The sequence below is a fragment of the Ochotona curzoniae genome, unplaced genomic scaffold (genome assembly GCF_017591425.1).
Source record: "Ochotona curzoniae isolate NIBS_2020 unplaced genomic scaffold, NIBS_Ocur_1.0 contig_523, whole genome shotgun sequence".
Lineage (NCBI taxonomy): Eukaryota > Metazoa > Chordata > Mammalia > Lagomorpha > Ochotonidae > Ochotona > Ochotona curzoniae.
Window position 1 is genome coordinate 4495143 of NW_024466459.1, and position 134333 is coordinate 4629475.

The 134333-nt window shown below is 38.5% G+C and overlaps 2 protein-coding genes across 2 annotated transcripts; both read right to left on the reverse strand.

Annotated features, from left to right (window-relative positions):
• Nucleotides 1–18828: 18828 nt before the first annotated feature.
• On the reverse strand, nt 18829–61968 carry ABCA9 (ATP binding cassette subfamily A member 9). Its single transcript, XM_040989401.1, has 38 exons — nt 61873–61968; nt 60910–61117; nt 59647–59811; nt 58315–58418; nt 57211–57437; nt 54929–55070; nt 54543–54728; nt 53866–54013; nt 50581–50749; nt 47781–47839; nt 47193–47303; nt 46616–46791; nt 46298–46417; nt 45952–46090; nt 45353–45443; nt 44323–44462; nt 41901–42020; nt 40686–40884; nt 38861–39027; nt 38163–38296; nt 36469–36606; nt 34715–34819; nt 32294–32467; nt 31999–32112; nt 30281–30400; nt 27654–27722; nt 27134–27225; nt 26240–26360; nt 25482–25599; nt 24757–24848; nt 22719–22879; nt 22304–22379; nt 22136–22230; nt 21364–21483; nt 21061–21201; nt 20219–20298; nt 19285–19340; nt 18829–19181 (listed from the first exon to the last, which is right to left on the reverse strand). Exons 1-38 carry the CDS (start codon nt 61966–61968, stop codon nt 19083–19085), a joined length of 4872 nt encoding a protein of 1623 aa, XP_040845335.1. The 3' UTR covers nt 18829–19082.
• Nucleotides 61969–71474: 9506 nt separating this feature from the next.
• Nucleotides 71475–118424, reverse strand: LOC121162519 (ATP-binding cassette sub-family A member 6-like). The gene is made up of 39 exons (XM_040989570.1): nt 118383–118424; nt 117346–117452; nt 115754–115958; nt 114685–114846; nt 112425–112528; nt 111523–111749; nt 108434–108575; nt 107173–107358; nt 105486–105633; nt 104190–104358; nt 103618–103676; nt 102566–102676; nt 102039–102214; nt 101730–101849; nt 100107–100245; nt 99193–99283; nt 98207–98346; nt 96955–97071; nt 94908–95091; nt 94376–94542; nt 92926–93059; nt 91170–91307; nt 89397–89504; nt 88475–88648; nt 88180–88293; nt 86849–86968; nt 84983–85060; nt 83122–83213; nt 81558–81678; nt 80882–80999; nt 79966–80057; nt 79432–79610; nt 78888–78963; nt 78709–78803; nt 75895–76014; nt 75563–75703; nt 74310–74389; nt 71881–71936; nt 71475–71759 (listed from the first exon to the last, which is right to left on the reverse strand). The coding sequence occupies exons 2-39, from the start codon at nt 117439–117441 to the stop codon at nt 71658–71660; spliced, it is 4881 nt and encodes a 1626-aa protein (XP_040845504.1). The 5' UTR covers nt 117442–117452; nt 118383–118424; the 3' UTR covers nt 71475–71657.
• Between the last annotated feature and the right edge of the window lie 15909 nt (nt 118425–134333).

Here is a 134333-nt window from a genome sequence, read left to right on the forward strand (position 1 = left end):
GGACTGCAATTTATATCATGACTTTTTCAGCTTGCAGATAGTAGGTTTTGGGTCATAGTAGCCTATTCATTTGCATGATCTATTCCTGTAAAATCATCCATCTATGAATCTATGTATCTGTGTATCTATGTATCTGTATCTAATCTATCTATGTATCTATCTATCTAATCTATCATCTATCTAATCTATTTATCCTACCTAATCTAGCTATCATCTATGTATCAAATCTATCTAATCTATGTATCTATCTATCTATCTGTCTATCTGTATCTACCATCTATGTGTAACCACTGTCATCATTTGTCATCTGTCACCTACTTATGTAACCATTATCATCATCCATTACCTATCATTTCGCATGGAATATCTTTCCTGTTGGTTTTGTTACTTTGGAGAACTCTGAACAACACACCCACCAAAAGCTGGAGAAGAGGATGTGTACAGCAGGTTTATTATGCTGGCCAGAATGGATGAATAATTTGTACCATATTTAGATAATCAAATGTTACACAGAAACAACAAAAATGGCCATGTGTGTGGATTTCAGCAGGATGTGAAGTTAAAGTGGGCACAGAACAGATGTGTTGTTCAGGGACACAGAGGGTGTGGCAGGTGGTTAGCTCTAAGGTCTCGTTCCATGTTGCCACTGACTGCATTATTTCTGCTGCTAGTTCAGCTCATTGCCACACTGAAGAATCGTGTCAGTATTTTAGCCCAGAAGGCACACAGGCTTCATCTCTCAGTCACTTGCCTTGGGAGGGACGTTCCACTAGCCAACTGTAGCCATGAAATACTCGGTTATGTTCATTTTCCAAGAACTACATAACTAAGGAATGACTCTTGCTTAGTGCACTAATTGAATTATAACATGAATCTAGGCATTTTTTTCATACTTTGGATGAAAACTTCAGTTGATGTAAGAATAATTTCTTGTTTAGTAATACACCCAGGGAAGCAATCCAAATATCAATGACAAATTGCTCCACGCACCTGATGTTTCTCACATTTTCCTTACTTAGAATGTTCTTTTTTGTTCTCCACATGAATCTAACATTTCCTTAAAACTTGAGATGAAAATCTTTCCTACTTACAAAAGACTTCTTCAAATAATATTAGATCAAAATGCATCCTTTTAAATTTTCTGTAGACAGCATGCCATATGACATTTGGTTATATATTAGTCTGTTCTCTTTGAGTCTTCTGTAATTTTACTTCTCCGTAAATTGTGAACATGCCCAGAATACATATCTGCATCTTCTCTGTCCCTTGCCTTCTGGACTGAGTCATGGATTCGTGCCCAAGGCAGTTTGAGATTGTGGGAAGAACATGGCCTTTCAGGCCGGATGTGATTGAGTACTGGGCAGAAAATTACCAATTGTATAATCTTGGCTAGGTTGCTTTTTCTCTGCAAATGTTAAGGGGTCAAGGATTGCTTACAGGGCTCTTTGAAACATTTTGGAGGGGTGGGTACTTGGCACAGTTTAGACTCAATTGGGACTTCCACATGCCGTAGGAGAGTGCATAGGAACAATCCTAGCTTTACTTTTGACTACAGCTTCTTCCTAATGGTAATCTTTGAAGGCAGAATGTGGTGAAGCCTCTGCCAAATACAGATTTAGCAGCATTTGTGGAAAATATTATGGCAAATTTATGCATAGATTTTAAAAAAGTATTTGCATTATTATATATTTTATGATCACTTTCCCACAACTTTTTAAAAAGATTTATTTTACTTTTATTTGAAAGGCAGAATAACAGAGAGGAGAGAGAGAGAGAGAGAGAGAGAGAGAGAGAGAGATCCTCCATCAGCTGGTTCACTCCTCAAGCAGCTCTAACAGTCAGAGCTGAGCTGATCCAAAGCTGGGAACCAGGAACCTACTTTAGATCTCCTACATGGGTGCAGGGAATCAAGAACTTGAGCCAACCTCCACTGCCTTCGTTGGCTATAGGGAAGACAATGGATCAGAAGTGGAGCAGCTGGGACATGAACTGGTGCCCACATTGAATGCAGGTCCTGCAGGCAAAGTCCTGCCTCACCATACCACAGTACTAACCCTCCCCTTTGGCTCCCCTCAAAAAACAAAGGTCTTGTACCCCAGTGTATAAAAGCAGAATTTAGTGCCTGACCCACTTCCATTATGAGCAATAGAATATAGGATCACTTAGTGGGGTTCTGGGATACTATTCATAAATATACATGTAGAAAAAGGCCAGCTCAGATATAGACTTATTGGGATTCCAAATCCCAACATTTATCTGCTTAATATTAAAGGTGAGTTAGATGAAAAGTTTAAATCCAGGTAAACAGTGATAGACATATTATCATCCATGTTAATTGCCTTGCTTTTTGGTTAAAGATGGAAAAGGGGAGGTCACAGGAAGTACTGGAGTTGGCAGTACATTCGGAAGACAAGACAAAGCAATAATTGGATCAATATCCAGAACACTGTCTACTAGCCCGGCCGACAATTCTGTTGTGAATGCCTTGGGTTCTACATCTACACTTAGTCGATACTATCCATCATGCCTGGATTAGAAATTATTTTAATTATTTTGATGATATTTAAACAAAATTTGTAAATAAGCCATTGAGTCGGGACCCCCCCCCACATAAGACATATGAAGCAAAAAACGCAAGTTAAAATTATATTTTTGTCATTTGTTTTTCTCCCATTTTATTCCCAATCAGTTATTTGAGCCTTTACCACATTTTCCAACTTTCTACTCTGAATGACCTGTTACAGATTTCAGAACACAATGAAAATGGAACATAGCTGATTTAGAGAAATTTTCAAAGTACACTAAATTTCTAGTAGCAAGTTTTTGGTTTTTCAAATGATATGTATAACATAGAGTTGTCATAGAGATACTATCAAATATATTGATATCATTTATTATGAATGATGATACTTGAATATTTGCTTTTTAAAACTACTAAGATAATTTTTAAAAGTTAATTGTAATTAAAATAATTAACTTTATAATGCACTATATTTTCAGAGAGTAAATATGTGTTTACTTTAGAAAGATGTATTTTAAAGGTTTTTCTTTTTGAAGACCTATTTTAAAAGCAGAATTACACAGAGAGAAACAGGAGAGAGAGCGAGTGAGAGTGATCCTTCATTTTCTGGTTCACGCTGGGCCAGGGTGAAGCCAGGGACCTGAAGCCTCATCTGGTCTCCAGCATGGTCGCAGGGACACGGGAATGTGGGCCGCCCTCCACTGCTTTCCCTGAGCTGTCAGCAGGGAGCAGGATGGTGGCTCCCACGCTATTCCACAGCGCTGACCCTGAAGGTTTCCATTAAAAACATTTAACCCAAATCTCTTTGTCATGTTCTGAAAGTTGATCGTACAGAAGCAAATGTGTTTAATCCACATTCTATGCACAAATGGAACCAGGGTGGCCTGCAGAGACACAGAGGCCGTGCTGGGCAGGCTGACCCAGTGATGAGCACCATCACTTGCTTGGCCAGCATGCATCTCTTCACCCAACAGAGAACCATCTCAACTTTTATGATATAGTTCCTGAAAATATCAATTAATGCTATAGAACTAAATGTCTTTAAAATAAAAACAGCCATGAGCTTAGACAGGGCATGGGGCACACTGCAGTCCCAAGGCTCTTCCTGGGGGAGGAGCTTCCAAGTCACTGAGGGATCAAGCTCTTCGTCGAAGGCTTCCAACTCCTGCTCCTTGGAGAGCTCCAGGAAAACCTGCAAGCAAGGAAGCAGATAGACCGGGATGGGGCATTGCCTCCTGTGGTTCCAAACCAGTGCAACGAGTGAGTCCTGCACACTGGCTGTGACCCACCTGCTCCAGGGTAGACTGCGAGAGGCTGTACTCCTCCAGGTCGAAGCTCTGTTTAACTGCAAAAGGATTTTTTCATATGTTAGGGGTGTATTTGGGGTACTTCAAAAAATTCACGGAGAGCAAAATTATAACATACGTTTATTTCAGCGAAAAAACAAATTCCTTAATATGAGAAGGTTTTCAGCAAGGTCATAGGAAATCTGCTCTTCAAAAATTATGCATAGATTTCGAAATGATTTTGCACCCAAACAGACTTAACTTTCAGTCTGCTTTTCTGTGAGCTTTCCCCTGTATTCTTGTATTTTGAATCTGGATGGTTTACTGAGGGAATAAATAGCCAACACAGGCAAATCGTAAGTGAAGTAAAAGAGATTTTCATGGACACAGGGCATCTTACAGCTCAGCTGAATGACCGTGCCTGATGAAATCCGCAGGGAATGAGCTAGCTCTCTGCGTGTATGTTGCGCAGTTTTTGAAATGTGCACTTAAGGGAGAAAGCAATGCTGGAAATACTTCCTCACCCACATGCAAATCTATGCGTCAGTCGACTCAGCAAGGCAGCAGGAAGGGGGAGGTAGACATATTTACAAGGTGAATATCAGAAGATTGTAGAGAACTATCATTGACTCTAGGGAGCAGAAAGTCACAAGGCTTTTCTGTTTTTCCTTTTTTCCCCCCAAAAGTAATCGCAGCTGGCTCTTTCAGGTTGAAAGCCCTTCCTGTTGATTCAGACTGGCAAGGCAATTACAGGCACAGAGACAACTCAACACCTCAGATCAATGACCCCAACGCTTGCTCTAGGGAGAGTGTGAGTGGTGTCACAGGTGTGTAGCTCAGAAAGTGCAAGGAAGACTGTATTGCTATGACCTGTAGATGCTATCAATGGAGTCAAAAGAATCTTCTGGAATCAAGAGAGTGACAATGTAAGCAGTATAAGGAATAGTTCTAAGTCAAACGCCACACTGGCCAGAGCGGTGAGAAGGAAAAAACTTAAAATGAAACTATGCCTGGGGAGACTTCTGTAGTGTGTTCCTCCGGAAACAGGAAGGGGGTTATTCATGACTATATAGGCGGTCTGCTTTTTGATCTATACTCTGAGCCAATAGAGTAACAGGCAATACAAACTTAATACAATACAATGCATAGCTTAAATTCAACGTTTAAAGTGAATGTGCACCCCTGATCTAAAACAATGGAATGTCCTCTCCTTCAGAATACAGTGAGTTTGTGACAGAGTATGTGGCAACAACAACAAGCAGCTAAAAAGGAGGACAGTGTCCCAGGAACCCCAGGGGGTCCCTTCGGCTGCTCCCTGTCAGTTGCACCTGCAGGGAAAAGTTCAGTCTTACAGTCTGTGGAGAAAGACTTTGTTCGGAGGATGACTACACCAACAGCAGTGTGAGATGGCAGTGGACCCTTGTTTCAAAGTGATCAGGGAAATGTGAGTTAAAGCCAGAAGAGGTGGCACCTCACCCCTGTTATAATGGCTATTATCAAAAACAAACAGCCTGAACTGGTGAGGTTATAGAACAAAAAGGGATCCCTTGTACTGTTACGAGGAAGGCAAATTGGCGGGTCCATTACGGATAATATTTTGGAGGTTGTCCAGAAAACTAACAATAGAACTACCATGTGATCCAGTAGTCCCACTTCTGGGTAGCTACCCAAAGGAATGATAATCAGTGTATCCAAGAGATAGTTGCACCCCCATGCTCACTGAAGAATTAATCATAACACTCCAGATATAGAGGTTATCCTAAGTGTCCATCACCAGATGAATGGATAAAAAGTGAGGATTCTATTCATGATGGAATGCTCTTCAGTCTACAACACTGTCATTTGTGATAACATTGATGAATCTGAAGGAAATAAGCACTCAACCTCAATGCAATAAACAAGGCATAGAAAGGCCAGTGTCACGTGATTGCATAGTATGTTGAATCTAAAAGGTCGTGCTCACAGGAATAGAGAGAAGAAGGGTGGTTCCCAAAAGATTTGGGGCAGAGGCTTGATGTTAAAAAAGGAACTATAGACCCAAGATTACAGAGCTTCAGTGACACTGGGGGAACACACCACAGTGGTCCACGACACACCATTATGATTCCAACAACTTTGTAATGCAACACCTTGTTTCAAATTTGTGAAAAGAGTGAATTTTAAATGTTGAAATAATGGCAAATATGTGAAGCCATACATTTTAATGAATCTGATTAAATTATTCCACACTGTAGACATATATCAAACGTCACATCATCCATTTATTCTTTAATACATTGTATAGATTATTTTAAGCAACTACTGGGTAACACATTTTTCAGGTTGTCACCCAAGCATTGCTAAACAATAAGCTGTTAGCCTTGTCCACCTACCTGCCCTGCACTTGGTTTGGTGACTCCAGTTATTATCTTAACAGATATGCTTTTATCAGCTCCATTATGTCCTAATAATTCTAAAACCTCACTCCCCAAAAAAGGTATAATAATAATGATAGCATTCTTAGCAGTCTCACATTGTGCTAAGTGTTAAGCTGTGTGCTCTATGTGCAACTGTCATGACGACTGACTCAGAGCAGTTAGAAACGCTCCGAGTTTCAGTTCTTCGTCTAAGGCCACAGAAACGGGAAGAGGGTCAAAGTTATGCTTAGAAACCAGCTATGTTGGATGGAGACAGAAGTCAGCAAAAATAGACTCTTAGATATGCTGACCAAGATTTGTGAATGTGCTGGCGCATCCCCACTCACTTCCCTGCTGAACAGTGTTGGCCGTTAGGCAATCTTTCACACTAATCACGAGGAAAGTTGTGGTTCCATAGTTTAAACAGAAAGCTTGTGGATTTAGTGTTGAAAAGGACTGCGTCTTTATTCAAATGAAGTTGCTTTTTGTTGGATAAGAAACAGAGTCAGCCTGCAGTCACACGAGAAATAACTCTCAGAGTACTGAGATTTTCCGTTTACAGATGCTAAATGTTGGAGGAGGTTCTTGAGACAAAAGTAGAAGGGCTACTGGGTCCAACCTTTTCTGACACAGAAGGAGATGTTTCTCGTGGCTCTTTTCTTCTTTCCTTAGGAAAAGCATTTCTTCTTGTCTGCATACAGCTTATGTAGACAGCTGGCAATAACGACTGCTTTCTGCAAATGAAAATTCATACCAGAACATGAGTTTTATGAGTATACTTGCGTATTTTCATGTTGTATTAATTAATTCATGGTATATTAATGCACAAGGATATTTTCAAATGTTCATGGACAATGGAATGAAAATCTGCACAGTTTTTTACAACACACATTTCCATGAAATTTTTGAAGTGTCTTGTACTTGAACCTCTCATGTTTTCATGCATGTATTCCTATCAGAGGTCAAGTCAGCTTATTCTAAGTATAGTATTCTTACAAATTATTTTCTGGTTATTCCTGCCATAATCTATGTATCCCATTATAGGTCACTAAATAGTTATTTTGAAACCTCAGAGCTTTCGCTAAACCTACACGAAAATATAATAGAAAATAAGTAGTTGTCTTGTTTTTGATTATGGTTTAAGACTTTTGAAAACTCATCTAATTTTAAAAGTTAGTCTAAAACTCATTATTTTAGAACATACCAATATTTCCTTCTAATGTAGTATATGTTCATGCTAAGGATGAATGGTTGACTTTTAAAGCAGACTTGCAGCTCACTTTCCCATTTCTTAGCATAATGTATTTGATGCACCAATGGAGATGATCTACTTTAAGAAACAAAAGTGAAACAGATGAAGGGAAGCTAGCTGTAAGGGAGAAACAAAGCTTAACAAAAAGCATCTTCCCACCTCCTTAACCAGGCAAATGGTAATCGTTTGTCTTGGGCTTTCTGCTACGGAACATTTTGACTAGACTTTGCATGCCAGGAATGTGTCTGTGTAACTTACGGACAATTATTCAGAATTCAAACTAATCTAATAATTTTAAACATAGATGCTGTGTGTGCTTTCAAAGCTAAAACTCATTACAGATTGTTAAGTAAGGAATGAAAAACCCACTACCATATCCTCTGGGGAGAAATTATCGTATTATGCTGTCTGAAGAAATTACCTGAGAAACTTAAGTCTTACACGGTTAGCATTGCAAAAATGTCTGCTGGATTAAAAGAAAAACCAAAACACAGCAGGGCCGCTTTTCTGCAGTAAAAGTTTTAGCTGCTATTGTGAAATCTGAGTTTATTTTGTTTCATCCATAGAATTACACATTGCCTTTCAAGCAAAAATGAGGCCGTTTGGCTTGAAGTCATCAAGTGTTGGTGGCTAAAGTTCATTTGTTTCCAAGAATTCTTTTTAAATTTTAATTTTCTTATTATTTTTAAATTTTATGGTGCAATTGCATAGGTTCTGGGATTTCCTTATCCCGTCCTCAAATCCTCACCTCCAGACTGATTTTCCCCATATTATTACAATAGTATAGTCCTTCATAAACAGTCCTAAGTCCATCATTCTTTAATTTAAGTGTGTCCTGACATTGCTGGTACAGTCAATGCCAGATAGTCCAGCTGACCGTCTGCTGGAGTTGTGCTTGAACTTGTCGGAATAAGAATGCAAGCATTGCCCACAAAATGTATGCAGTGATAACAGTGATGTGCGATTGCAAATCCACTTAACACTTGGCAGGTGCAGAACTCTGTTGCTGGGAGGAACCAGGGGAGACAAGGAAAAGCCACACTTTCCAAAAATGTGTTGCAAACCCTACTTCTGCTGTTCATTTGTGAGAGTGTGTGTGCATGTGTGCGTGTGCGTGTGTTTACATGGTTTCTCTGCAGATGGATGATACTGGTGTAGAAGTTGCCAGTGTAGAGATATGGAGATAAATTAAGTGAATTTATATCTGGAGTTCCTCAAAGGAAGCCCATGGAATAGAAAAGCAGTACTAGAAGCAGTGAATCACAGCTTAGCGCTTTTTTATCCTCAGCAAAAGGAGTTTTCGTTACACCTGGAAGGAGAAAGGATGCGCCATAGACTTTGGTAAGTGTATTGTCAGAGTTTTACAGAGAAAGAGAACCAGGAGAAGAGAACTATATTTATGTGCATCAATCAACTCATAGACATTAAGATATGGCAACAGATAGAGAGAGATTAGATGGAAGATAGCCAGACAGGTGAAAGCCAGTTAGCTAGCCAGTTAGATATAAATAGTTGTGTGTGTAATGGTGTGTGTGTCTGTGTGTGTTAGAGAGAGAGGGAGAGAGAGAGAGAAAGAGAGAGGGAGAGAGAGAGAGAGGCTGATTTACTTTCAAGAACTAGGTGGGAATTTTAAAATCTGTAAGGTCAGATAACAGGCTAAAAATTCTGGTAAGAGCTGTTTTGTCCCCTTGAGTTCAAGTCCTATGAAGCCGCCAGCTAATTTCTAGGTAGCAGTTCTGAGGACAATTCCTGTTTCTTAGGGAATCCTCAGTTTGTACCATGAAGAACTTCCGCAGTGAATGAACTCCTGCATGATGGGCTATAGCTTTGCTAAGTTGAACACAGATCTCATCTAAAAACTCTCTTCACAGAAACAAACATTGCTGTTTGACCAAACAGCTGGGTGCCATGACTCGGGCAATCTCAATGAGAGCATCTATGCACACATTTCATTGTCGGAGAAATGCAATATACACAGCCCTGAAGGAGATAGTTCAGCGTGTAATATTTCAGTTAGATAATACATCGTTCAGTGGCCCTCATCAATATATTTTATAAAAGTGTAATTTGCCAGGCTTGTCTTGAAAACTATGTTCATAAAGAAAAAAAAAACTGCTCAACTAGAGTTCATGAAAGACCTTAACTGAGAAAAACAGATTTCTTGGTATGATTGAAAAAAAAAAAGCTTTTGAAGAAAGAACACTAGTTTTCTGGGAAGATCATCAGGGGCATGGCTGATAAAAATGTCTTAGCAATTTTAGACATACAGTTAGCAGCTAGATAGTGGCTTATGCCATTTGGCCCTTAAATCCCTGTACTTGCTGGAAATGTCCTCCGTTTTCATTCACGTTGGCCAAGAATGGCCCATGCTGTCGTCATGAACAATCCCATGAGGATAGAGTGGGCGTGTCTGTGCCTGAAGCTGCTATCTGTACCCCCCATTTATGGGAAAAGATCCGAGAGAGAGAGAGAGAGGAGAGAGAGAGAGAGAGAGAGAGAGAGAGAAAGGGGATTTTATTTTCTAGAGCCAAAGCTTGGGTAAAGTGTGGCTGTCCTGGGGCCGATTGGGATGGGAACACACCTTTTCATTTTCCTTTTCATTCGAGATAATATGGTTGTAACAAAAAGTAGACCTTTCTTGATCTGAGTTAACAAATTGTGCAAAGTATCAAAGATAGGAAAGCCTCTTCCATTTAAAGATATAAATCTGAAAACTGGAGGCAGGCACAATACAGGGCTTCTGTAAACATTATTAGGAAAATTCTGAGAGCTAGAGAAAGTGTATTCACAATGCTTGCAAATTGCTGTGCAATTCAATCTAATTCTCATTGTTCCTTAATTTACATTTCAGTCTTGTAATTGCTTTCATACTCGCATTCCCACGTCAAATGCACACAAGATATTTACTTCGACGACTCATAATCAATCCAATGGCAAGCTTCTGGTTTGTCAGCATGTTCACATTTTAACTATAATAGAACAGTTGTGAAATTAAAGAAAAATTAATTCCTCTTTTAGCTGCAAAACACATCTGCAGATATTTGAAAATATTGAATTCATTATTTTTGAAAACAATTCACCCACAGACGCCAGGCATTTAGTTTAGGGAGCTTTATTTATTTACAACAGTATAATACAAGTAAAACAGAAACTAGGAAAGGTGAACTTGCTTTTGTGATAGCTGGGGAAAGTGACTTACAAACTTATTTTATTCCTGGTGGCATTATTTCCAGGAAAGTGGCTCGGATTGTGTCATGTTCTCTGCAACCCGTTTGTGTTAGGTTTGAACTGTTTGTTGCTTTGAAAGTTCCCAATTAAACTGTTTTCGGCAGGGCAGTGACAATTGCAATTCTTTTGGGCAGCTGAACACAGAATTCATGTGATCATTCTGGAACAAACTCCTTGTTTCATCAATTTCCAGCTAGCTCCCGCAGCTCAAAAGTGCCAGGTATTGTTCTTGAAGTATCTTACAAAGAGGATTCGGTACTTCTAATGTTTGTTTTGCACACCCCAGAAGAATGCAGAAAGTTCTAAAGTTTAAAACACTATCCTTAAACATTAAGAAACCAAGGAGCTTAAAGAAAACATCTCTCTAAAGGAATTCTGGATTTTATGATGAATGTGTTCACTCACAATTTTTATCTGCTTTTGAAATTTTTTAAAAAGCAAACTATTTACATCTTCTTGTCTTCTTTCTTCATGGCTGTGGCTGGGGGTACCCTTGCCAGCCCAGCTCCACATCCACTGCTACTGGGTGGGAGGAGGGTCCTGGGCTTGTGGGCAGCCAGAGCCCAAACTGGTGCTAGGATCTGCCCGCTGGCCAGCGGGTGGCTAGCTCTGGGGTCTTGGGGTATGGAATTACTCCTAGGGACATCCATGGATAAGGCCACTGTATGTGTAGGTGAGGAATGAATCCTGAGGGACACCCAATGACAGGGCCACTGTACTTGCAGGTAAACAAGGGGACTGAGACCTGGTGATTTGGAGGGGAGAGACCTGAAGATTTTTATGTGTCAGACTGATACACCAGCCCACATGGAAGTCCTGGGTTGGGCTTCTTAGCATGGAACATGGCTGACCACCACATGCCAGCGCACACACAAGCTATGACTGGGCGCCTGTCTCTCCAGGCTGAATCCAGTACCTGACAGTGAGTATCGGATGAAGGTATGCATTTCTAGATGCACCTGGAGTATATTGCAGTACACTAGATCCTGCAGAGGACACCTGGTACCATAACAGCAGATGGGGGACAGAACAAATCAACCAACTACCCCAGCCAAGAGTGGGCAGTGAATACCTGGGCAAACAGAGTCTTTAAGGTGGACTATGTCGGCCAGTGGATTCTGGAGAGATTTCATCATGATTGGAGTGGAAGGATAAACAGCGATACAGAACTGCTGAATTATCAAAACCACTTGAGCAGGACCCTTGGCGCATGTCCCACATCGGGGACCCTGGGATGGTTGGGAGGCTGGGCGTGGCTTCTCCCCTTATCTCTCCCCACCCCCAGATATGGGAAGGAAAAAAGAGAATGTCAAAAACAATGGTCTCACCTACTTTCCTTTAGCCTGTGACCCTTCACGCCTTAATCAACAAAATAAAAATTATCAAAAGCAAAATTTATACAATTAAAAAATCCATGATAGTGTCCCGTGTGTGGTGTAGTGGGCTGAGCTTTTGGCTGTTAACACTAGTGTCTGAAATACATACTGAGATGTTGGTTCACACTCTGTTTCCTCACTTCTGATCCACCTTCTTGTTAACACACCTGAGGAAGCCAGCAGATGATGGTATGGGCCGCTGCCATCCACGTGGAAGACATGGAATACGCTCCTGGCTCCTGGATTGGCTCAGCTCTGGCCATTGCCACACTTTGTGGAATGAACCATCAGATGAAAGATCCTCTTTCTGTCTCTCCTTCTCTCTACAATTTTGCCTTTCAAATAAAAATAAATAAACCTTGTCAAAAAAGAAATAATAATACCATTGGAGAAGACTGGAGTAGTATTCCCAGAGTCAAGTGCCAGGTTTTAGCTGAAACAACGATAGCCTGAGGAGAGGATTTTGCTGAGACTGACCCATATCTTGGATGTAAATCTTAGTCTGCTTCTAGAATTCACTTAATTACTTTCTGTTATTCTTTGTAAAGTTGCTGATTGAGATCTAGTTTATATACCATATACTTAATTTATTTAATGTGTACAGTTAAAAGATTTTTATATTCAAAGAGTTGTGCATCAGTTGTCACGATGCAATTTAAAAAGTTTAACCATGAACAATAGAAACCCTGAACCCACAGGCAGTTGTTCTCTGTCTAGTCCTCTCCCTAACCCTGGACAAGCACCAACCTGCTTTCCGTCTCTACTTTTTCATTCAGATCCTTCATATGAATTGAGCCACATCCAGTGTGGCTTTTTCCTTTTAGTAAAGTGTTTGAGAGGTTCCTTTTTGCTTTGGTGTGTATCTGGACTTCACTCCTTAACACTGATGAGCAATGTCCATTTTACAGGATTTGTCATCACTTTGTAGACATTGGGGTTTGCCCACTCTGCTATGTTATTTATTTGCCAATGTATCAGTATTAGGAGGGGGGGAGACATTGGGGCTTAACAGGTGCCTAGGCTGTGAGATTTCATTCCTTGTGAAGGAATAAGGCCTTTAGGCAAATGGATTACTCATTGAAAGAGTGTTGTCAGAAAATGAATGTAGCTCTCTGCAATTTTTCTTTCTCAAGCCTAATGTTTTATATATGCCATGGTGCTTCCCAGTGTGCCCTGACACAGCAAGAGGGCCCTTACCACACACCAGCACGTTGACACTGGGTTTTCTAGCCCCTGGAACTGTGAGAAATCTGACTGGTTCCCTCCACCCCTTCTCCTTACCTGGCATTAGCCTCACAATACAGAACGGAGGTGGTGTCCTCTGTATTTCTCAGAAGAATTTGAGGGTGACTGATATTAATTGTTCCTTAAATGTCAACAAAGCAATTTGGGCATGGGCTTATTTTTAAAAATTTTAAGATTACTAGTTTAGTGTCTCTACGTTTTGAAAAACTATGCAAGTTTTCTGTCAAGTCAGTTTCTACAGTCCGTGATTTGATGGGATTTGATATGTGCTGATCCACTTCATCCAGTCTGTTTGCATACCATGGTTAACAGTATTCACTCTTGGCAACTCCTGTTTTAGTAAGGAGGTAGCAGTGTCCTCTCACTCCTCCTTCTGTAGAAAGCCACTGTGGTTCTCCCAGGCAGTACTGCCCTATTCACTTTTGCTGCCTTAGAGCTTCACAACATGACGATGCTCCTAGGATGAGCTCAGTTCATTGGCCTTTTTGTTCTACATGCAAGGGCTTATGGATACCAGGCTGGCCTTCAATTTCTGACCTACTTCACAACAAACCATCAGGCATGGAATGTGTCCCTGTGCTTGTTCATGGAGGGGCAGGATACTGTTTTATAAAAACACGAGAGTGAATTCCCTGGTTGCTTTGAGAAAACAGAACTACAGATTGGAAGATAAATGTATTTTTCTTTCTTTCTCCTATGGGTTGCTTTAAGGTGCAACACTTGCTTGCAGACACTTCATTGGTTTCATCCTATGATGATTTTTCTTTTCTTTTTATTATTCCATGCATGATACATTTCCATAAGCTCTGGAATTTCCCATTCCTTCCACATCCCCACCCCCACTTATTTCCCCATATCATTACAATAGTATAGACTTCACAATCAGTCATAAATTGATCATTCTGCTATTTAAATGTATCCTCACATCGCAGGCACAGACAATGGCAGAGTGTCCAACCTCTTATTATGAGGATACAGCCAACAGTTTCATTGGGAGTCCATCTTTCATTTGGAGTAGAGATTCACACTGCATTGCATTTTCACGTCTGTATGTGATAGTCTCCACTACACAGTTACTATACATCCCCTTAAATAAAATGCCATGAAACAAAATCAATAACAGAGAAAAACAGAACATTTGCAATAACATAAAGCGAAAGAACATGCTACTTAATGACCAATGTATTGCTGAAGAATTGAAAAAGAAAATCAAAGACTTTCCTGAAGTAAATGATGCTATTGTATGACCTTTTGTCAATAAGGGAATTAATAAGTCAGACAAAACTTTTCTGAATGCATGAAAATAAGAACAAAAATATGAAACCTTCTGAGATGTAGCAAAAACAGTACCGAACAGGCTATTGGTCCTGTATTTTGGATGAAGGCTGCTTTATATCAGAAAGAACATATAATATTTATCCTTTGGGGATTGACTTGTTTTACCAAATGTAATGGTCTCTAGTTGGGATCATGTGGTTGCAAATGCTAGAATTTAGTTCTTTTTAATGGCTGAGTAGTATGATGTGTTTTCAAAAGATAAATACACAGAGGATAAAGTTCTCTGTGTCCTGTATGAACAAGGTACAGAATCTGTAAATAGACAAGCAGACACTACAATTCATGTTCAGACTCCAGGACAATTTTGTGTTTGTAGCTAATACGTACTACCAGATAAGGAGTCAGAGTAAAGACTGTTTTTCCATGTGAAGAGATGAGTCTGCCTCAACATTAACCTTTCCTTGCAATGCACTCAAAAAGCTTTTTTTTTTTTTCCTGCTAAAACTGGTGGAGAGCTGCCATTCGGAAGAGAGACTTCATGCTGTTTTCACCAGCCTTCGTCACAGGCTCTGCGGATGCCACACACAGTTTGTTGAGGTCTTCATTTTCCCTCACATAAATAATTTACAGACTCTTGAGGCCGGTGCTCTCCAAAAGACATCAAGAGAGGCACGGACTTAATGCAAAAGTTATTCCACTGTCCAATTATTATTGATCAGAAACAACTGCCTTTGCTCATGGACTAGATTTGGTCTGAGCAAACAAGCTTTTCATAGGTTGACTCAGTGCTCTCAAGAGAAGAAATAAACATTAAAGTGATACACTGCCATGAATTTGCATCTTGGTAAACTGGGCCTTGACGTGACAAGGTTATTTAGCAGCTGGTCTAATAAATCTGGTCTCGACAGGCTTGTTTAGCAGTTGGTCTAAAGAATACATGGATCTCAGTGCAATGGGGGTGACTTGGGAAATGCCTGGATGTGTTTTGAATTGTCACACTGAGGCCGGGAGTGCCACTGACACCTACAAGGTAAAGGCTTGGTATTCTGCAGCATACAGCACAGTGTTTCCTTGCCACTGTTTCAAAGACTAACATTTATTTTATGGAAGAAAAAAGCACACCTAATATCAGTAAAATTATTTACAATTGTTTTAACGTTTTCTTTTGTGAAACCCACAGAATAAACCACCCTTACCATCAAATACTCCAAAAATTTCACTCAGTATAACTTTGTATATTCAAGTTGGGGTATTTTTGTTAGATGAGAGGGAGACCCGTGTTGTGCTGTCCTGTTAAACCTCCTGCTACAGTGCCAGCATGGCATTAGGGCACCGGTTTGAGTCCCAGCTGCTCCACTTTGGATCCAACTCCTAATGAGGTTGGGCAGAAGGTGAGCTCAAATCCCTGGGCCCTGCATCCACATGGAGGAACTGGAGAAGCTTCAGGCTCTTTGGTTTAGACTAGCTCAGCTCCAGCCATGGTGGCCATTTGGGCAGTGAAGCAGCAGATGGAAGATTTCTCCCTCTCTCTCTCTTGCTGAAACTCTGACTTCCACATAAAAAGTAAATATTTATGAGAAAGGATAGACTCATTCTAAGACATAGTATTCTGGATTGGATTGTGATCAAAGACAGGACTGAGGATACAGTGAAAAATGTACACTGCGCCTGGTGCAGTAGCCCAAGGCTAAAGTCCTCGCCCTCAAAGTGCTAGGATCCCACATGGGTGCCAGTTCTGATCCCAGTGGCCCTGCTTCCCACCCAGCTCCCTGCTTGTGGCCAGGGGGAGCAACTGAGGATGGCCCCAAACCTTGGGATTCAGAAGAGGCTCTGGGCTCCTGGCTTTAGATCAGCTCAGCTCCAACCACTGTGGCTGCTTGAGGAGTGAGTCAATGGACAGAAGATCTTCCTCTCTGTCTCTCCTCCTTTCCGTCTATCTGACTTTGAATAAAAATAAATAAATCTTTAGAAACATTTTATACCAACTTCTTCACTGTATAACTTTAAGTTTCTATGTATATATCTCAATAAATCAAAATGAAAAAAAAACATTTATAACAAGAAAGTTACTACTTGCCTAGGCTTTTGATTCAGTAGAGCCAATAATAACACATATCATTTTTAAAAAATATTAATTTGTTGTTACTTGAAAGACAGAGTTACAGAGAGACTAAGAGAGACAAAGAGAAAGATTTTTCTTCTGCTGGTTTGCTCCCCAAATAGCCTCAACAACTTGAAGTGGGCTGAGTTGAAGCCAGGAGCCGGCTTCTGAGGCTCCATGTGGATGCGGGGGCCCAAGGACTTATTCTGCTGAGGCTTTTCTATGCCCTTAGCAGAGCAGCCTGATCACAAATCTGGTGGTCAAATGGAATGCTGGCACTATAGGCTGAGGATTATTGTGCTATGCCACCACACTTCCTTTTCAAAAATGAGAAATCTAAGGTTTGTTGCCCAAGGTCTCAGATTAGTCTTCTCACAGGTTTAAGGCTATGTCTAATTTTTCTAAAAACTTTACAGCAAAGTAAAGGTCTTTATGCAGCCTCCTTTGAATTTGTGCTCAATTAGTTAGTCACAATAATAGTAGTAATAACAACAAAACTCACCTAAATAACAGTGTGCAGGATATTGTGTTGATTTTAAGTTATTTACAGGGATACCACTTAGGACACTGAACTTACAACCTGTGAAGTTGACTGCTTTAAATAAGAGTAGAATCTTGCAGCATAAGATAATGTATGAATCAGAAATATGCTTCCAACTTGCATGTAATATACCTGATTTCAATGTTCATCAACATGATAATTCAAATTGTTAATGCATTTTTTAAACAGGTTGCAAAGTTCCTTTATCATCACAACACACAAAACTTGAACTCTACATTGTAAAGTCTAAAAAGTGACAGGAAAGTAAATTCAGTGAAGGTGGACCAGATCCTAAAATATGCACTTGAAAAAAAAAATCAAGGAATGCCAATTAAACTCACAGGAGATTTCTCACAGGAAACCCTACAGGCCAGAAGAGAATGGAGTGGCATATTCCGGATTCTAAAAGCAAAAAATTGTTGGCCCAGGATAACGTACCCAGCAATATTTTCCTTTGTCCTTGGAAGTGAAATAAAATTCTTCTACAGTAAAGAAAAGTTCAAAGAATATGCCTCTTTCAAACCTGCCCTACAAATGATCCTTAAGATATTCTCTTGAGAGAGAAAAGGAGTAGCACCCACCAAAAAAAAAGGCAAATGTGAAGAACATCCCAGTAAAATAAAAGCAGAAGACTAAACCAAAGAACAACCTATTCCTAAAATGACGGGACCAAATTACCACCCATTCATATCAACTCTGAAAGTAAATGGCTTAAACTCATCAATCAAACATCACAGATTAGTAGACTGGATTAAAAAATGAAACCCATCTATTTGTTGCCTATAGGAGACACATTTCACTAACAAAGTCCAGTAGAAACTGTATCGCATGGGTTTTGATTTTTTTTATTAGTTTCACCTCTTCAAAAACACGTTTTTCTCATTAAATTTTTCAATGACTCATAGATTATACAGTGGCATCATTTTCTTTAAGAAGATTCTTTATTTTCTTTTTCATTTCTGCAGTAACACATTAGTCATTTAGTGGCATGCCATTTAGCTTCATGGCATTGTAAGTTTCTTATTTTTCTTTCTGTTGTTGGTTTTGTTTTGTGGCTTTTCACTTAAGGGGATGTATAGTAACTGTGTAATGGAGACTATCATATCCAGATGTGAGGATACAATGCAGTATACATCTCTACTTCCAGACAAAGATAAACTCCCAATGAAACTGTTTACTGTATCTTAACAACAGGATGCTGGACTCCCTGCCATTGTCCATGCCCTCAGTGATGGACATACGACTGTGTATGAAGAACTATACTATAATAATGATATGTGGAACTCAGTGAAAGGGTAGGGAATTGGGGAGGAGATAAGGGAAACCCCAGGGTCTATGGAACTGTATCATAAAACGATAATAATAAAAAGAAATACAATTTAAAAAAATTACAAGAAACAAATACTGTGTTAAGGTAGAATCAACTAACTCCATTTTCTCAAAAAATTAATATTCTATCTTAGTTCCTACTTGATAGATTTTCAAAGATTCAATGATTTGATGTTCAGAGAAGGAAAACAAAGCAATCCTGGCATCATCCTAAGATACATAAGTAGTTCTTTAATAAAAGAATCTTTAAACCAACTAGTGTATAAGCCATGAGATTTTAAAAAATTTTTATTTTGAATTTTGAATTTTGTGGTATGCACATCTATGGCCGGGCTTTCTGGTCAGGCCCCTGCAACACTGCTCTCTTTGCTTTTACCCTGTGGTCTCACTATAAGCAAACTCAAGACTGAAAATTTGCACATGAGTTTGAAAAGCATTGTTCATCAGAAACAGATAAAACACATTCATGCTATAAAATAGTGCCTTAAAGAGTCACAAACTTTAATAGATGCACGGAGTATTTGTGGTTTTAAGGTTCTTCCTGGGGGAGGAGCTTCCAAGTCACTGAGGGATCAAGCTCTTCGTCGAAGGCTTCCAACTCCTGCTCCTTGGAGAGCTCCAGGAAAACCTGCAAGCAAGGAAGCAGATGGACAGGGGTGGGGCACTGCCTCCTGTGGTTCCAAACCAGTGCAACGAGTGTGCCTGAGTCCTGCACACTGGCTGGGACCCACCTGCTCCAGGGTAGACTGCGAGAGGCTGTACTCCTCCAGGTCGAAGCTCTGTTTAACTGCAAAAAGGTGAAGAACTCATTTTTTATTTTTAATTCTTGGAGTTTTACTACATCATGTTCAAAAAGTACATGCAAGTAGGTTTCAAATATAAGACATTGTAATAATGATTCTTGGGCTACGTATGGGGAAGCAAATATACCATAGAGTCACATCACAAAACGGAAACACAGTTTAGCTTTCTCAGTGTTTCGGCAGAGATGCCAGAAGACCCAGACACATTAGAGTTTCCTGGAGATCCATGTGAGAAGGGCTAAGAGATGGTTCCCCCAGTGCTGAAAATGACCAAATGCCCCTCTGCATATGCCTGAGTTCTTCCCTGCCTTACCCTCTACGCAAGAAGCTAACTAATGGGATGTCTCGTTGTGATTTGCACCAACGGCAGGCAGAGCGGAAGGGACAGAGGAAGCATGGCAGCCTCCTCCTCTCACTGCTTCTTTTTTTTTTTTTTCGCCTCTTTGGACTCTAGAATGATTTAAAAAGTGCATTTCTAACCTTGGGTTATCGCTCTGTGCTTTGTCCGCTCATAAATAATCGCTTGGTAGATAAAAATTTCTTGAACTACTCAATATTAAGCACTATATCTAATGAATTTGGAAATAATTGAGACTGTAAACATGTGGATACATGAAGACAATAATGAACAGAAATGAAAGACCTGGAGAGCAATTATCAGACAGCTGAGGCATCCTCTCCATGATGGGGGTGTTACTACTGAGGGCCACAGCTTCTGGACTGGCTGCTAGTTTCTAGCCATGTGAGAAAGATGGACTTCTGAATTTGAAGAAGTGAGGCTGCCTTAGGACTTTCTCATGAACTGTGAAGAGGAATGTCCTGAGAGGATCACCTGGAAGTCTCTGTGAACAGCCACTCTTACCCGTCTCTAACTTGAAGAAAGCCTGGGACAGAGGTTGCACATCCTCAACAGGCAACTTATAGACCAGGAGGGAGGAGTATCTGTGAAGAGAAGTGGGTAAGGCTGAATACCAGGTGTCAAAGTCACAGTCCCTGATGGGTACATGTCCACAAAGACCAACAGTCTGGTCAACAGTGGAAGTATACCATGTCCATAAAGTGATGGAGCCAGCCACAGTGTCAACATGCCTTACCAACATGAAGTCAATTTACCGAGAGGATTGGGAGGCACAGGGGTGGAAATCAGTAGTTCCCAAAACTCTAGCACGGAAGAAGCCTAATACATATCTTTCTTATTGGAAAGGGAAATAAACATAATGTAAATGATAAAACCTTGGCTTAGTTTCTGTTCCATTTCCAGTTATTTGGTTTTATCTAATCTACGTGAGCCCCAACTGCTGTTTCTAATAATGATAAAAATGCCAAGAGGCACCATCCACTGCTCTGTGAGTGATGCCCAATAGTTGGATTGCAGCCTGGACTTCATGCAGGAGAGGTCCATGAGTAGGGCCGGCTTCCCTCTCTGGAAAGACACTGGGACATGCCTATGTCAGTGTCTGACCCACTGCAGATCACCCACGCTTGAGCTTTTACAAGCAGCTCCCAAATCAGCATTTTGCTTTCTTCTTTTTCTTCAGGAGTAACTCTTGGGACCAAACCCTCTTCCAGTAATTATTCATAATTGCCAAAGTTAAAAAAAAAACCAACGAAAATAATGTGAAGATGAAGTTTAATTTTCCTTTATAACCATAGCAGAGGAACAAACCAAACACCAAGATAACACCAAACAGCATCTGTATTTACCTTTCCTGACGAGCAGCCTGGGGGAAAAGCCTCAGAATTTCTTCATGCAGGTGTTCCACTTGGGTGAGGGTTTTCACTTTCATTTCTAGTAGATAATCTTTGCCAAATTTGCTTTTCAGGTGTTGGATTGAGCCAATGCATCTGGAGAAAGGAGGGGAATGAACAAGTGGTACAAGTCTAATGCCAGCAGCATTTAGTTTGGGGAGCTCAAGAGAAGAGCCAGGGGAAGTTCTCATAGAATTTAACTTTGTAGGGGAAATGTCCTTTGTATGGGGAATAGAAGCTAGAGCCCGCGACACTCACCTCAGCCTGCCAGACACCATGATGGCCACTCGGTCACACACGGCCTCGGCCTCTGCCATGTAGTGGGTGGTCAGGAGAGCGCCTCCCTCTGTGTTTCTAAAGGTGGCTTGGATCGCCTGCCTAAAGTTAGGTCAAAGGAACTTGCTAACTACAGGGCAAAAGGGCCAGTGGGGATTTTAGAGGAAGTTCTCTTTGAAACATTGGAAGCAAGTAGTGAATTCAGCTTATGTAAAGAAATAAATTTGTAGGAATGACAGAAATGGAAATAACTAAACATGGACTGAACACAGAGAATTACACTGGGTAAAATTTTGCTTAGATAAGTGTCAGGTTTCAGAAAGAAAGAATGCATTAAAATGTTGATAATTACAATTTCTAACAAAAAAGTACAAAATAGCATTTCAGAAAAGAAATTTAAATACCCAAAGAATATTTTAAGGACTTGGGAGTATCCTTTTTCCTACAGAGAAACTGAATATCAGGTGATTTTCAGATTTGAAGCTTGCTAACAGATTTCTTTGAATATGTGCCATGAATACTCAGAACTTCTAAGAAGAAAACAAATCATTCTTTAAAATGGGTATTTTGTTGGAAGAATATCTTTCTCTCTTCAATAAAACAATGGTTGGCTATGAAATAAAAATTATATTACCTTCTGCTTTACTGTTGCTACTCCTGTCAAGAGGTGATCTCTTTCTAAATAAAAAATAATTGAGAGATCAGCTGTCACAGATCAATAAAATCAGAGGTATTTGCCAGGATGTTTCCTCACCACATCTGCTGCTGCCCCTCGGGGTCCATGCCGGTTGAGGGCTCATCCAGAAGTACTACTGATGGGCCCCCAAGGATGCTCAACAGGAAGCACAGCTGCAACAAGAGGAACAGTGCATCATGCACCTGCCTGGGGGCTGCACGGAGTAGCACCAGGTGCTGCCCCTACCTTTCTCTTTGCTCCCTCGGGTAAGGTTTTGACAGGAGCCTTCTGCTGGTCCTGCAGCTTGAGCGCAACCACCAACCTGAAGGGAACAGAGTCAATCCACCTTACCACGTTACCCCTGGATAATGCGTGAGACAAAGCAAATCAGAGTAGAACAGCTTCTACGTGAGAATCTTCACAACAGCCAAGTGGTCATAAATTGCAGACTACCTATGACACTTCATGAACTGTATTGTTCATCACGTATTTATTTTCACTTTTTTTTTCGTAGTAAGAATAATCAACAAACTTCTTTTTCTTGGGCTTAAAGTAAGAGAAACAACCACACTCATCTGAGCTTTAGACCAGTCTTCTCCCACCAGCACATCACCGTTACCTGGAAGCCCGTGCAGAGCATGCATGTTTCCCTAGGCCGTACCGTGTCATGCTGAGTGCCATGTCTCTTTTCTTCAGTCCTTTCACAGCAGCGTACACCTCCAGGTGCTCCTGAACTGTCAAGCTGGGCCAGAGTGCATTCTCCTGTGGGCAGTACCCCAGGAACCCCAGGGGCTCCCCTCTGCTGCTCCCTTTCAAAATCACCTGCACAAAAGAATTCATTCTCAGAATGTGTCCAAGATGACATGTGTATATATATATATATATATATGAATATGCCTACACACTTAAGTGGTATTATTTTCTTCATGTATTGCAATAAATAATATAAAATTAAATGAGTAATCAGCTCTGGGTACAAGATGATGAAAACATAACAATTTAAGAGGCAAATATTTTACATTGTTATATGCCTGCATTGTGATTTTGATTTTATTACCAATTCCATCACCCTAGTTGAGTTTAAGCTTATTCATTTCATTGTCTTCTGTTCAACTCCATCCCCAGATCTGATGTTCGAAGAGACAGACACTTGCTAAGAATCCTATTTCTTTCATGATAAATTGTTATCATTTGAAGGTCTATTCACAGGGTTGGTGTTGTGGTGCTGTGGTGCTGCTGGCAGCCTACAGCAGAGTGCCAGCTTGAATCCCAGCCACTCTACTTCCCATCCAGGTTTCTATCTGGTCATGTATCAGGGCTGGCCTCTGAGTTTCTGCTACCCAAACACGAGAACAGGATGGAGTTCCTGAGAGCCACTGAGGGGAGGGAATGAATAGATGCATGGTCTCTTTCTGTCTCTCCTTCTCTCTCTGTGATTCTGACGTTTGAGTAACTGAGCATCTAAGAAATAAATCTTTGAAAGAGAGAGGTCTGTTTAAAAATATCGTAGTGATTTTCAGAAAAACATAATCCTGCCAGGACACATTTAGCAATGCCCAGAGATACACTTGCTTGTCACAATTTGTGTGTCTATCTGAAGGGGTGGATGCTAGAGGCAACAAATTGATAGCCCTCAGGAACAATGATAATATTGTCCCATATACAGTATAACTTCTAGCCAGCCCCAAACATCTTAATACCAAGATTGGAAAGTGTTGGATTATGTAATAAAAACTGCTATGCCTCGCAAAGTACTCAATATATGATAAAGATGAGCAAATGTGCCATGTACTAGCCTCTGTGCTCCTGTATACTCAGACATTATTCTGGTTTTGCTTTGAAGTTTAGGTAATTGTTACTTTTTTTCATTTCTGTAATCTTTATTGTTTTTTTTTTAAACAAGTCCTGAATCTTTCACCAGTAGCCTAGCATCTTGTGACACAAGAATACCAAGAATACTAGCACAGGATATATCTGAATAATTATAAAACTAGTAAGTATATCTTGACACTAGAATGTTGGCCTTCATACCATTCTCTATACCTACAATGTCAGGATACAATTACATAGAAGAATGATGAATTTGTGACCATAGTTGAGGGACTAAAATATTGTTATAATATAGGGGAAAACAGCGCTAGGGGAAGGATTAGAAAGGAGTGGAAAGGGAAATCTCTGTGCCTAAAGAGCTGTATCATGAAAAAACAGAGAGTTTTAAAAAAGAAGAGAGAAAGTTTGTATCACATATATTCTCTGGAAAGACATACGAAGTTTGTTTACTAATGACTTATTGTTCTACAGGTAATACATGACCTTCAATGACAACACACAAACAGAGAGCAGCTGTTGAACATGAAGGCTTGCAGCTCTGCAGTTACAGACATTAATTTCTGTTTTGATGCTGCAGGAAGCCGAATAAGTTTTTGAGATATATAAGTCAACAAAGAAAAAAAAAACACCTGGCTTCGAGGTATACATATGTCCTTTTGGTGTCTCCGCTTTTCATTCAATAAGAGGCTTAATCTGTATAAGACGTATAGATAATATTGAACTAAGGGTAGAAAAAACATTTAGCTAATTCTCTTCATTCAGTGCATAAATGCTAACGATTGAGGGTCAACAATTTAAGATTGCTGTCAGTATTCATGACCAGCTTCCCTCCTGGCAGTGTCAGTGATGGTATCCTGTGGTTTACTCACCTGGCCCGCAGTCGGTTTTGTGTCTCCAGTCATCATCTTTATAGTTGTACTTTTACCTGCGCCGTTATGACCTAATAGCCCTATAATTTCACCTGGAAGAAACAGGCTTGCTCAGAGATGCATGAATAATTACCACAAGAATAAAGGAAGAATGATAAAAATTGTCAGGTACCATATGAAATATGCTCTGCACATTATTTCCATTGTTCTTCACACAAAAACCCAAGTGTTACATCTACCTTTAGTTTATAGATGAGGAAGCTGAATTTTTAAAGGACAAATTATTTGCCCAAAGTCCTGCAGTCGCTAAATGACTTAGGCAGAATTTGAGATAAATTTTGATTTCAAAACCTGACACACTTCCTCAAAACACGCTATTTGTTAGGCATGAAGAAAGGGGCATCTACGCTTCAGGCAGTTCCCGTGAGGGCAGTCCTTGTCTGTTGTGAAATTATGTTACTAAACCTCACCGTCCTGCCCAGCAAAAAGACAGCCTCTTCTGCCACCCTATTCCTGCATTTGCTTTAACAGAAAATGAGTTCACTCCTCCATAAAGAGAAGACCTTGTCATAAGAATAGGGGAGTCTCCTCTGGGCAGGTGCAGGCTTGGCCTTGTTGCCTTTTTTTTTTAACCAATAGCATCAGATTCAGATATTCCTGTACACTTGGAAACATCTCAGTTTCTGGAGTCAAGATTTCTCTGCTAAGGAACAATTGTTTCTGACCTCTCTTGACACAGAAAGAGACATTTCTTGTGGCAACTGTTTTCTTCTTTCTGGAAAGGCAGTGTTTCTTTCCGCCTGCATATTCCTTCCGCAGGCAGCTGGCAGCAATGACTAGTGTCTGTAAGGACAAGCAAATGGTGACAGGGTATTAGCCTTGCTTGAGAGAGTGTCCCATATTTATTTCTGAATACACTTTTCTCTACACAAACACATGACTCAACCAATCCTACCCCGAGAACTTCCATTTTCAGGCAAGCTCTCCCACTTTATATTCCTGCTCAGAAGGGGCGTGTGCACCACAGGCCTTTACTTGTGCACCTGTGCTGCCCTTTGTCAAAGAGTATTAGAGACAGGCATTGAACCAACAGATCTGCTAAGACACAACCACACATTCATATTCATACACATGAGTGAAAATCACATATGCCTTAGAGGAGCTGTCCTCTCTGAAGTGTATGAAGTAAGCCTTGAGTTATGAAACTCAAAAGATTATTTAGCCTTTGTAATGTTTAGTTGCATGTACCAAATCTGACCGTGGTTAAATAAGTTAACTAGTTAGTTCCTATAGTGGTGTGTGTGTGTGTGTGTGTGTGTGTGTGTGTGTATGCTCTGTGGATATGGTATATTCATTGAGTCAAGTAATAAACTATATGGGTATGGATGAAAGACCCTAACCCGGTTTTCTAAGTTCAACTTAGACATTTGTTCACTTACATGACAGACACAACTATCTGATGAATGTTTTTGGTAATTCCTACCTCGTCAGCATCTGGCAGAGTCACAGCATTTGCTGCTCTCATTCTTTCCAGCTGAACAGCTTCATCCTCCCCTTCAGGGTCTTCTGGGTTTGGAAGAACTTTGTTTCTTTGCGGAGAAATTCTAAAACCAAAGCAGAATAGCAATGTGGGGTTTCCTGTTTCACTCCTCCCTCACTGTTACCCATCTTGTCCTTTCCTTCATCCTCTTACCATTGATCACTGTTCATTCCTATTTTTCTCACTCTTGCCACAACGGATTAGCACCTTTAAGTTGGTTTCCTAAAACATGGGTGCCACCTTATCACTCTCATATGCTACCATCAATATTAGATTTCGGCTTGATGCATTTTTTTTTGTGCTCTAGACCAGCTGTTCAAGGCACAATTTGGTCTTGATTTCCCTATGTGTAATATATAAAAGCCTCCTAGTGTTTCTCTATTTCAAGACCTTCCAATGTCTAGCTCCAATTTCATTTTCCTTAGTGTGGTGTAAGCCTTCAGATTTATTCTAGCTGCCTCTCATGTCTACAGGAAAAGGGCATTTCACTCAACATCTGTCCTGTTGTTCAGGCTGTATACTTCCTGGACTGGCTACCTTTACCCAATTGCTTATCTGCCTTTACCTATTATTTTAAAGAACCTACTTACTGCATATTACTTTCTTTAAGTATGTCAGTGAAATTTTATCCTGTCCTGATTTTTCAGTGTCATGTATGCAAAACTGGTTTTGTTGCACTAGACTGTAACCCCGGTAAATTACCCAATGTTGTCATTTTGTATAATAAGCAGTCTCTTAAAATAATCATGTGTAGCACTTTCTATGTATTAATTTAAGAACTTATAAATTCTATAAGCAATGCACATCAACATGAAATTCTATTTGGCATCTCTCAACCTGAACACAGGATCCATTCTCATTGATTTCTTCCTAAAGTTCTTTTCCAGGTATCGCAGAACAAACACAAAAATGAAGAAATGAAGGTATGGCTAAGAAAAAAGAAAGAATCAAAATTAACATTACCACAAAAACGCTTTCAGTGTTGCAACTGATTTAAAGAGTTTCATCTTCTATAAAACTACACTTGACAAAACATTCAAGGCTTAAAAGACAATTTATTTAATGGTATATGAAACTCTCAAAGTTAGCTTCATTGGCATACAGAGAACGCATAACATAAATACAGTGATAGTTAAGTTGATGCCAGCACTTCTGAAAGATCTTAGAGTTTACATTTGGAACCAAATGATTACTGTAGCCAGTAGGAACTCAAATTGAAAAGTCACTGTGCATGTTTTTAAGTTGATTCAGTTGCCCCAGATTTCCAACCCTCTTAATTTCATGCATTTCAAAGAATCTTGAACCACATAAATGTGTCTCTGTATGCAGCAACATTGAAAAAGAAATGTTTTCTTACTATTAGCAATGCCAGAAAAACAATCTGAGACTCTGAGGCTCCTAGGTAATCCATGGAGTCATGAGAAATCTGTAAAACGAGGAGAATCTCTGTTTAAATGAATCCTCATCTGTTCTTGGATTTCATTTCACTTATGATAATTTTGTCTGCATTATGTGGCCTTCTACCATTTTTCCTTGTGCTTCAGGTAAAAGTCAATTTCTGAGCATGCACTATGTCTTTGCTTCCAAGATACACCAGTGAATTATCAACCCGTGCCTGCCCACATGCTGAGAGCCATTTGTCTACAACACCGTGAGCCAGCGCAGAAGTTCAGGCGGTGCCTGCAGGATACACAGAAACCACTGACCAGCTTGTCTTACAGCTACACTTCTTTTAAAAATGTATATTTATTTGAAAGGCAAAGTTATAGAGAGGGAGATATAGGAGTGGAGTGGGAAGAAAGAGGGATGGAGGAAAGGGGAGAGAGAGAGACAGACAGAGACAGAGCTGCAATGTCTGGGGTTGGGTCAGCTAAAAGCCAGGGGCCAGGAGTTTCCAACAGGTCTGCTGTGTTCCCATCCAGCACCCATAGATGATGCCAGCAGCACAGGTGGCAGCTTTACCCACTCTGTCATGGTACTAACTCCTTACAACAACCCTCTGCCCATCACTTCACTTTCCATTTTCTGGTCTTCCCCCAGTAACACCCGAATATTGCATTGCTTCTCTTTCATTCTTTTGCTTTTGAGAATAATCATGACAAAAACATGAAGACAAGATCTGTCAACTAGAGATTGACATGTATACGTGGAAATACTTCCTCCAGCCTTTCAGTGAAAAAAAAAAGAGGGGGAGGCCATGCTTGTATCTTTGAGCTATATTTACCAAGTCTTTGTGTGCTTTTTTGCTGGGAAATTTTAAATCCTTTGCTTAGCACCACAGCCAGATACTATCTGGAAGAGATGCTTTTGTTTCCACACTGGAGGATTTTTAAAGGCCCTGACTTCATTCTAAATCATCTTGTTTCACTAAATGCCTCCATTTCCCACTTCTAAAATTACATCCCATTCAATACGAACTTCAAAATCCCTGGACTCTGCTCCCTCCGTCATCATATTTTCTTTTTCAGTTTTCCTACTCCTTTGTTTCTACTTCATAGTTTGGAGTTTGTATAGAATATCCTCATGTCTTTAATTTGTTTGTTCTTCTGTTTTGAACGTATGGACCATTATTTAATGCTTCCTTATATAAAACTATTGTCACCTTCTTTTATTTTTTTCTGAGAAAGTTCCTGGGAAAATTTGTAACCTGGACTAAATCCAATTCTATAAGAGCATTTTTTCAGCTTTGGTGACTTAATTTGAAAAGTAGAATAGAGGTTGTTTGGAATTGTTTGTCATTCTTAATGGCCTAGGTGCTGAAATAATTTTCTGGGTCTTTTCTTCTACTTCAACATTCCAATTTTCCTTGATCATGTCACTCTAAGCTGATGGCTTCACTTCTTATTTAAGAAAGGAGAGTCACTCAGAGAAGAAGCCACTAAGCTACCTGCCGGTATTCACGATTTCTGGGTGTGATCTTGCTTAATAGATGGAATGTTGCAGCATTTATAGACTGCAATTTCTGCATTGTGTGCTGTACTGGGTTATTTCCCTGTTTGTTTTTTTTAAGGGCTTTCTGCTTTCAGTAGGCTCATGTCTTTTTTTTATCATAAATTTTCCTCACAGGAAAGTACAAATCTAGCCACTTAGAATAAAAAAGAAGTACACAAAAATCTATCTATTTTCCTCATTCATCTCAAGTCTGCTACCCTTTTTAGCAAAACTCCTGGAAGCACTTAGCTAAACAGATTGTCACGAGCTCTTCATCTCGTGGTCTCTAGCACCTTCGCTCTTGCTAGACTTTTGGATTAATGCTGTAATGGAAATAATTTTGTTATTATCACCAGTTTCTTCTATGTAGTCAACGGTACCTTTTCAGGCATCACCTTTCAAGATCTCTGAATTGTATTTGATGATTTAATCACTGCTTCCTCAAGCTAATGTATACTGTTGAAGTATAACATCTGAGAAGAGATTTTGGCACTCATGTCTGCCTTTGTTTTTATCCCCCTGACTCTTTCTCAAACGCATTTGATGACTTTTCCTCTTCTCCAAGCTACATTTGGAATTCCGTTCTTGTCTCCTTACTTTCCCTATAATCCTTACATTTCATCAAGTCAGTCTCATTCTGCACATATACTTATTTTGTAGGTTATAGTAACCAGTTCCATGGCTTTTAACGTCACTGATAAACAGATTAATCTTAATTATTTGTTTTTGGTCCTAATCCCTCATATCCTGACACATTGGGTTCTAGGCTTACATATCCAACTGACTAGATATTTCTCTTTGGGTGTCTATTAGTATCCAAATAGGAAACAGGCATCTCTTTGGTCTCCCAATAGGAGTCCAGTAATTGAGGATTACAGTGGCAGCCATCAATTGACATTTTCTTGGAATTGCCTTTGACCCTCCTAAACCAAGGCAGGACTTCTTACTGAATGGTAACATTCCAACTTTCTTGTGGTAAGATATTTTATATGTTCAAGGCTTTCTTCAATGGCCATGCACTTAATGATCCAAATCAGGAGCAGAAGTACTTACTTCTGAGAAAATGAACAGAGACCCAATAAGCGTGAAGGGTGGTATTAATAAGGTGCTGAAAAGTAGTCCTAAAAATCTATATTCATTCAGATCTGTAGCAACGATTGAGAAGATGGTAATCTGAAATAAAACACAGTATAATGTTATTACAATAATCTGAATGATAGGATACTTTCCAAGAGGGTGACAGATCTCACCTCACCACAGTTCTCATGCTAAATTTCCATCCCTCCCTCTAAGTCAATATTTTCTTGTTCTCCACCCTCTCCCTTCCTGTTGTTGTTGTATACTCTGCAGGACACAGATGCTCTCTCTCTCTCTCTCTCTCTCACACACACACACACACACACACAAAGTGGGTAAGATGAAGAGCGGAACAGAGACAGCAGGAAAGAGATGGCCACAACAGCTAGAGTTGAATTAGGCCAAAGACAGGATCCTGGAATGCCATCTGGGTCTCCCACATGGTTGCGGGAACCCAAGAGCTTGAAGCATATTCTGCTGCATTCTGAGGGGCATTAGCAAGGAACTGGGGCTCAAATGAGCCCCTATTTGGGATGCTGGTGATGCAGGTGGTAGCTTCATCTGATGTGCCCCAATACCAACCCCTGCCCACCATTTTTATAGCATCACATAGAGTAGTTTCCCATTAGTGTCCATCCTAGTTGCTCCATAAGAGAGATCTGGATGGAATTCTGAGCTGCTGGTTTTGGCCTGGCCTAGTACCCCTTGTAAACATTGCAACACGAGAGTGAATCAGGGGATGGAAGAGACTCTCTCTCCCTTTCTCTCTCCTTTGTTTTCTCCACAACTCCCTCTCCTTCTTTTTTTTTTCTCTCTTGTAATAGACTCACAGATAAGAACATGAACAGATTGTATTTTAAAAGAAGAAAAAAAAAACCCGATGCATTCTGCGTGATTCCATTTTCATTAAGTTCCAAAGTAGCTATGCCAATTGATGGATTCATAACTAAGAATTGTGATGTTGTATTCTCTATTCCGTAGTCATGTTCTATTCTCTGTTGGCTTTATGAAGGTGTCCACTTAAAATTTTGCTGCATTTAAAATGTATGTGCATGTTTCTGTATAAGTCGTATCTTTCGTTAAGATTTATTTCTAAAAGATCACATTTGTTATTGCACAGATTAGCTTACAAGACAAGAGTAGGAACAGAGCAACCGATTATAGAGCCCTGGCAATGCTTCAGGTGGAGAAGATGAACACTTGAATAATGATGCAGCCGTAAAGCTGAAACACACAAAACAAGGAAATGTTCAGTCTAAAGAACAATCATAGGAGTTGGATGTGGGCAGAGACAACGAGACAGGAAGGAAGGACAATTCTATATTTTTGGTATGTGGAATTAGCTGGGTGAATTTTGCAAAAATAATTTAATAACCTATTAACAGAAGAAGAAGAACAGGATTAAGGAGGGAGTTATGAGAGTCCTTTTTAAATATGCAAGGGACACTACAGGTGACTTTTAGAGGTAGACTCCCGGCTCAAGGGACTCTCCAACTCTGGAGAACACCGAATCGGTCATAGTTTACAGATGATATACACTCAAATATGAACACATTCTATGGATGTCTACCTTACAGTGATTAGAATTTTCCAAAGAGAAATAGTATCTTCTCTTATATCTAGTGCAAAGATTGAAAGAAATCCTTTTAGATAAAAAATATTGTTGAAAGAATGTAAACCATATGTATACTCACAATTAAGAATAAAAACGACCAAGCACCACTATTTTTTCTACCTTTGCGACAAATGAATGAAATCACGTATGTCAAGAAAACAAGAGATGAGACATATCCAATACTACAGAGGATCTGAAAATGCAAATATTACAATTAGATATAGTAAATTCTATTTATGAAAGTATTCACATTTACCCTGTCAATATGCCATATGATACAGCACAAATAATTTGAAATTCTTTGGCATAGAATTAGTGTTCATGCATCCATGAAAAAGTAGTCTAATCACACATTTTGTGGACTGATCACTTACCTGAATTAACAAGTTTTGAATTATATATATAATATCATCTGGGTTGAAGACATAATCCATGATTTGCATTAGGAGGAGGATAAGGAAGTACAAGGGAATATCCACCAGTGCCTGTCCAAACCAGTAAGCAGAAGGGTAGAGGCCTGACACCCATAGCAGGGATTGTGTGTTTTGCTGTTAAAGAAATAGAAGAGGACACATTCTTACAAGGTGATTTTGGGAATTGCAAATATCTAGTCACAAAACATTCATTCTGTCTTCTATTCATATACTATTTCCACTCATCACATGATGATGTCACTTGCCACATGTTGGCTTTGAGGTATTGATAATTCCAGGGGTCTTCAACAATTCAAGAAAAACTATGCCTGGATTTTGGTGTTAGCCTTTGCAAATTTCAAAAAGATTCTACAGGAGTGTACAAATTTCCTATAAGCACTGTGGGTAGAGAGAATAACAGAACAAGGCCCCCATACCAGGGAAAGTTGAACGTATGGGGAGGACTGGAAACATGCGAGGTGTGGCTGGACACATCTTCAAGATGATAGTGACATCAGGTCGAAGTGGAATGATACACCCAGGTTGGGATCACTCTTGAGTTCCTAATGCATGGCAACAGTTTAGATCTTGTACCTTTTATCCTGATGTTATCATCGAAGGTATTTAGCTGTGGCATGAACATGGTACTGCTCTGTCATGTTGAGGGAAAATCTTAGACTGTTAGACCCTCAGGAGCAGTTGGGGAGGCAGTTGTACACAGAGAGAAAAGGGCAATGGCAGCTCTGAGAGAGCTAGAAGAGAGTGTTCTAGAAGAGAGGGAGCAGAGCAGAAGGATGCCGAGCAGAGCAGAAGGATGCCGAGCAGTAGCAATATTATAAAGTTATTTTGATAAGATGATCTAATAGAAAGCTATGAAAAGTCACAGTGGCTATGTGGAAAGAACTAAATACAAATAAGACAAAGGAGTAGCTATCATCATAATCTGGAAAGGGGTGATGATGAATTATGCCAATATGAAAGTAGTGGACATAAAAATAAATGAATAGATTTGATACATTTTAAGTACAGCTTAAAGGAATTACTCATGGATTAGATAAAAGATAAAAACAAATTTAACTCCCAAACGTCACATTAGAGCAACTGTGGATGACAGTGGCATTTGTTGGGATGGGAAAGCTGGCAGATAATATTTGGCCAGAAAATAAAAAAAGATTGATTTTGCTCCTGTTTGTAGTATGTTACTTATCTAAATGAAAATATCAAATAGGCTGTTTTATATGTAGGACAAGAATCCTGGAAATAGCTGGATAGGCCTCTAGAAGTTAGCATTGGGTTTCTGGATATCCAGCACTCACAGTTATGGGAATGTTAGAAGAATTGTTCTAAGGGATTTGTGGGTATTCATCACATCCTCACAGAAACTCACTTCAAATAGATCTAACCATGATGAAAAGTGAAGAGTAACCAAGACATTTTTGACAGTCATGCAACTTGATAAAAGAATCTTCAGGATTTAAACAAATGGGATTTAATTAGAAAGAAAGAAAAAGGCGCAGAGCCTTGTGGCCCAATAGGTGAAGCCACGGACTGAAATACTAGCGCCCCAAATGAGCACTGGTGCAGGTCTTGAACTAGCTCTACTGGTTGAGGACAGATGTCTCTCTGTCTCTCCCTCTGTCTTTGAAATTCTGTATTTTAAACAAATAAATGGCTTTCTTATAAATAAGTAAATAAATGATGTGATGAAGAGTGACAAGAACAACAGGAAAATACCAGAGACGGTAGGCTCGCTTTTGTGTTTCTCACGGAAGAAGTTGCTAATGATAGGGTTAACTTCAGAGCAGACTCACGGAAAAGTAATTCAAATCCATCGAAGATATCTGCTGAACTTTCACACAGAGCAAGAAACAGCTGATGATATTAAATACATGAAGACATGTGAAAAAGCCTTTTGGTTGCATTAGGAATGTGATAGAAAGATAGACAGCATAAAGTTATGCTTGGATTTTATATAAAGCCTTGAAAAAATTAAGCATTAAAGGGATAATTCTTTCTACAATATTTAGAAGTGCTCCAGTGGGCTAGTCAAGGCTATTTATATTGTTTACATGACTGACTGTCACCATCTAGAGAGTGTAACTATCATAGAGATGTGAATATTTCAGTGGAAAACTCTAAGGGTGATAAGCATTTAAAAGTTGCTATTCACTGGTGGTTGACATTACCTACCAAGGCCTCCTTCTTGAGGTCTCACATTTAAGAAAAAAAAGCATATTCTTAATACTTGGCAATCTGTCATTGTGATGTTTGATTATTCATTATGTCAAGGACATAAGTTGGGTGCGTTCCCTGCACATAAATTTATGACCATATGGGGCCAAAGGTGAGTTTTCTAGATAGTAGACACATTTGAGTTCTTACTCTGTAGTCACTGATGCTGCTCATTGCAAGGTAGGGAGTGAAGCAGGCTGCCACTGGTATCCAGAAGAAGGCGTTACTCAGGTACCCATATTCGTAGGATGTGTCCTAAAATCGTTCAGAACATGGTGAGCTGATTGTAATCTGGCATCTGGTTCATTTGTGCTGTCTTAACTGAATCACTCACACGATTTGACACAACCACTCAGAACTCTGCCAAAGCTGCTGTTCATATTTGCAGTTTCTTACGTTCATGTTTAATCTGGTAGTTTAGCAACTTTGGCATTTTGAACATGTATTTTGATTTACTTCCGAAAAAGCAAGTGTAATCGAGAAAGATGACCTGGCCATGTTCCCATGGTTAATAACCCAAGAGGGAAAGCGTAGCATAGCACCTTGCTGACTTCCAAAGTACAGCATTCCATATAATGCTTATATACATCCAGGCGGATTGTCGGAAGAGACCACAGAGATTGTGTGCTGCCATTGGAGGAGCTATTTTGTGGCTCTCAGAAATTGGTGCCAAATCCATTAAATGCAACATCTATGATGACTTACTTTCTTGGTTCAAAATGATGCAGAAGGTGAGACTTCTTTAAAAAGCTTGTAGAAAGGGAAAACTAAAAGGCAAGTTTATTTGAGTGCAAAAAATTGAATTCAAAGCAGCACTGTTTCAACAGACATATTTCCATGAACTAGCAAGAAGTAGATGTTAGAAAATAAGAATGATGAGACATGAAGGAAATTAGTACACATTTTACATAAAGACACAGAATGTAAAAAAAAAAAACCTAGAAAGCTTTATACAGGTTTTGAAATGAACCTCAACAATATGTAGGATCGGTTGTTTTACTAAAATACAAGTCAAGTTTGGAAGTTTGGAAGTTTTCTCTCTTCTGACTCCTGTCAACAAGTTTATACCCCTCTAAGAACTCCACAATATGAAAAGTGTTTACATAAAGATGCTCCTATAGAGACGAGGTTCTGCAAGGTTACAAAGTGACACCAGGAACGGTGTTGCTCACTTCCTATCCTTTGCAAATGGACACTGTTGTTGACATCTTGATCTGGAGGATTTTCAGGGATGGAAAATTCACACTAGTATTAACACCCAGACCCTTTTACCACAATTTGGTTCACAGACAACTTGCTGTTTCCATGTGAGATCGTGCCCATCCACTGTCAGGATTTGGAGAGACCCATCATACCAACTGGGCAGTGAGGTCAGGTCATGACATGGCAAAGAGACTGCTGGGAAGCATGGCAGGCTCTGGTTGTGGGAAGTTAACGAGTGGAGTCAGGTACAAGTCTGATCTACAATGAGACCTGTGCTTCAGAAAGAAAGAGAGGCCAAGAACTGGCTGGGGATCTTGGGGTGTCAATTCAAAGAAAGAACTTATCTACATAGGAACTGAGCACCAGCTGTAAACAATACAAAGTAAAACTTATTTGTAAATCCTTTCTGTTGCAACAGATATTGTAAGTAAGCTAGAGATGTTTAAAAAGTTGGTGGGAGAGAGTGCAGAGGTTAGATGTAAAGATTATAATATTTCAAACAAGAATCTTGAGCATTTGGGGATTTGGCATTTGGTGGTTTTGAAATCAGTCCCCTGTGGACACTGACGGACAACTGTAGATACAAAATATAATTCTTTAAGAATAGAAGCATGACAAGTTCTTTGATATAATTTCAACATTTCAACAATTTTCTTAAAATTTCCAATGACTCAGTAAAAGTGAGATCACAACATACTTACTTCGAAAAACGTGCTTCTGTCAGTTTGAATGTGTTCAGAAGAGTTAAGCATCCCAAGGAGCGCATTGCTGATGACATCCACGAGGACCGGAAAGCAGTTCAGCCTTTTGGTATTACATGCTATCGAAAATCTGTAATCCTTCAATACAGTCAACATTTATAAATCCTCAGAAAGCAATACAAAATTCATTGGTTACTCTAGAAAATAATTCAAATTTGTGACAATAAAGCTGAGGAAGGGAAGCACAAAGTCTCATAAGTCCCGGTGTGTGTGAATAATCTCTTTACAAAGGACACACAGTATAATACATACAAACACAGAGAATGATATAGTTTTCATTTGTATAAAAATGTATTACCTATGTTCTTAAAAATGTAGAACCTTTAAGAATGCAGTTTTATAGTGATAAATAAATCAAACATTTTATATATCTAACTTAACTAAAAAGAGTGTATCTTAAAAAAGAAGCACCCCCCCCCCCTTTTTTTAAGTAGAGCTGCAGAAGGAGGAGAGCCAGAGAATCTGTCATCCACTGGATCACTCCCCTAATGGCTATAACAGCAAAAGTGGGGGCAGTCCAAAGCCAAGAGCCAGGAGTTTCTTCCAGATGTTTTATCTGGATGCAGGGGTCCAAACACTTGGGGGGCATTCTCTGCTGCTTTCCCAGGCACAGTAGCACAGACCTGGATTGGAAGTGGAGTAACTGGGACTCAAACTGGTTCCCATGTGAGATACTGACACCCAAGGCAGTGGTTTGCCAGCTGTGGCACAGCACTAGCCTGGAAAGGTGTCATTTTCCTAAAGATTGATTTATATTTATTTAAAAGGCAGAGTTACAGAGAGAGGGGGGCTAAGATAGAGAGGCCTTCCATTTGTTGGGTCACTGTTCTAATCATGGCCATACCTGTGTCAGACCAAGACAAGAAGGCACAACTCCAACTAGATCTCCCACATGGATTGCAGAGGACATCTGCTGCTTTCCCACACACATTAGCAGGAAGATGGAGTAGAAATGGAACCAGGACTTGATCCGGTGCTCATAGGCCAGCGTCATAGGCCACAACTTAATCTACTTCTTCAACAATACTGGCTCCCAGAGTGTTCTTTTTAAAAACAAATTTTCTGAACTTACTCTATTAAGCGTGATCAAAAACTAGTTGGATCAAAGGTGGTATCATTTTTATTGATGACATAGAAAGCATTCCTGAAAATTAACTTGAATAAGCTAACTTCACGCATTATGATGCTGAACAGCTATGGTTTCTACTTTTAGTGTAATCATGCAATATATGTACATTGTCTACCAGAGGGGTCACCAACCCAAACTCCCATGGATTCTGGACTGGCAACATAAATCAGTGGAGATACAATAAGAGGATGAGGATACAGCAACCTGAAGAGTAAAGGCCAAATTAAAATTGGGTATCACTTTTCTGAGTGTATCTTGGTATGAAATTTAGTAATAACTTTTAAATAAACTATGAATGAGAGCAGTTCACATAACTTCATCTGAAATTAAATAAAACGGCATTTTTGATACTGCAGGAAATTGTAGCCCCACACCTATTGTAAAAATGAGAACCATCCCAATTGTTTATCTCAACATGGCTTTGTATGTCAATTGATATGAATGATCAGGCGTTGCACGTTCCTACCTATCTTCAGGAAAATGCAGCTGTTGGAACCCAATGTACCTTTGCATCGCCAGAGACAGTGATAGCCCCATTGTATGCTGACTCGTCTGCACCATTTCTGACTCCAAAGGCATCCACTTCTAAAGCTATGTTCTGCCGCCACAGGGAATGGATGAAGTTATCAATGCTCGATCCTGCCATGTAATACGAAACAAAGCACTCAAAAATCTGTGTCCAGACATAAAATAAAAACTCTAAATACCATCACTCCAATCATATACCATAAAAATTACCTAAGAATTTCCTTTTAAAGGGGGGGAGTTGCAGGTTTGAAGCTAAAATGGATTCTCACATCACAAGAATGACAGCATTCCTTTATCTAGACCTGAATATTTCCTTGTAATTTCTGCTAGCATAAAAGTATTAAAGGCTGTTAATATTGTACTACCTAAGCTATTAATCTACCTTCCTACAAATCTGAAACAGATTTCTTTTCTTCCCAGAGTCCAGAAATACACTGACTTACAAAATAAAACAAGACCTCACAAGTCAGTTAACAATCTCCTTTCTGAAAACCTCTTTGGATGCCTTGGGGATTTGTGCTTCAACCTTTTATTCTTCCGTTTTTAAATAGACTTTCATTTGGTCCCATAAGTGTTTTCTAAAACAGGTAGAGTGTATTTTTTTTTTCATATTTTACATTTCCCAGGGAATCTGAGCAAGAACACGGCCGGGTTCTACATCACCCGCATATTTACCTGTTCTGTTGATGATCAGTAAACGGGTCAGAGGAGCTTGCACTTGCTGTCCAGGTGAGAGGAAGTACATTTGTGGAGACAATCCCCAAGAGTAACTTCTTTGATATAATTCATAGAAGAGATGTTCCAAAAGTTGAGGGAAAAAACTAACTACAAATAGCAGAAACCTATGCAAAATAAAATATTAAATAAATAACTCATGGCAACTCTAGACTTTAAGCTTGACCAGACACTGGAGATAATTATAGAAATTAATCTTAAGAACTGATTAAACATTTCCATCATGCTTCTCTCCTCCTTTCTAAAATGAAATAGTTCCTATGCGTTTGCCTTTGGTCTTCCTCTCTCCCCATTCACTGTCTGCTCCTGTCAGGGACATCTGATTTGTATTTAATGGAATCAGTAGCTTCTGGTTTTTGATTTTAGTCAGACCTATCCATGGACAGTGTAGCCATTTGTGTGTGAGAACCAGGGGATGGAAGACCTCTCGTTTCTCTCTTTAAAAAGAAAACAATCTTCCCCATCTCTTCAAATACTGTCCTAACAGATTGTTTTGCTTCCAGTGCTTACTATTTCCAAAGTTTTGTACGATTGCCCAATTTTCTTGACATGCTGATCTATCAGTTGCCTGTTTAAAATAAAAATGTAAACCCTTACTGTTCCTTATTATGCACATCATACATTTTAGGTATATTTAATATGTTCTGTAAATTATTTTTATTTTTCACATCATTTTCCACTATTAATAATAGCTCTTTAGATTTCTCATATATTCTCAGAGTTAATACTGCTCTTTATGAATTTATATTTTCCTTTTTATCCTTGCCTTGTGGGAAATCCAAATTCTCCCACAAGATTTTTTCTCTGAAGCTTCTATTTCCACATTATGCCTTTCCTCCAGAACATGATGGTTTTCAGGCTTGTTTATCTTGTGAGTTATTTGGTAAGTATGTGCTTAATCATCCTCAAGTGCAGATTCTCATGTTTGATTTTTTTGAGCTACATTACAAACACTTATCCATATAGGATTCCACAGAAGTACTCTTTTAATTTTATTTAACTATCTGAATGGGAGAGGGAAGAAGAGAGGAAGGGAACGTGCATGTGTGAGAATGGTAGAAACAGATGGAGAACTGCCATCTTTGGTTTACTTCCCCAAATGCTGACAACAGACTGATCCAGTGTTGAAGCAAGAACATGAGAACTCAATCGTATCTCCCACTCAAGTGGAAGGAATCCATATTCCTTGAGCATCACTGCCATGGCCCCAAAGTTTGCACGAGTGGAAAGAGCCAGCCTATGATGTAACACCCAGAGCCAGCCTGTGATGTAACACCCAGAGCCAGCCTGTGATGTAACACCAGGTACCCTGCTGCACAGCACAAGCTCTCACTTCTTGGCTGCGCTGTCCTTCCTGCTCAAGGTGATTTCACTTGTGCTTGCAAAGCCAGCTGGCACAGAGCCTCACGATGGTGACATAGAAATTCTGGCCGTGTTGCCAACCATCAGGTGGTAACACTAACTCTCACCTGAATTTTTAAGACTGCTGGTCTGCCCTTTGGATTGCAGACTTCTCAGTTCCCACAACAATAGGAAACAGTTTCTTACAATAAATTCCTACATATCTACTGTAAGAATAAAATCTGTGTAAAATTAGAAGAATCCGAAACTTAATGTTTTAATTCTACACGCACACAAAGAGTAAAAAAATGGCTTCCTTGTTTCAAAGACGCTGTTCTGATGCTGGAATTCATTGAGACTTTTGCTTTATTCTCTTATTTTGAGTGAACAAACCCAGGAAAACTTGAAACACTCAGGTACTCACATTGCCAACAGGCTTTTTCTTTCATTCTTCAACTTTAGAAAGCGAACTTTTGCTATTGCGCAGAGCTGCTGTCTCCAGAGAGCCATGCCGTTGGCTATTTTCCTGGTTTCTCTTAAGGAAGACAAAACTTGTTCCAGCTCTGTGAGGCTTCCCATGTCTTCCACTCCGTCGTTTGGTAATCGGTCCCAAACCCCACCATCTAAAGCAGAAGATCAGGACCTTATAAAGTTTCATTCTAGCTGTGTATTTTTTATATTTACTGTGATTCTCTTTTCAACCAAAGCTGTTCTTGTTAATATCTAAAAAAGATACAAGTAATCTAATCCATGTCATTATGATAATAACTTTTAAAGAACTGGAAAAGAAGAAAAAAGCATAGATGCCATAACATAAAATCTTGTGCTTTCTGAAAGTTATCTGCCTTTAGACTCAGGATTAATTTTGTTCTAAGGAAATCAACGGGAAAAGTTCGTAAACAAATCTGTACACTGCAAGAAGGAGACGATCTTAGTGTTTTTGAGCAAGGTAGGAGACTTAGTACGTACGAGTCTCTCTCCTCCAGGAACATAAAAGTAGCAAGCATAAGTTATAATTAGAGAAGTTACCTTCTTGAAGAGAAGCATAAAGTTAACAATTAACTCCAGTCATCAAGAACACTAGATCACTGTATGCTAAAAATTAAAACAAGCCCTAAAAGTGTAAGAAGTATACAACTTCAAAAACAGATAAAAGAAGAAAAAGGGGGGAAAAAACCCCATGTGACCCATTAAAAAGCAAAATTAATCAAAGTGAAAATAGAGAGTACAGTAAAGAGTATACACAGCACAAGGAGAGTAAGCCAGAAGCAAAGAAGCGTGTTAAAGTCATCAAAAAGTAGAGACAATGCTTTCCAAGAGGTCACAGTTGTGGGGACAGCACGGCTTGAGCAGCCTGGGCTGAGTGCTGAAGAACATTGCCAGAAAAGCAATCACCGATGTGAACTCTGCCCTTCTCTGTTATAGCACGTGTCCGCACGTGACATTGTACAGATGCTCCATGGGAACCCAGTTGCACATTGCTTTCTTACAAAGAGATATATTTCCTCTCTGCTTTATTTTCCCCAAACCACCCTAACAGCAACAATAAAAAGGAAAAATTTCAAAGCGTATTTTCAAGATAAAATACGACACAGAAAAGTGAAGTTCAATTTTATTTTCTCTTACTTTTCTGTTTTACCTGATTCATCAATAGCTGGTTTTCCTTCTAATTTCAGGAACACTTCATTAAGAGTTGCCATGGAAACACCATAATTCTCAATGCCTTGATGACAACATTGATCAAGATCTCTATAAAGTTCTAAAAGGACACAAAAGACAGATCAAAAATATATAATTTATAACAAAATTTATAATGATTATATCTTGCAAAAATAGAAAATATTGGTAATAGGTCAATGAATTCGTAAGAAACAAAACCGCATACCAGTTTTTCCTTATTTCTAACATGATCTATATCACATGCTAGTTTCCATATCCTCTTGAATATCAAGCTCTAAATGCTTTTTAATTATTTAAAAAACTGAGCAGATTTGTTCAAAAATATAATTTATTTCATGTATGTTTAAAAATTAGTTGTTTCATTTCAAGGAAGATTTAGTATTAAATATTGATATACATAGGACTATTTTTCCAAAGAACTGAAGTTTGTGGTTTATGATAGCATTGATTCTTAGGGAACTTTAATAACAAATGAAAAAGAAATTAACAGTTGTAGAATAAAATGCCACAGAAACTTTCCCAATTAAAAAAAAAAACATGAAGGACAAAGTCTGCACGCAGTGTGGCGGACTCCTCTCACTTTTATTCCGTGTCTCTCTCCGTGAATCTTGTAAGAGGGTAGGTCCTTAAGGAGCATGAGCAAATGCTCTTAAGAGAAATGTTTCCTTTTAAGATGTTAGGAATGATCTTTGAGCACTTCAGGAAAAATGAGAGTTGAGTAAAGGATAAACCAGCTCACTTGTTGGGATAAATAAATGACTTCTATCTTAATTAAGTGTATTCATGAGTTCTAAGGAGTTCTGAAATGCACCAAAGTATTGATTCTCTCTCCGTCTTTCTCTAAATTACACAGCCCCTTTGAAACACATTGAACAGCAATCAGATATAATTGCTATGCGGTCTTTGCAATCATCTCTGTTTTCATCTCAGGATATGTCTTAAAGACATTGTGTTTATATATCTAGCTCTCGCCTTTCCACCAATTCTAGCATGAGTGCACCTTATCACCTTTTAACATATCTGGATTGAGAATGAATATAAATGACTGCCGATCATACGTCTGAGGGGAGTATTTAATGTGTCCCTGGCACATCTCACAGTTGAGGGCATCTTAGACCCGGTGAAATAGTATATTATTATTTCAAGACAAACTAGCTAAAAAAAAAAAAAAGGCACAGATGAGATTTCAGTCTAGGCCATCTGGCTTGAGTGTTGGAATTTAAATCACTATGCTCAATTATCTGCGTGATTTCTTTATAGATCAGAATCACAGCAGGTTTATCAAATTAATCATGCAGTTATGACATCATTCCTTGAAGTTGATAAGGCCAGCACATTGTACAAACTGCACTTTAAAAAGAAATGCAATCCACCTCAAAACTTGTAGGAGGTTCAACAGAAAAGATTAAAGCACTGGTCTCCCAGGATTTTGTATTTACATCAATACTGTGACTCTAGAATGTGTGGCAGCATGCAGGTCTATTTTAATTATGTTTGATAACTTAGATGACATAATTTTGTTACAATGTTTATGAAACAATCTATATGTTGTGTGTGATTCCCTTGCCTGTTTGAATAATCTGCCACTGTTTGCACAGATCTTCTCCTATCCTTATCAGTTTCTCAGTCACTACTGAAATACACTTTACAAACTTTTCATCCACCAATTTCCATTCAGATGGCCACAACCCCAGCTGGGCCAACCTGAAGTTTAGCAGCCAGGAGCTTCTCAAGGGTCTTCTGTGTGGGTGCAGGATTCCAAGCACTTAGGTCATCCTTAGTTGCTATTCCCCGGCCTTCAACAAGGAGCTGCATTGGAAGTGAAGCAGCAAGGACACAGACACCCATATGGGATATAGGATCACAGGCAGTGACATTGCGTGCTATGCCACAACACCGGCCCAGTTCTGGCAGTCCTGAAGTGGCCTTGTGGTGATGAACACTGGATGAGTTAATGCATGGTACTAGGTACCAGCAAGCATTAAGACAAGCTGTCAGTGGCTGGCATTGTGGTACAACATGATAAGCTACTGTCTGTAGTACCAGAATCCCCATAACGAGAATTGGTTGGACTCCTGGATGCTCCGCTTTGCTTCATCTCCCTGCCGATGTGTCTGGGAAACCACTGGAAGATGGTCCAAGTGGTTGGGCCTCTGTACTCGTGTAGGAGACAAAGTGGGAGTTCTAAGCTTCTGGTTTTATTTTGTTATCATTTGGGAAATGATCCAGCAGAGGCAAGATCCTTCTCTATCTGCCTCTTAAACTCTGCCTTTTAAATAAGTGAATAAATAAATATTTTTAAATTAGCCATCATTCTTATCTCCATCATTATTTTTAGTAACACCACTCTCAAAGCATTCGATGTCTTCGCATTTTGTTACCTGGAAATTTGTACGTTCTTTCCAAAGGTAAAACATATACAAGCTTTTCCTCACTCTGTGCTGTTAATTTGGCATCAGGAATGTGCCGTTTAATTAGTGTTGTTATATTTTCTGGGTCACACATTTCATTCAGATGCAAACTGGCATATAAAAAGAGCAAATTAAAATTATATTTTATTCAAAACTATTATATAAAAACAATCTCGTAAGTAATATTATATATTTAAAGGTTAGTTAATATTTGCAATAAAACATATGTGTAATTTATTAGAGAAATCCTGATCCAAAAATACTAATATAGTACAATCAACTTATGCAATATGGAAGAGGAACTAGTGGTAAGGGATGTCCTGAATTGGAAGAATTAAATCAAGAACTGCTATTTAGGAAAAAAAAAAGATACTCATTTAAATGTTGGCTGGGGTGTGGTGGAGAGGAATGCACAATTTTGTCTCTACCTCCTAAAAAATTCAAGCTTGAATTGTTATTTCACAGTAATGTGCAAGTTCTGTGAAGCAACTGCAGCTTGAATATAGCAAAACAGAAATGGAGCTGATATAGTACAATCATCAAGAACACGACCTTACTGTGAATACGAACGCAGATGCCCAAACTCAAACTACTTAACGTCTCTCAGCACCTTTTCTCATCTGTGAGATGAGGTAACATCAGGCTCTCAAAAGATCACACACACACACACACACACACACACACACACACACACACAGGTTCAGGAGGTAGGCTTAGTCTGTCAGTGAAGAGGATACTAAAGATGCCTGTCTCCTCCACCAGAAAACCTGGGCCTCATCTTCAGGTGCAGCTGCTGACTCCCAAAGCCCGCACATGCAGAAGCTGAGAGGCAGGGACAAAGTTTCAAGGAACCAAGTTCCCATCACCCATGTAGCTCTAACATGGCTCTCTTCAAATGAACTTAGTCGTTGTGCAGACTGTGTTGACAATTAAAACCAGTACCACCTGCCCTCTGTGTGTTCAGCGTGTTCCTACATGTTTCCGATGTGAAGGGCTATACCTTAAATGGTAGCCAATGCCCCATTTCTTCTTTAGGAACAGAGAAGAACCCGCACATTTCAGCTTCCCGTTGGATATAAACACCTTCCTATCTATTCAGAAAGAACCAAGAGATAAAGCATGTTAGAGAATTATTCCTTCACCACTTGTAAAAGAATCCATTAATGAATACCGTATTTTAGGAGCGCAACACACTAAAACAGACACATTTTAATTCTGACCCTATGTAAGCTAATTTGGCTATCATCCAGGAATGACAATGATTCATTAAAGCTAGTTATTTCTCTGGCCTGTTTCAAGAAAAGTCACACATCTGAGAAAGAAGCCAACCAAGATTGACACTAAACACAGTATACCTATCCGAGCATGCTATAGGTTTTTTACAAATAGAAATCTGCTCCGCAATGGGTTCAGAATACTTTTCTGCGACCCAAGTACTCCCGGATGCAAACACACAATCCATAAAGCAAAGTTTCTCCTTTGCTGGTCCATGGATGTCACCTGTGGAACCCAGCTGGGGAGCTCACTCATTCCTGCTCCACGTGGTGAGGAACAGTCCTTTGTTGCTCACTAAGACACATGAAAGCAAACCAAAGTTACCAGCCAGGGTGTCAGCCTCATCCATGAACTGAGTACTGAAGACAATTACTTTGCCCGATTTTCTCTCTTTTAAGAGATCCCATACTCGGTGCCTCGAGAGAGGATCCAATCCAGCAGTGGGTTCATCTAGTAGCAAAATCTGGACAGCGAGTAAGCACGAAAAATAATTATTTCCTTTCAGGCAACATGTTGTTAAGTATTACTACATTTTAAAGGATTTGGGGCTAATATCATTGTACTCAATATTGCATTGTAAAACCTTTAATCATTTTCAAACTGGTGCAAGCTGATAAAATAACTTCATGGCCATAAATCTGATGTGACCGGTAATTCCACTTTGATTTACCTCGGGGTCTCCTAAAAGGGCAATCCCTAAGGTCAGCCTCCTTTTTTGTCCACCACTTAGAGTTCGAGCAAGGATGTCTTGAAGATTTTTCATATCCAAAACCCTCAAAACTCGCTGTACCTAACCCGAAACAAAAAGGAAAATTAGCTCCCAAATCCAAGATCTTTAATATTAAAAAATGACCATTTTTTTCCTGTTCTTAATAAAGGCCTTTTAGCCAAATTTTTAGAAAATTAATTGCATGGAAATAATACACTTTTCAGAATTTTCTAGGTAAACAATGTCATTGCCTATGTGAAATCTGGCATATTCGTATACCTCCTGCTCCACTTCACGGGGCACAATCCCTTTTATTTTAGCAAACAGCCAGAGGTTTTCCCTCAAGGTGAGGAAGTCAAATTGCACGTTGGATTGTGGACACATGCCGATGAACTTGAGAGCAGTTTCCACGCCGGTCATTTCTGATGGTGTGTGACCATAGACGGTGATGGAACCTATAAACAGAAGGCAGAAACTTACCATGAGGTCAATGTGTCATGTTTCCTTTAAAATGTTTGAAAACAGAAAATGATGTATTTCAGTTTCTAGATCTGCTTAAACATAGTTTACATACAAAGAATACAAAATCAACTGATTACAAATTTAATGCTCCCAAGAATGTTTGATCTAGTCATAATCCTTACTGGCAACCAAATAATCATAAGACTATTTAAGAAACATGTAAAAAGTAGCAATATTTTCTTAAGTATATACAATTCTATATATCTTATTAAAACCTTACATAAACTTAAATATTTCTCTTAAACACCCGAGTCAAGCAAGTAGTTAATAAAGCTAATAAAACCACACACTTAGTTGCTTTTCTCCCATTCTTGTTCAGGTAATATCATCCCACCTGAGGTTGGGAGTGACAGCCCACTGAGCGTGTGCATCAGGGTGGTTTTCCCAGCTCCGCTGTGGCCAAGGAGTGCGGTGATCTGGCCCTCATAGATGTCTAATACCAGACCTGGCACGACAAAACACCAATGTGTTCAGATCTCAGGTGTTAACTTCACAGTCTGTGAAAGTTTTATAATTTTTTGCAGCGTAAATATTCTGCTTAAATAAAATCAATCTTGAAATTGTTTTTAAGCTGTATCTCATTTGATAGATATTTTATAACTCAAGTGTCTCCGATGATGTTTAATTGTGAAATTAGTACTTTTTTTTATGAAAGCAACTTTATGATTAAAGAAGTTGCCCTTAATAAATATAGTTTTAGGAATTTTGCATATGTATTTAAAATAAGGAATTTTATGATGTCATCATGTATCTCCTAAATTCATAAATTTTAAGCGGCAACTTTTAAGAATTGTTGTGTAAGTTTTCATTTACTTGGAAACAGACCTTTATCTTCCAAGTCTTGACATTTGCCCCCGCCCTCTGCGCCAAGTCGGCACAACAGTGAGCCACAGTCATTGAAGCAAACAGCCATGTCAAGTACCTTTCAATGCCTCCACTTTTTCATGCTTTCCGGTATATTCTTTCTTAAGATTCTTAATTCTGAAAAGAAGAAGGAACTGTTTTGAGGGGACTGTGGAGTTGGACAGTGGGATGATAAACCAGGTCTTCGAGGCTGAGAGGCCACACGAGGATTCTTGCTTTTAGACAGGCACTGGCAGACGTATAGAGAGCATTTCATTCGCAGTGACACTCCGATTAGTGTGACCTGAACAGTTACAGGTTACGGTCCAGGGCGAAGGAGGGAGAGTAGCTAGTACATGAAAACATGCTGCCACAGGATTACGAAATAAGAGCAAATAACAGGAAAGCTGGAGATGAGGTCGATGGTTAGAAGGTACTAGGCTAGAGAAGAGAAGCCGTTCATCGTAATGCGATGGTTAGGGCTTTGGAGTCACATTGTTCTGGATGAAGTCCTGGAAATGCCACTTAGCAGCTCTCTTGTAAACACACGCGAACTTGCTGAATTCAGTTTGTCAGCAGTCAGATGTGATGACAGTAACCATTATGTAGAGTTCATTTGTAAAGTGTGTAGGATAATACTGTAGAACCCAAAACGCGTACTACAAGGTGGTAAGAACGTGGCACAAAGCAGCAGGGCACCAAACGTTGAGAAAGAGAAGCAAAGAGGAACCGGAAAGTAAACTCATAGTCTAACTGAATTTCTTAGACAAAAATTCAAAGAGGGTGGCCATCTGCCCCAGCACAGAGAAGGAGAAAAAAATAAGGATGAGGAGAAGAAGAATAGAAGGAGAAGGAGACTGCCTGCTTCTAGAAAGAATGAATCGTACTTTCCAATCCCGGGTCCTCTGGGTAGGCTCTATCTCCAGTCTCTACCCCAACCCCAGCACATTCTGTCTTCCCTAAAACAAGATCTTCTCTAGTTTGAACAAGTTGCTTTCTCTTCTTGGAATCCTAAATTCTAGAACCTAACACACAAACCTAACAGAACTCAGCCTGAGTGTTTAGGTAGCAGATTCAAGATCAGGCAGAATCTACTCCAGGGTTGACTTACCAGTGACTGTGAGTCCGTTTCACTTTAATCTGGAACAGAATGACCTAACGCTTCTAACTGTGTGCAGTGGTCTGTTGGATGTAGAGCAGGCCACAGCAGTAAAACAGTTACCATGTTGCACATAAAATTGTTTAGTCTGTCCTAACAGCCAGCTGTGTGGGACTAACTGTTTCAATGATTCCAACTGATTCTGCAGATAAGTTTTTGAAACCATAGGGTTAATTTTACTACTTAAAATTGACAAATCTTCAACACTTTCCTACTTGCTCACTTTGTCAGTAAAAATGCCTTTTTAACAGCACTCAGGGCTTCCTACATGGCTGCTGTGATCCAACTGTGGCCTGAGTGCTGGAAGGATATAAACCTTGGCATTCCCACTTGGAATGGTTCCACAGTTCTTGAGAACAGAGTAGTAACGTGTGATGATGACAAAATACCAGTCTCTGTCATCTTCTCGTGTTAATTTATGTCTCCTGTTAAAAAACCAAATGCTTAGAGATGACAAGATTCGTTAAAATAGACTGCTGGACGTGGTGAGCAGAAAGGTTTTATTGAGATTGACAACACCGAACCAGATGAATAAAGTTGAGGTTAAACATCTGGAGTCTCAGAGATTTGCAAGTCTCTGACAATCAAAACAAGAAACATTCAAAAAAAAAATGGATGCACATCATCTTGAAGAGAAGATGCACAGAGCACTTGCAGGAGCAAAAACAAAGAGCGCTACTATCCCAACTCTGATTATTTCCAACCCATCTCTCTGCCCTGTGAGTCTTTGCCCTTTTAAGCTTCACTTTTCTTTCTATCCTCATCTTACTAACCAGGAGAGAAAGCAGAGAAAGAGAGAGAAAGTGAACCACAGAGAAAAGAGAATGAAAATGTCAAGGGAGATGATGGCAGTCAAAGAGAGTAATAGAACAAAGGTAAGAAAAATTGGGAAGAAGATAAACAAGAGACAATCAGAGAAACAGAAATTTGAAGAGTATTATTTGATGGTTGTTGCCATATCTTAAGATATTAGTAGATGTGAAGTTGAGAGTGGGAGAAAAAATGTCTATTAAGAATACGTGTCCTCCTTCCAGCCAGAGCCACCATCTTCCAGTAATTTGCCACCATCACAAACACAAAGGGAAAGAAGAGAGGCACCTGTTACATGTTCTCCAGGACTTTTAGGAAATATGGAATTGTTCCTTTGGCCATATACTTGTGCATTTACAAGAAATGTGACATTGTGGATATCAAGGGAATGGGTACAGTTCAATAAGGAATGGCATGTTACCATGGCAAAACTGGAACAGTCTGCAATGTTACCCATCATGCTGTTGGCAATGTTGTAAACAAACAAGGGCAAGATTCCTGCCAAGAGAATAAATGTGCATATTGACTGTGTTGAGACAGAGTTGAAACAGCTGCCTGAAAGAAGTGAAACGAAATGATCAGGGAAAGAGGAAAGTCAGAGAAATAGTACCTGGATTCAGCTACAGCCCAGCCCATTCTACCCAGAGAAGCCCACTTTGTCAGAACCAACAAGGAAGAACCCGAGCTGTTGGAACCCATCCCATCCCCTGAGAATTTGTGGCATAATAAGTGAAAGAAAAATAAAAGACCAGAAAACAAATGGTGAAAGAATGAGGGCTGCCTTTCACATGTGCCCTTGGGTCTGTGTAGGTGGGTACAACGGGATAGAGGAAATATGTGTACACTTGTGTTTTGTCAGATTACTAGTCTCTGATTTGCTTTCTGTCTGAACCTCCATGTGATTTATTACCTGATAGCTTCTTTCCCATGGAATTCTGGAGGCACTGCTTCAAAGGAGTCATTACACGAGTGATAAGAATCTACCTCATTCTCCAGAACCACACGGTTAGGCCTTTGGTGTTGAAACCAACAAGAGGACTTCAGGAAAAACAAGGGAGATTGTTGATATCCATAGGTAGCTACATAAGCAGGAGACAATTAAATGTAAGTCATCACTTCAAGGATTTTAGTCACATTAAGATCAACAGAGTCTGTTTTATAAACTTGAACTCGCATTATCACTTCGTGGTATTACTGTTTAGACATGCTTTGGACATATACATAACAGTGAGGAAAAGAACTGAAAATACAACTGAAATGTTAGCATCTAAAATGAGAATCGCATAACATGGTTAATGAAATAAAAACCTGACCAAAGGCAAGTGTTAGGTTTTGTGGTAAAGTGACCACATTCCACATTGGGGTACCTGAGTTCCAGTCATTCTTTCAGCAAATATGAACCCTGATATGTAATAGAGGCTCAAAAACTTGAATCTCTTCCACCTGTGTGAGAAGGGTGGCTGAGACCTTGGCTTTGAGCCCAATTCAGCCCTGGTTTTGCAGGCATCTGAGGACTGAACCAGTATCTGAGGACTTTGTATTTCTGTATGTCGCCAAGACCCAAATGAATTAATTAATTTAAAATTCATGGAGTAAGATATTTCAGGAGTAATTTAAATCTAATGTTATGAAAAACATTACTTCAATACGACTATGTGTTTAAACGTGGCTTTTAGAATTTCTGGAAAAAGACATTGTGTTATTGTGTGATATGCCGAGAAAAAGGTGTTGGGTCATTGCATGGGCATATTTTATCAAGCCAATAAGCAAAGGATGATTCAATGCTATAAAGACTATCAAAGAATATGAAGGATCCCCTAAAGTTAGGTGTAAATTCTTAAGAATACAAGAAATAAGTAAATGTCTGCTAATTAAAGAGAAAGTGATGGGATCCCTGGTACAAACTCTCTCAGAAGTGTAGCTTTTGACAATCATTATTCTAATCAGAAATAGGAAAGTTAAGGGATAGAGAATTCCAACAACAGCAGAAGGATTTAGAGATGAATGAGTAAGGAAAATTTCACAACACAGCACGGATGACTAACCAAGCCTGTTTCTGCTTTTCCTCCTACTTTGAGTGTGAACTGCTAGTAAAACACGCACACAGAGTACACATGTGGACTATCCCATGATTCACTGTATAAAAATACTTCATATGATTTTTTCTGGTAAAATAATAGTGCAGTTATATCAATGCAAAGGCAGTAAAATAACTATTGAGCATTTCAAAGGAAACAAAACAACACAGGATTAAAAAAATGGTGCAGGTTTGAAAATTTATATGCCAATTTTGTGAGATTTTTGAATGGAACTAGGTAAAAACAAAGGTTTGTTTTTACTTTTGATTTACTTTTAAGTAAAAGAAAAAAATCCTAAAATACATGGTGAAAAGAGGAGGATATCATTAACAATGCATACTTGTGTAAACCAGAGCAGACGGAGAGGCATTTTCACTCTTATATTCCTTTACAAAAGATTATTTAGTTATTCGCTGAGAGAGAGAGAGAGACAGACACACACAGAGAGAGAGAGAGAGAGAGGAATTAATTGTCCACCTGCTAGCTTGCCCCTCAAATGGCTACAACAACCATGTCTAGATCAGGTTGAAGCCAGAAGCCAGAAGCCAGGACCTCCATCCACGTCTCCTACATGGGTGGAGGGGGCCCAAGGATCTGGACCATCTTTTACTGCTGTTCTAGGCATACTATCAGGAATGCTGGACCAGAGGCCGAGCAACCAGACCTCAAATCAGTATTTCAAAATGGAATAGTGACATCGCAAGCTGCATCTTAACCCCCTGCAACACAACACTGGCCCTTCTGTTTGTAATAACTTCTGATAATAATAGAACAAGACCAGTGGCCATGGAATAATAATTAGACTTCAGAAATAAGTCCAGTGCCCCTCAAAGAAGCTGGAGAACTTTTCATTCTAATTTGAAGTTGATAAAAAAAACTATGAGGATTTATGGGTAGTGAATATTATCACACGTTAGTCTGTGTAGCTTACGATACTCACATGATTTACTTTAATCTTTCAGTATGATAAATGTTATTGCTGGAATACATTTCACTAGATTTTAAATTATTAATTACATATATAATTGTTGCAGTTGGTTTTTGTTCATTTAGATTTTGCAACCTTATACAAACATCGGTTGCCTAAATATACATTTCCCTGTACCATTTTTTGTTGCTTCTGTCAGTCTAATTCTAGTCCCAAAAGAAGAAATAAATTTTTTCTTGTCGCTTTACTATGCTCTCTCCCCTCTTTGATTTTCTCATGGAGTAGTTCTCTTGTTTATTTCACTGGATTACATAAGATTCACATAAAAGTATGTTAGTAAATATCATATCAATACTAACAAACCTCAACATTCCTAGTGCTGCGAGATCTGAAAAAGCAGAGTGCCATTACTATATATCAGTTCCCTCAGAAGCCATCAGAAAGATGTCTTCCTTCTTTAAGTCATAGGTAAAAATGTGTTTCATAGAAAAAATGTTGGATACAATATATAATTACAACCTTGTAGCTGCATTGCAATGGTACTGCTATTTGTTGAGTGAAATGGGAAGCATTCAAAGATGCTGAACATCAAGTATCAAGTACTAGGACTCCTATCACTCTGACATAGCATTAAAAGTATAATTATTCACAATCTTTTATGAATCCTTTACAAATGCTCAATAGGCCACAAGCTCCAGGATCCATATGGGCACCTGATCAGATCCCAGATGCTCTGCTTCCCATCCAACACACTGCTTATGGCCTGGGAAGGCAGTGGAGGACGGCCCAAAGCCTTGGGTTCCTGCACTCATGTGGGAGACCCTGAAGAAGATCCTGGCTCCTGGTCTTGGATAAGCTCATCTCAGCACATTGTAGCCATTTGGTGGATGGAGATCTTTCTTTCATAATGTAAATTTAATTATGTAAATCAAGTTTACATAAATTTACTCCTTTATGTAAATCTGCCTTTCAAATAAAAATAAATCTTTACAGAAAGGATGTCCTGAACTTTTGTAGTACATCAAAGTCTCACAAAGTGATTCTACAAACAAAATGCAGAGTATCATCAGTTTAGCTTAGAAATTTTGAATGAAATACTAGATAATTTACATTCAATACATTAGTTCAGCTATTTAATGATCATGGAACTACTGAGATTGTTTTGAATGACAATCATGTTACTACTTACTTGGCAAAATTTTGTCAAAATACAATGTCAATGCCAAATAGAGAAGAGTATCAAAAATCAACATGACAAGATTGGCTGCTATTAGATTTGGGTGGTTTGAAGACTTCAAACTGATCTCAGAATCCACATCAAAGTCCAAATGTATAAGCTGGAAAAAAAAGACATTAAACTTTGAAAGGATTAATACACCAGGGAAGGGTGAAAAGTACTTCAGCTGTTGGAAAGAAGACAGAACAATGATTTGGTACTGAATAACACTAAGATGCAATGAGTTTATATGTAAGAATTCTCCATCATTTGACAGCTATGATGCCATAACTAAAACTAAGTTTGTTTTGAGAAGTTAAGTTTCAGATAAATATAGTCAATTGAAAAAATAAAAATGAATTCCAAATTCCTGACTTTCAAAAGCCTTTGATAATATTAAGGCTCATATTTCTTGATCACAAAATCCATTTATGTTCATTGTGACAAAAATATTGGAAGTAGAAGTTGAACTGCACAAATAGCAAAATGCCTTAAAGAACAACTAATCAAAAAAAATTTTAATTGGCCTATGTCTTAAATGTTTATATTTGCAAAAGGGGGTGGAATTCATGCACCAAGTACTAAGCATTGAAATTTTACCCCACTTTCAAAGCTTTTGTCCAGAGTGAGCAGATTAGCTTAGTGCTTACCTGAGCCATTCCAGCAGTGAAGGCAAAAGGGCTCACGAGACAGAAGGACCATTCCAGAAATGCAGGAAGATGTCTGTAGAGTGCTGTGAATCCCAGACTCCCCCAAAAGACAATAAGGAGAAAGATGACCAGGCCAGCAAGGAAAGGTTTCTTTATCAGCACACTCATCAGGAAAGCTAATGTTATCTGAAAAGAAAGCAAAAAATTTCAGCTGGTGTATAAACCTCCAAAAACCATAGCAAGCACATTAAAAGGAATTTCACGTTGCAAAGATCTATTTCATTGGTTTTCTATCTCTAAATGCCATCTCATACAAATACAGAAGGTAAAATTGGGTTGGGTGCCACATGGTTGACAACATACGGGTTTTAAATGGACCAACTCACCAAAGACAGGCCGTAGAGGAGAAAGAGGGCAAACACTACCATGGAGCCAGTCAGAACGACAACTTGTGCAGATTTTATGATGAGAGTCATCACAATGGCTGTGATACTGATGAACCCAGTGTACATCAAACCCCAGGAGAGCCTAGCACACAACAAGACATTGCGTTCAGCATACTGTCTACACTCATTTATTCAGCAAATGATTTGTGAAGTCCACTGTTTACCAACAATTAAGAAAATGCAACAGATAAGGTGGAATACTTTGCTGTCCCAAAGCTCATGTTCATTAGGGCAAAGTAAGCAATGAACAAGTAAACACATACAATAGATTGCTCATTGCAAATTAAGAAAGGAGTAAGCTGGGTGACATCCTGGGAGTTACCGGGAGGGTTTCCAGAAGGAGTTCTTCATGGAAGACCTCTAGGACAGTCTGTCAATTCAAAGACAACTCCCTTCAGTGAAGTAATTGCACAAACAACATGTCCAAAAGTTAGGTATTTCTTTCATCTAAACAGGCAAATTTTAAATATTTTAGGCTTTTTAGGTCATATGGTCTCTGTTGCAAGTATTCAGTGTAACTTAAAAATAGTCACAGATAGTAGGTAAATGATGTGGTGTTGGTTCTAATAAAAAATACTTATAGGTAATAAAATCAGAAATGTTTGTAAATATTAATGTGCCACAAATGTCAGTGTTCTCTTGAATTTTGCCACACAGTTAAAAATCTAAAAACCATTTCTAATTTTCAGATTGTACAAAACCAGGTCATTAAATCAAACGATGAAACAGAAGCATAGATTGAAATACAGACATAAAACATATATACAGAGGTACAGATGGTTATAAGCATAGAGTTTTCCTTGTGACCAGCGTCAAATACATGAGAAGCAACGTCTTTAAAAGGAAATAGAATAAACTTCTAATCACACAGTCCTAGGTTCAAGTTTTCTGTGCTGTGTTATATATATGTACATACTCCTAACCTGTAGGTCTCAAATCTCTTTTAATTTCAGTTTCCCCTACTGGAAAATAGTAAAAAAAAGAACTAAATAAATTATGTAGCTTGTGTATTTAATGTGTCAACTGGTTTAGAATGGGTCCAAAATCAAAAGTTAATTTCCTCATATTGAAAATAGAAATGCTACCAGGTTTTGGGATTCTTGTTTTTAATGTCTAATTGTAATGATTCAAATTCACAACACATTTGGTCATCTGAATTTCTCTGTGCCCTTTAACCCTTTTCTTAATCTCATCTTCTCTAATTCTGCACTTAGTATGTTGAATGCTTTTGTAGAAAAGTAAACTTGATATCTATCAACATTAAAATATGAAGTCTTCATATTAAACACTATTCTTTAAAGAATATGCAGCTTGTGCCTAGAACCACCCTAAAAATACTACTTATCTTTTTAACATTGTGTTAAATAATGTGCCAGAGGCAAATTCAAGGTTGAAACCATTGTTTCTGATTCTAGAACTTGAGCTCTTACCACTACCTGTCTTAGATGTATCACTTCATGAAACTCACTAAACCTTTGCTCATTATAAACTAGTTGCTTTGTTTCCTGACTTGTATCTATTCATCTTTTCCAGGCAATAATATAGCTCAAAATTTTACCAAGTGTAACCTAATACAGAATGTCTCATTCTTCTTACGCACCATGTAAAGTACACTTAAATGTGTTTCTTTCTTTAGTCCTCATGATTAATGAAAAGTAGATGTTAGCAACGTATTGTAGAAAACAGAGACATTAAAATTTTAAGTAACTTAGGTGGTGCTTAATCAAAGTTGAAAAAGGAGGCAACTATGGCCTACTGAACTAAAAGTTCTATGTTCCTATTACTCTTACACCGTTGCATCCAAGGAAAGCTTATTGCTTAAAGAATGCTATAGGTTAATCTTTCTTCAGTCTCATAAAAATGATGGCTCACTCAATGTGAGGGCAACATCAACTACTACTTTTACAAAAGTGTCTGAAACATCATTTCCTCGAATCAGAAACAGCCATTTTCTTGGAAGTCTAGATTCTGAGAGTCATCTGTTTTATCCGAGCCATGCTTGTTGGTATATATCTATCGGATCAGGTGTTCCTTAAGGTCAGTAATAATAATATAACAAAACATTTAAGTATCAAGCGTATAAATCCTCTCTAACTTTTCATTCACAATGCACTACTTGATGAAAGCATTAGGTGGGAATACGGTACTTGAGCACCCTAAGAGTCCACCTTGTGGAGCCGTCCTGTTTATGCTATGTGACGGATAATGACTACGTGATTTACCAGAATGCTGACTCTTGAAGTCCCATCATTTTCATTAATGGTTTCATACTTTGCCTTTCTTGCGTAACACTGACTGTTATATAATAGATGAATGCAGAAAAAGAAATAATGCACACAAAAATAAAAAAGTCAGTTGCAACTCCTCCTTGAGCAACAAAAGGCAGTATCTTCATATTCACTCCAGTAACAGACATCAACTTGTCCATCACTGAATGATTTGTTGTGATCTAAAGGAAGACATAATGAACAGTGATCAGTATTCTGACTAACACTTCACACCTTTTCTCTGAATTACAAGAAATCATATATATTTCATAAGTGCAACCTTCACGTTCTGGCCCCTGGACATTTCTGTAAAGCTTCAAGTTCTGTGCCGACTCCATGATTCCTACTTGTCACATTCATTGCATTAAATCCTATTCATGCTTTAAAAACAAATTGTGATGTCATCTACAGTTAGTGGATTCTCCCTTATATTTCTCATTTGGGTATCTCTTGCGTTATTGCTTGCTTCACATGCATTTAAAATTCTGTAACCGGCATGCAGACCATTTGGTGCAAGAGTTAAGATGCCAGTTGATGTGCTGCCATTCTATAATCAGAGCGCCTGTGTCATAATCCCCTCTCTGCCTTTAATTTTAGCTCCCTGCCCATGTGCATCATGGGAGGCAGTAGTTGATTCCTTGTCACTCACACGGGTCAATGGAATTCGGAGTTCCTGACTTTGGCACGACACAGCCATGCCTGTTGGGGGCATTTGGGAAATGAAACAGCAGATAGAAGATTTCTCTGTGTGCTTGAATCTCTTTCTAACTTTCAAATAAATGAAATGGATTTCAAATGGAAATCCATCACAGAATAGAAACTATTATTATAATGGTATATCTGTATTTTTTACCCATTTTACAGTGTATATAAAAAGGTTTCTATAGCCTACTTTTTTTTTTTTAGGTTCTTAGTAACCTTGCTTGAACCTAGAAGCATTTCGGTATAATATGTGTAATCAGTTAAAGAAATAAATAATATAACAAGGCAACTCATTATGTAACCATCCATCAAAATTTGATTTATAACACAGTTAGATTCATTTAACTTAATACTCACTTCTATGATAGCAGCATTAATGGCAGCCTGAAAGGCCACAAAGCCTTTCTCCCAGAAAATTGAACTTTCACACATTACTTTTTCATCCATTACTTGACAATGAGCTTTAGGGGAAAAAAAGAATATATCCACTATTATGTGATGGGAAAAGCTTGGTTATAGGAAAAATGAAAAGGCAAAATACTTCAAAATCCATAATACAGTCAAATAGGATTATAGAAAAGAAGCTAGACTTGCTGGTATATTTAAGAATAATTCACCATGATCTTTCCATTCAAAATATAATTCTCTGAATTAGTCAAGAATATTTTTGCCAGGACCTGTGTTGTGGAGCAGTGGTGTAAGCTATTGCCTATGACAACAGCATCTCATATGAACACTGATTCAAGTCCATGCTGCTCCATTTACGATCCAACTTCCGGCTAATATTCCCAGGAAAGCAGCAATAGAAGGTCCAAGTATTAGGCTCCTGCTAGTCATGTGGGAGACCCAGGTAGGATTCCAGGCCCCTGGGTCCCAGCCTCTTCCAGGCACAGCTCATCATTATGGCCATTCAGCAAATGAATCATTAGACGGATTCTCCCTGTCTCCCTCTCTCTGCTTCTCTTTCAAATTTATAAAAACAAAATATTTCAAAAATAATGTCTGTTGAACTTTTCTATTATTGGTGACAAGAAGACACTTTAAAATTACTAAGCAAGGGTCCATCCTAAAAACTTACTGAGGAATGACATAAGATAATGATACTAATTACAGTTTTAACAAAACAGGCCACTTCAGAATTTAGGTTTTGCCAAGATGTCACGGCATAGCAGGTTAAGCATCAATTGGAATGCTGACTCTCATTTTGGAGTTCTTAGGAAGGAGTCCCACCCCTGCTTCTGATCTAACTTCCTGCTAATGCCCACCCCGGGAGGCAGCAGAATACGACTCATGGACCTGGATTTCCTGCTGACCACTGGGACACTCAGATGGCCTCTGATTTCACCCAGCTGCGGTGGGCATTTGCTGAGTGAACCAGTCTGAGGTGTTTTTGTCTCCCTCTCACTTCCGTCACTCTGCATTCAATTAAATCAATAAAACTGAAAGGGGTAAGCCCTGGTTAAAAAAAATTATTATTCAATAAAAATGAATCTTTTGTGATCAGAAATTAAATGCGTTTGCCACGTACTTGTGTGGCTTATTTCACTCCTTCTGTAACATTGTCTCCTTGTGGGTAAAAACAGCTGATAAATGATGCGTCCATGTTGGTGTGTGTGTGTGTGTGTGTGTGTGTGTGTGTGTGTGTGTGTGTGCATCTACATTGTGGGTTTACTTTATTGGCAATGTTACCTGCATGGTCTCTGTGTTCTTTCATCTTGGGGATTCGATGTCCCCAGGAAAACTTCAAATGATATGAGAAGGTATCATTGAAGATGACTCTCACTGCATCTATTGAGTCATTTAAGTCCAATTCATTCATGCTTTTATCATCAGGCCATCCCATGACTGTTCTTCCTGTGGCATGGAAAGAGGAAATGAGATTTCTAGATAGCAAGATAGCATGCCATATTATATTATTATTTTATGCTAACTTGGTTTCTTTCCTCATGGCAATGCTGAGCTAAACCAGAGTTTTGCATTTAAAAGTGGCAAGGTGGAATTATAATATCCTAGACAAAATCAGAAGTGAAATATTAGCAAATAATTTTATTGCAAATATATTATGCCTTTCCTAATAAACTGTTTAACCAATGATTTAAAGAACGATGCATTTGAAATAACAGTAACAGCAGGGCATCCATTAATTTTACTTATGCATATACCTAGCTAAAGTTGAATTATGAACTGTAGTTTGATATATATTACAAGAGTGATTTATATATCATAAAGTAGGTATAAAGTAGATATCTGTTATAAAGAGTGGTTTGCTCTGTAAGTCTCCTATCCAAGACTTTGCCACCTGCTTTCTTACATGGTGAAACTGCTGGGTTTCAGGAACACAGGTTGGGAGAGAGGACTACATAATTTTCTCTTTGGTCTGTTCTAGAACAGCATTCTACTACTACACAACAACAACATAATTACCGAGAATAGTTTCAATTGCTATATTCACTCTGCTTGCCTTTTCTTTCTGGTGAATATTTGTCAGCTCTTAAGGGGATCTTCTTAGACCCATTAACTATCCCCTTTTTTGCTTTTTTCTCTTGTCACTTCTAAAGATATTGCTTATATTTGGGAGTGCAAGGTAACACCTTGTTACCTACTTTTTTCTTAAATATTCCCTATGCATTTTGATACTTTGCTGTCCAGTTTGTCTTTCACTTCTCACATATTTGCAGAGATTAAAAACTGTGCTGTTACACCATTCAATCCTCACAAATATTCATTTAAATACCCATTGATATAACAGGGGCATCTATTATATAGCAACTGATTTCCTAAATAGGACACTAATACAGAAAATAAGAAAAATTCCTTAATATTGGAAAGGAATATATATTAATATTGTTAATTAACTCTAGGTACTTGAAGTTTCAACACAGTTTATCAAGGTAGTATTAAAATATATATTTTGCATATAAGGAAATCACCATAAACTGACAGAGAACATACCTTTCATAAATGGGGCAGAAGCAACTTTTTTCATTATTTCTTGTGTAGTTTTGGATTCAGGTGCAAACGAAATCACATAATTAGACTCATTAAAAGTATCTACACATCCTAGATCCACTGCCGGCATTTGCGAAGAGTCATGAACTTGATGTAAATTTAAAGAAAATAGGTATGCAAATAGGACCAGAAGAAATGAGAAAAACCACTCCTAAATAACAATGAGAGAAAAATGAAGGCATTTTTAATAAGCGAAAGTTCAAACTGTCATTTTCTTTTCCCCTTTGCTTACATTTCTTCCCACTGACATTGTCTGTATCCGTAGTGTAATTATGTAGAAGTATTACAATTTACACTTTATCTTTCACATTTCTGCTTCATTGCAAACTAATTCTTGATTAAACCCTTCGAATTTCCGTATGTATTTTTATGAGATTCAAATGAGTATATATATAGGAGTTGTATTCTCTGAAGCATATACATGTAGCTACTTATGAAGTATTTTCTGAATGTAGATACTTTTAAGAAACAGGAATAGAATAATAAGATATTTTAATGCTTTTTTAAAAATAAGTTTTCATGTTCAGAGCTCATGCCTATACTTCTGAGCAACAGTAGGTTTTCCCTAACTGGTTGGATTCTTTATTTTGCAGAGGGTTAATCTTGTGACTATAAAGTAAATTTAAAGTATGCCATTGCAAAAATTGAAACAAAAGTAAGAAAGGAAGGTGGGGGAGGGTGGGAGTGAGGGAGTATTTCATATGAAACACATGAAATTTGTTCTCTACATAAGAAACTAAAATCATGAATAAAATAGCAAAGCCTCAAATTGGAAAAAATTGTCTTGTTAAATAGCATTAGAATACATATGCACCATTAAATAATGAAGCTATAGTGTTTTGTATTACTTGAAAAAAAATTTTTTCTTCTAAATCTGAGATCATACATGCAGACTGTGAGCCATACCAACAAGGTGTCTCTTTTTCTTCTCCACTTTTTAAGACAGTTCTTGCCAAGAAGAGCCCATGTCTGCTGACCCACACTTATGTGCCTCTTGCTCATTTTGATCTGTTTGTTTTAAAAAGGAAAAGGACATGAATGTCTGAAAGGTCTGAAATAGAAAACATTGTGCAATCACACCAAAAATTCAAAATTATTACAGCTGCTTCCAATTGCATGCATAAAAAAGAAGGCATACGGGTGAAAGAAAAAAGAAAGGAAAAAACAAAGAAAGGAAGAAAAAGATAAACAGACATTCAAATTTTTGTTATTTGAGAGTACTGAAAACTCACAAAATATGATCAATCATGTAGTTCTCACTGAAGTACTAAAAATTAGAAAGTTGTAAGGTGTCACATTTTGTTAACCCTGTAATGCTGGCCATTATTAAATTGCCTAATGGGCATAAAGAAATAATATATTGCTAGTGGAGTACAGACTTTCATATCATTTCATGCTTCATTCCTTCTTAGCAATATGCTATCATCAATCAGTTCTTTTCTTGGATATGTTGGAAGGAAATTTGCACTCGAGTTTATAAGAGAGGTCTGAATGAAGCAATGTGTACAAGCATGCTCTGCACAGTGTAAGTTAGGAGGTTAGGGGAACAAAATGTGACGGGTGTAGCCCCAAGAGTACTCCAGAAAAGTCAGGAGCAATGGACTGGTGACTACCTCATCAACATACACAGACATAAAATCATAATATCAACTCAAAAGAGAAAAGATGAAGAATTATGTCCTTATTTACATTAATTTGCCGAAATAGAAACTGCATTTTTTAAAATATGCAGAAACTAACAGATCACCAGAAAATTCAATAAAGAGGTTACTTTTGGCAGTGGGAAGTAGGAAAGAAAGTTCAGTGTGAAATGTGAATTGAAAATTCAAGGAAGCAACCCAAACAAAGTGGGGCCATTTTAAACCACTTGTGTTGTGTTTCATGAATTCAAGAACACAATGAACTCAGTCCTTTGCTGACTTTCCAACACTGAAGCTCAGAAAGAGCCCCAAGACCATCATGAAATGGAAACACACACACACACCACACACACACACGCAATAGAAACACACACCACACACACACAGACACCACACACACCACACACAAACACCATGCACACACACACCACACACACACACAATAGAAACACACACACACCACACACACACAATAGAAACACATACCACACACACACACCACACCACACACACACACATACAGACACCACACACACACAGATACCACACACACCACACACAAACACCATGCACACACACACCACACCACACACATACACACACCACACCACACACACACCCCACACACACACACACGCACCACACACACACACACCACACACACACACACACCACACACACACACCCCCCACACACACTGTAGTTCTGAAAGCAAAACAAAATCATGAATAAAAACCCAAAGGCAAACAGACAGAAAAATGTCACAGAAATTTCTAAGAAGTTCATACCATCCATGAAGTCTGCATATATTTCCCATGTAGATGATCTAGTGACAGTGCCACACTGTGACGGCCTCAAATCTTGATTACAGACAAAATAAACTACAATATTCTCTATTAAGAAATCAATGCTATGGTAAGCCTCCCTAGCTAAAAGGGTAAACTATACTGCTTTAGTGACTTTCTTTGAATTAATATATGCGTGAGGTAATATTTACAGAAAAGAACCATTATATATGTTATTTTCATGAATGTACTTATTTGTTTCTGAGTGTTTGGATTTTTTTGGTACTACACATCTTAATGTAAATATCAGGGAAATGTTTTTAATGGTAGCAGCACAGAACATCTCTGTAGTTATATTGCTCTGAACAGAAAATTAGTTATAGATAATAATAAGATTAGCAGAAGACAGTCATTATTTATTCAGCTAGAATTCTCATTATTCACTGATTTATAAAGGCATACTATAACCAAATCCATCCAAAATTCTTCTGGTCTAGTATCGTAAACACGATCAATAAAAACAGTTTGCTAAGTTTCTGAGATGTAAATATTCTCAAGCCAGTTAAAAAGAATCCCAAACTCAGTAAATCATACCTTCCAATGCTTCAAATTCCTCTGGCAGTAAAACTAAAAACAAACAGAAAAGAATAAGTATAAAAACAACTTTACAAATAGCTCATACATACATTCCTTTCACTTTATCCAAAATCTTGTTAGATAACATGCTATTTGTCTCAGTATGCTTTAGTCATGAGCAAAATAGAAAAAGCTTTTCTCCAACTGGCTGTGTTGCTACACATTATAAATTACTCAGATGATTTGAAGAAAATCAAAATAACCCACTAACAACTTAAGGGGTTCCACCCAAATTTTGGCATAACTACTTCTATTCCTATTTTGAAACATTCAAAATAACCACGATTTTAAAGGTTGACTTACTCTCAGGAAAGCGGAAGCAGAAGCCTAAAAAACACAGTTCATCCCTGGGTCTTTGTCCTGGAGAGGAATTTGCCTTTCTTTCGGGTCATCACTACATCATGCTTTTAATTCCGTGCTTATTGTGAATGGTTATCTTCCAGAGTGATTTCCGAAGGGGATTATGGTCTCAATGCAGACAGGCTGCCAAAAACTCCTTGCTCACATGGTGATTCCTGTTCTGTTTTCTATTTCTTTGTCTCCTGCCAGCTCCTTAGCAGGGAGTTCACAGTTGCAGACGGTTGGCTGGACATATCCCAACATCAGGAACTAGCACTTTCCAAATATTAAGAATTATAAAGCCAAGGAGAATGCAGTCTATCTCATTGGATTTTCTAATTATTATTAATTACGTTGCATTATGTGACACAGTTTCATAGGCTCTCCCCAACCCCTCCCCGAACCCTTCCCCCAGGTGGATTCCTCCACCTTGTTACAGTATTGCAGTTCAAAGTCATTGGATTTTTCATATGAGGCCTTGATGGGACAGTCGGCCCTCAACACAATCTTTTAAACAAAGATAGAAACCCCATTCAGAGAAGACCGGAGCAACATGAAAAAGAATAATTTTTAAATGACAAATACAGGTATACAAGCTGGGAAACAGAGTACCTCAGAACCTTCCATGGGTTCCTAAAAGCTGGAACTAGAAATATGACAATGTGGTAAGGTCATTTTTTTCAGGATAATCAACTTTGAATTGTCACTTACACGCAAGTTGCATGGCATGCATGATAACTGTAGCACCTCTCTTGGAGCAGAAAATAGAATCTTTGAAGCAATGCATGAATAAGTATCTACTCTTCCAAAGTACAGCTTTGTTATTTCTGCACAGACCCCCCCAGGTAACAAACTACTTACTCTATAATTCACCATTAATTTTCAGTATGTCCTGCTTATCAATATTGTCAGGAGAAACAAATTTACACTCAAAAGCTGCTTATCCTTGTTTTCTTTAGGGAGTCTCTTGTGTAAATAGACAATGTGGCTGTTCCAAAACTTCTTGTAACAGATGAGGATTATTTTTGGCTAAAGAAGGATGGTGAGAAAAGTCAACTATCTTTCTTCTGTCATCGGTGAGTGTGTTCGAGTCTTCTGCACAGTGATTGCTTCCTGAACACACTGAGGGTTTGACGAATGAGTGTGTGCGTCTGAGCCCCCTAAGCTCGATAGCCACATGTAGCTTCCTTCCCATGTCCCATTTACCCAGTGTTCATTAAGCATATGTATGATTTTGTTAATTACTTATGTGAAATCGAAAAATTCCACAGCAAGCAAAATCTGTGGAAACAGACTGAATTCATCATTCACAATACCGTGAAGCCAAAAAAAGTTTTTGATTCTTTTTGTATGGTTTCCATCTTTTGTAGAATATAAAAAAATGATCACATTTAATACTATTGCCAACACTTTGTGCACAGAAAATATTTTTTGAGAAAACATCATTTCCAAAGAGAAATTTATACCTAAATTAGACCTTAAAAGTTACAGCTGTGGTCAACGTTCAGTCCATTTTTGTCGTTTATTTGGCCTCTTCACTTATAAACTTTTGTCATCCCCATAGCAGGAAAAAAAGTCATCTTCTGGTCTTCCTTTTAAACATTTTATTTGTTTATTTGAAAGAGGGACACACACACACACACACACACAAATACAAACAGAGAGAGAGAGAGAGAGAGAGAGAGAGAGAGAGAGAGAGAGAGATATCAATTTCCCATCCATGATTCCCTTTTGAAGTGATCACAAAGGTCAAGGCTGAACCAGGATGAAGCCAAGAGCCAGAAACTCGTGCAGGGTCTCCCATGTCGACGACAGAGCTTTGAGCACCTGGGCCATTTTCTGCTGCTTTTCTCAGGTCATTAGCAGAGACTCAGTTTGGAAGTAGAGCATGCGGGACGTAAATGGTGCCCATGACGGCGCGTGCTGGCATCACAGGTGTGGGCTTACCCAATACATGACAATGCCAGACCTGATGAATCTTCTCAACATGTTTTTATTTCTTTAAGTGCATTTACTGCTCCAAACAATTTTCAGAATCATTTTGTCAAGTTTTAAAAAGTCCTATGGGCTTTCAAAATTGAGATGACATTGATCTTATAACATAACCCACCTATTCACGTGGACAAGGCATACTTAAACATCAATATATGTATGTAGGCACTGTTATAATCACCTCCATTTTATAAACGGAAACCCAGAGTTCAGAAATTATTTGTACCCACTCATAGAATTGGTGAGGAGCAGAACTTCAATTAAAATCCAGGTCTGGGTACAGCGTGGTAGCCTTGCTGCTAAAGTCCTTACCTGAAAGCACCAGGATCCCATATGGGCCATAGTTCTAATCCCGGCAGCTCTGTTTCCCATCCAGCTCCCTGCTTGTGGCCTGGGAAAGCAGTCGAGGATGGCTCAAAACTCTGGGACCCTGTACCTGTTTGGGAGCCCCAGAAGGGCTCCTGGCTCCTGGCTTCAGATTGGCGCAGCTCTGGCCATTGTGGTCACTTAGGGAGTGAATCATCATTCGGAAGATCTTCTTCTCTGTTTCTCATCCTCTTTGTATATCCAATGAAAGAACCTCAACTGAATTTGAACTGTAGTAATGCAACAAGGTGGAGAAATGCACCATGGGGAGAGGGTTCGGGGAGGGGTGGGGGGAATCCCAGTGCCTATAACACTGTGTCACATAATGCAATGCAATTCATAAAAATAAAAAAATAAATAAATCTTAAACAAAACAACAGGATTTCTCCAAAGTGAGTTGAAATTACAACTGCTACGTTGCCTAGCTTATGCGTTGTTAATTTAATCATTCTACCCTCACTTCAGTTAGATCTACAGCTGCCCCTGCTTTTCACTTCATTTATCTGCAGCAGCGTTGCCAGCAATCTATGTGCGTAATATCAGTCTCAAACATTTTTCCAGATACCCTTGCCGGTTGCTGTAGTGTGCTTGTCCTCCTGGGACCTGTGTAACTCTTCTCATTGCTGTGTGCAAAAGCAAAAAGATCCTTTTTGCAAAGTGGGAGAATGAAACATTCCAGCTGCCTGACAAGGAAAAACGCCTGCTCGCTTCCCAGGGCCTTTCCCGTCCGTTTCACCCTTCCTCGGGTCCAGCTTCACGACACCAATGCACCCACATGGGTTTTGCCATACACCCTGTAAAAGTTACTCTTTTTTCCCTTGATAATGCAACATGCAAGTTCTTACGTGGTACTGTTTTATACATTTTGTCTTGTAACATTCTTTGTCTGATTCATTCCTATTTGCATTTGCATGTCTCCAGTATAATTGAACAGGACTCTGCAATCTGTCCAGGATGCCTCCTAAAACATTGCAGTTGCATTTGTCTTTTTACCTATTTTGCACATTTTTTACTTCCTTAGCAGCCTCCAGGATGACGAGTCACTTCCTCCAGGCATCTCCCAGGCTGTTTAAATTAAACTTCCCTGTGGCTTCCTATTTCTTGTTTTCTCCGTAGCTCACGCTTTCTCTGTTCCTTTTTTAGGTTCCCTTTTTTTACCTACCTCTTATGCAGCCAGTTCTAGATTTGCATTTTGTGGTACTAGTGAGTCCCTCTAAGCGTTGTTATATTTGAACCTGTATTACTGTGACAATGTGAAATAACAGCCTGCATCTTTAGCCTCTTCCTACCCATTCCTGTATAAATTTATTTAGCATACCTCATCTAGAAACCTTAGCTCTAAATTGCCATGCGTATGACTTATCCTGAGTCTTAATGTTTACCCAAGTTTCATTTTCTCATCTGTTTGAAACAGCTGGTATGATCATTTTAGTATTTGATCACTTTAGTGTTTGAAATGTAAAGATTTTATCAGCATGACTGACAAAAAATACCATCAGGAAAATTAAACATTCATTGCATACATCATTTATAATATTAAATTGACTTTAATGTGCTCTTTGGACATTTGTAAATTTTTTTTTGTAATGTAACAAATCTGTTCAATTTTCACTTCCTTAGCAGAGTTAGTATATTTTTTGTTGTTTTGTCATTCTTCTTTTTTTCTGGTTTTGTTTTTAATTCTGTCCAGAAATTTCTGACATTACTCACTAAACATAGTTTACAACTAGTTTTTACTAATAAAAATGCTTACATAACTTTGGTACTCATGAATTTGAAGTGTTTTGCTGAGTTCAGTAGGATATTTTAGGATTGTCTCCTCAACCACAAGTGTATGAAGTTTCACAGCAATGTGTTTAGCTGTAGTGTTAGTTTTTATTTTCATTCTGCATGACACTTTGTATTCACTTGAAATCCAGTAGCACGTGTCTTTGTTTAAGTGCTGGACAATTTTCATTTAAAATCTTTGGTAAGTATTGCTTTTCTTCCCGTCCTTTTCTTCTTGCCTGGAAGTTTATCAGATATGTGAAATAATATGCTGCTTATCTGTTTTGTGTCCACCTTGAAGTGGGAAAGCAGTTCATTTCCAGACTCCATGGGAATATCTTTTCCCACATAGAACTTTTATTAAGTCACTTTAGTGTCTGCCTTGGCAGCATTGGCCTGCTGTTACAAAGAGAGAGAAGGAGAGACAGATAAGAGAGAGATCTTCTCCAAATGGCTACACTGCAGGGAGTAGCCTAGGCCCAAACAAGGACTCCATGTGGGACTCCCATCTGGCTCCAGAGACACCGTGACATGGGCCATTGTGCACTAGGCATGCATATCAGCCAGAAACCGGAGCATAAGTGGCACAGCCAGGACTCCAGCTGGCATCCAAATGGGATGCTGGCACTGTAGGCTGAGGCTTAACCTGTTGGGTTACAACATAACCCATGAAGGAAGTTAAGAGGAAGATGTTAAAAATACAAAGTTCAAGTAACAGATCGAGTGCTGTTATTATTGGGAGGAGGTGTGGGTAAGAAAGAATTGAATAAAAAAATAAAATGAGAGTACAGCTATTGAAAGGAAGGGTCCATCAGCTTTTTTCTCTTTGACAAGAATGAAAAAGGAAATTCTAATAAAAGCCGAGAGAAAATTCTTATATAAGAGGCCAAATGTGCTAGGAAATTGAGGGTGGAGTTGGGAATCTTCAAATAGCTATTAAGGAGTATGGAGAATCGCCATGGCCAAGTTAGGAACATGCAAGTGATTCTGAAGGTCCTGCAAACACAGGGAATGCTACTTAATGTAAAAGGGACTGAAATTATTGGTGGGTTGAGAAATGCCTCAATGGCTTAGTGCAACTAACAATGAATGGCTCAAAGACTTGGAAAGAAAAAGCTTAAAGTGATCAAAGAAAATGTCCTTTTTATAGCTACTGAAGGAGTTGAGTTAGTCAAACTCAAGACATTAGCATTAACACAAGTGGCATTGCAAAAGCAGGAGACATATTACTGCATTTTGTACTGGTTTTCATCTAATTTACTAATATTATGTCTACCTTTACATTTATGGAGCTCAATTCACAATAGATAAGAAATGGAATTAACCCGGAAACCCACAAGTAGATAACTATAAAGACAAAATGTGGTATGAATTCATCATGGAATATTTTCCAGCCATAGAAAGAATGAATGATCACACTTTTCAAATAAGCAAGTCCCAATACTGTGGTTTCCCTACTATGTGATGGCTAAATACAGACTATAGAACACGTAGTCCGTAGGTGCGAGAGGGACATTCTGGAATTTGATTATTGTAAATAGGCCTGCTCATACGCCTGAGGACTAGGAGGTTTGGGTCTGGTTTTATTTGGATTTTATTGTTCTTTACCATTATTTTCCACTTCCCATATGTTTATATGTCTGCCTAAAAGAATGTTAGACTTGTGATCGTGGAATGAAACTAAAAACGATAAAAAAGAAATGAAGGAGGAGGCGTGTGAGTGGGCAGTGCAGGGAGCAGGAGGGGGAAGGTGGGAGGGATGCCTAAGCTCCCAGGTCTGCGCTGTGATGTGTGTAAAATGGTCCACTGTACACACACAAATAAGGAAAAATACACCCGCGGAGAAAATCAGCACAGGAAACTAAAATGCAACGCTGCAACCTTGCCATAGCATTAAAAGTAATTTGAGTTCATTTATAAGTTATATCATCAGCAAGTATCTATTTAATTAGGAGCTTAAGTGTACCATGATTAGAACTCTGTGAAACTTGCAAAAGGATGAAGCACATAGCATGCATAAGTTGTAGTTATTATTCAGTGTAATTCGAGTGGCATATTTTATCCTTTATTTAACTATTCTGATGTGTTGATGAAAACAAAGGCATTTTTAAGTTATGCAACATATTCCAAAAGAAGTAGAGATACTATCTTGTCTTTAAAACCTTTTCCTGATAATATTCAGAATTTTTTTTCCTGAAAAGTGTATTTACTTTTACATGAAAGGCGGATTTACAGAAAGGAGAGCTAGAGTAAACCATTTGCTGGTTCACTCCCCCAGGTGGCAGCAGTGGCCAGAGCTGAGCTGAGCTGAAGCCAGCAGCCAGGAGCTTCTGCCAGGTCTCCCATGTGGGTGCAAGGGACCAAGAACTTGCGCCACCATCTGCTGCCTTGCCAGGCTATCGGCGGGGAGTTGGATCAGAATGGAGCAGCTGGGTCTCGTACCAGCACCCACATGGCATGCTGGCACTGTAGGAGGAAGAAAAGTCTGCAAGCCACTATGTCAGCCCCAATGTGTCTAATTTAAGTGCTTCTTCAGGAAAATAAAATATGTAAAGAGGACACAGATACTTTCAGTTGAGTAATAGAAAAGTATGTGTGTGTACACATACACGCATAGATAAGTATCATATGACTAAAAACTTCAGAAATCAGAGCAAGTATAACTGTGACTTCCCTTCCTTTTTCAAAAGGTATCTTTAAACTTCTTTTTTGTGTATGTCTATTTGTTAAAATGCAAGTGCTAGGGGCCTCCGAATGATAATACATTTCAAAAAAAATTCTGGAAAGATACGAGGAAACTAACTTGGGTTGTACCTGTTTATAGAAGAGAACCAGTAAGCCGAAGTGTCCTGAACCAAGGTGAAGCTCTCATCTAGGCAGCTTCTGGATACCGAACACATCCCTCTCTGTCAGCAAGAGATTTATTTTTTGAGTAAAGTCATAAAAAATACATATTTAAAAAGTTCTAAGTTTATAATTTTATTTTAAAAGTTCTAAGCTTATAATTTTATTTCCCCTAAGCAGTAGAGGCAGAATAATCTTTTTATTCATTAATTGAATAAACATACAAAATATAACTGATCTTAATATCAAATGATTTTTAAAGCTATCACGCTGCCAATCATTACTTAAAATTCATGTTTCTAGGATTATGAAGCTTGAGGTTTTAAGGTTCGTCTGAATGAGAGAGGAGCCTCCATCTCATGGTTGTATCAACTCCTTCCTCAGCACCTCCTAACTCCTGCTCCTTAGAAAGCTCCAGGAACACCTGCAGAGAAGACACAGAACAGGGAAAAGCAAGGCTCGAGTCAGTGCCGACCTTCCCAAGGAACCGTGAGAGCGCACGTTGCTTTGGTGTGGATGGTACAAAGCCAAAGCGGTTGACCAACCTTTTCCAATGTGCACTGAGAAAGGCTGTAGTCTTCCAAGTTAAGGTTATGTTTCACTAAAAAGAAAGTTAGAAAAATCAGTCAGCGAGTGGGAAATTGGGGGGGAGGGGTGGGACAGGGAAATCCCAGACCCTATGAAATTATACCATAAAATTCAAAATTGAAATTTAAAAATATCTGAAAAAAAGGCACTGATAATAGATGCTTACGATGTGCTATCATTTTTGCTTTTCAAAATCAACTAAATATAATGCAAGTTATTGCCATGGATGGAAGAAAAAGTCAAATAACAAAGTTATTGGTAAAAGAATGAAGTCACAGAAGCCATAAAAATGCATATTAAATTAATCTTGATAATAGAATCTTTTCCTGCTGTTTTTTGATCATGTGTTTTGTTGCGTAGTACATATGCCTTGGGTAAATGCACCATTGATTGGTGTTCTACTCTTACGCCAGAGGATTAATCACATCCAAGCCCTTTGAAAATAATCCTAAATACTCCTGCCAGCCAGTTCATCCCACTGGCCTCCTTAGTACAAAACAGTATGACAGTTGTTGCCAGACTTAACGTGCACATGTTCACAGGTTACCACTTCTACAGCGGGAGTAATCAATATGTAAAGCATTCTTAGAAGGCAACAATAAAATGATAATTGAACAGAAACCAGAAAAAGTAAGGAAGTTGCCTGGATATATAGGAGAGGAAATTCTAGGCAGAAGGATTAGTAAGTACAAAATCCCAAGGCAGGACAATACACAGATGGCTGCATTTAGGAAAAATCGGGAAGCCTGCTATGTAGGAAGGAAGGAGTGACGTAGACATTTATTGTAGCAAACTTGATTAACCAGGCACAACACAAGCACTCAACCAATAAGCTCTTTTAGTTTTCCTATGGTCTGGTCCAGCGGACATGCATATGAGCCTTCGGTGTACATAAGCAATCAGGTAGGGATGAGATACTATGCAGGGATGGAATAACATGTAGGAATGAAATAAATTCACACACTTACTGGTAGCATTGGGATGGGGGAAGGCTAGCTTGGAAGTTTGAGTTCTCCACCACTGCACTGAGCTGAGACATGACCCTGGGATGACTGCTGTTGGAAATTGCCCAGTTTAAAGAATAAGGAAAATGATGACAGAAAGAATGGACCATTTCCAGTAGCAGGTAGGAGCTATGTACAATGCAGGGGACAGCATTAGCTATCATTCAGTCATCTTCAAGGAGGGTCTTTGACACCAGCACAGATGTAAGGGCTTAGGGTGGCAGATGAATGGATGGATAACTGTATGGACAATTTCTATGTTGTTATTAGTGAAAAACAAGGAGCTCTGCAATAAAGAAGTGCTCATTTACCATGCACTTTATGGAATATAAACCAAGAATATCAGTGGAGGGAGAGATGTGAGAGGGAGGTGGAGGCACATGCAAGAACACAGGAGAGTGAGAGGGTGATGTAAGCACGGAGTGAACAGAGTGCGTACATCCAGGTAAGTCAGGCTGTACAAAGTGTCCTTCTGTGGGAGGTGTCTCAGATTTATAATACGAGCAGTCAGGCATGACAGTGTCCTTTTTTCTTTACCTTTCAAAGTAAGGAAGAGTGACAATGAAGGGGTGACACACACACAGAGCAAGTAAGAACTGTCATCCATTGACTCACTTCCCAAATGCCTACAATAGCCAGGCTTGGTCAGGTTAAAGCCAGGGATTTCCATTCTGATTTCTCAATGTGTGGCAGGATTCCAAGTCCTTGGACAATCTGCAGCTGCTTTACAGCGTGCCTTAGCAGGAATCTGGATCAGAAGCAGACTAGTTGGTACTCAAACCAGCAATCTGATGTGGGAATGGCAGTGTTACATGCAGTAGTTTAACCTGTGCCACCACAATACTGGCCCATGATTATTTTTGTACAGCTTCATTACCTGGGCTGAAAATGAACCTATGTTCAGAGCTGAGTTAATTGAAATTGAGATTAAATCTCGCCATTATCCTCCATAACTTGTGGTGTATAGACCTATTTTTAGAATGTTGTACAATTATATGTCATTAAATTATTCCCTAATATGAATCCTTCAAGTTTTATATAATAGATTCCATGTATGGCAGGCGTTTGGCACAGCGGCTGACTCTGCTTAGCACAGCTGTAGCCGCTTACCAAGGTGCTGGGTTTGCGTCCTGGCTCTGCTTCCCATTACAACTTCCAGCTAGAGCACACCTTAGGAAGGCACCATGACGGGTCAAGTAGTTGCGTCCTTGCAAGCTAGGAGATATGAGCCGATGTATCCTGGTTTTGGCCAGAGCTAAGTCCAGTCGTTGTGGGTGTGAGCCAGTGCATGGGAGATCTGCTCCTGCCTATTCTCGTCTCTTAGCTTTTCGAATAAATCAATAAATACAATATTTAAATAAATAAATGAGAGTCATTCTTACCTGTCTCTAATTTGTGAAATGCCTGAGACAGAGGGCAAACGTCGGCAAGGGGAAGCTTATAGGTCAACAAGGGGTAATACCTGAGAACAGGAAAAGTTACAAAGGAGTTTCAAGGAGAGAAAATGAACACCAAAGTAAATATTGATATCAGCAACTATTTCCTTTTTCTAAAAAAAGAAATAGTACAAATCTATATGTGGTCAAAATACAAAATCAAATCATTTATCAATAGCAGGTTTTAAAAAACGATTTTGATTTTAAAGTTCTAGAAATGATCTAGTACAACTATTTAAGGCTAAGTTTCCACACATTTTTCATGTGTTAAAACAAACATGGTTCCTTTAATTAGTTCAAATGAGATTGGGAACTAATCCCACAATGACAGTTCATCCTTGTCAACAAAAACTAACAATATGTAAAGAAAGGTAAGGCATGGGGAGAACTCAAAACTTTGAAATACTTAGCTGAGATAACAATGTTCGCATGTGTCTTTAATCCCTCAGGAAATGTCTGCTCTAGAACCCGTGTGTGCTACTGTGGTTATACAGCCACCCGCATGGCCTCTTCTTCTCTCATCTCCAACCGGCAGTGTGTTACTCCTGGTGCCCCTGATCTCCAGTCCTGGCTTTCCTCAGATCGGCCCCTGCTGTGCCCATCTCAACAGTTCTGGTCTCCCCCCCCATACTATCACTTCTTCCCTTATCTGTGACGTCCAGGGTCTGGCAACAGGACTAAATTACACGTCTGCTAAATGTCTTCAGCAGTTACGTTCTGTTTTCTTGATGAATTGATCCTGTTCCACTTCCTTGACTACCTCCACACACACTTTGAAACTGGAAAGGGAAAATTTTTTAATTGCCATTTAAGAGGCATCCACTTTAAATATATCTTTTAAAATGTGAATTATTATGTTTTGACTATTTATGTATTTCAAATACTTGTGGGAAGGCCCAAAGAGGGGTCCCACTGAGGTTTCATAACTTCAGCAACTGTGACGTTCCTTCCTCTCCACGCTTTCAATGCAAAGTCCCAGGTGGCTAAGCAGGGGTTCCCCGGCTACTCAGTCTCCTGGAGACACAGCTTCCCGGATGGTTCCTAATCTCTTACATCCTTGAAGACTCAACAAATCAGTGTTTGAGGATCTCAAATTTTATACTAAAGTGAAATCATCACGAAGCTTTCACAGAGCAAAAAAACGGAATTACTGATGGAGTCAAGTTTGCATGTTTCCCCACAATCAAAATCTCTTTTACCTGGCTTGCTGTACAGCCTGCGGGAAAAGCTTCAAAATCTCCATGTGGAGCAAAGTCACTTGAGAAGGTTCCTTCACTTTCAATTCTAGAATGTAGCCCTTGCCAAATTTTCTCTTCAGGTGTTCGATGGAGCCAATGCATCTATGGATGAGCAAAACATGCTGAAAAATGATTATCCTCGTTTTTTTCTTTTTTTCTTAAATTTGAATTGCAGGTGAGAGATGTCCCAGAGGAAGGCAAAAGGAAAAGCCCCAGCTACAGAAAGGTCCTTTCCCTTTCCACAGGAAGTTCTCATTTTGGGTGTCAAGTGAAAGCTCAGGAGAGAGACTCACTTCAGCCTTCCCGACACCATGACTGCCAGGCGGTCACACAGGGCCTCAGCTTCAACCAGGGAGTGCGTGGTCAGCAGGACAGCCCTTTCACTGCTTCTTACAGCTGCCCGGATGGCTTGCCTGAAGTGAAACAGCAAATTGGCAGTGTTTAAAACGAAAGAAGTCAACAGCAACAAAACAGAGAGATGGGAAGATACATTCATAGAAGAACCTAATTTATGAATCATATTCAGATCCTAATTTAAAAACATCAGAGATAAGTGAATCCAAGAAAACTTCATAGAGCTGGTGGAAAACAGAATTAAATGACAAAATACACTGGGGCAGGTATTTGGAGTAGGGAATAAGAAGCTAGCTAGAACGCCCAGGTCCTAGAACGCCTGCGCTTAGTCCCAGACTGAGCCTCTGATTCCAGCTCCTGCTAATGCATTCCCGGAGAGGCAGCAGTGATGGCTCAAGTATTTGGGTTCTTGATACTCAACAGGGAGATCTAGGTGAATTCCCAACCTCCAACCCAACCCTAACCCAGACATTGTGAACATTTGAGGAATAAGACAGTGGCTGGAAATGCATATGCCTCCACCCTCCAGCTTCTTTTCCCTTTTTAAAATAAATGCAAGATAGTTCATACTGATGGTTTACTCCCCTGAATGCCCACCCCGAGCTGGTGCTGGCTGAAGCGAAAAGCAGGAGCTAAGAAATCTATGTGGATCTCCCAAGTGAGTGGAAGGGACGCAAGAATTACAGCCATTCGCTGTGGAAGGGACCCAAGCATTAGAGCCATTCGCTGTGGAACTTGCCCAAACATTAGAGCCTTTCAGGATGTGAATTAGCCAGAGGATGGATGGGAAGTGGAGGCTGTTCTAGAACCCAGGCACTTCAATATAGGATGTAGGCATACCCAGCAGTGGCTTAACTCACTATGCCACAGTGTCCACCAGTGATTGATTTTTTTTGTCAGCACAAAGAAAAAACTGTGTTTGTTATGTGTACTAATGGTATTGTGATTATGTTAAGCAAGATTCCTTATCTTTTTGAAATACTATCTAAAATGTTTATAAACAAAGGGGTATGGTGCTTCCTATTTCCTTCAAACTGGAGGTTAGAAAAGGAAGTGGGTGGAGACACAGATCAAACAAGATTAAGTTTCCATTGATAACTGTTACAACTGTGTGATAGTTCAATTAGACTCCTGATATTTGTGTTAGATTGACACAATAATTTTGTTATGAAGAATGTGAGAAATACTGAGGGCACTCAAGAAATGTCACACTAGGGATTCTATTAAAACAGGAAAGTGTGAAAATAAAGGTTAGACTAAAAAGGAAAACACGTAACAGGTACCTCAATAATGAAAAAGGAATTAAGACTCAAAAAAAGTTCAGAGAAACTCATGAATATGATACAGACTAGATCTAAACATTTGTTTTGCTAATAATATGAACCCTCTCCACTGAATCAAGAACTAGTAGAAATGAGGTTTAACCATTCAAAATCAGTTTTAAGTAGCAATTTGAGGACATGAGCATGGTCATTTAATATATACTCAGAGGGATACAACTAGCATCACAAATTGAATCATTCCTTTTTACTTAGTATTTTCTATTTTTGAGATAAAATATTTTAATTTAGATTATTCTCAGAGGCTTCAGGCATCACTAAATAAATGATTTAACAGAAAGCAAAAATTATTTAAAATTTTTTTAAAAGTAAAAACTGATCTAATGAAAATATGGTCATCTTTACTCATATAAATTTTAAAACAGCCACAAAATCATCAGAAGGATATTATTATATAATCCTTTCCTGAAACTTCTTTTATTTACTTCAAGTGAAGGATTTTTATGTGTTTCACAATACAGATTTCGGAGCACTGTGATACTTCCCACTCCGCCCTCCTTTCTGTCCACATTCACCATCCTCTCCTTTTTTCGTCATAAAACTTTTACAATAGCATTCTTTTAGTTCACAGGCTTAACATTTTATTAGGTAAAAATTTTAACAAACCACACAGAAAAAAGAACCCTACTATTCCTTAAGAATATACACACAGGCTGTCACAATAATCAAATTTCAAAATGTCTATCTTTTATGGATTATATTTTTTATACTCTGTATTACCACAAATCAGAAGAAAATTATGATTTTTGTTTTTGGGTGACTGGCTTATTTCACTAAGCGTAATGGTTTCCAGTTGCATTCATTTTGTTCCACTAATCATCAGGTTTATTTTTGCGCCAGTACCTAACTGGTTTGATTACAGCTGTCCTGTAGCACATGTCGAAATCTGGTAGTCTGATAAGCTCCAGTTTTGTTTTGTTGCTTAAGATTACGTCAGTTATTCAGGATTTCCTCTGTTTCCACATGAATTTTAGTATCATTTTTATCTAGATCTGATAAGAATGTCATTGGTATTAAGCTTGGTTTTGCATTGTATCTGCAAATTGTTTTTTAAGTATGGACATTTTGATATTAATTCTACCAGTTCAAGAACATGTAAGAGCTTTCCATTTTCTGATGTCTTCTGTTTCTTTCTTTAAAGAAATTCCCTCACGTTCTTGGGTTAAATTTTTTTCCAAGGTATTTCAATATTTTTGCAGCTATTATGGATTGGACTTAGAAGTTCTTTCTCAGGCATAAAACTGTTTGTGTATAAACATGCTACTGATTTTTTTGTGAGCTGATTTTGTATCCTATAACTTTACCAAACTCTATGATATGAGCTCCAATCACCTCTCAGAACAATCTTCCGGTTCCCAATAAAAGTAACTTTATACAACATTGATGCTTGTGACTCTAAGTCATGATGCCTACCACATTTGTTGCTGCCCCGTTGGGTCCATGCCTGTGGATGGTTCATCCAGGAAAAGAACAGGTGGATCTCCCAGGATGCTAAGCACAAAGCATAGCTGTAATACAGAAAAACAACCCTGTAGACGGCCACTTGAAATGCAGCAATCAAGCATCGGAAGTGCCCCAACTATTACACATACCTGTCTTGCGGTTCCTGTCGTTAACTTCTGTACTGTAACATTTAGCTGCTCACGCAGATTTAAAGCATCTACTAATCTGGTAGAGAAGAGGATGAGAAGATTTCGTCAAGAGAGGATTTCTGGAAAAATGCACGCACACAAAATTGTAACAACATTAGAAATGCTTACCATAACTGCTCTCAAAAATCTAACTTGCAATGAAAAAAAAACTTGATTTTAGAGCATGAAATGCTTTTTGCCTCATAAAAAAGTTAAGAAAAACTAGAATTTCAAATAAGAAACTTACATGTATAGTTATTCATGATTATTTATTCATTGCTTCCTTAACAATCACTTTTAAATTCTCCTTTTTTATATGTAGCAAGATCCTTCCTTCTGAGATGCAGGAAACTAGGTCTTGTCCTGCACTGGTGTTCTACCAGCTTTGAAAGCATCTCTATTTCTTTTCAAAGGCAATACGACACTTACATTCTATCAGCACATCAGTCATAGTGGAACAGACCCCTGCTTCTTAGTGCAAAGTAGACACACAAATGCGCTGTACCGAGAAATAGCCAGGGCAGCATCTGCCTTCCTCAGGCCCTTCACAGCGGCATACAATTCCAGGTGTTCTTTCACAGTCAGCATGGGCCATAGCACATTCTCCTGAGGACAATATCCCAAGAACTTGACCACGCCTTCTTCCAGGTGACTGTCGACTGAAGTGTACCCTTTCAGTTCCACCTAAAAAACATAAATGGCTTTGTCTCATAAAGAAGCTTACAGATTGCTAATAGATATATTTAAATCATATTAAGCATCAAAGAAATATTAGAGAAAATGTATATACCACTAATAGAAAAAACGTGGCCTTATAGAACAGGTGGACAAAATCTGACAAGCTCAGAAACCATGATGAATGAGAGATCCTTGGTTCCTGGGGGCTGTCCAATTCCTGCTATAAACTCTCAGTGTTCCAATGCTCAGTAAGAATAATAAAAGTGAAAAAAATAAATGCACCCAAAGGCAAAAGCATATATAACCTTGTGAAGATAAAATCTACATTGGTCATGGGAATCAGTTATTTATTTTTCACTACCTCTCCAGATGTTGGCTTTGTGATCCCACACATCATTCTTATAGATGAGCTTTTACCAGCACCATTGGGTCCCAGTAATCCCAAAGTTTCACCTGAAGGAAAGAATCTGTCACTATTGGATACAAAATACTGATAAACATAAACGTGGAGCTTCAATGAAATCTCCTGAGATCTGTAGCCCTCAATTAGTATCACTTAAAAACTTATATATGCAATGCATTCGAGCAAAACAATAGTCATTCATTATTATGATCAGACAATACACGAACGAAAAATTTATAGGTTTGATGCCAATATATTTCCCCAAGATTTCTTACATTAATTAAAAATATGTCTTGTTGTCTATCGTATTTGGCTGATGCATGGAACATATGTTCAAGTATATGTCACAAAGTTCATGGGAAAAGAGAATTAAATAGTATTTTATGCTGCATATTCATTCTAGTGGGCAAAGTGCCAATTAAGACTTCAACATCCCACATGAGAGAGTCTGGATTCCATCCTTGGCTTTAGCTTTGCGTCACTGCAGGCCCTGGGAGGCAGTGGTGATGACCCAAGTGAATGACTTCTTGCCCTCTGTGGGAGCCTGGACCAAGTTCCCAGCTTGAGACTTTTTACATATTCCAATGCTTCATTCAGAATTTATAAATAATATGTAGCGCTTTTCTCAATGAGGCATTTTACTAATAGACACACCTCCCCACCCCTCTTTCTGGAACACAAAATTCACCAGGACAGATACATTGCATATTTTTTCATAACTTTGATTTCCGGAATCTAAACCAGCTCCTGAAACAATTTAAAAGTATGCATTTTGAATGAATGGATGCATGAGTAAGCAAATAAAATGGCATCCATAATAGAAACACTCAATGGATATTTCTAAAACTAATGGCCAAGTTAAAATGTGACACACCTTTTTTAATGCAGAAAGAGACATTTCTTACTGCTGTTTTCTTCTTCCTCTTAGAACAGCAGTTTTTCTTCTGGCCTGCATATTCTTTGTGTAGACACCTGGCAAGGATGACTGGTTTCTAGGAGAGAGAGCAGCACGACTTTCCTCATAAACTTTTAGAAACTTTGTGTTCTTATATTTTCCCCTTTTGGATGCTTTCATGCCTTCTGTCATGAACCAAAGCATATTTTGAGTTCCAAGTGGTGCATTTTGTTTGTTAAACATAATACGCAATCATTAACCTAGACCGTATTTCTTGCTTCTAAATTGACTCAGAAAACAGCATTGCCTAATAGAAGCCAGCTTATCGTAGTGCCAGAACATAACTGGATAAGCTCATGAAAACACTGTTCCATCTATGTTTAATTATCCTTACCTAGCATTTTATAACACCATTGCTTAAATTCAACTTATGATGCACAGATTCATTTTAAAACCATAATTCTAATGCTTGAACCCCAGTTTTCCAAAATGCATTTTTAAGCTTCTAGAAAAGCCCAAACAAGAGCTTGCATTTTCAAAAATTATAAATGTGCACTGGTCTCCAAACTTTTAAAATGAAAGCGAGAATTTCAGACTACTCTTTACAGTTCTTGGATACGACCATAAACATCCAATTTGTTATGTGCTTTGGTACCTCGTCTAATCTTGAAGTGGTCGAAGCAGTTGCTGTTCTTATTCTTTCTGCTTGAACATCTTCATCTTCATCTATGGGTTCTTCTGGATTTAGTCGAATACCTCTATTTTGAGGGGACATTCTGTGGAAGAAAATAAAACTTTACATGTAAAGTCTTCTAGATGTCAAAGATCAAAAACCAGTGCCTGTGTGGTTTTAGCATTGCCACTTCTTTCCTCATGAAGATGAGGAGTAAAGCTCCTCTTTTTCCGAGAACATCCCTCCAGCAAGTTTTTCTGAAATGCTTTCAAGTCTGTTGACAAGCTCTGCTCCCTCCTTCTTTTTCTTTTTAGGTTATACTCACACATGTGCATAAACAACAAATTGTCAATGCACGTGGATGACACAATTGTATACAGAGCTAATCCAACATAACCCCCAAACAAGTAGCGAATTCTGCAAGGTTACTGAGTATAAGGGTCAATACATACAATCAGGAAGATTATACTGCGCCAGTGAGAAACAAACAGGAAAGAACTAAAAGGACAAAATAGACCAGGAAACGAAATCCTTCAGGACAAGGAAACAACGAAGAATTAATCCATGTAACTTTTTCAATATCGAGAGAGAGAGAGAGAAACAGTAATATATAATTCCTATTTGCTTAACAAGGATTTAAAAAAAATAGTTTGATGAAACACTGTATCCACTGACATACACAGATTGCCTTTTACTTACTCTCCATCCACCATTTCTTCTCTCTCTCTCTCTCTCTCTCTCTCCTGACTATTTTATTCAACGTGATATCTTCCAGTTGCGTCCTACTTACTGTTCTTTCCTCTTTTCACTGCTCCCTCTTAAGCACACTCAACAATTCTTGGAGCACCTTTCCTGCTCACCTTTCCTAGTCTCCCTGCTTGTGAAATGCTTTGAATTATGTTGCTAAACTAACTCTAACCTGTCTCTTCTGGTCAGATGTATAACCATCTTGGAAGCAGAACAACATATTTGAGTGATAAATTTTGAGAAACTGAAAGTTTCCCTTAACTTCTTAAAACAGAACTCATTTGAAACTCTTCCTTCTTTCTTTTTTTTTGTTTTAAGATTTATTTATTTTTTATTGGAAAGGCGGAAATACAGAGAGGAGGAGAGACAGAAAAGATCTTCCGTCTGATGATTCACCCCCTCAAGTGACTGCAACAACTGGAGCTGAGCCAATCCAAAGCCAGAAGCCAGGAGCTCCTCTAGGTCTTGCACGCAGGTGCAGGATCCCAAGGCTTTGGGCCGTCCTCAACTGCTTTCCCAGGCCACAAGCAGGGAGCTGGACGGGAAGCAGGGCCACTAGGATTAAAACCAGCGACCATAGGGGATCCCAGCGCGTGCAAGGCGAGGACTTTAACCACTATGCTGTCGCGCCAGGCCCGGGAGTCTTATTTCTTAACAATATACTATTCAGTACTCATAATGGCAATCATTGTACTGGTTATATTGTTAATGCAAACCACTATGACCATATTGACCGTACATCTACTATTAAAGAGCATGAAAATACGGTGTTCAGTATGAGATTAGATTCTGTGCCAACCTGAAAACAGGATCCTTTTGTATAATTTTATTTCCACATTTCATCTCCATGCATCTTAGAACAAAAATGAGGATCAAAGCCTGGAAGTAGGGCTGCAAGCAAAGAAAAACAATTTTACTTAGGCCTAATTCACAAACATAATCTAAACATTCTAATACAATGGGTGACATTTTGTCTTTTGCAAAAATAACTGCCGATTGTGGGAAATCTATGCAGACACTCATCATTCTGCACAGAGAGACGTGTCTCTTTTCTCACAACTCGCATTCAGACCGTCAGTGTCTGCAAAACTCACCTGCTTCTCACCCCTGTTCGTGCTCCTCTCACGCAGGTCCAGGTCACTCTAGTTTCTCATCGTAACCACAAATTCTTTCAATATACAAGTCTACTTTAGCTTTGTTTTGCTGTTTCACCCAAATATTCACCACTTTTTTCTTCCTTGGCAATGGTGTCTATCACTCTTTTTAGATGCCTGCAGTACCTCTTTAAGCATCATGGGAAATAACGCCGATGTGCATCAACGGATGAATGCAAAGACACTATGGTGCATCTACTCTATGGAACACTACCTGGCCATAACAAACAGTGAAATCCTACCGTTTACAACAAAATGGTTCCACCTGGGGACCATTGTGATTACTGAAATAAACTAGTCCAAAAAGGATAAATATCACATGTTCTCCTTGATATAAGGGAGACGTTATTCAAAGTATAAAATGAATAGAAACAGGTAATCAAGTATTTTCATTTATTCTCACAGAACTGTGCAATGGAGACTAGCATACCAGGAATAAAGGCATGTTGCATTCCGTGTTTCTACTCCTGAATAAGAGACTCCCAAAGAACCATTTCAATATACCTTTACAGTATGATACTATGGTTTCCATCTTGGCCCATGCCCATCATGCCATCATACGTTTAAACAGTGATAGTTAAACTTGCAATAGTTACTAAGGTACTATTCAACTGTGATAATTCAGGGAAAATGGTGGGAGGGAACGACAAGAAGGTAGGAAGGGAAAGAGGAGGCGAAAATGCTATACCTTCAAAACTGTATCACAGAAAATAATAAAAACAATTTTTAAGAAAATAAATGATAACCAAAAGCATATGTGAGTCTGGTCCTACCACTCAGTTTAAAACTTGTCAATGATTCCTCTGTCATTCAGAGTCGAGTTCAAGCCCTCAGACAGACCAAGAATGCTCTGGGTTGCCCCTGAGTCACCACCACGTTGACCATCTCTCCTACTACCCTCCTTACCGATCACTCTACCAAAATCAGCCTTGCCTTCTAGAACAAACAAAGGTCACTCTTGTTATCTCCTACTGGAATGCTCTTTTATAACTTTTTTTCTAACAGTGAATCTAACACAATTTTGTTATTATTTGGTTGGCTGTTTCTACCGACACATAAATTCTGTGTGGTCAGTGACATGTCTCAGTTTATATCTAGATGCATAAAATGCTGGTGAATAATATCTAAAGATAACAAATTTCTATAGCATAAATTGCTGATACACTATTTTTTTATTTTGACACACTTGAGTTCTATTTCATACTTCACAACAGTCATTTTACATTTTTTCTGCACTTTTCTTTAAACAAGGTCTCTCAAATCTAGAGGGAGGGCAATGAAAGGATAACCAAAAAACAATTTAATGTTGAATTGTTGAGTTCTAGACTTACACAGCCCATTTACACATAGAAAAAGCAACTCTAGGATTTAGAATAATTTTTGAATGAAACTGCTATATCCAAGACTGAATTAAAACACTTTTACAGTTAGGACACTTGAGGTACAGTTCAGTAGTTTTTGCAGATGGTAAAACGAAAATGAGGAGAGGTTGAAGGGACTTCTTACTATTAGGCATATTAGAAGGTCCACTGCAGTCAGGTCAAAATTTGGGTCATTAAATTTCCTGTGGTACTCATAAGCTCTCTGAAGAGACAAAAAGATATAGATTCAATCAAAATGGTATATATTTATATAATGCAAAATTTCACATACTGGCTACTTCCTTTATTAAGTCAAGCCCTCTATGTAAACTAAAGGTCAAAGTAATTTTCTATAAAGAGAAGACCCTCCCTCTGAACTCCTGCAACCTGTCTCTCAACAAGCAGATAACAGTCAGTTCAACTCGTCCCATTTTTTTTTCTGTTGACCTTAACATTTACTGTAGACCTACTAAAAGAAGAGCAGAATTTGGCATTGTAACAACTTCCAGGGGCCAACAATATGTATATATATTTTTAATGATTTATTTATTTTTGTTGCAAAGTCAGATATACAGAGAGGAGTAAAGACAGAGAGGAAGATATTCCATCCAATGATTCACTCCGCAAGTGACCGCAACGGCCAGTGCTGAACCGATCGGAAGCCAGGAGCCAGGAACTTTCTCCAGGTCTCCCATGTGGGTGCAGGGTCCAGAGGCTTTGGGCCGTCCTGGACTACTTTCCCAGGCCACAAGCAGGGAGCTGGATGGGAAATGGAGCTGCTGGGAGTAGAACTGGGGCTCATATGGGATCCTGGCTCATTCAAGGTGAGGATTTTATCCTCTAGACCACTGCGCTGGGCCCAACAATATGTGTCTTAAGTGTCCCAGGCAAGTCTTTTTCAAGATTCCTTCTTTTCCCAAAGATGACTACTTTCCTATCCTATTTACATTAGTTCCAGCATGATAGTCTTTCTCTAGCAATCGTTTTTTTTTTTTTTTTGGTTTTGTTTTGTTTTGTTTTGCAGAAAAGTAATGTATTCCTTCCAAATAATATGTGACAGACCCATTTTTATATATTTCACTTTACAGTCTATTTATATTTTAGGTTAAAGCAATAGGGTGAATTCCCATTAAAAAAAAAAAAGTCCAGGCCTTTTATTAGTCTATTAGTCTCTGGAACGCTATTTTTGCAGATGAGAGGATTTCTAACTATTCGTGAGGATTACAAACAACTAATAAAACCCTCTACACTTCCATCTAGGATGACTGAGGATCCCACAGAAGTATGGTCGATTAGATATCCTGCCTTGGCATCCCCATTCACTGGCAAACACGGAACCAGCTGCCTTTCTTTCATTCCTTTCCTGCGTCTATGCTTTGGTTCCCCTCCGTAGAACACGGCTGTCTCCTGTCCCACTCCGAGTGGAGCACATTGGCAGGCCTGTTATGTTCTCCCTTGCCTTTCTCCGCTGTAAACGTTAAGAGTTCTTTGTCTTGGCTGCTTGAGGTAGGCCTGTCGCTTTAAATCTCTGTGAAAGAAAAGGGGGGGCTACCTTCTTCATCAGGTGTCCCCAATACTCGCAAAGCAATTAATGCAGAGTCACGTTTAATGTATGTGTTTGAAGGATTAAATGGCATTCCTCATGTGCTTATTCTCATCAGGAGTAATAAATACTCCTTGAACAAAACATCTTTTTTTTAACATGGCATAAAATTTGAATAGTATTTGGCAGAGCAATGCTTTTTTTAAAACAACTTTATGGAGTTCAATTTTATGCCATGGAATGCAACCATTTTAAGTGTATAATTCAAGGACGTTATTACATTTGCAGAGCTGTACAAAATGTAAGAATTCAACTTTACCAATTTTAATCATTGGAAGGAGATCCCTTGTACCCTTTGCTATCATTTTCCATCCTCATCAATCCATTTTCTATCTTTGTAAGTCTGAGGAAACTATTTTAACAGACTACATAGCCACTGTTGGTAATAGAGTTGGAAATGTTACTTACATCATTCAAAAACAATAGAAATCCACCCATTGTAGCTGAGGGAACCAGTATCATGTTGGTAATAATGATGGTTAGGTCCAAGTAACGGAACACACTGATGCTGAGTGTGATGTTAAAGACCTACAAGTCAAGTTAAAAACACCACATCAGTCTACAGATGACTGGAAAGAGAGTTAAGTTCTAAGTGCTCTTATCACGCATACCATGAGTTTTCCATGTGTAGATAAGCCCACATGGCCATCACGAAGAGAGGACCCTGGGAGATGCTTTTATTAATGAAAATATTCATGATTTTAGCTTCCCATTAGAATATTATAAATAGATAAAATTATCGTAGATTAATGTGAAAAGTAAACTGGTCAGATTTTCCATAGTTCATTATTACATTCAATACAAGGAGGCAGCAAGGCTGTGGAACAGGGTGAGGACATGTTAAAATGGACAGATTAACAGGGGGAAAATCGGAGAGTACACAATCCGGGTATTAGGAGTAGGCAGGTTGATGGCAGAGATGGGTGAGGACCCTGAGGAACTGGGCAAGCAGCGCAGACACCCCAGCGGCCATCAGAGCTCCACTGATGCACACGTGTGGAGGGAAGCTCACCAGAAAACTATGGGGTTAAATTGGCCATAGAAATGCAGTATGCTGATTTGTAACCAAAGCAGAATGGCAGAGCCCTTGCAGATGGGTGCGTGGGTGCGGGTAGTATTCTCAAGACCTCCCCTCACGCTCCTCTGCATACACACAGTCACTGGTGGCACACTGGATGCCATTTTGAGCTTGGTGACAAAGCCACTGGGGGATTGGGGTGAGTTGTACAGGTACTAATGCACTAAGCCCAGGGAGAACTTGCTTCTGACACAACGCTTGTCTCTGGTCCCATCCTAATAATACTGACTTGGCACTTCATTTGGTATCCCAAAAAAAGGGTTTGGGTTTCCCCATAGCCCTAAGACCCTGTTGAAAGACACAGCAATCATTTCCCTAATTCTGGGTACTACTTGAACCATGAGAAATAGAAAAGTACCCTGGCTGTGGAGGCTGGGGCAGAAGTGCAGCATGGAGACCAGACACTGAAACTTTCAGGCATGAGTGGCATAAGTAGCACAAACAGAGAACCAACCACTGAACGGGAACAGCCAAGTCCATCTGTAGACCCATGGACAACACCGCTTCAAAACTGGGGGGATTTGGAATATTCTGGATCTTGGAATTGTGGGTGCTTAACTTATATTATTAATTTTCCTCACTAGTCAGACAAAAATGACTACAAATAACACTACATTGCATGTTTAAAAATAAGTATCTATGGTATGCATTTATTACTTACAATGTAAAAGCAAAATGACCAAAAGCCACTGTGTTTTTTATTCTTGCGAAAAATAAACGATATCACGTATGTTAAGAAGACAAGAGAGGCTCCATAACCAAATGAAAACACAACCTGAAAGTATAAATAATGCCACAGTCAAGATGAAATATCTCAGAAAAGAATTAAGCTCCAAATATTAAATAATATTCTATTGTGCATTCAAGTTTCAAGCATTTTTGTTTTGGTTTATCATACAATAAACATGAAAACAACTGAATTATAAAATAATACGGTTAATAATTATGTTACTTACCACAGCAAACACAATTCGACTTGAAATATAAACGTGATTCATGTTTACAATGTAGAAAATTAGAAATGTGGAAAGTATAATGCCAGTGAGGAGATTAATGTCCAGCAGAGCCTGACCACACCAGTAAGCAGAGGGGTGGAGACCGGAGATCCAGAGCTGGGACTTAGCTTTCCTCTGACGGAAAAACACAGCACAAACATTGGAAAACATTGGTCAATAAGTTAAAGCTCATATTCTGATGTTACTAACAATAACTACACATGCAGTATTTAGGAACCTGAGATCTAGAGAACCAGCTCGAAAGGTGTCCTATTACAATGCTAATTGCTTTATTTTACAGATTTGCAATGGTTTTTTAATTCTCTAAAAATGAGCAGAAAAGCATGCTTCATAATGATGACGTCACTCCGGTCTTCAAAAGAAATGTTATTTTGTGACCTGACAGACAAAATATACTTTCCATTTAGAAAATATTTCCTCAGTTATTGGCTCAGGATAGTAACAGGTTATTTATCTAAATATGATTTGTTTTGTCTAAACAATGATTATATTCAGATACAAATAATATAATACTCCAACTTTCAGAATGCAAAGGGATTTCGTTTTCAGTTTCAATGTCAATGATTTCCTCCTTGGAGTTAGGATCTAATGTAATTAGAAGCATGATAATATTTCTCTTTATAGTTTAGACTAATTAAGTCTCTGAAAAATCATTGTAGTTTTCCTGTAACACTGAAGTAAGTAGTATGTACTTGTAGATTTCTGGCTTGCTAAAAATAATGTTTTACCATGTCATTTTAATATATATTTGAGTGTTTTCCTCAAAGGAAAACATTTTGAATGCACAGTATTAAAACATAATTACTGATATTCCTTGAGTTTCTTTTCATTCAGCCCTCCTCCCATGACCCTCTTCTCTTACTTTATAATCGCTGATGCTGTTCATGGCAAGATAAGGAGAAATGCTGCATGCCAAGAAAAGTAAGAATGTGGAGCCTTCTGGCAGCCCAGTCCAAAACATTAAATAATTCTGCAAATATAAAAGGTATTAGTCAATTTTAAACTGATAAATTGAAAATATATATTTAAAAAATAAACTATTATAAAATATTATTTTTTTGGAATATTAAAATATAAATGTATGTCACAAACATCTATGGGAGAGAAAATATTTTCTGATCATGTAATAAATATATAAATCTTCAGTTATTGAACAGTAAAATCAAATACAATTCAGGACCTATTTGGGGGTATATGCAAAATAATTTAAATCAGGTTCTTGGAGTTACATCTGTACACTTATTTTTACAGCAGTCTTACCTCAGTCAAGAGATGGGAGAAAACTAAATTCTATTGGTGGATATATAGATGAATGAAATATACTATATACTCATGCGATGGAATATTACTCAGATTTCAAAAGAAAAGAATCTTGACAAAAGCTGTGAACATCTGGAGGACATTATGCCAAGTGAAATAAACTTGTCATCAAAAGAGAAATGATGCCTTTATGAACTACCTGAAATATCCAGATTCAGACAGGCAGAGCATAAGTTAAGGGGCAGGGGAATTGCAATACTGAGTCCACACCCAGGCTTTAGTTTTATAAGTTGAAACACTTCTAGAGATTTGGTTTTTACAATAATGTGAATATGATTAATGGTACTGAACTGTACATCTGAAAAGACAAGTTTTGGCTAATTTTATGATATGTGTTTTATCATGACAAAAAAAAATTCAGACATTTTCAGCCTTGATTCACAGGTCATTCGGGCTCACGTGACACATCTTTATCAGCAAACCTAGTGATGGAAGTGTGAGGACTTGCTTGTACTTTCAGCACTACTGATGGAATGAAGCCAAAACTAAACTCAGCACCTTTGACATAAGACAGATTTCCTTTCGCACTGTTTCATTCTATTCCTTCCGACCCTCTTCCAATCTCCCGGCATCCAACAGTTGAAACTTTGAGGGGTGCTGTTGGTATCAACCAGAGAACCATAACTACTTTAAGTGCTTAGAGAAAAAAGTAGCCACAAATTGGTCAAGCGGGTGATGCTCATGCACCAAGGATTGAGTCAGAAGACATTGTCACTTCCGGGTCGACATGCCAAAGGAAGGGCTGGAGAATTTACACTGCTTTGCTAAATGCTTCCTGTTGTCTAAAGTCAGAATTCCGAAAATGCAACCTGTGTGTGTCGGACGCTGTGGCCAGAGAGAGTGACTGGACAAAGTGATGAATCAGGCAGCAGAGTTAGCTGCAGAAATACCCAATCCCCTTTCGAGCCAGTCTGTGCACCACCTATTTAGACAGCAGAGTCCACTGACAAATTAGATTTACAAAATTCTAAAGCCTGATAACAAGCTCTCTCAGTGTCCCCAGTCAGTGTCCTCAACACCCACAGCTGTGCCTGCTCCTGCTCCTGCTCCTGGATAATATTCTTTTCCAAGCCAATATATATGCATACGTTTTAGGACATTGTTTAAAGTGAAAAATTACTGAGAGGTATTCTACCGTAAGTAATCTCTGATAATAATTCAGCAAGCAAGTCATATTCTGTTTGATATAACCTGTTTGAAATGTTGAGACACAAAATAATAATTTTCACAATTAACAACTATGGATTAAGAGAAGGAAGACATAGATTACTTGTCAAATGATTCGTTGTTTACAATAAGGAAACCCAATACTTACATGAGGGTATAGACCTCTCTCAATTCGAATGGATTGTGTGTGATTAAACATCCGAAGTAGCCCGTTGCTGATAATATTCATAAGGATCGGAAAACAGTGCACTCTCTTGGTATTGCACACAACTGAAAATCTATAATCCTTCAAACGAACCAATGAAGTCAAATGTTAATTCTACATCGTCAAGGAATAAAAGTAACATGTTGAAGTTTAAAACACTAGCAATGCCACACACTAGCTTTGGCATCACCTTAACATGCCTTTCTGAGCCTTAACTTCCTTTCTGGGAAAGATGATATTAAATGGGTAGCTAGATGGTTTAATTGAGATGTTACATATTCATATCAGGATCCAGTAAGGTAGTTAGTGAGAATTTAGCATCGATTCAGTGTTACTGATTTTATATCTTTTTGTACTCATTTTCTGACCAGGGATTTTCTTCTTTGCAAAGGAGATACTGCCAGTCTTACAGTAAGCAAGCAAAGATTTCCTGAATAACAGATAAGCTAGGAGTTTATAAAATACTGCTGCCAAAGAAGCCTTTTTCACACTTTAAGAATGTTTAATGTAGTTCAAGCTTATGAAAATGTTTATGTATTCATCAAGAGATTCAATATTGTTTAAATATTTCCAATAGTCCAACCATAAATATGTTAGGAAGGAATTATAAAAATAATAAGTTGCTATGAAAATAAACATGCAAAGGAGCTACAAAACAGAATATTTTTCCACCTTTGCCACAAAGTGAACACAATTAATATAGAATTAATATATAGTATTAATATATAGAATAATGCACATTCTATATAATGAACACACAGAATATATCCTATATAAAATAAATAATATACGGATGTGTAATAGAATTAATTTCAGTAGAACTGAGTTCAATGATACACCTTGAAATAATTCTGCTTTCATTCCCATTATAGCATGAAATAAATAGGGCGCTTGGGTTTATTTGGCCCCTTACTTTCACAATACAAATAAGATTTATGGAGTCTAGGGCCGGTGTTGATGTTGTGGCGCTAGCATCTCACATAGGTGCCAATTTGAGTCTCAGCTGCTCCACTTCCAATCCAGTTCCTTGCTAATGCCATGGGAAGGCAGTGCAGGAGGGCCCAAGTTGTTGAGCCTCTACACCCACATGGGAGACCCAGAAAAAGCTCCTGGCTCCTGGCTTTGCATTGGCCCACCTCCACCCGCTGTGGCCAATGTAAAAGGAAAAAAAAATGACCTATTTAAAACAAAGTAAATGGGTCCAGTATTAACTCTGGTGGCAGAACAAGTTAAGCCACCCCCTGCAACAATGGCATTCAAAATCAGGGCATGGATTCAGGTCCCAGCCAATCTGTTTTTGATTCAGCTCCCCAACACAACATCCTGAAAGGACAGTAGATGGTGGCTCCCATCCTTGAAGGGGAGACGTGGGAGGAGCTTTAAGCTCTTAGATTTGGCTTGCTCCAACCCCAGCTGTTGTCACCATTACAGGAAATGAACCAGCAGATGGATTTTTTTTCTGTCTCTTTCTTTCACTTTGTCTTTCACATAACTAAACAAATCTTTAACAAAGTTCACGTATAAATTGTTTCATAAAAATTTATTTAAATATCACAATGTATTCAATAATGATCCAAGATAATGTCAAGTTGTCTAAATCTAGATGACTTTCTTAAGATTTTAAAACAGTTAATGTAAAGTGCTTTCTCATTTTTTTTTCTTTTGGTCAGAAAAGCAAAACTGAAGAGGCAAAACAAACCTTTTGTTTACCAGAAACTATGATAGCTCCATTGTACGAGAGTTCATAAGTGCCATTTCTGTTTTCAAAATCATCTACTTCTAAAAGTATGTTTTGATGCTTGAGTGACTGTATAAAATCTTCAATATTTGATTCTAGTATGAAATCAATGAGAAGACAGGAAAGTATATTAGATAATAAAAATAAACCCTATAGATGGTATAAAGTAAATATTTATAGCATATTTTGTGAAGGTATAATTCTTTGGGCAGCAAAATAGTAACATTGGCCAATGAAAGAGAAATAACCATCACATTTAGAAAAGCGTACACTATTTAAAATGTGTGTTTACACTGGAGATACTCAGAATCGACTTTATGATTAGACAAAACCCCAAATAAGTTAGAATTTCCTCCCAGGTAGAAAGGGACATGCACAGAGAACATAAGTTTTCCCTATAACCTGGGGAATCCACAGAGCATACAGCATTTCCACAACCAAAAGAGATAGGGAAATACAATATGCCAGCCCTCAGTCTCCAAGGCAGGTGGGGACGTTCATAATAAAAGATAAATTTTAGATATTGAGAAAATAGAAACAGAAAGACAAGAACTCCCAATGTTAAATCTCAAAATATCTGACAACTGAGTACAGGAAAGAAGAGAAATGACAGGTTGTGCGTTGTCGTCAGCTGGCGAGAAGAAGGCAGAGGAGACAGCCTCATGAGGTCAAGAAACAGCTCTGGATCTTGAAAATCAAGTGTGTAATTAGCATTGCTGTCAGTGTTGGGGTGGCAGGGCAAATATGCCTTCCAAAAACCCAGTGGAAAATAAGAACGAGAAATTGAAATGAGAAAGGAGTGTCTTTGTGTAAAGGAAAGACCTCCACAATCCTGAATCACAAATATGTGTGATAACTGAAATGGGTAAGGAACATGTGAATGGAAACTTACTGTGAAAAATGTAAAAAAAATCAGAAACACAATAGATCTGTCTTCAAAGTTTAAACAGTTCAATGACACATCAATTGAGATAACAAAATAAGGCATTTTCTTGAATCCTGCTGTATTTCTATGGAAAGTAAAAGTGGATATCCATGCCAAGTTTACATGCCAATCAGTGTATATTATATTTGTGGCACAGATTAGACTGATGTTACCTGGAAATCTCAGAGTGGGCCAGACAGTATAGAAGTTTGATTTCCTAAGGATAGCTATTTTCTGAGAGAGGTAAATGGGCAGCTTTATTTTATCATAATGTGGGTTAACCCAGGATTCCTCAGGTTTCCTCACCAAACCTATAATTCCCAAGATCAGAGAAAATACACATTGTTCTTTTTTAGTTGTTTTTTGATAAATCAAGCTTACATGTATTATTTTTTTTGTCTTACAATTTTCTTTACCCCACCACATGTACAACTCTACAATAGAAATAACTTATTTCTGTATTTAAATTATTTTGTTGTTGTTCACCTGTGTTATTGATGATCAACAAGCTGGTACGAGGGTCTTGGGGAAGTTGGCCAGGCGAAAGGAAATACAAGTCAGTTTTAAGTTCCCAATCGGTCTTGGTGTTTGTTATAGCTAAAACGATCATTTCCACAATCAAGGGGAACACTGCAATTCCCAATATCAAAAGTCTAAACAATAAAGAAAATCATCACAGGACTCTGTAACAATTCCATCTATTCAGTTTGACAGCCATAATTATGTGTTGAGTATCAAACCTGTAGTGTGCCAGTCATGATTCTAGGTGCTAAAATTCTACAAGTTTTATCTTTGTGTGCTATGGTATTATTACATTAGTATCAATTTAATAAATAATGAAAAAATGTAGAACCTACTTAGCACCATTGTATAGCTATTTCCACTGTTAGCGAAGTTAGCTTTTATCCATTCCCAGGCAGAAATCCTGGCTACCACATTCTAGATCTAATTTCTCTTCTGGTTTGAAGCTCTTTTGAAATTCATTATGTGACAAAAATCATAATGCTCTGATACTCACAGGGTTAAAAGCAGTTTCCTTCCACGTTTGAACTTTAAGAACTGGAGCCATGCTATTGCACAGATCTGCATCCTCCAGAGGCCCATGCCACTCACGGTCTTCTGCATTTCAGGAAAACAAGAGGAAGCTCCTCCCATTTCATTCAGGCTTTCTGAGTCTTTTATTTTCTGCAATTGTTCAAAATCTACACACACACACACACACACACACACGAGTTATTTTTTTCGGGGAAACTATAAATCACATTGCATAAGAAATTAACATTGAAACCAATCAGACATATCTATACAGAGATACAAATGGCTGAATAACCCAGAAAAACATCCTCAACATTGTTTTATCCATAAGTTAATACAAATAACAAACACCATGAAATATCCCTTTACAATCAGTGCAATGTCTGTTATGGAAAGAAACTGGTTGGCAACGCTGTGAAATCTAAATTCATCGTGTCTTGCTTGTGGAAATATAAAGCTCATGCCTTCTTGTGGTATCAGTTTTTTTTTTAAATATTACTAAATTTGTTTTACATTGGTTTTATTTTTACAAGTTATAGGATTTTATTTTATTTTTATCTATAGTTTTTCTTTTCATATTTACAATGACGTACTTACAATTTACTTTCTAATCACAAGCTTAATCATCTAGCAAATAAGCATCCAACAAGTATTAAGTGGAAAAATTTTTGTTTCTCAAGAGTATAATAAGGGCTGTAGACAATAATCAAATCTCGGAATTTTCTCATCTATAATACACTTTTTGTATTCTGTGTTAGCAAAAATCAGGAGAAACATATGGTTTTATTTTTATAAATTGATGCAAAAGAATTATTTAAGCAACAATTTTTAAATAAGGAAAATGTTTTAAAATGTTGGTAACTATGATGCTGAAAAAAAAAAGTAGGTTGTAGTATCTAAACTCAGTGAGGAAATATGCCAAATTTACATCAAAAGAAGATTTTGCCAAAAGAATGATTTTGTTCTGCACATACTTCTAAAAGACATGAAAGTTGCATATGCAGCAACCATATTCTGAAAGATCTCAAGGAATCTCCATTATAATATTCAATAATTAACACTTAAATGACATATATTAAGTTGTAGAGAGGAAGTATCAACAACTTACGTGGGGCAAGTATGACCAGAATCGTATGTGAATCTCACACATATTTCTTAAAAGTGGCATGATTTTAAATAACAGTTACATTTCTCTGAGATCTGATCTCTATCACTTGTAAAATGCTGTCAGGATACCTACTGGGAAGCTTTGCATGAGTAGGAACGTGAAGCATTAAGGAGATATTGAGCCAGGTGTCTGCCATGGGAGACACTCCACAGCAAAGCACTGAGGAGTCCCCACTGAGACTTGTCCGCATAAGGACCTCAGCAGAATTTTGAATACTAGCAAACTTAGAAAACATTTTGATAAGAAATATATGCTCAGACCTCACTCCTCAAATTAGATGTTTTAAAGCTGCGATGAATGTTAGAAGCTGTGAGCCTCCAGGGATAAGAGAAAACTACTGAACTAAGAATGTAATTTTGAAGAGTTTGTTAGACTCCAAAAACGGACCTATGTCCATTCCCATTAATGATGTTGGGAAAGAGTTACTGCCTATCCCAATCAACAACTCAAAATCAGCTTGAGGGGCTGGCATTGTGGCATAGTAGGTCAAGTGACCACCTGTAACGCTACCATCTCATAATGGTGCCAGTTCAAGTCCTGGTTGTGCCCCTTGGGACCTGGCTCCCTGCTAGTGGTCTGAGAAAAGCAACAGAAGATTGTGCAAGTGTTTGGGCCCTCGTGGCCCATGTGGAGACCTGGAAGAAGCTCCTGGAGCCTGGCTTTGGCCAGATCCGGTACTGGCTGTTGGGAGCTCTCTGAGGAGTAAACCAGCTGACAGAAGAGCTCGTCATCTCTCTCTCTCTCTCTCTGTAACTATGGCCTTCAAGTGAAAGAAATACTTTTTTTAAACTGGGAATTAATATTTTTAGTGTGAATCATGTATAGAAATTATGAAAACCAAACTCAATGATCATGTTTTTACCTTGTCTAACAGTGGATCTTCCTTCCAGTTTCATGAAGACTTCACTCAGACTTGGCATGGAAATATCATAACCTATTACACCTTTGCCTAAGCACTGTTCCAGATCACTGAACAGATCTAAGGCAGCAGAAAGGAATAAATATTTGAAATATGACATCAAAAATGGAACCTAGTAAATCAGCATTGTATCTATATGATGATTATTCAAGAAAACCTATGCTTTCTGAATATCAAAGTAATCAAAGAACTTCATTTCACTGACAGCACAGCAGCTTGGTCACCATTTTTCATCTGTGTCTGTCTCCCAGGGTACACTCTGTTTCACTATATCCAGAGGGCTCATCTACTATCTGGAAAAGGTGAGTATACATCATATCATCTCATACCTTGTTTAATGTCTTCAAATGGTCTCTAAATACATTTAAAACAAAAATCAAAGGGAATACCAACTTCCAAAACTCTGTAGGAGCCAGTCTCCACCTATCCACGCAACGCCATCCTCTTTCACCACTTTGCCCCCTCCTTCTCTGTCCCATAGGTATCTTATTTATCCTCTACTTGGAAAGTTTTTGACACTTTTCTTTTCATTACCTTCCCTGATTACTCTGTATCAATCATCATTCTAACTCATTCGGCCTTTATTATTTTATTGTATAACCACAGTACATTGTTTATGTGTTTGATTTTCCGCACCCAGTGGTTTACAAAACCCATGAAGTTAGGGATATATATACATATATGTATATATATATATATATACACTTTATCCACAGTAAACCCGCTTATTAAAAACTTCTGCTCAGGGTTCTTTTGCTGGTTTCAAGAGTATTTAAGCTCTTATTCAAAGTGAATCAAAGGATCAGAAAGGTAACATTCCTAGAAGCATCTACAAAGACTGATAGCAGTAAGTAACCCAACTTCCTCTCTCTGGTGGCGTAAAGCGGATCCCATTTAGCTGTTCTTTTATTTTCCTCCAGTAACGTGACACCTCAACGGCTCATGGAACTAATCTGTCCAATCAAGCAAAGGTCTCTGACTTTCTCCCCTTCTGTGGCTCGTGTATTCATGCCTTGCTGGCGCTTCTGGGGTTGACTGCCAAATGAATGAAGTACACTCAAGTCTTCACCTCAAGTTCTGCTTCTTAAGCAACCCAACATCAGAAAAAAAGTACAAATCCATTATAAAATTAATGTTTTAATAATGTGAGCATTTACCTCCAAGTTTCATCCCATCATAATCATATTTCATTTACCTGGAAGTTTATTTGTCTTTTCCAAGGGCAAAGTATATACCAGCTTTTCTTTGTTTTCGGTTTTCAATTTTGCATCAGGAATGTGATGATTAATGAGCAATATTATTTGTTCAGGATCACATATTTCATTTTTTTGCAAACTAATATTTCAAAGAAAACACAAATAATTTCTATTTTTCACTGCTACCATGAAAGGAAAGCTTTTATAGAACATTTGTTCTTTGAGTACCACCTTATTGAGCTTTATGAAGCAGACAAAATTAACAATAATAAAAACATATAGTTTGTAAGTTTTATGACACATACATAGAAGCTGTATAAATTTAGAATAACTAAGAGTACATAAACAATGTGCAATATAATTTTGTACCAAGTATGAAGATAAACAGAGATGTAAGAAAATTTACAGTAGAGGCCTCTTAACATAATTGCTAAACTAGATGAGGTAACTGTCAGAAATGGACTATGAATCGGGACATTTCATCCTCATCCATATTTAGTTCAGCCATAGCTTTTAACTTAGACATATACGTTCTTATTATACAGAGTTCTCACTACTCTGTGTTACCTGATTTACCCCCTAGCTGCATTAGCTTTTGAATTCATTTGCCTTTGTTCTCTACTAAAAAAGCAAAACATATTGTTACAGGATTATATAAGTTAACAGGAAAATAGAGTAGGAAGAAGGTACAGGTTTAAGCTGCACAGAACTGCTGCCTAGAAAAGCGGCACATGAAGTAATCTGTGAACAGTCAATTTATAATGTTGAAATTTCACCCCATGTCAACATCAGGAATGATTGAAGGAGGTCAGAAAGTAGGAAGAGCATTGGAAAAACACCTGGGAACTCAGGAAAGCAGAGATGATGCATGAGACCACTTCTGCTTCCGCTTCACCAGTGTTGCAAATATCTTTTACAGATTAAAGATTACATATGGGATATCTTAGAGTATACATAAATACATATCTTTACCCAAAGTCTTTACCTTAAGTGATATCCAAGACCCCATTTTCTCTTCAAAAAGACAGAAGAACCTGAACACTTTAATTCCCCGTTTGACATGATCATTTTTCTATCTAAGAGGCAAGTGAAAAAAGATTATTAGGAGTAGTTTATTCTCTCCAGAAAACAAGGATGAGGAACTAACAATTAGCACTTCAGAGACATGATACATGGGGCATAGAACTGAACATTTCCAATTCTGAAACATATTCAGAGTGACACAGTCAGACCTCACTGGTACAGCAGTGGCTAAATCCCTGCCTTGTATCTGCTGGAATCATGTAAGGATGCTGGCTCATGTTCTGGCTCCTTCACTTCCCATCCAGCACCCTGCCTGTAGCCTGGGAAAGCAGTAGAGGATGACTGAAAGCCTTGGGACCCTGCACCCACATGGAAGACCCAGAGAAGCTCCGGCCGTTGTGCCTGCTTGGAGGGAGCCAGCAGATGCAGTATCTTTCTCTCTGTATCTCCCCTCTGTAGATCTGCCTTTCCAATTAAAAGATAAAGTGAAATAAATCCCCTTTAAAAAAGTGATATGCTTAAAATGAACTCATGAGCATCAACATCTATTTTAGCAATCTTCGGGACTTCCTAAAAATTAATCACACAAGTGTGTTCTCTGCTCTGGTTGCTAGAATGAGTGGTTGTTTTTCAATGAAATGTCTACTAGCCATGATCTTCCTGTTTAAAACGTAACGACTGCTAATCTAAAATAAATCATTTTTAGTAGCAGTCCCATGAGGGACCAGTGAGGGATTCTATGGTGGGGGTTGACTTCTGGCATATCAGGCTGCCAGGGAAGGTAGACATTACTGATATGATGGCACTAGGCATACTGATCTGGTTATTGCCACTTTTTTTTTTTCACTTTAACACTGAGATAAACCAAGCGATTACCAGCCAGGAGGTCAGCCTCTTCCATGAGGTGGGTACTGAAGACAATCACATGGTCTTCTCTGCGCTCCCTCAGGAGGCTCCACACGCGATGTCTTGAGAAAGGGTCCAGTTCAGCAGTTGGCTCATCCAAGAGCAACACCTGCAGAGGATGGAGACACAGAAACTGTACCTTGTGAATGTTAACCAGTTCCACATGAACGCACTGGAAAGAATAGAACTGGAGAAAATAATTGTATTTACATAACTGTCTGTCTTTAACACACATGCACAGTTTCAATATGGTAAGCTTTGTCTTTTTTAAAAAAATTACTTTGTTTGCACAAGGTGAACACATTTCACGTATTTCACAATATAGTAGTTATACTTTCCATCCTGCCTACTGTCTTCCTATGTTTCCCAGCTACCCCTTCTTTGTCATTTTTTAAAATGTTTATAATGGCATATTTTCAGTTCATGTCACAATTACAGGCTTAATAATCTGTAAGATAAAGAATTCAATGAATATCAAGCAGAAAAAAAAAATCCCCATTGATCTTCAGGATTGCAAAGATTGCCAAACGTAATCAAATTTTAAAATGAAACTTTCTCTCCTTTTGGATTATATTTTTGTGCTCTGCATATTTGTTATTATGCATTAGGGAAAACACATTTTGGAGTTTTTTTGCAGGGGGAGGGCAGGCAGAAGAGGGACCAGCTTATTTCACTAAGCATAGTGATTTCTAGTTGCATCCATTTTGTTGTATCGTTTTATGGTAGAATTGTATTGCATGGGGTACACAGAAGCACATTTTATCTATCCAGTCACCGGTTGGTAGACAGCTGAAATGATTCCATATCTTAGTGGATTGAGCCATTACCAACACGGACATACAGATGACTCTCTTGTATGCTGCTTTCATTTTGTTAGGTTAAATTCCCAGGAGTGGGATGCTGGGTCTATCTGGTAGACGTATTTTCAGATTTCTGAGGAATCTCTTTACTGTCCCCTATCACGGTAGCAGTAGATTAGGACATCTGCTTTCCTCACGCCCTTGCCAACATACACTGTTTTCAGATTTATGAATGGTAGCTTCTCACTGGAGTGATACATTCCCTCACCGTGGCCTTTATTTGCATTTCCTTGGTGGCTAATGATGCTGAGCATCTTTTCATATGTCTTTTGGCCATTTGCATTCCATCTTTTGAAAACATTTATGTACTTTGCCCATATCTTAATTGGATTGTTTGTTTTATTGTTGGCGAGTTTCTGGAGCCCTTTACAGATTCCAGATATTAATCCTATATAGCTGTATAGCTGGCAAATATTTTCTGCCATTTTGTTGGTTGCCTCTTCACTTCATCAAGGGTTTTCTTGGCAGTGCAGGAACTTCTTAGGTTACAGAAATCCATTTGTCTATTTTTGTTTCAACCACCTGTGCTTCTGGGCTCTTTTCCCAGAAGTTTCTGCCAATGCCAACCTCTTGCGTTGTCCCCGACAATGTTTTCCTCTGCTAAGTTGATGGTGTCAGGCCTTACTTTTGGGTCTTTGAGTTTATCTTTGCTTAATGTGTAAGGTGCTTCTGCATGTGTTGATGTTTTAAGGATTTTCAATCTTCTTTCCTCCCTCTACATAATCTCACTTACTTGAGGATCTCCTAAGATGGCAATGCCAAGAGTCAGGATTCTTTTCTGACCTTCGTTCAAATGTTTAGCAAGGTTATCTTGAACGTCTTGCAAGTCCAATTCCAATAAAATTTGTCGCACCTATATGAGAAAATATGCAAAGCTTAAAATTCAAAATGACTCATTTTATGTAATTTTATCTTTCAGGAAAGCAATAGATTTATTTATAGGAAGGGTCCTCTTTCCTAAATTTTATTCTTAACAGGGGATTCTGTGGTTATGATTTTAAACACGGTTGGTTACACAGATAATCCAAGCATGCCCATCTACCTCTCGTTCCACCTCCTGTGGGTGAATCCCTTTTATGTGAGCAAACAGGCTGAGGTTTTCCTTCACTGTGAGCATGTCAAAGTGAACATTGAATTGAGGGCAAATACCAGTTTTCTTCCTTACTTCCTCCAGGTCTTGCTTTTCAGAGAGATTTTTATTATATATGGTAACTGATCCTAAGAGGAAAAAAATAATTCAGTGATGATGAAATAAGAGGTTAAAGAAACATTCAAGAAATATTCAAGAAACATTGCTATATATTCAAAAATATCTAAGATGATTTGATTTCTTATTAATACTATTCTTTTTAAAAATTATCTATTTGTTTAACTGAAAGGCAAAGCAAAAGTTACAAAGGGCAGGAAAGAGGAAGAAGGAGCAAGAAAAGAAGGGAGAGGGACAGAAAAGAAAGGAAGAATTTTCCATCCACTGGTTCACTCCCTCTTTCTCTCCCCTTCCTGCCCTGTGTAACTTAGAGAGAGGCTTGCATACAACTCTATTTTCCAATATCTTGTCTTATTACTCACCTCGTGTTGGAACAGATAGCCCGTTAAGGATATTCAGCAATGACGATTTGCCAGATCCACTGTGACCCAGAACTGCAGTTATTTGACCCTCATATATGTCAAAGAACAAGCCTAGTTGTAGAATAAAATATTCATGTATAAACAGGAGACAATTAGACAAGAGGACCTTAACACAGAACAAGGTAATTAAGTTGGGTAGCACATGTCTTAATAACTTCAGTCCTTTAAACTACATTGTATCCAATATTTTCCCAATTGTCAAAGTAATAAATTAGAGAACTGAAATATTACCAACAGAATGACATGAATGAAATACACACAATAAACGACAAAATATGTTACTGGCTAAGGACACAGGGACTAATGAAAAGGAATAAAAATCTTACATGGAACAAATATATAAAATAGTGTTTGTTTATCTGAATAAACAGTGAAACCACATTTTCATATTATGATACCATTATTTGGATATTAACAGACTCATAAAATATCTGGAATTTGTATGATATTAACACTGCACAACAGATACTCAAACACAATTATATAAAAGCAATAAATTCTAGTGTTCTGCAGTACAGAGGGGTTAATATAGTTTAAAAACACATAAATTTTATATGCAAACGGAAGACAGGAGTTTGGAGTCTCCATATATAAGTTAACAGCCAGACAGGGTAATGTTAATTACAATGAACTGATCAGTACTTGATATGTTCTCATTGAAATATCACACTCTACCCCACGAACATGTTCAAACGTTGAGTGCTAATCAAAAACATTTGTGGCTTTTAGGAGATGGAAATGTTAACTTATCTGATTTAATCTTCACCTATTCACTATACATATTAAATGATCACACTGTAGCTCATAAACATGAGCAATTGAAATAATAAATGAATAAAGTCAATACAATTATTTCCTTGACATTCTAGTTTTTAAAATTCTTAATTGTGATTAATTGTAAGATTATCAAGTTAAATTGCTTGTATTGTACTTTTTCATTGTTTATGCTTTCAAAGTTTTCATATTTAAAACTTTGAAATCTTTTTCTTTACCTTTTAATGCTTCCACTTTTCCAGATTTTCCATTATATTCCTTTTGAACATTTCTGAGTCTGAAATAATACAAGGGGTGTTTACTTAACCAACACGACAGCTAAAATAGCACAGATAATGAACACTTGTTATGATGACAGCTTCAAAGAGGCTGTTGACACTTCAAGAAGCCTAGTTATTTTCTATGATTACAAGAGTAGCATTAGGAGCTAAAATCTCTGACTGCAAGTTTCTTAAATATTCTACTATACCGTACAAGAACAAACTATAGAAGGAGATTAAAAGGACAAGTACAAAATAGAGGTGGGAGACAAGAGATTGTCATGGAAACAGACAAATGGAACATTAAAAGATAACATTAGATGGGGGTAACCAAAGAACATTTTCCTTTCTAGCAGCAGTGAAAAAAAAAAAAAACAAAAAACAAAACTGGTGATGGTAACAGTGAAACAGTTCAGTTACATCAACAAAGCAAGTTTTTCTTTTTCCCTTTAACAGGTTTACCCCATGCTGTTGGTTAATAATTCCTCAGCCTTGCACTCATACTCAAATATAACTGCCAATGTGACTACCTGATGGCTTCCCTTCCTTGGAACTCAGCAGCTACTGGCTCAAAGCAATCATCAGATGGATGCTCAGGATCTATTTCTTTCTCAGTGTCCTTGCTATCAATCCTTCGGTGTTGGAAATGAGACGACGACTTCAGGCAAAATAATGGAGACTGACGTTGGTCATTTTCATCTAACCAAGAGGCAACAGAGCAACAGATGAGCAGTAGTCATACAAAGAGTAAAGAGGTATTGCTCAGAATAACACAAAATGTCTTGAATGTTTAAATATCATAAAACTCTAATTGCTATCAGTAAGAAAAACTTAATAATAAACAATGAAAACTGAAATAATTAACACATTGTAAAAGTTAAAAATGTAATAGAGCTTCCAACAAGGTTTTAATGAAACATGACCTAGAAAATATTAAAAAGAATGAATAAGTGAGAAAATGAAAAAAATTAAATGATACATAAAAATAATTACATATAAATTGGTAGACCTAAACAGCTACATCATAGGACTACAATGTAAAATAATACTGAAATACATATATTCACCAGCAAGTACATAAATGAAAAATGCATGGAAAAAAATCTATCAATTCAGGACAAGAAATGGCCAAAATTTTTATTTCTCCATATTTTAAAAATTAGTACATGTTATTAAAAACCTTCAAATACAAAGCAGAAATGCTAGAAATGTAGGAACACATAAACACACTTATATATAAATATTCATTAAATATATTTTATATTACATATAAATTGCATATTAGTACATATTTACATAGAAACATATTCTAAAGTACCAAGAGGAAAAATATTCAAAGTAAAAGGATGTATAATTTTACAAAGAAAGAAAGAATACTGAGTCCAATATCTATGAAGGAAGTAGACTTGTGAGTAATTTCGGGCTGTTTGCAAGAAAAAGAACACATAAGTAATTAATACACTGTCATTGCAAAAAAATGTTAAATTCTTGAAAATAATACTGAACAAATATTTACTAGAAAGCAGTTTCATAGAACAATGTTTCAACCATTATAGGAAATAATTTATGTTAGCTTATTTTAACACAAATTCCAAATAGTACTCAACTGAATATTTTTCAGAATATTTGAAAATCAACATTATTTAATCATGTTATAATCCATATTGTAATTGATATGATCCATAATTATCAAACATTTAGAATCATTATTTTATATGCAAATTCCTTCAGATCCTTGAAAGTATGAAGCAGACATGAATAATTTATTTAGTGAAGATAAAAGTGTTTACTCTTCATTTATTAACGAAAAATCCAGTTCTACTCACAGGGTAAGATTTTGTCCAAGTATAATGCCAATATCGAGTAGATAAGACCATCAAAAGCCAATAGGAAAAAAGTTGCTATCATTTTATATGAATCTCCTGAAGGATCAGGAAAAATTACACCATTCATGTTAAATTCTAGTTGGACAATCTAAAAATCAAAGAAAAATAGTTATAAGGGTTAAATTAAAACAACTTAGAATAGCACCAACAATGATTAGGCTTTTTTATATAGGTTTCCCGCGACCCGCGCCCAAGACTCTAAAAGATTGTGCAAATGAAATTATAAGGTAAGTGATTTTGGTGCAAAAATATAAATTCTATACGTAGTTTTTACATAGTATACATTTTCCATTAACTGCACTTAAATTTTTATACAAAATACATTCGTTTTTAATCTGCTTTCCAAAATTTTTTTAAAATATCAAATATTGATAAGGACACAAAGCTATTAGTCAAAATATTTATTTTTTAGTAATGAAAGGAGCTAAAAGAAAATGATAGTTATAAGCAAACAGTATTTAGGGACGAGTGTTGTCAAGCCACCTGTGAAGTATCTGACGAGGCTGTGCTCATCAGTCCTGAGTCTGTTTCTGATCCAGCTTCCTGCTAACATGCCTCAGAGGCAGCAGAGGACCCAGGCACCTAAGCCTCTGCCCCCAGGGCGAGAGATCCAGCTGCAATTCCTGGCTGGGGCTTCATCCTGCCCCAGCCCTGGCTGCTATAGGCATTTGTGGAGTCAACCACAGATTTTTCGATAACATGTTCTGAATAATATCAGATAAATAAAGTAGAAAATACCAAAACCAAAAAGCGATCATTAAAAGCACAGAACTGATTATCCTAAGATTTTTATTTGGCAACACTCTATTCATGGATTCAAGGATGATGAAACAGAGACACAGCCACAGTCCTTTTTTGAAAATGAGCTGAACCCCCACCAGGGACTTCTGTCCCTATTTTCCAGAAACCAGTCAAACCCACTCCTTGACTTGCTCTCCACTGGACCCTCCTGCGCTGCTTTCTAACTACGTGGCTGCAGAAAAGAAGCCCCACTGAGTCTGAACAGCCAGGGAAGAGTTAGCTCAGCCCTGTCCCAGGTTCTGTCCCTTACTGTACAGGCAGACTCAGCTGGTAACTACAGCTGGGTGCTGCTGCGTGCTTGCTCCACTGGCATCTGTCTGCCTTTGTGAATTTTTCTCTGCTATGTTCTGCACCTCCTTCCTAACAAATGGATATTATAAGCACTTGGTAATATGTAAATTTATGTTTTGAGTTATAGTTTATAAACTAAAATATTTTAAAATAGGTTTCTATAGTAATTTTAATAAACTTATGGAATGATTTCAATTGAAGTGAAAAGAAAGATAAATACTTGTGTATAGAAAAACCAAGAAAAAATCTTTCATAGAAATATATCTGAGAATTGGGAATCTGATCAAGTTTTTTTTAACTATTTCAATTTTTTAAGTTAATATTTATTAAAATATCTTAAATTATTTAGTATTCTTTCATTTTCACATCAGTTAATTTTTCTACAATGTGGTGGTAACTTTTTCAAGTTTAACCTTAGAATACAAAGAATTCCTTAGGAATAAAAGATCTTAGTTTGAAAATGGAATTGATTCTGACGGATCACAAAATATCAAGTTCTTTTGAATGTTAATGAATCAATTAACCATACTCTTACCTGACTCATTCCAGCAGTGAAGGCAAAGGGGCTGCAAATACTCAAAATCCACTCCACAGATGACGGAAGCTGTTTATAATACACAGCGAATCCCACACAGCCCCAAAAGAAGGTAAGGAGGAACTCCACTAAATTGGTGAGGGCGGCTTTCTTTAACAATACACTCAGCAGGAATGTTAATGCCACCTGCAAGAGACAAGTTGTTTCTGTGATATATATTTCTGGGTCATCACTGAGAGTACAACAAAAGGCAGGTGTTTGTTATGACATAAATACACATATTTGTTAGTGAATTACTGATGTTAAATTATAATTATTCTGCCCTCCTCTCAAAGAGGATCCTTTGCCCCATTCAAATGCCAGACCTTTTCTTCTGGAGGAATGAACGTAAAAATCTGAAAGAGGAGTGGACGGGGTGGGAATGTAGACTTGGAAAACTGAATGAACTTACCCTGATGTCCTAAGCACGTACCTCCATACACCTTCTGCACAAAACATCCAGAAAGATGAAACAAACTCAAGGCCATCGATCAGAAAAGGAAAGGGGGGTGCATCAGAAGAAAGCAGAATATTGGAAAAAGAGCTATTGTGATTGGCTAGCACCTGGTAGGTCCCCTTTGAGGAAGATGACAGGTCTGTCCCTCAATATCAATGTTAATAATCTAAGTCTTCGATAGTTTTTTTTTAAAGATTTATTTTTATTATTTTTGTATTGGAAAGTCGGATATACAGAGAGGAGAGACAGAGAGGAAGATCTTCCGTCCAATGGTTCACTCCCCAAGTGAGTGCAACGGGCCGATGCTATGCGGATCCAAAGCCAGGAGCCTCTTCCAGGTCTCCCACGCAGGTGCAGGGTCCCAAAGCTTTGGGCTGTCCTCGACTGCTTTCCCGGGCCACAGGGAGCTGGAAGGGAAGCGGGGCTGCCGGGATAGAACCGGCGCCCATATGGGATCCCGGGGGTGCAAGGCGAGGACCTTAACCACTGTGCCACTGCACTGGGCCCCTAGTCTTTGATAGTTTTAACCCAAGAAAATTTTTCTTTTTAATAAGCCAGCTCATTAATCCAGACCCTTATGCCAAAGAGAGGCCCAATTTTACTTGGGCTGACTCATTTTCTCATGCCCACATATATTTTCTCAAACAAACACACACAAAAAATACACAGGCACATGTGAGTGTAGGAACATTGTGGGTTATTAATAATTGCTGCATATAGCAATGATCTAAAGCCAAGAAAATGATAATAAAGAAATGAACTTACCAAAGATAAGCCATATAAGAAGAAGAGTGTGAATATGACTACAAAGCCAGTCATGACTACTATTTGGGTGGATGTTATAATAATTGCAATGATTATGGAACCAAGAAAGATGAAGCCAGCATAAACTAAACCCCAAGAGAGCCTAAACAAAGACAAAAGTTAGTTAACTTGAGCATGAAACATATAAAATATACAAACCATCTAAAGAATAATAACATAATTATTATTCTATATCTGTCACCTAGATTAAAAGCTTAGTATGAATACTATAGAACAGGTTCACTTCAAACCTCTTTCCTGATGACAGTTCTTTTGTCTGTTAAGGTGAGCACTTTTCAAAATACACTGCTTATAATTCTGAAGTGTTTTGAATGCCTTAACTACAGATAACCATGGAGATGATAACAGACACTGGTATAGACACCAACTAATAGGATAAAATGCCACAAGCCGACTCTACAATAGCATGGTAACCTACACAGTGCACCAAGGCTTACATCATCACCTCTGTGTCCATGGACTATACAAACAAGCTTCTCATTTCATATGTAAAACTGTATTGCATCTGTCACTTAATGGGGGTAGCTAAGGTCACAAAACAGATGAATAACTAAACAACGATAAAGCTCCAGGTGCTGTCACTGTCTAGGGCTCTTCCCACTACTTAAAATTTCTGATTAAATTAGAATTGAATGGCTGAAGAATATAACCAAAGTATTAAAACCAGGACCTTGTATCAATATAACCTAGTAGAACATTTTTATGCTCAGCTTATTGGTTATATGATTTGTTCGTAAATTTCATGTCGCTGCCATGATTCAGCATCATTTAGAAACATCAGCTTTTTTGAAAAAGCACACTGTGGTCTGAAGAATCCACTTCCAATCATGAAAGGGAACTATTTCAGGTCAAAATGGGAAAGTCAACATACAGAACAATCATGAATGAGAGACTTAAAGTGGTACTCAGAAGAAGGGACCAGTCTAAGGGGCAAGCTGGGAGAAAATGTTCATAAACTTTGAAAAACCCATTTACTTTTATTGTTCTTTTGCTAAAAGCAAAACAATTTATTTATCACACTTTACTGAGTATTTTGCGGGATGGCTGTATGACACACTGGTTCAGTTGTGTTTGGGATGGTTGCACCTCAGATCGTACTAGTCCCTGGGATTAAGTCACACTTCCAATTCCAATCCAGCTTCTTGCCGATATGCAGATATGTGCGCCCCTGTCTCCTGTGTAAGTCTAGATTGAATTCCAGGCTCTTGTCTTCTAACTGGCCCACTTATATACATACTAAATACACATACTGGTTATATACACACTAAAAATCACTTTCCTTGTAAATAAATCCACATATTAATGCCCAATCATTTTAATTGAGTTACTTAGTTGTTTTGTTTTGTTTTTTTTCTGAGAGACTGAGAGCAAGTAAGCTTTCTTTTGCTAGTTCATTCCCTCAAATGACTGCCATAGCCAGCTGGAGTTGGACTAGGCTTGGACCTGGAGCCAGGAACTGCAACAGGTCTGACACAGGGGTGACTGGGATCCAGAAAGAGGCCGTCCTTGCACCCCAGGTTCTGTGCTAGCATGAAGCTGGAATGAGAAGACTGCACTGGAATCCAACACAGGTCCTCTGGTCCGGATCGTGAGGGTCCAAGCGGTGTCCTCACTGCTTGGCCTGCCTCATCTTCATTTTAATATAGAATTTAATCATGTCTTTCTGGTTCTAGTTACCCAGGCATCCAGTCCCACAAGATACATCCTGGACTGAAAGACCCTGTTTTACAGGGTCTCCTTCTCTCTTCCCTTCTAACAAACCGCACGAGTGTCTGTCAGTACACCTTTTTGTATTTTCCAAAGTTTCTGTGCAAAAATACTCCTCTCCTCCCTTCTTAAAGGCATGTTTTCTGGTTTTCTATTTCATAGTTAACATCTCCTAGATCACAATTTTATTTCAGAGAGCATGTGGCTTGCAAAGGATTTGCCAATCAATGATCTCCTGATTCAGTTTTGGTAGTTCTGATCCACAAGATGTTTTTGGGAAACAGAGAATGTACAGAGTACTCTGTGTGATCTGACATCCAAAAGGGTTGCGTTGCTTTTGGGGCAAGAGAAAAAGGTTGCTTTTTCCTTTCGTCCTTTTCCTATGGTTTTTGTCACTGAAAGTATTGCACAAGTCCCTGCTGGGCCTCTGAGAAATTTACCGCTTGCACAATTTACATTCCTGTCTACCAAACTCATTTACTTGTTATTGGCTAACGTTTTGCACTTCTGGGATATTTCTTTTTGTGATGTAAATATATAGATTTTCAAATGTGTACATAAAGAATATGAGTGGGTATATATATATGCATATATATACATATAAATTATGATGGAATGGGGTGAGATATACATCGAGGCATAAAGCAGTTGTTTCTCTTAAGACTTCATGATAGGTCAGCCTATATGCTATGTTTTGGGCACTTTCTAAAGACTATCTCATTTCATTCCAACATACAGTATTTAGTTGCTCCAAATATATGTACCTGGTGACCAAAACTCTAAACGCTAATTAGCAGCTTTTAAAGATGGTAACAAAAAATCTTCAAAAAGTTCATGGTAATGTTCATTAAGAATGAAATATCTGATTTTCATTTTTTGTATCAAATTAAACTTATTTCTGTTTTCCCATGAGCTTTTGAAGCCCCTCGTGCTTTTTAAATATGGGAGATGGGGGTGGGATCTGCAGGAGGCATTTACGCTGGGCACCTAGCTGGCAACTTTTAGCTTTGACATTCACTGTTTCTGTGGCATTGGATAAGACTCTTAGTCTCTTTGACTTCCATTTATCTTGTTTACAGATTGGAGAGCACTTTCCTGAAGTGGTAGCTTAAAAACATTCAGGACACAGGAAAAGTGCTCAGCACATTATAATCACACCATATTTTTCATGCCCCAATTTAAGAAAGACTAAATAAAAATGCTAAGACAAAAGAAATAAACAGTGTATCAAGTTTAAAACCACGATGTTCAGAACCAGTAACTTTTCCCTCCTTGCTGATTTTCCTGTTTACTGGTTTGCACTACTTGATTTCTTGACTCACCAGAAGGCTGAATCTTGAAGACCCATCATTTTCATCAAATCTTTATACTTTTTTCTCTCTCTTGTAATGTTGATTGTTAGAAAATATATAAATGGGGAAAAATACAGCAAGCTGAAGAAAATAAACAACTCATTTTGAAACACATCTTTAGAAATGAAAGGTGACGTCTTCATATTTGTGGCAGTAACTGACATCAACTCGTCCACCACAGGGTGATCTGTTGTGATCTGGAAAGGGTTGAAACAAACATGATAATTATTTAAAGAGTGAGCATTGAGGGAAATCCGATCAGGTTCTATGATTTGCATTCATTGCAGTTTCCTGACTTTAATATTGTATTGTAGTTATTCAGGATGTTATCAATGGGGAAAACTGAGTAGAAGGTACACAGAATTCCCCCCCTGTATGCTGTTTTTGTAATTGTCATGAACAACGCTTCATTTGTCTAAATATTCGATTCATTATAAAAATGTGAAAGCCTGAGTAGTTATCATTGCTATGGTTTGCTTTATACCCTCTGGAATTCATGCTGACACACAGTCCCCGTTGTGGTAGTATTACAAGTGGGGCCCTCTGGGAAGTGCAGAAGTGATGGTATTAGGGAATTCTAAAAGGACAGCAGGGAAGTGGCTGAGATATTGTTTGTCCCTCCACCCTTCATGCATACTCATGGCACATGTGACATCGGGGGGGAACTGGTCTCCACCAAGCTCCCAATTACAGAGAACTCCATACTCCATCCCACCCTCCAGAACTGGGAAACAGGCTTTCATTCTTTGCAAATAACCCCGTTTCTGATATTTTGTGATAGTAGCACAAACAGACTGAGATAATCATCTTTCATCAAAAGCTTGATGTTTGTCAAGTTAGCTCGTCTTAATTATTAGGTCTTGCAGACTTACTTCTATAATAGCAGCATTCAAGACAGTTTGCAAAGTCACAAATCCTCTAGTCCAATAAGTGATCAAGGAGCATGAAGTCTCTGAATACCCACTCCAGCAATGACCTGTGAACACACACAAACATAACAGCATGAAAGCCATGGGAGAATATGGATCAGAACCCAAGAGAAACCATCTAGAGGCTATTCTACCAGGTGTTACTTTGGGCCATGTAGAAATAGGAAGCAGAGGCCAAGCCACTGTTGGGGATGCCCACATCCCATTTAGGAATGTCAGTTTGAGTGCTTGTAGCTCTGCTTCCCATCTGGCATCCTGTCAATGCACCTTGGGTTGGGGAAGATGATGGCTCAAGTGCTTGGGCCTTTACTCCCAAATCAGGAGACAAATGGGGCCTCCAGCTACTGGCTTCAATCTGGCCCAGCTCCGGATCTTGTGGGTATTTGGTGAGCCCTGCAATGGATAAAATATTTCTGTTTCTTTCTCTTTTCTTTCATATGTGTGTGTTTGTAAGGATGGCCGCATCTTTAACATAGATGAGAATAAACGTTACAAAATGGAAGTTCTCCATAAGGTAGTTTTATCTGTGCAGACCGGAACAGGTGTAGAAAATCTTAGAAAACAAAAAAGGAGAGGAAAGCTAAACCTTTGCTGTGCCCATCCTGGACTCCATTCTGTGCCTCAAAATTCCCAGCATCTCAGTTCCAGAGCATCTTTAGGCTCAAATGCAAGTGGGTTTCTGATTTCTTTACAAAAGGTTTACCAGGCCACCATATATGAAATGTCTGAAATAACCCTTGCAGTCTTCATTCCCAAAGTTTATTTTATTTGCTGACTATACTGTTTACACCCTTCCTTGCCCCTGCCTGAAATGACTTCTGCAGGCAGGATCTATGTTTTCTTCATTTTAACCACAAGACAACTAACAAGTGTAGCTAGCACACTGTGGTGAGCTGATGAAACCAAACAAGGAATTCTATTGTTCACATCAATTTTACTTATCCAAGTGGCTTCCAAATCATTTGTCTCAATTTCTTTCAGCTGCCTCCACTATGGTTTAAGCCACTATCTGTTCATGAAAATATTTCATTGTGTTTTCCCTGCCTGATTTTTTGCAATCCATTCCCTGGGGCTATCCCAGAAACACCACCTTAAATTTGGAAAACTAATCACATCTTTTCCCTGATCAGAGTGCCTCTGTAGCTATACCTTGGTCTAGAATTGTCAGATGCTACAGGATCTATTCTTGAGAATTCCACATTCATCTCTTTTTTAAAAAGGTTTATTTATTTTTATTGAAAGGCAGATATACAGAGAGAGGAAGATCTTCCGTCTGGTGGTTCACTCCCCAAGTGACTGCAATGGCTGGAGCTAAGCCAATCCCACATCCATCTCTTATATTCTTTTTGATAGTCTTTGTTTCCCAATCTACCAATATCCCATTTCACTTCAGGAACTTTACGAACACCTTTCTTTAATACTACGCCTCTATCATCTTATTCCTGTGGATATTTTAAAAATCCCTGTTTGTGAAACACATATTGAAAGAAAAATGGGGAAAGAGGAAGGTATGGAGAGGGAGAAAGAGATTGTTTATTTATCATTTAACTTCTCAAATGGTCCAAGTTCAGGTCCAAGCTGGGCCAGGCCAAAGGCAGGAGTAGAAAAGTCTACCTTTGTCTTCCACCTGGGTGGCAGAGGCTTAAGCATCTGGGACATCTTCTGCTTCCTTCCCAGAGACATTGTTAGAAAGTTGGATCAAAATCAGATAAATCAGGACTCAGATTAATGCTCTCACATTTGATGCCAACACCCCAAGTGGTGATTTAAACCCCTTTGCCACATGCTGGCCTCTTCTTGTGATCTTCAACATCGCTCTGCCAGGTAGGACTGCTCTAATCCCAGCTGATCAGAATCCTCTGGTCCAAGCACCATTCCTTGTGCTTGTCATATTCTGTTCACTGAATATCCTTCCTGATAAAAAGCAACCTTACCTGATTCCTTTTTAACCTGTCTGTACTGATTCCTCCTGTATCGTTAAAGCATTCGTTGGTGAGCTCAGTGGATATGTAATGGAATACTCTACGCTGTTTTGAGGGTCATCGTCTAATGGAAAGGTATGCTTGACCTCAGAACAAATTCATCAATAAAATGCTGTTCTCTGTCTTCTCACGTGCTACTGAAACTTTCTCTGCTGTTCCCCCTACCTGCTCCTTAGGAAGACATGAAAAATGCCATTGTAAGAACTTATATGAAAAATCACCTGCAAAATCTTCTTCTTTCACAAATGGAACATGATATCCATGTAAAAATTTTAACTTGTAAGAGAAGGTGTCATTAAAGACAATTCCCACAGCATTTGGGATGTTTTCTTGAAGCATAGTATCCATATGTTTTTCATTTAGTGCCTCAGCGACGCTTACTCCTATGAATTAAAGGTAAAGACATAGTAATGAGCGTGACTAGATGTGATGCCCAACTGCATCATTGTATATTCTTATCAGACTTAAATAAGCTTTTCATCTGAACTATAAATCTTAACTATTGTATTCCTATGTTAAAGCATACACTCACGAATACCTATATTCCCACTATACAGAAATCTGTAAGTTTGAAAGTATAAATAATTTTACAGCTATGTTCCAACAGAAACATGGTCCCACATTGGTTATGCAGTGGCATATTTTTTTGACTCCATGGTGCTATAAATTTTTTGTTTCAACTTCATACCTGTTGTTGACTTTGCTTTGTAGCTTCTCATTTCAGGGTATATAGTGATGGCATAATAGACTACCATATCCAGATGTGAAGATACAATGCAGTATGCACCTGTGCTTTCAAATCAAAGATGGACCCTCTGTGAAACTGTTGGGTACATCTAGATAATGGGATGCTGGGCTGTCTGACAGGGTCTGTACCAGCATTGTCGGGGCACACTAATGGACTTATGACTGCTTATGAATGACTGTACTATTGTAATAATTTGGGGAAAATCAGTAGAGGTGTGGGAATTTAGGGAGGGAATGGGGGAAATCCCAGACCCTTTGGAATTGTGCCATAAAATTTAAAAATTAAAAAAAAAACTAAACCTTAAGAAAAAAAAAAGAAAGAAAGAAACACAGTGCCTACTAAGCTGGAACCGCTTAAAGCTTTAAGTTTTTACAAGCCTAGTTTAATGAAAACAAGAAAAACACCAGGCAAGCTTTTTTTTTAAATCTTCTTGATACTTAACTTGATAGCATAATGTGTTATTATAACTTCAAGTTAACCTATATGCATTTTACAACAAAGATATAACTAATATTAAGTCTTCTTACCATCAGCGTACCTACCTTTCAAATAGGGAGAAAACTCTGTTTTATTCATGATCTGCTGAGTCATATTAGAGACTGGAGTATAAAAAATCTTTAGAGAAGAGCTATTAAATTTATCGACCCTTCCAAGATTCTGAGGAGGTGTTTCAGGAACCCGATTATTTTCTTTGAAATATGAAAATACACCCATATACAGTCCAATCAGTATTGCAACACCCAATTCCTATAACCCAGAAGAAAGAAATGGTTTAGATTATATTCTCTTTATGAATTAACATCAAGACCTGTTGAAGATAAATTCTAAACTTGATAAACAGTCAGCTCTCCACTATTCAGAACAAGCAGAATGCACAGGAGGATCAATACTGAGGTTTAGTTACTCATATCATTCTCCAGTTCTAGAGTTACATTGATTAGGGCATGAGCTACTGCAGAAGCCAGCATCCACATTACAAAAGTATTGTAGATAGTGAAATAGTAATTTTTTTTTGTCAATTTTCATTCCCTTGTATTAAAAGCGGAGGAAAATAAAACAGGACCAAATGGTAGAATATCTAGTGGTTTGCAATTCTAAATAAATTCTTCCTTGCTGGCATGACACTCCACTGTATTCACAGCCACTCAACTGGAAGTGGGTAGAAATGATAGTCACCACTCCAAGGTGTGGATCATGGGCCCTAGTACAAGCTTTAATATTCAGTCTGTGGCTCTATTCTCCTGAACTTCTGGCTGGCTTTAGAGGGTCCAGGGAAGGGCTCCAAGGCCTAGGGAAACGGCAGGATCCCCAGATTAAGAAATTAGAATGATCATGTGATTTCTCTACCAATCCACTTCGCTTTCACTACTGCCCTTTATACGGCAAAAAGAATTAAAAATAAACTTCTGCAATGTCACAGCACTACAACTGGAGATTGTCACTTGTAACCAGCCCAAATGTCTAACATAAACTGATGACCAGTATGGTTACATGGTCATAATCCTTGAATCTTTGTAAAGAAAACTCATGGTCTTACAAATCCACAAGATAATCATCACTTGATTGATGTCTTGACTTTAAAAGTATGATGTGTAGTAGCCGTTTTAAGAGTGATTCTGGGACTGATGCTCTGATCATCCACCTCCAAGTGAGTCATCCCGTGTGGGCACTGGTTAGTGTCCTTCCTGCTCCAGTTCTGATCCAGTTCCCTGCTTACAGCCTGGGAAAAGTACGGGGGATGGCCCAAGTCTTTAGGATGCTGTATCTGTGTGAGAGACCAGGAAGGAGCTCCTGACTCCTGGCTTTGGATTGGATTGGTTCAGCTCTGACTACTACAGCCATTTGGGGAGCGAACCAGTAGATGAAAGATTTTGTTTCTCCTCTCTGTAAATCTGCCTTTACAATCAGAATAAATAGATCTTAACAAAAAGAGTGCTTCTAATTCACCATATAACTGCTTTCATAATTTTGGTCTTTGCAATTCCATTTGATTGTCGTAACTTTCCTGTTCTCAATTACAACTATGGACAAACTCAGATTCATAAGTTTAATATTCTGATTAAAACATCACATAAGAGAGTCACTAGGTAAGAAAAGGAGAGTCCCAATTTTGGAAAGAGATGAATGTCCATACCAATAAACTTTCTCTTCTTACTCTCCATTTTTTTAAAACAATTTTTTGTAGAAGTGCTCGTGTTTGATGATACACACTTCTCTGTTTCGGTGTCATTTAGTCTGTTGCTGAAATGCCTGAGGAAAAATAGAGAAACATGCTGATACGTAAACCAGAAGAAAGTATTCTTGAGCAAAACATTTACTAGATTTATAATATTATTACAATAACTAAGGATTCCAACGTTCACCTCAAATATATTCACTTTAAGTCATCTGAGGGGGTGTGGATGACAATGAAGGAATAGAGTGGTTATTATCACAATATCACAATAACAGACTGCTACAATTATGAAGCTATGGCTAGAGTTCAAACACATAACTTTTTATGCTTCATATTAGAATTTAATTAGGTAAGTAGAAAACTAAACCATCCTACTACTAGTCATTTCTTATGCTTTATATTCAAATAGAAATCCGAAAGCTAGGGGAGTGAACATCAAATGCTGATTCCTCAAGCTCATTTGCATTGTACATTACTTTCACTAGAAACATCCCCAGCTTTCTCAAAGTGTTTAACTCCAAACGGAACCAAGCAATTTCTGTGAAACAGTGAAGTTGCAGCGTAACAACCCAGACTCGAGCTACTTAAAGTAGCTCTGTCTCTTAATTTTCTGAATTCAGAAGTTTTTGCTGTCTGAATGACCTAAAAACAAACCACAATAAGCTTTTAAAGTTTAAGAAAAAAACAAATAAGTTGCATGGGCAAGCAGTTTCATTTGCAACTCAAGTTTTTAAAGACTCGTTTCGAAATCAAATTTTTCCAATTATATATTCAAGTATCCAGGCCATTCTCCTTTAGCTAGTACAGGAGTTAATGCAACTCTTTCCTTGTAGTCTACTGCTATTTCTTCAAAACAAAAGGTAGTTAAGAATAGAAAACATTTGTTATTGTCTCCAGCAAGAAAATAAATCTTTGCAAACATCTGAAAATAGATTGATTCTAGCCATATCCACCCATATATTCAGCATAGCACAAAACCACAGCTCTTTACTTACTGTCAGGGAAGTTAGAAAAAGCACTCTGGAAGCACAGTCAATCCACAGTTCTCTTTCCCCCAGTGCACCCGCTGAAACCGTATTGCAGTTTCTTCATTTATTCCTTAAATGGGCGCCTATTCCCTGACTTAGGCTGGGTTCTGAAAAGGGGTGTGGTCAGAGCAAGCCGCACATGATGAAACTCGTTTTGTTGTCTGTGTCTTTTTTTTCCTAAGCCAATTATTCTGCAGGGAAACAACTGCTTCGGGGTTGGTTGGGAGCAAAACAAATCCTATGCCTGTGCACTGGGCCTTTTTCGATCCCAGGGATGAGGGGAAACATGGTCAACACAAAACATGGACTTGGTCTGTAAGACGTGAGACCAGGATGGAAAAGCAAGAGGATAAACAACTACAAACCGAAAAGGAGTTCACTCTGTATGAAAAACTTTCCCTTTTTTTCACTACGTGTGACTACACACAAGTGGAAACTGCACATCTGACTAATTCAGAATAAGTAGTAAGAGCTGCTGGCGCCGATGTTGTTTTGTTTTTTGTCACTAATAAAACTAAGCATTTCAGAGTCTGCCTTGAATAAACTCCCAGAATGGACAAATGAAGAAACAGGAGCACACCCCTCTCTCACATCTTGTCCATAGTGCATGCAGCATTTTTTTTTTCATGAATAAATAAAAGTGAGTTGACTGCCAAGGAGAAAAAAAAATAATACGGATTTTTGTGAATGAAGATTAGAAACAAAAGTGGAAATGTATTCAATAATCATTGCGTAGTCTTTCTCTCCGTGGAATTGCAACCATTTTTTGGAGCTGCCACAGTAAATGGCAAAACAGGAAATCAAAGTCCATGAATTGGGAAAGCTCAAATATTTGACATGGCTCCCATTCCACAGACGTTAATATTCATGAAGCTGAGAGACATCTTGGAGTAAAAAGGGATAATTTTAAAGCAACAGCAGTTAAACCTACAAAAGTGTGAACCTGCATCTACATGTGTATTTCCACATATCAATATCAATATCTGTTGCACCTATCAATATGTATTTCTTTTGCATTTAGTGCTATTAATTTTTGTGCTAGTCTAAATTATGTAAAATCACATCAAGTTATGCTTTATTTTATTCCCTTTTCTTACTAGAATTTTAAAAATGTTTTTCAGATAAAAAGATCTTAAGTTATATTAGTCAAAGGTTTTAAAAATATATTTTAAAAGACTTTTTTTATTGGGAAGGTACAAGTACAGAGAGGAAGATCTTCCACCCAATGGTTCACTTCCCAAGTGGCCACAACAGCCAATCCAAAGCTGGGATTAGAACCGGTGAACATAGAGAAGTGTTTAAAGCAAAGACTTTAGCCACTAGGCTATCGCACCGGGCCCAGTCAAAGGCTTTTTAATGCTCTACTACATTGAGTTCAACAAATTAAAATATAGTCAACAATGAAATATTGCATTCATCTAGTGAGAAACTGGCAAAAACAGAGGTTGAAAGGTGTATGTATTACCAATGCTTCAAATGCTGGGGAGCTGGTCTCACAAATTTTAAATTTTCATCAATGGTAGAATAAAATTTCAGTTCCTTTTAAGTCACCTGGAATATAGTTTATATTTCTATTAGTTTTATTTTTTACTAAAGTTGTGTACCCTATTTCTGGAATAATTTTCACTTTTCCTTTCTTGGAAATGTGCTAAAATTCATAGCGACAATATCAATAGCTACTTAGGTTAACCATACTTAGCAGCTTCACCCTTTACCACTGTTTTTTCTCGTATATGTTTTGTGCTGGTTTTTTATTTCATTTTAGGGAGAGCGTTTTCCTCCACTAAATATGATTTCCCCATAAATGGTGATAAAGTGATGGAATGCCCAACCTCCAGCATGGACAATGACATGATGGGTAAAGTATATTTCAAAATGTTAAGTTCAGGGCCTGGTGCGATAGCTAGTGGCTAAATCCTCCCCTTGCATCGGGTGTCAGTTTATATCCCAGCTGCTCCACTTCATATCCAGTTCCCTGTTTTTGGCCTGGGAAAGCAGTAGAGGATGGCTCAAATACATAGGACCTTGCGTCTGCCTAGCAGACCCGAAAGAAACTCCTGGCTCCTTGCTTCTGATCCACTCAGCTCTGGCTATTGCCGGCACTCGAGGAGTGAACGAATAGATGGAATATTTTTCTCTCTGTATATCTGCATTTTCAATAATAAAAATTAATGCTAATAATAAAATATTAATCTCATATATAAGTTCAGATCTGTGAGTGTTTAGAAAGTGCATGCAAATTGTGTTTAATGAAAAAGCTCCCATTCAAAGCCAGGTAACAGGAGTTTTTTCCAGGTCTCCCACAAGGGGGGGGGATTAGTCCCAAAAACCTGAGCTCTTCACTGTCTCCCCAGGTCATTAATTTGGGAGCTTTCTGGGAGAAGTGCAGAAGCCAGGACACAAAATGGCACCCAAATGAGATGCTGGCACTGCAGGCAGAGGCCCAGCTTACTGCACCTGATGCCTCTCCTATATATGTTCCTTTATTTATTTTTGTTTTTAAAGATTTGTTAAGTTACTTGAAAGTCAGAGAGAGCAGTTCTGTCTGCTGATTCACTCCCCAGATGACAGTGAAAGCCTGGGCCAGGCCAAGACAAAGCCGGCAGACAAGAGCTTTAGTCAGGTCCTCCATGATGATAGCAGGGACTCAAACACTCATACCATCTTTTGCTACTTTTTCTGAGTCATTAGCAGGGAGCAGCTGGGACACAAAGAGATACTCATTAGGGTACCTGAGATGCAGGGGTGTTTTTTATATACCTGAATGCTGACACCATAAATTCTACTTTCAATAGTGAACGTGCCTTATATCAAATTTTTCTAAATTATGTTTTTTAAAATTATAAGAATTAAGTCATTTTAACCATTTTAAGATTATAATTTAAGTCACATTGTGTTTCCAACATAATATAGCCATCACAACCATCTCATTCCAGCATTTATCAACACCTAAAACAAGATTTCTGAACGCATTAAGTAAAAAAGCCTTTTTCTCCTTTTCCATATCCTTTTGTGAAGACTAGAGAGTCTTTTCCTTTTGTAGATATTTCATGTAAATATAACCATACATTTGTTCTGTGTCTGGTTTACTTCAAACGTAGCAGTTACATTCACAGAGGGACAGATACACATCCAAATTAAATGGATTGATACACCGACCATTGCTTGGTATAAATATCTATTTATTTTATTGCAACGATTATTTTTTTTTTTTACTCAGCCATCGCCATTCAGCTAGGTCTTACGTATTTGCATCTACATTTATCCAATCTGCTAACATTACATTTTGAGAGCATGAAGAAGCGATCACTCCAGGTGATGACAGCACTATGAAACCTGTCCTCTCCCTGTTGCTCTGAGTCTACCCTCAGAGGGTCTCCTGGGCAGTGGTCCTACTGTCCCATTTGAAACAAGACACTCTTCACAATGTTGGTATGTGCCTGGTCTGTTTTTCAAAGTGTTTTATACGTCTGTTTTAGGCTCGTTCAGGAAGGATTTTGAAATCACCTTATTAAAACAAATTCCAATGCTTAATTTATTCGTTTATTTATTTATTTACTTAGTGGTTGGTTGGTTGGTGTTTTTCACTCAAAGCCTAGGGCAGGTTTCCGGGCTGTCATCAACTTGTCTTCAGGGCTTCTTTCCAGTCTGAGCAGCCTTTGAAGCTAGCTTTTGTAGTGTTGTGGTTTCCAAGTCCTCATTTTTCATCAACTTTAGCTTTTCATCTTGTAGGCATCAAAAACGCAGTTTCCAACTATATAGCTTTAAGTAGAAGTTCACCATGGAATTGGGCTATTGCAACACAAGCTGAGTTTACTATGTCAAAAGTATTTTTTGGTTTTTTTCAGATTTTACCTAGAAATTAATCTATTTATAAAGGGAGGAGAATCTGGTTTAACTTGGTATCATGTTGAAAGAATTGCAGAAATTAAACCGGGAAATGCAGAGAAGGCTGACTGAATCCACAGACAGGCACAGACAGACACAATGAATTACAGGGTAAATCGGGGTTAACAGCTCTAAGAGCGGAACGTATAGATTGGGAAAGAGACACATGAAAAAGCAAATGAGGCAGTTTGTGCCGAGGGGGAAGGGACGATTGATGGTGATAAATCAAGTTGATCCTAGCATGGGTGTCACCCTGAAGTACCACAATCTCTCGCATGGACATCCTTGTGGCTGACTTGGAGCCACCATAACTTTCAAGTCTTCCAGTTCTTTTTCTTTAATTTGCTGGGGATTATAACTCACCCCTCATTATCTGTGGCAGCACATTTTAGTTTGTTCTTGCAACTGGAGAAACCACTGAACACAGCAGTCAGACCAGGAATAAACACGTGAGAAATAGGGTATCTCAAAGAATGTGGAGATTTTGCAATTAGTTAAGACACCATGGCCGGAGGACATTTAGGATGTTTTTTATATGTTAAGCTTTTTCTTTTCTTGGCATCTGGTCACATGATCAAAAAAGGAAGCGATGGACAATTACTGCAAAGAAACTATTTTAAGGGCGTGAGCAACCCAACTGCAACGTAGCTATATGGTTCTTATTTGTCGTAGTAGGAAATGTACCTTATTCTCAAAAGCAGCTAAAGAAATCTGCTAGAAAAAAGTTTTCTTTTGTCTGACAGCACGGCATACGCTAAAAGTACCTGTTTAGAAACAGTTGAGTCACATGCAGTTCTCATTACTGCAGGCTTCACTATGCCTCTAAGTCTGAATAGCTGCTTCAGAAAAAAACTCACACAACTTCACAGCATCTTTTTTTTTGGGGGGTCAAAGCAAACTATTCAGCAGGAATGAACACAGTGGTGGAAAAGTGGGAGGTATTCCTATTTCCCAAACTCCTCTTTTTGATCAACTGTGATAATCCATCACAAAATATGAAGCAAAAACACTAAAACTAGCACCTTTTTCTCTGGCTGTGTCAATATAACCTAAGAGATTCCTTTTAAAAAAGTCCTTAGGAGAGTATAGGCTACAGATAACAGAAGCTAGTCTCAATTTCCAGTTATCAAGCAATCACATTTTAGAGTATGCATCTTTTGGTTAAACAAAATCAGTATTTCTTAACATGAGTGCTACTGATGTTTTGTCTTCTGTAATTTTTTCGGTCATGTGGGATGGACTATCTGATGTTTACCAACCAGATAGAAGCAGCATTCCTGGTTGACACCAGAAATATTTCCATATACTCTGAAAACTCCCTTGGAAGAGGAACAACATTCCCCATTAAGAACCACTAACCTAAAGTAATCCTGTTAAGTAGGGTAAGTTGGAGATTTAACACATGTCCTCATGTGATTAACGCATAGGTGTTAATTACGCAGTAGTCATACACGAACTTTTCTAAGAAAATTAGAGTATTTCGGGTAGAACTAAAGTTCTCTTTGATCCCTAAAGTAACTATTGTTTTCATATTGACATCACATATACAACAGGTGCTTGCATAAACACACAAACAACAACCCTGACCAACCTTGTTGTTGAGATGTTGATTGGAATCGTCACACTTAGTCCTGGAAAGAGACGGGTTAAAAGAAATCGTCTCTTCTATTCATTCTTGCTTTCAAAACGGAGAATGAAATGCTGAATCCTAAATTAAGTAAGAATGGTGGTTTATTTCCTCCATAGGCTTAAGTTTAGAGAATAAGAAACATTGTAATATTAGGAACACTCTTCTAAATGTTTAGATTTTTTTTTAACACAAAAGGAGCATTTTTAATAGTTACTCTTTCCTGTTGTCGTAAAGCACCTTGTTTTCCCACATATCCCTTCCATGAACAGTGTGCCATTATGACATACTTTTAAAAACATGACAAAGCATGATTTTCCCATTAAATGTTGGATATTAAATGAATTTAGTTGAATCTTCCATTTCCTAGGCTGTGAACATATCCAGATTATGTTTCAGATTAGAGAATAAACCCGTCTTTTAAATAAAATCTCCAAATATATGTTCATGAATAAAGATTTTTCAACTGCTCGTAGACTTAAGTCCTAATAAAATATATTTCCTTTGCATTATGATGAACACCTACCCTTGTCCATAGTTCTTTCAATCCTACGTCATCCTTTCCTGATTTTCATGGAATATAAATAAATTTGGTACACTTCACTGTTATTAATATTATAACCTCCGTGTTATATGAAATTTCAACTCTCAAAAAAGATAAATTTTGTTAAAGCTGGCAAAAATCTTTGAGATGTTTTTTTTTTTAGGAAAAGTCTGGGAAGCTAAGACTCATGTAAAACTGGAGAAATCTGGAAGAATGAGGAGAGGGCAGGTATTATACCAGACAGTCATTGGGATATGATCAACAAATGGAAGTGGTACAGAAACAAAAGAAAGTTCTCAACGTGAGATACAACCTCTCCTCCACTGTAAAGGGTGATTCATGCAACAGTGTGCTAGCGTTCTAATCACCTGTTCTCAGCACTTGTCACTTCAGGGTAATGAGCACATTTGCTATTTTCAGCTCAGCTTTAGCGTCATCATCTTCTGGCTCTTCTGAATTTTTCTTCTTGGAGAGACTCAACAGATGCAATAAAACAGAACAATTCAATTCCAGTTTACAGCGACTACCAATAAAATATATACTATTAAGAGCAATTGACTATCTTTTTGCTCGGAGGTGGTAAGATGTCTTACTTCTAAGATTCTCTGTGAGGATCATCTGGGGAGCTAAGTCCTCCGGGATCCTCCTCGACCATTTCTCCTCTTCAAAACCTTTTCTGTCATCCATCAACTTGGAATGCTGCTTTAGCGTTTAGAGTCTCTCAAACATATGTAGTCTGTCAGGAGTCCGCTATTCCTTTAAACAATAAAGATAATGTTAATTTTCCTTTCTTTTCTTTTCCACGTATTTACACTAAACACAAATTTGTTAGCCTGTTGTCTACTTACCATTCATTGCAGAAAAACAGACTTTTGTACTTAACGACTACTCATAGCAATGAAAAAGAAAAAAATTCACTTTCTTTTTTATGACCATTTGTTTTGTCTTCCTATATGTTAACTTAAGTATTATGCCTTTTTGGAAAGGAACTTAACATTAGATTCTCACACTCGCAGCAAATGCATGATCATTACTACAACAGAATTCTCAAGTAAATATGATATTGATATGAAGAGAAAGGGCCCAGTGGATTTCTGAGACACAGCCCTGGGGATGATGATATGAAGAGAAGGGGCCCAGTGGATTTCTGAGACACAGCCCTGGGGATGATGATACACCACTCCCTCCCCCGAGCTCCCTCTCACTTCTTGCTTTCATTTCTCTTCCTTCATTTTTTTGAGATCACACATCTTTCCACATATATTTTAATATTATTTTATGATACAGTTTCATATGCTTTGGGATTTTCCCTCTTCCCACTGATTTCTCCTATATTATTACAATATCATTGCCCTTCACAATCAGTCATAAGTCCATCATTATGCTATTTAATTGTATCCTGCCACTGCAGGGACGGACAATGGCAGAGTGCCCAGCGTCCTATTTGGAGGATCCAGTCAACAGCTTCACTGGGAGTCCATCTTTCATGTGGAAGTAGAGATACACACTGCATTGTATCTGAATATAATGGTCTCAGTTGCAGTTACTATACACCCCCTTAGATGGAAAGCCATAAAACAAAATCAACAACAGGAAGGAACACAGAATTTACAATAACAGGAAGCTAAATAACATGCTACTGAATGACCAATGTATTGCTGAAGGAAATCAAAACCCTTCTTGAAACAAACAATGCTGCTGTGTGAGCCACGGGTGTTTGAAGATATTAACGAGAACAAAAAACTTTTGTGAGGAACTGAAAATAAAACAAAAATATCCATACCCATGAGATGTAGCAAAACAGTATTGAAAGAGCTACGATCTTGTATTTTGCATGAAGGTTGCCATAGAACAGAGAGAATATACGACATTTGTCCTTCTAGGATCGACTTCTCTCGCTGAGCCCTCGGGTCTCTAGTTGGCACCATTTGGTTGCAAATGGTAGGATTCCATTCTTTTAATGAGTGAAGTATTCCATGAAGTAGATGTATCCATTTCTTTATCCACTCCTTGCTGGACGGGAAGCAATCCAGATGCCCGTCCAACGAGGAGTGAATAAAGAAACTGAAGTCACAGAGGAAGGGAATACCCTTTCATATTTAGAACTGTAGAGTTTGAGAGACAAGGACAACTCCTGCACTCTGATTCCCTCTCAGTACGCCTTGCAGTTGCTGAAGCCCCGGAGTGAGGAACTCAAGCCAAGTCTTTTACACAGGTGCCAGGAGCCCGATGCTGGAGCCATCATCACTGCGTAGGATTTCATAGAAGGGTGGAGTCTGGATGAGTATCGAATGCAGATACTGTGGTATTGATGAGGGCCTCTTAACTGATGGTTTAAACGTCAGCCCCTGGTTCAGCTTTTCTGTCGACCTGATGCGCAAAATTTAATGTAGAGGGCCCAGCGCCATAGCCTAGTGGCTAAAGTCCTAGTCTTGCATGCACTGGGATCCCATATGGGTGCTGGTTTGTATTCCAGCTCTTTCACTTCCCTTCTAGTCCCCTGCTTGTGGCCTGGGAAAGCAGTTGAGGATGGCCCAAAGCCTTGGGACCCTGCACCCACGTGGGAGACCTGGAGGAAGTTCCTGGCATTAGATAAGCTCAGCTCCAGCCATTGTGGCCACTTGGGGAGTGAACCAGGGGATATAAGATGCTTCTCTCTGACTCTCCTTCTCTCTGTATATTTGATTTTCCAATAAAAACAAATAAATAAATAAATCAGTAAAAAATTTAAGGTAGACTAGTACCATTTGACAATTCCTGTTTCCCCAATTTCTTATGAATACTTCCCACTTAAGAATTAATATTTTGGGGTCTGGTGTGGTAGCCTAGTGGCTAAAGTCCCTGCCTTGAACGTACCAGGATCCTATATGGGTGCCAGTACTAGTCCCGGCAACTCCACTTCCCATCTAGCTCCCTGCTTGTGGACTGGGAAAGCAGTCGAGGACGGCCCAAAGCCTTGGGACCTTGTACCCATGTGGGATACCTGGAAGAGGCTCTTGGCTCCTGGTTTTAGATTGGCACAGCCACTTGGGGTGTGAATCATGGGACAGAAGATCTTCCTCTCTGTCTTTGCTTCTCTCTGTATATCTAACTTTCCAATAAAAACAAAATGAATCTTAAAAAAATTAATATTTTGAAAATTGTTACAAGATAACTAATTGTATATGTATTTCACTTGAGTTTCCAAACTTTTTTAATGGATTTTTCCTGTTCCTTAGTATGATGAAACTCCATTTATTTGTATCACTTTCATGTACTTCAATACAATGCTTACATTTTACTCTAAAGGCTTTCTATTTCTTTTGCAAGGTTTATTATTCCAAGGATTGAATTTATACTACTAATTCAATGGAATCCATCTTTAACATATGTGCAATTAATTTTCATTTTTAAAGGCATGCTATTTTTCATGTTAGTTTAAATTTTTTTGTAATTATGTTTTAAAATTTATAAACAGTAATTTTCCAGCAATGATGATTTTGATTTCTATTTCCAAACAATTCTTCCAACTGATTCTGTCAAAGTGAATAAACCTACAGAAACTAATACTTGGAAATGCTTATTCTAGTTTTAAGATGCTAAGTTTGGGAGTGATTTGTTATGCAGCAGCAGAAAATTAAACGCAAGTAACCATCTTCCTTTATTGTCCAATATATTAGAGGCCCCTTACACCCAGAATGCTACATTCCTTACCTTTGTATGTCCAGCTCCTCAACTACTGCTTGGCCCAAGGTAGGAATCTAAAAACAAAACCAGATGTTGAACTCATCATTCACAGGTTAACTGCTTGCAAGTACAAGGCACTTTAACAGGTTCACAGAAAATGCACACTTCCTGCAAGGCTGAAATGCAGAGATGATGACCTTCCGTCCACTTGGTTCACTTCCAGCACCCACAGCAGTCTAGCCCGGACCAGGCTACAGCCAGGAATCCAGAACTCAATTAAAGTCTTCCAAGGGGATGATAGGGACCCTCGTCCTTAAACCATCCTTTGCCTCCTCCCAGGGTGTGACCTACCAAGCAGCTGTGTAGAAAGAGCTGGGACAGAAAGTAGCACTCCAATACGGGATGTGCATGACCCAAGTGGCATTTAAACACCTGCAACAAATGCCTCCTCTCACCCCACCCCCCGGGACCTCCCCTCTAACTGTCATTTAATTCAATTTTCCACACTTTTTGAAGATCAGGGTATGTAGCTAAATATAGTTCATTCTGGGAGCATCTCAATCTACTACATACTTTCACAGTATTGTTCACAGCTCTTCTCAGAATTTAAACTTATTTACCACAATAAAACAACTTTTAAACTATAGGTTCTTTACAAATTTGCTATTTCTACTCTCATGTCCAATTTCAAAGAACCTCAAAGTATGAAAGATTCCAAAGTAATTTCATCAAGAACTATTTCCTGCCTGAGACCATCTGCTACTTTCGTTCAAATCCTCCAGCCCTAACTCTAATCAGACCTTTTCAAAGCCGTCAGTGCTGGCAACACTTATGGCTGAAAGTCATTGCCTGAGCTAATGTTGATTCTCATTTTCCACACGTTTTGCAACACATCCCCTTTGACCGATTATCTTCAGTTGACTTGGCAGAATGACAAGACAAATAGCACTCATTCAGCTTCATCGAGCCACGCCTGCTGACACATACCCTGGATGTGCACAGAGGGGCATGCGTGCCCAGAGAGGCCTCCTTCTAGCCACGCTACTCCTCTGTGGTATACTGAATGTGCTGTGTGTGCCGTATGAAACGACTTCAAATAACAGAACAGGCTTAGAAACATTCCATGACAGACTCACAGGGATGATGGTCACATGACAAGAGTGGAGTTAAGGGAAATCCAGAATTTCTGGCAACTTTCAGAATCCAAGAAAGAAGCATAGAGCAGATTCTCTCTGACCCCCCCCAAATGAATAAATTCTACCACCACGTGATACTGGACTTCTGGCCTCCTACCCAGTGCTTTGTGGCATTTTATTACAGGAGCTCTAAGAAGATTTTGCAATGATACAGTCACTCTTTCCCACAGGCCAAAGCAAAAATTTGGAGAAATTCCAATGATTTTTATTCAATTACAGAATCAGGGATTAGAGACAAGGACATCAGGTATGTTTGAAGCTTGGTAGAATCATGAGTTGTCGGGTACCAGCTGGCCTTCAAACCCGCCCATTCTAACAGTGAGTAAATGGCTTTGGTCTGTTCTGACGTTGGCCACACTCCCAACAGACTTTCAAACGTCTGAAGATCTCTTTGGCCAGTGTACAGTTAACTGAGCTAATGGTCACATTTTGCTTTGGAGGAAGTGTGGGAAGAAGAGACAGATGAGGACTTCAAAAGGAAAAGAGAAAATACACATCGTGAAATAAAAAATGATACTTTCCAATTTTGTGCCATAATAAATGTCTCTAAATTCCATTCTTCCACACATTTTCTGAAGTATCTTCATAGTTGCCCCAATATTACAGAGACCTAACTTCTCTTTGAACAGCCGTGAGTGTATACTGGCTGAGAGCTGCATTCCAGACAGGGGGTTACCACCTGTAACTGAGCTGACCATCTTCAAAGTCCCGAACACCTATCGCTAGCTCGATTTTAGAGTGAGATGCAGTCCTGCTGATAACCCAGTCACCTGGCCCCAAGGGATGCAGTGTTCCACTCACTAACCCCATAACTTGATAAGTCACTGCCCCAGCACTGGGACCTCACTACTACCAATATAAACACGGCTTAACATTAAAATGAGACTACTGACAGGAGAGGACAAAATGGAGTCCATTTGTGACTCATGTAGCAGAAGTTATTTGGAAGTTTCAAAGACAGAATGAGGGAAGGGAAACAGCAGGGGCTCAGTATTCAGGGAAGTGGAAAGGTCACCAGTGTTTGTTCGCTGGTGTTGTTAAAGTTAGAATCTATCCTGCCACGGAGATTGTAAGACAGGCCTCACTCTTTAAAATTATGTAATTTCATGTTGTAAATTTTCTATTTTTTACTCTGTTGTTGTTTTTGTCTCAGGGCTTTTTACTTAAGTGAATGTACAGTAACTGTAATAGAAACTATCATAACCAGAGACTCAATGCAATATGCATCTGCTTCCAAATCAAAGATGGTCTCCCAACTGAACTGTGAAATGTATGTCGACAATAGGATGCTGGACTCTGCCATTGCCCATACCTACAATGTCACGATACACTTAAATAGCAGAACGATGGACTTACAATTGCTTTTGAAGGACTATACTACGTATCAGGGAAGAGATTTGGGGAGAGAGTAGGGAAAAATCCCAGATCCTATGAAACTATATTATAAAACAATACAATAAAATATGTATTATGGTAGATGGCAAAGATGAAAAGCTGTATAGGATTAATATTTCAAAAATAAAATCGTTATTGACATGAGAAAACACAATATAATATTAAAGAAAACAGGAGATTGTATGTTGTTCAGGAGATTGTACATGTTCATCAAATTTCATTATTTTCTTTCAGAATTGAGCTGCTAGTGATAAATGATTATTACACTGAAAAAGGAAGGCTTCAGAGAGCGCGAGAGGTCTCAGTTGCAAGAGGCAGTTGTTCACAAGCACTTCCTAGTATATGCTCGTAAAAAAGGTTACATCTGAAACAAATAATTAACACTTCCGGCAGGTTGTTTTTTTTTTTTTTTTTTTTGCTTTTTTTTTAATTCTCAGACAAGCTATTTAGTCAGGAAAGGGAGGTAGCTGCAGTCATCCTAAGATGGCTTTATGCTGCCAGGAGCCATGCTGGGGTTTAGTCGAGTCTCTCAGAGATTTGCACAGATTTGATACTGCAAATGTGCAATTCTCATGGTTCATCATAACAGTTGTGATCATGTGGTTTCTGACTGGTGACTGCTGCCCATAACTTACACTACTCACAGTTATATCACCACTACTGCTCTTTGATGCTAATATTGTACACAATATCATCCTATTATACAATAGCCCTAGTAACTTCAGAATATTGGTGTGTCCCAACTAGCACGTTACTTGTTTTGAATTTAGTCTTTGCCTATGTCTTTCAGTTTCATACACTACATCCACTCAAGGGTGTCGGATTTTCTAAGAATTTTCACCACTTTTTTCCATCACAGATCATGCTTTTTCAGCATTTTATGTGACAACCTATTGACCATTGCTTTCTTAATGCTTTAAGAAACCATTTCATCGGTGTGTTGCCATCATCTTTCGAGCTTCTTGGAGGGTATTAAAAACTGTGCATGCTGGAAGAGTGATCTGGGATAAACACTTGGCTAACTTTGTTTGGCACTGATGGATCAACGGACACTCAGAATCGAGTTACTTGTGCAAGGGCCTAGCTTCTCTGTGCAGATGTGGTCAGATCCTAGCACAAGCTTATGACTTAACTCTTGTTATTGCCTCAATGTTCAGAAAGTAGGAGTAGATCATGGGATGAAGGCTGTATTTGTTGATTAATGCTACCCCACACATTGGAAGCTGAGTTCTGCTTTCTGGTATCTTCCTCAGAGAAAGATGTTCTTAATTTCAAAAAGGAAATGTAGATGATTCATTACAGGATCTACTAGAACCAGTGACAATGAGTCACTCCATGGATTTGAAGTAGTTGGAGTGGCTAATTCAGTTACCAGCCCAGTTTTTCCTTCTCTTGCTACAGTGAAGTACAATTTCTTCAGTGATTAGCTCCAAATGGGGGGAATTTAGATGGCCTTGCACCTGCAATTTATTTGTTTCTGTGGAACTCAGCTGCCTGCTATATTTCTCCACCTTACCCATCCTTCAAGTGATAGCTTTCTTTGCAAAATTGTCTTCCTCCTTCCTGTCAATGTTTTCTCAAGATAGCCATCTGGTGGGGTGCACTCTACCGTTTCCTTCTTTTAAGTTCCTCATGGCTAACGCTTCTTTGTTAGCTGATTTACTTACATCTTTCTCAAGATATCACTGCGGTTAGGATCCTGGCCTTCTGCTGGTGGTGGACCCTGAGTCACACGATCTGTTTCCTACTTCTAGAACTTTACTGAACGTTTTATTCCACTCACTAATACCTAATGACCTGCAGACATGAATGAGTTCTGAAACAAACACTACTTCCAAGATTGACTCCCTTTGCTACCGGACACCTCTACCTAGATGTCTAATGAGTATCACCCATGTAATAAGTCCAAATATGAATTCCTGATCTTTCTTCCAGATCTTCCAGTGTTGAACATCTTCTTAGGTAATGTTGAAACGTGAGGTCAAAGAGACAACACAGTTCATGTAAGTCTGGAATCCCTCACTTCCTCTCCCCCCAGTCTAAATCCTCCATCTACCTTCAAAGCAATTGCAATCTAAACATTGTTATCACTCCCTTCATTCATCTTATCAAAAGCGGTCTTAACATGTGTTAGTCTACTTCATCACATTTTGTTTTCAACACTGCAGTAACACTCTACTTGTCCAAATATATCAAATGATGTTTTAATGACTTCTGATCTCCTTCAAAGTCTAAGAAATGTCTACAAGGGCCCGTTTGACGCCCCTCTGACCCCACCCTTAACTGGTGTCCTTGGTCAGTCAACGAGGTTAAGCCTCATTGGCCCTATACTCTCCCAAGTCAGCCACACAGGGCCTCTTTATTTATTGGTGTCTCTTCCTAGAATGCTCCTTCTCATGTTTATTCTCTCAGTGTAGTTTCCCCTTCTGAAGGAGGCGTTCTTGTATGATACCACTGTGTTCTCATCTAACACATCTGAAACTCCAGATTTTTCAATCTCCATTTTTTTTTTACCCATTATCTAATGCATTATATGGTTTGTTTCGGTAAGGTGTTTCATTCTAGTAAAACCTCAGTGAAGGCCAATATTTCTATCTAAGTAATGTCTACCTCTAGTCCTGAAAACAGCGCTTCCTAACAAACACATAACATTTGTGAATGCATGAAGATAATGCAAGGTGACCTTCGCACTTTGAGGGCTTTGGTCACTGTTGTGGATGGGTATTACGGAACACCTAGTGTGCCAGGTACGATGACACTAAACTTAAGGCATCTTACAAATTTGTAAAGCCTCGCTAAAAATAACCTCTTAGTCAACCATAAAATTGATTTCACACACGATATGTGACTATTTAAAGGTAGTCAAAACAAGCAGGAACTTCCTAATAATTATAATTTCACGCAATCACATAACTTGTGCAATTATCAATACAGAAGCAAGTTAATTAATACCTTAAAATTCTTCCTATAAGGATATGACAAACCTATATTCACGAGTAACAGCTGGGGGTATATGTCACGGCACAGTGAGCGAAGGCTTTGCTTCGGATGCCCACATCCATTCTGGAGTCTTGTTGTGAACCCTGGCTGCTCTGCTCTCCTAATCCAGCTTCCTGCCAAAGCACCATGGAGGCAAGAGACAACGGCTTGGGAGCTTCAATTCCCGCTTCCCAGAAGGCGATGTGGCTGGAGCTCCTGGCGCTGGATTTAACTTGGCCTACCCTTGCTGGCTGCTGCATACATCTGACGAGTCAACCAGTGAATGCAAGACTGTTCTCTCTCTGTCAGTCTATCAAATAAATCAATATATCTTTTGAAAAGTTAGGTAGGGCCCGGCAGCATGGCCTAGAAGGTAAAGTCCTCGCCTTGAATGCACCGGGATCCCATATGGGCGCCAGTTCTAATCCCAGCAGCTCCACTTCCCATCCAGCTCCCTGCTGTGGCCCGGGAAAGCAGTCAAGGATAGCCCAAAGCTTTGGCACCCTGCACCCATGTGGGAGACCTGGAAGAAGCTCCTGGTTCATGGCTTCGGATCGGCGCAGCACCGGCCGTTGTGGTCACTTGGGGAGTGAATCATCGGACGGAAGATCTTCCTCTCTGTC

Coding starts and splice junctions, on each gene's coding strand:
- LOC121162519 (XM_040989570.1), bottom strand. CDS start 117,441: ATGACACCGAAACAGAGAAGTGTGTATCATCAAACACGAGCACTTCTA. Junction 102,677..103,617: donor AAAAGTGGAAGCATTAAAAG/GTAAAGAAAAAG, acceptor TTCTACAACTAG/GCTTGTTCTTTGACATATAT. Junction 91,308..92,925: donor TAGTTTCTGGTAAACAAAAG/GTTTGTTTTGCC, acceptor GTTCGTTTGAAG/GATTATAGATTTTCAGTTGT.
- ABCA9 (XM_040989401.1), bottom strand. CDS start 61,968: ATGAGCAAGAGGCACATAAGTGTGGGTCAGCAGACATGGGCTCTTCTT. Junction 45,444..45,951: donor TGAGGCTGACACCCTGGCTG/GTAACTTTGGTT, acceptor CTTTCTGAATAG/ATAGGAAGGTGTTTATATCC. Junction 42,021..44,322: donor AAGAACGTACAAATTTCCAG/GTAACAAAATGC, acceptor GTGTCCTTTTAG/AACTTTATAGAGATCTTGAT.